Below are 139,936 nucleotides of genomic sequence, written 5' to 3'. Positions count from 1 at the left end.
CTACAATACCAGACAAACTCCGTCTCATTGTGAGAGCAAGCACTGGTAAGCCAGAAAATACGCAAAAGTGAAAGACGAGAGGCGACACCGCCTCGAAGTTGCTGCACCAGCTAGCCGTGAAGGCGTGGATGTTGATCTCATCGGCTAGTGCCTATGGTAGGATACAACTTAAAGAAACAGCAGTTCGCCACCAAAGCACACGGACCGCGCGGGGATTGTTACTCCACCAGCCAATCACATAAGCAAACAAAATCGCCGTCATGCGACCATTTCAAAATGGCGCGGTGCTTGATACCTCCGGAGTGTCTGCTATCCTTGAAGAGTGTTTTCATCGGCGGAAGCGGTGAGGTGTGCATCAGACACGGACAAAGTGTGCGGAGCCTTGGCATTTCACTCTTCAAAAGTCCGTGGAACAGTTAATTTCACCGCTGACACCGTTTTACTCATGCCTTTCACACCGAACTGAAGAGAAACTTGACAATAAATAGTTGCAGCGATGCAAGCGTTTTATTTCAGTTCAATAAAGAATTAGGCTTCCACCATACCACTATAATAGACGAGTGAAAACGTATAAAATTACGCGCTTGTAATTTCATTTTTGTAGTTACCGCCTTATTTAGGTAGCAAGGAAAGTTTAAAGTACGAACTATTTGCAGCCTCGCGGAGGAACAGTGGCTGGAGGTTATGAGGGCGTGGGCGGGGCTTCACTGCAGACTTAAGTTGTATTCGACTATAGTTCATTTTTTATCGGTAAAAATAGACTACTGTACTTTAACGAAGTTAAAGACAGAACAAGTTTCCAGAACATTTACTACTGAGCCACAATTGCTGGAATACAAAAAAAAATTTGAAACACAGAAAAAACGAGGAGAAAACAAAAAAAACTGTAATTCACGACGTCACATCGACTTACAAGCACTGGGGCTTTGCCGCGAAGTTAAAGAACACGGTAGTCGACCCTAATTTTTGACTTAGATGTCTCTAAGTGGCACTCGCACCTCGTCGTTGGTGTCATTTAGGTTAAATTTAGGCAAACGCCACGCACCAACCTAACTCGCTGGCAACTGCTTTCCATTAGTTAGCCGGTTAAATATCATGCCACCTTCTTGAGTGTGGCATCATTAGTGACGTCATTACTTCCGCTTTATACTTCCGGATTTCCAGGAATTCCGCCAAAGTCGTGCTCCACGTGGCGGGTCTCTAAAGTCTACAATTCTGTGCTTTGGTGTGTGGTGATCAGTGATTTCTAATTAATTCTAATTATTCCAGACACTTCAGTAGCTCAACTTCTAACTAAACTTATGCACTGATATCATATTTATAATGAAACCCATGAATTTCGAACTGTACTATCCTTTTTCCATTTTTTTTTCTGATCTATATAGAATTTCGTCCCCGGTCGTCTCAGTGATTTCTAATTAATTCTACTTATTCTAGACACTTCAGTAACCCAAGTTGTAACTAAACTTAAGGTCTGATAACATATATATAAAGAAATTCATGAATTTTGTACTGTACTATTTTATTTCTATATTTTTCTTATTTTTTTTAAATTTCCACCCCCGTCATCTCAGGAGGTGAGCCGGAAGTGCTGCGCAAGAAACAAGAGTGTCACTCGATGCTCGTGCCACTAAAAAAATGACAACGAGACATCAGTTTTCTCTTCTATAGGTTGTTGCGACTCGGGGTAGCGTTTAGGCCAGGAATCCTCCAGGCACAGGGGTGAGTACGTCGGGGAGTAGGAGCCAAAGAAAAGGGTGCCCTTGTCAGATGGGAAGAGGACTTGACACCCGGAGGTGCCACGTCCCAGAGCTTACATCCCCCGCTACCCCGGTTAACTCGGCGGGTGGCTTTGGTTCGGGCCAACGGTCCTTCCTGGACAAGGGCGCTGCTGTGGTGCAGCGCGGCTGAGCTACTGCACTCAACACACAAACAGCCATGTAGGTCTTAAAGGACACGAGCTTGACAGACCCTCGGATTGCCTTAACACAAAAGAGGCCAAGGCATACAACCATGGAGACCACCAAAGCCATCCGCGGAGCAGCGCGACCACACGAGTCGACTGGCACACACGGCCAAGTCGAGCGACTTTAGGAGCATGCATCATAACTTAATGGAGAGCTTTCCATCTGACTCATCAAAAATCACGACAGGACGAGCCCACACTTAAGAAACTTCTTGTTGCCCAAGTGGTGCCGCTCCCGGGTGAGACGGAACCAGACCTCCTTCCGTGCTTTCGCAAGCACTTCGTGAAGGCCCGGCACCCGCCCCCCGAAAACCGCATCACAGCGTGCCAACCAAACTTGGCATGAGCACTCGACAAGAAGAAGCACGAACTGGTTGATCGCCTGCGAGGCCTTTTCTTTCGAGGAAACCGTATGGGTTTCCTTCGAAGCAATTTGCTACGTTTCGGTGGATGTCTCATTTTCCCTTTATTAATTACTCTTCTCCACCTTGCGGGTTTCTGTAGAACTATTACGTCAAGGACTTATTACTGTTCGTAACAACTGTTGGTAATATTTAAGGCCTAGTAAAATCTGTGAAGCTGTATAACAGTGACCTGAAAGAGTGGGTGGGTGCTCAGCCAGACCCACTTCTCGTATAGTACAGTCTTAAGTTTGCCAATTCCGTCGTGAAGTTTGTCAGTAGTCCACGCGCCATCTGTCGCAGCGCCGCCGAAACACTGGGTAGTTGAGCGCCCGTTGCCCTTGTGCAAACGAATTATTCGAATGAGCGCATGTTGCTTTGCAAGGCATTGTTTAGTCTCGAGACGTCCTTTTACGAAAGGAGGAATGTTGTGTGTGCCGTCAATGCTGTGGGCAGGTCTGCTGGAAACGTGAAAAACATTGCCTTCCAGGCACTCAGTTCCATTGTTGTGGCTGTGTCCAGCATAAACTGAAGTGGTTTATGCTTTCTCTTCGAGAGGTAGACAATCACACCAATGCAATTGTTCTTGCAGATGTATTTACTAGTGCAACAAACGTCAACAAAACATGAAATTGTTGATAACCGTGTTGGCGAATATCACACAAATTCTTAAGTCTGCGCCACTTCTGTGATGCTTGGCCAGCAAAAATTTTCATTTTGTATAGAATCGCACATTTTTTATTAATTTGAAATAGTCGTAGCAAACATGCTGTACAACATACCATGCAACATTCGCTACAAAACTTGCTATACACACCGACCATCTGCATGTCGCGCGCACAAGCATATATCTATGCGAGGCACAGCTATCTGTTTATAACAACCTCCATACAGAGCAGTACGGCGAAGAGCATTATGTGATCCAACACATCCCAGCACATCCTCAGTAAAGGCACCTGCGCAATCGCCAAAGCTCCTCCTATCATGTGCTCCTCTACGTCACCCCCCCCCCCCCCCCCGCTGCTCCTCCTCGTATACAATGTTTTGCGCTCCATCGAAAGAATACGTTGCTTTATCGCCAAATACCAAATTTTTATTGTGTAATTTTGTCGCATTAAAACCCTTGCGAGAACGTACATAATGCACTGATACCACATCACGGCTTACCCACGTTTTCTACAGTGCCTTCGAGATTGGTCAGTGATACAAACCCAGGCACTGCGCCGACGGCCTATATGTAGCTTGACGAGCCCAGGTTTTAATGTCATCGCATTAAATCACTCCCGCTACAACTCCCGTTTCCTAGAAACTGAACCTCTACATTTGCCTTTAGTTCTACAGAACATTACTGGACATTTTCCTGCACCTAAAGCAGGGGCGGCGTCAGGATTTTTGACTGGGCTGAAGGCCTTCTAAATACGTCACTCTGACGAACATATTCCAGCATCGCAGTAAGATATAAATTGAAATTTAGCCATATTTAGACAGCAGTACTTCTGCTAAGAAAATGAAAATTTATAAATACATGGTACAGTGCATACATAAAAAACAGTATTAAATAAAGAAGAAGCAGGAACCCAGCAGCAACAAAGTAACATCAGGTAACTAGAGCACAAAACAGCTTCAAAAGAGTAATTTCACAACAGGAGAGAGAACGCCACTAAGCAATGTGCATATCAATTCCAACTTTGGTAAAGACGCGTTAGATTATATATAAAAAAATATTACACCCACAACTGTGGCGGCTCGTGATTCTAAACGTTGGAAACGGGAAAAAAAATAACAAAAACGCATATGGGAAAATAATAACAAAAACAAAAAGAAGAGAGGAGAGAACTGCAAATATAGAGCATGCAATAGCCATTTCAGTCAGTGTCACATTCGACCATACAGTACAGCAGGTTTTACAAACGCAAATAAGACCTCTCCGACTATGCACTATTCACTACACAAGCTATAGACCACCCACGTGGCCTCGGACCGCACCCTATATGGAGACTCTTTCAAAGCGATGACGGGGAAGGAGGAAGGTTTCGTCACAACCACAGACGCCAATGTCTGCGCTGTGACAGTACAAGACAATTTAGTAAAGCAATGAACGGGGCTATAGTTGATGGACGTTCATGATTGTATTGCGCTTAGAGCTACACTGACGAGCATAAGGAACAAGACGCGGACGTACGTGGCGCAAACTACCGACTTGTTTAATACTGTTAAAGAACACGCTTATACACAAGGTGATGTGGCGGGGGGGAGGGGGGATTTAAAGAAAGATAAGACAAGGTGACGACCTGTGATGATGCGTTGGGTCGAAAAAAAAACATCGTTCACTTGCACCCGTTCGCCCTGGCAAGCTCGACCTCAGCGTCGACAAGATGATGGACGGAGTGCTTACGCACTTCTCTTTTTTTTGTGTGTGTGTGTTATCTCAAGTGCCTCCCATATTTCTCGCTCCGTTTTTGTTTTTGATGTGCCAATGACTGTGGTGCTTTCTAGTAGACAATGCAGGCATGTTTGTCGTGATGAACGCTCCTGAATACGATAAATGCGCCCAAGAAGCGATCCGCAAGAATTTTGCAAAACGCGACATTACCTACAAAGCAATTGCAAAACTGAAAAGCGAAGCCGGGAAAACATGTGAAAGCATGGGCTTAACAAGATTGGCAAAGCACGTGAAAGAGACTAAAGAACTCACTGTGAAGCCACTTATCACGGCAAAAACACACAAAGAAGGAATTCCTTTCAGGACGATCGTTGAAGACCGTGGAACTTGGCAAAGATGCATCGCGGACTACCTTCAGGCTTGTTTGAACTCCTTTTCTCTCTACGACCCGTTCTTAATCCGCCACTCAGACGAAGTTATTCCAACACTAAAGAGTAGCCCACCGATGTCTTGTTTTTCAAAAGACGTGAAGGACATGTTCTGTAGTGTTCCGAGGCAAGCGGTGGTACAAGCGGTAGAAGAAGCCATCGACGTGTTCGGCTACACCAAATTTCAGGACGTGTGCAAGTGCAGTATTTCTAGTTTTGTGAACTTGCTAAAACTGGGGGTACCTACAGGGTGCGTTTATCGAATAGGGTGATAGTGTGTATGAGCAGAACGATGGTATCGCTATCGGTTCCTGTGTAGCTCCCGTGCTTTCCAACTTATTTTTGAGTGTGGGAGACAGAAAACTTGCCGTCTTGTTTGAGGAAAATAACATAACTACCTGTTTTATATGTGTTCGCGATTATTTCATGTGCATGGAAGAAAACCAAAGCGAACCAGTTAGCGTAGACACTGTTATCAGCATGTTCAAGAAAGAGCATGAAGGTCTAGATTTCACGTACGAGACTCCTTCCGAAGGTCGATTGCAGCACCTTGACATAAACATAAGACTTGGCGGCTCCCACACGTGCTGGTGCTACAAAACTAGAGGAGAGAAAGAAATCCTGCGATATGACTCTTGCCATAAAAAAAAAAAATAAGAAACAGAGGCATCGTCAAGGCTTGCATCCTTCAAGCAGTTGAGAAATCATGCCGTCATGCTCTGGGGGAGAGCACTTATTTGCAAGTAAGCCGCTTAAAAAACAGTGGGTACTCCAAAAACATGGTGGCGCAAATCTGTGAAAACTTGTTTCCCGAAATGAGAGAGAACAGTAAAAGGCGAAAAAACACCGGAAAAGGACAAATTGAAAAAAAAAAACGCGTGGTGTTGCCTTACATGCATGGATTGTCACATAGAATAAAAAGAGAGCTCACCGCTATGATGTTCAAGTACTGTTCTTCGCTCCGCAAAAACTAAAAGGCATGTGCAAGAGGGTGAACGCAAGATGCAAAGAAGGAAAAACCAAGTGCTACATTCCGTCAGACTAAGCATGTGAAAAAGTACGCGGAATGCGCTAGTTTACCAAATCGCACTAGATTGCGAGAAAGTGTACATTGGGCAAACCGTATACGCTGCCGATACAACAGGGAGCACAAATACACGTGCCAGCTTCTGACAGCGCCTAGCAACTTGGCTGCGCACTGCAAACAGTGCAAATGCTCTCCGCTACTTGAAAGCACCACAGTCATCGGCACATCAAAAACAATCATGGAGCGAGAAATATGGGAAGCACTTGCGATAGCAAAAGAAAAAGAGACGTGCGTAAGCACTCCGTCCATCGCGCTTATCGAAGCTGAGGTCGAGTTTGCCAGGGCGAACGGGTGCAAGTGAACGATATTTTTTTCCGGCCCAACGCATCATCACAGGTCGTCACCTTATCATATCTTTTTATATCTCCCCCCACCCCCGGCCACATCACCTTGTGTATAAGCGTGTTCTTTAACAGTATTAAACAAGTCGGTAGTTTGCGCCCCGTACGTCCGCGTCTTGTTCCTTATGTTCGTCAGTGTAACACTAAGCGCAACAGTCATGAAAGTACAAGAAAAAACACAGCCGGGATTTATTCGATGGGGATGCAGGTGTTCTGATACCGGTATAGGTATCGGTTCTACGCCTGTGCCGCACAATTATCCCGCAAAAGCGCCGCAGAGATACGATAGGGTATCATTATACCGGCATACTAGTGCAGGTATACCAGGCGGCTAGCAGATCGTAGGGCGAAGTCGAATTTGTCGACAACACGAAGCATAGGTGTTACCTATGCTTCGTGTTGTCGACAAATTCGACTTCGCCCTACCATCTGCTAGCCGCCTGGTTAGCTCAGATGGTAGAGCAGCTGCCCCGGAAAGGCGGTGGTCCTGGGTTCGAGTCCCGGACCAGGACGAATTTTTCTTCAACTATGAGGCTTTTCTTTCGAGGAACCCGTATGGGTTTCCTTTGTAGCAATTGCTACGAACGGGTGGATGTCTGGTTTTCCTTTATTCATTGCTTCTCTCCACCTTGCGGGTTTCCGCAGAACTACTACGTCAAACACTCTGCTTTTCTGTTTGGGACACCCCGTTCTCCTCAGAAATGCTGCAGGCTTGCGCCCAGACACTGTCAAATGCGTTCTGCGAATTTCTCATTTCGGAGAACTCGTCAATGACTGCGTGCATTGAAGAATGCTTGATTAATATTGCAGTCTCTACTTTGCAATAGGTCCGAAAGAACCTTAAGGCGCCTGAGTACCTTGGTAGATAGGCTTAAATGGAAGAGAAACATGTTCATTTGCTGAAGTAGACCCCTAGCTTACGTTGCCCGCCTGCTGCTTGTAGCGATGACATCGGCGAGACATGCAAGGATAGCAGGAAAGTTTTCCATTGCCGCTGTGCAAGCCGCTATCTGGCCGGCCCATCGTGTATCGTTGAGACGCTGCAGCTCTATCACTGGCAAAGACAGCCTTTTCTTCATATCTACGTACCGAGATTGAATTGCAGATCCCCTCAGGAAAACATGGAGGCATTCTAAAAGAGATAAAAAAAATCCTCACCAGTTTTATCACCTTGCAGACGTTCACGATGACTAGACTGAGGCGGTGGTTCATACAATGGACATATACACTGCTTGCGGCACTTCCTGCATGAACAGTGCCTGGACGCCCCTTGAGGTACCGCTCATGACATTCGCACCACGATACGTTTGAGCAATGTACAGCTGAGTATCAATGCCGCAGCGATTCAACGTTTCCCTTACGTAGCCCAGGAGCGGACCTTGCATCCAAGTGCTCAGTGGTGCGGAATCCAAGAAACCGCTCACTGACGTAGTACCTTACTACAACTGATAATTGTTTCGTCTTGCTTAGGTCCTCGGTTTCATCGACAATAAGTGCAAAGCACTTGGAGCTTTTCACCTCTCCCTTTATACTTGTTAATGTGATGTGGCTGAAAATTTCGAGGAACTGGTCTATCGAATGACGGACGTACATCGTGTGCGCTGCTCCACCATTCAGTTTCTTTCCGAAAATGTGGTCATATTTGCCAAACAATTTCAAGAGGTCAACGAAGTTTCCCTTTTCACTTGTGGCACTTTCATCATGGCCCCTCTGAGCGATTCCCCGAACGGCAGTGAATCGCAAAATATCTGCCACTCTTGCTATAGAAGGGCGATTTCCCTGCACGTCCCTGGAGTACGCGTCGCTGAGATGTGTTGCAACTGACTTGCTCTGCCCTCCAGACTTCATCTGCGTGTGGGAAAACCAGACATGGCAATACTTGTGCGCGAGTGAGTTTTCGTGCTTTCTGAAACCAGCATCTTTTTCTAGGGCTTTTTTTCAGTCACTGTATCCACTGCTGACAAATGCAGATTTCTCATTGGCACCAGTAGAAAACATTCTGGAAGGGTAAAAGAAAGCTGCTTCAGCCTGCGCGCTGTACTTTAACCAATGAAATAGGCGGTAATAGCCCAAGTGGACGCTTTTGCTCAATTTGCCGTACTTTGATGGAAATGGGTTCAGTATTGGCTGTGTGGGTGACTTATTAAATTTCGAAATGTCCAACTAGCTTGCATGGTCGTCATACATCCGAGGCGGTGAATTCGGTTGCAGAATCAGGTTCTTCCCTTCCTGCACACGTTGCGGAAAGCTTGTCGCACTCATTGTCCATTTGCACCGACGAGGACGGACAAGCGTCGTTAGAAGTTATTCTGTATACAGTATCTTCAAGCGGAATCAAAACGGAGCGCCGAGAGGGATTTTCTTGTTCATCAACCCTGATCATGAGAAGGAAATTCACAGAATAAAAATGGGTTGGATCGCATACGGCAAACATTGTCAGCTCCTGACTGGAAGCTTACCATTATCATTGAAAAGGAAAGTGTATAATCAGTGCATTTTACCGGTGCTGACATATCGGGCAGAGACTTGGAGACTGACAAAGAAGCTTGAGAACAAGGACCGCGCAAAGAGCGACATATGGAACGAAGAATGCTAGGCATAACGTTAAGAGACAGAAAGAGAGCGGTTTGTATCAGAGAGCAAACGGGTATAGCCGATATTCTAATTGACATTATGAGAAAAAAAATGAAGATGGGCAGGTCATGTAACGCGCAGGTTAGATAACCGTTGGACCATTAGGGTTACAGAATGGGTACCGAGAGAAGAGAAGCGCAGTCCAGGACGGCAGGAAATTAGGTGGGGCGATGAAATTAGGAAATTCGCGGAGGCTAGTTGGAATCGGTTGGCGCAGGACAGGGGTAATTGGAGATCGCAGGGAGAGGCCTTCGTCCTGCAGTGGACATAAAATAGGCTGCTGCTGCTGCTGCTGCTGCTGATGATGATGATGGAGCGTCTCCGAATCTCCCATTGTTGAAGCAAAAAGCTAGGTGGGGATGCATTGTTGATTGGCCCACTTGCTTGCAGTCGAAAAAAAGTCGGTATGCACCTTTTTTGCTACATCCTGAGGCAAACCAAAGGTCCCGTGGCGTCGACCACAGGTTGGAGCCTCTTCCGGCGGCGAGACGGGGCTGGCGCTTCCTCCGACACGAGTACTGCTTGGAAGCGAGCAAACAAACTGGCTGAAGTGGTTGTTGCCACCGCTACAGTGAAGTGGAAGGCTAGACCAACGTTCTAAAAACGCTGGGCTAGACGGGGTGGGTGCAATGAGCGCAACGGCCGCGCCGCATCGTAAATGGTGCGCCCAGTGGCGATCGTAGCTGCGGCGCTGTCGTCGCTTACTACAGAAGCTCCCGCTACGTCTGAATACGGCAAAGAGCATAGACGTTTACCAGAGGCAACCCACCCCCTTAATCACTCACCTATCTAGAAGTCAACGCAGCTTTGACGCCGACCGTTGAAGGGAGAAGAATAGACCCTCTAGCTGAAAATGACAAGTCGAAATAATGGATGAAAGGAGCTAAAGTCGACGGCTACCGACAGGGGCGTAGCCAGGGGGGGGGCGCTTATGGGGCTTCAGCCCCCCCCCCCCGAAATTTTTTCGTGCTGTCATGCGCCGCCGACTAAAGCAACACCCGGCGCCGGAAATCATGCTCGATTTTGTCTAGGGTGTCCTTTTCACTCTCGAAAAGGCATTTCAGCGCGAACATTACAAAATTGGGCTGGAGTTCGCGGCAATGCACCGGGAGTCACAGCAGACGAGTAAAAGAAACAATAGTCCCTCGCCACCATCACAGTGGGGACTCGACGGATTGCAACGCGTTCGCTTGAGCGCAATCTGTCCGGAAAGTCCTGTCTCGCCCGTGTAGGATGCCGAGGAGTATGCGTATGGTTCTCTGTGGGTCAAGCGTCTCACGTTTTCTTCGATATTCATTCGGTAGCCACATGAGGTGCCCAAAGTGGGCATTCGATTGTGGCCAACATGCTTTCCTTTGCGTCTTTTTTTTTTTCATTTCGGTGCCTGCGCCCCACAAAGGAAAAAAGACATTGTTGCGGCGCCGCGAATTGCCGCGTGGTGAAAGTTCGATTTCGTTACTTCTTTTGCGGAGAATAAAGGGCCACGGGACGCTTCAGTTGCCGGGTACTCTTATTATATTATTGTGATAGCAGTTATATGGAAACTCCAGGCGCATTCCTGCCGTCGCCGTCGAACTCATGTTCTCTATGAAGTCCAAAGGCGATAACATCGAGACCGCGTTCGGCATGTTGCATGTGCGAGTGAAAGGGAAATGGGGGGGGGCGGCATAGGTGAGTTGACGATGGTTGCTCAGTCATGTGTGCGCAGGGGAGAAAATCGGGGAGGAAGCGCGCCGCCTTCCGTCGCGCGCGATACATCGGGGGATTGAAGGGAGGAGGGGGCGGTGATCTGTGAATCTGTGGTTGCGCAACATGTTTATTTGCCTTGGTTGACGCATCATATATAGTAACTTTTGCTTAGATACGTAATTTATTGGATTGTTATACGCATATTTAAATATCTTATTGCGAGGTTTTGCGTATATGTGCAGTGAACTTTGTTTCCAGTTACACATTTTTGTCATTTATCAAGGTGTATCTTCGCATTTGTGTATTCCATTGTATCTTTGTATTTCTAATGTACGAAGGCGAGTCAAATGAAAGTGAGCCAACTCACCCTGAGCAATAATGACTCGGTTCATTATCTGCGACGCACTCGCGAGGCACAGAGGCATCTCTCATTTAGAAAAGTGACACGCAGATGTGAGGATCAAGGTTCTTTAATGCTCTCATACACTAGGTTGAACATGGTTGCGTCACGTAATGGACATTCCAAAGTTGAACGGTGGGGTGTCGTGAGGTTTGTGACAGATGAATATGTTTCCCAAAAAGAAATTAGTTGCCGTATGGCTGCCGTGTACGTTGACCATTGCATTTCATTGGCCACTGTAAAGCGTTGGAACAAACGGTTCAAATAAGGACGGGAAAGTTGCGAGGACGATCCAAGACCGGGCCATAGCCACCGTGCAATCACCCCCAATACAATTGCAAAGGCTGATAAGAAAAGAACGCATGATAAGCATCGAAGAATTGGCAGGGCGTGTGAACATCAGTCACGGTTCGGGTGCCACCATAATTCATGAACATCTCGGTTATCAGTTCTCGTCTGCGCAATGGATGCCCAAGATTTTGAACCACCGCCAGAAGATGGATAAGTTCAGCGCTACCTTTGCAGGAAGGAAGAATACAAAATTTCCCTGCGGGAGGCAAAGACTAAAGGCGAGAAAGCCTGACGAGGTCTTGGTCCCCTGATGAACAAGACAGTCTACAACAGTTGACACGACTCAATATACGATTCATTAAGTACAATGCGTCTGCATCTCTACATCGGATCACATACGTATTTGTTTATACATGTATATGCAACACGCTCTACAATACATTATACATTTACAAAAGATACATTGAAATGGAATCTAACAATTTTGTTCAATTAAATTCATCTCAGAATATACAAAACATAATTTGACTACACTTATGGATCGACTATGAGGTTAGTAGTCAGGAGGAATGATCTATAATTGCGCTTGAGCTTCTTGGCTTGTAATGTAAGGTCAATATTCGATTCATGGAGGTTTAATAATTGCACTGCTTTATATTCAATGGTCTGTTTGCCATAGTTCGTGCGTACTTTTTTAGTTTTTCGGCTAGAGCTTCTGAACCCATATTTCGTGGATACAGTTCTTGGGAAGGCATCCTGTAATTTGTGTTTATGTATGTGTTGCATCAATTTTAGATTATATACTTTTTTTGCAGATAGGATTTCATGTTTGAGAAAAAGTGGTTCAGTGGCCATGTCCTTGGCATGACCTTTATATTTTTCCAGAATACGAAGCACGCGCTTCTGCAGGATTATTAACCTATCATAATTTGTTTTAGTTGTTGTTCCCCACACCAACATACCGTATAGTAGTTTCGAGTAAAATAACGTATAGTAGAGTGATTTAGTTAACCACGAAGGTAGAAGGGAAGCAATTTTACTGAGACATCCTACAGAGCGAGCCAGATCAGTTAAGAGATGTTGCACGTGTGGTGTCCATGATAGGTGTTCATGGAACCAGACTCCTAGGAATTTCTGTGTGTTTACTTGTTTGATGCGTTGGTCATTATAATAAATTATTACATTGTCGCGGATGTGCTTGTTAATAGGCCTGAACATAACAAATTTAGTTTTTTGTGTGTTTAGCTTTAGTTTATTTTTTGTTAGCCAACCTGAAAGTTTAGCGAGGTATAGATTTGCTGAAGCTTCTATTTCATGAATAGTAGATCCTGTGAAGAACAGGCTAGTGTCGTCAGCAAACATTGTAATTTCCGGTGTATATTGAACATCCGTAATATCATTGATATATAGAAGGAAAAGCACGGGACCTAATATAGATCCCTGTGGAACTCCTTTTATTACGCTTAAGTATTCGGACTCTACATTTTCTATGCCAACAAATTGATATCTTGACGATAAATAGCTTTTAAATAAGTCTAGGACAACACCACGAATTCCATAGCGGCTTAATTTCAGCAATAGGATATGATGGTCAACTGAATCGAAAGCTTTACGCAGATCAAGGAAGACACCCAAAGTAAACATCTTATTTTCAATATTTTCTATTATGTGGTTTTTTACACTTATTAGAGCCTCTTCCGTCGTTTTGTTTTTTCGAAAACCATGTTGATATGGCGATAATAGGCTGTGTTTGTCGAGATATTTCGTAAGACGGTTGTTTACGCATTTTTCATATATTTTCGAGAAGACTGGTAGCACGGATATCGGTCGATAATTTGTTAATTCAGAAGTAATGCCGCCTTTATGGATAGGAGTAACTTTCGCCACTTTAAGTTTTGTTGGGAAAGTTCCCTCCAGAAACGAAAAATTTATAAGATATGCTAATACCGGGCTAAGTATAGATGCAACAGCCTTAACTGGAGCCACTCTTACGTCATCGTAACCACTTGAAATGTTGGTCTTTAGTTCTGCTATGTATCTGCGGACTTCTTCTGGTGATACCTCGTTCAACACGAGGGAATTCACCTGGTTACCTAGTCCAATTTCATATTTCATTGTATCCTCATCGCTAACAGCCATATTCACGAAGTAATGATTAATTGCATTCGCAAGCTCCCTGCCTTCTAAAGCAATATCATTAACTTTTATTTCTTTGGGTGTATTGCATGACACCGTTCTTCCAGTTAAAGAATTAACTTGCTTCCATATTTTTGCAGGATCTGACTTTATGCGCAAGAACATTACTTCATAATAGGCTATTTTTGCTTTTCTAGTGTCACTGTTTAACCTGTTGCGAAATTGTTTGAACTCTCGCAATATTGTAATATCTCTGGTTGCTAGAAATCTGTGAAAAAGTGCGTTCTTTTGCTTGATTCTTTTTAAAAGGTCACTATTTATCCATGGCTTTCTATTTTTACCCTTTCTTGTTTTGAACTGTTGTAGCGGAAAAGCAGTGTTGTAACATTGAACGAAGATTTCTAAAAAAGTGTCATATGCTTTATCTGGATTTTCTTGCACATACACACGTGACCAGTCAGCTCGTTTAATTAATTCGCTAAACTTAAGAAGAGTTTTGTCAGTAATACTTCTATATCGCGGGAGATTTGGACGTTTTTCTTTAATGAATAAGTTTTGCGCAAAAATATAAATAGGTAGGTGATCACTAAGGCCTGAGCACAATATGCCTGCGTTGTAATCGTTTTTGTTTACGCTTGTTATACAGACATCGATAGATGTGGAGCTGTTGTGAGTAACACGGGTAGGCTCTGAAATAGCATTTTCACATCCATAGGATGCTATAAGGTTTATCAGATCAAGCGCATACAAATCTTGACTCATCATATTAATGTTCACATCACCCATGATGAAGTATGGTTTTTTTATGTCATTAAAACAATGCATAAGTTGTTCTAAATGGCTTAGAAAACGGCGCTTGTATCCAGTTGGGGGTCTGTATACTACAGTAAGCAGAAACGAGTTCGTTTCTATTGCTAGACACTCTATGTCACCACTACTCATAGAAAGGCCATCAAGTACTTGAAAGGAATATTGCTGCTTCATGTATATAGCTAACCCTCCGCCTCTTCCAGCGCGATCCAATCGCACTACAGAATAATTGGGGAATTCAGGAGACATGTCAATATTACACAGCCATGTCTCTGTGAACAGTATTGCATCAGGGTCAGCATGAAGAGAACGCAAAAATATATCAAATTCTTCCTTCTTATTCTTAAGACTTCTTATATTTTGATGTATTAAGGTAAAACCAGATCTAGAACAAGCATCACTACTCATCCGTGCTGTTTTTTCCATTGACAAGGAAAAATAATTTTTGTCCATTTTGTCCTCCCTTTTTTCACTTGATGAGATCTAAGTCAGCAGTACTTGTTATACGGATTACATCTGAAGTTTCATCTTTGCGAGCCAGAATTTTTCCTCCACTCGTCCATACATATTTCCATGTTGCGGATTTTTTTTTTGCTATGGCTGCACCAAGGAGCTGCTTGTTCTGTCGTGTCAGGTGCTCGTTAACATAGATAGCACTTGCTGTGCCCTTGTGGCCTAGGTCAGTCGAAACCACCTTCTGTTTCTTTGATTTCGCGAGTAGCGCATTACGTTTCGTGCGTGAAATGAACCGGACAACAATGTTTCGTTCATTCTTTTTTGCCGTGGATACCCTGTGGCAGATGTCAATATCACTATCACAGATTGGCTCGCCTACTAGCTCACTTATCTTTTTAACCACGACAGTTGAGTCAAGCTCCTCGGGTGCACCTTTTATTTCAAGATTGTTGCTTCTTTGATATTGCTCAAGTTCTTCAATTTTCTTTTCGAGCCGTTGGTTCTCGGTCTTTAGTTTTTCGTTCTGGGAAACTAGTGTTTTTATTTCGGCTCTGAGTGCCTTAATGTCGGTTCCTATTTCCTTCACATCATCACATGTATCACTGCAGAATTTTAAGCTTTCTTTCAGCGACCTTATCTCAGCACGTATTTCCCGTTGAAAATCAGATATTAGTGTCGAAACATCTTTCTTATCACCCTTACTCATGGCAAGAAACTGCAGGCAACAAGTTTCAAAGTAAAGTCGTCAGTTCAAATTAGCAGTTCAGCAAACACTTGTACAAGAGCTTGGCAGCAGCGGCAAGGAAAAAAATAGAACAAAATAACAATTGGCTGTAAATGATTGCACAAACCTGGGTATAAAATGCGCAGATTTAGTGAACCGGTCGGCACAGCCGCTGCTGCCAAGTGAGGATCAACGGTGAGGCACAGTTCCTTTTGTAGTCAGCGCCTCTTTCAGGCTGCCAATCGTGGTCCGCGGCTCGCTGACGTCACACTGGAGGCAACGGCAATCCGGTATCATGATGAGGGTGACGACTTTTTGTCTGCAATTGTGACCGGGGACGAATCATGGTGCCACTACTACGAGCCTGAAACACGACGGCAAAGCTTACTGTGGAAACATTTGAATTCACTACCCCTAAGGAAAGCAAAGGCCGCCATTTCTGCCGGAAAGGTGTTGTTGACTTCTTTTTTCGATCGTCAGGGGCCATTATTAATCGAATTTGCTAAGCCTGGAGAGGCTATCAATCGTTTCCGATGTTATGAAACGTTGGATCAGCTGCGTGTCGCAATCAAGAACCAACATCGTGGAAAATTGAGGAGGGGGGTCATCTTGCTCCACGACAAGGCCCGTCCCCACGTCGCTGGTGTGGTTAACACAAAACTGGCAAAGTTCAAGTGGGAAACGCTGCAACATCCGCCATATAGCCCAGACCTGTCGGATTGCAACTTCCACATTTTGGAGCATTAAAAAAAAACAGCTCAAGGGAACCATATTCGTGTCGGACAATGACTAGAAATAGTGAGAGACATTTTGAAGCAACAACCCAAGGAGTTTTATTGGAATCACGCAGCTAGTTAGTCAGTGGGACAAATGTCTAAATGCTCATGGAGGCTACTTTTAAATAAAGTACCCTGTTTGTTATATATTCGCATTGACTCACTTTCATTTCCCTCGCCCTCATACATTTTGCAGAACTTCTGCTTTCTATATATTCTCTCTGTTGAGACTATAATTTTGGTGTAATTACTCATAATACACGATCAGTGACAGCTGCTTTTGCACAACACATTGGAACAAAGGACAGCGTCATTGAGATTTTTCCCTGGTCGTTGCATATGTACAAAAATGTAAACAAGCTTCTTGAATGACAGAGAGAGAGATGCAACTGAGGGAAAGGCAGGGAGGCTTATAAAGTTTTATAAAAATATTTGTCCTCAACTTGTTCATTTCATGGCCTTTACATTTTTCATATCAGCGGCATGCTCTGCTTTGCTGGTTTGAAACTGATATAGTTCTAAAGTTCGTGTGATATTTGCTTTACATATTAAATATACAGAAAACATGGAAGCATTGATATCAGTTATTTCCGGCACAATTTTTCAGACATACGTGTATATTCTCTCATGAACAGATACACATTTTACTTGTCTTGACAGTGCGTAGCGTTTGCAGCATCTTTGGAAATGGCAACGCACTTATTATTAATGTTTAATGTACTGTATTTGATCCCTGGACAACTTCTATAAGGAGGAGGCCGAGCTGCAAAGTGAGCCCCCCCCCCCCCCCCCCCCCCCCACCGAACGAAATTTCTGGCTACGCCGCTGGCTATCGATGAACAGCGCCGACCTTGGATTCCCAGGTCACACATTTCATACCATCGGAGGCGGAGTTCGGCGGAACGGCGTGAAATCCTGGGCGGGATATTGCGATTCGACGTTTACTATTGGCCGCGTTACGGTCATCAGATTCCCTACTCTAGTCGTCTAAGGAAGACGACATCACCGCTAATTATCGTCAATCAAAGCAAACAGCACAGTAAGCTTCGCTCACATCGATTCCCACAGTGCGTGGGATCTGCATAATTTTTCCTTCATTCCTTCTACCGGACGTACTCGTCGATAGGCCACGTGGATTCTTGGCCCAAACGCCACTTCAAGCCGCAACACTCCCGAGTGCGTCGGCATTCGGCGCGCGTCTTTACCGACTAGGTTCGCGGAGTATGTGGCTGACTGTAAGGCGTCCTGCGAGGCGGGTGGCTTACCGGGTCTGAAAGTAGGCAGTGCTGTCCCGACGGTTTTGTGCGTGAAAAGCTGCGGCTTAGAAGGGTCATGGCCTCTCAACTCGTTTGACCTCACTTGCGATTTTTTCGCCGAGGCTATTACATCCGAGGCAAGTACTTGCTGGTTCACGCAAGCAGACCGAACAACGAACAGCGGCCCATTTTTAAATGTTTAGAACCCTTCGAACCATTTCTATCTTATTGCGGCAGTTCTCGCTGTATTTCAAGCGCCTATTAATATCACAAGCGCGAGGGTAAGTGCTTGTGATCGGAAATTTTCTAAATTAATTATGCTTAAACAAGGCCGTCCTTTGTAAGCGGCGCTGCTCTCATGTATCTGCTAAAGTCCCTTGATAGTTTGAAAGTAGCGACACTCTTTGAACTCTGCCGCCGCCGCGCGACCTCCTCGCCTCCTCCTCGCCCCTTGTGCGTTCCCCCGGCGGCAACCAGTTTTGCCCCCGTTTTTCTGCACGACGATTGGTCTCCCTGCCGTTGCCCTTGGAAACGCGCGGATCTTGAGTTTTGCTTGTGTTTTTCTTTTTCGTTCGCGCCATTATCCTCCTGAGCAAGGCTGGCTCGGCGCTTTAGCTCGGCGTAGCGAACGTTGTACGCTGTGTTTCCTGCTCTATGTGCTAGCGCTATGTCGTGCTTTTGCACATATAACTGCAGCAAAAAGCCTCAAGATGGTTATGCCGTTTTTATGATACCACAAGGAAAGCGTGACGGCTTGCGCAGGAAGCAGTGGCTGCATGACATTGGCCGAAAGAACTTTGTTCCGACAAAGAACAGCGTTGCTTGCGATCTGAGGCGTCTTTCTTATAGCTCGTAGCAAAGCATCCCGTAATGCTGCTTTTTTTTTTTCATTCTTCCGGCCTGCTCACCAGCGTTTTTGTTGCGGTTCTCCTAAGTATGCTCAATATTCTGGGGCGGCTCCATCACCTCGCACGTCGCTAACCGTTGTTATTCAGTTGGAAGTGCAGCATTATAGATTCTGCTTTGCGCCCTGAAAAAATTAGTGGAAAGTATACCCGCGGTATTGCAGGTGATGAGCGTTAGCTTGTCAACATTGAATATTTTTAAAGTTTTAAGGCGAAAGCCTTTAGATCTGTGTGTCAAGGTCGCGTTGTAAACTGGAAGTTTCACGTGACCCAAGGAAGGCCAGAGGAGACCCAAAGCATGTCCACCCCTGTATAAGAGAATGATTACCCAAGTTAATTAATGAATCATTAGTGATTGAAATAAGGTGGATTAGGGTGATTAGAGTGCATTAATTAAGAAGAATTAAGATGCGTGAATAAAGATTAAGGTGGGTGGAGGAGGACTAAGGCGGATTAAGGTGAAGGGTTGATGAAAGGGTATTAAAACCAATTAGGCTGCATGAACGAGGATTAGGGAGGATTAAGGTGGGTAAAGGAAGATTAAGACCGATTAATGTGGATTAAGGCGAGTTAGGGTTGATAAAGGATTAAGACCGATTAGGGTAGATTAAGGTGGAATAGGGACCATGGAGCTGGATTGTTTGATAGAGGTGGATTAGGGTGTATTAAGGTAGATTGAGACTATTAAGTAGGATTAAGTTGGATTAAGGTGCATGAATAAGGATTAAGGTGTATGGAGGATTAAGGTGGATTGTGATAGATTAGTATTGATAAAGGTGGATTAAGACCATATAGGATAGGCTAAGGTGCATTAGGGGCGATGTAGGTTGATTAGGTTGTATTAAGGTGGATTAGGGTGTGCTAAGCTGAATTAGGGTTCACTGAGTATTAAGGCCGATTAGTCTACCACAATACTCCTAATGCACGTTAATCCACCGAACCCACATTCATCGACCTTAATCCTCCTTCATTCACTTTCATCCACCATAATCGACGAAACTACTCCTTTATGCACCCTAATCCGCCTTCATCGACCGTAATCTACTCTAAGCATCCTTAATGCACTTTAATCCTCCTTAATCAACCCTAATGCTCCCTCATTCACTTTAATCCACCCTAATCCATTAGAATCGTCCTTAATCCACCCAAATCTACATTAATCTACCTTAGTACACCCTAATCCTCCTTAATGTACCCTAATCCTCCTTCATTCACTCTAATTCACCCTAGCCCACCATAATCCTCCTTAATAGACCTTAATCCTTCTTAATCCACCCTTATCCTTCTTCATGCACTTTAATCCACCCTAATCTACTATAACCGTCCTTAATGCACTTCAACGCACCTTCATCCAGCCTAATACACCTTCATCGACCTTAACCCAACCTAGTCCTCCTTTATGCACCTTAATCCACTTCATTCACCCTAATCCGCCTTGATCGACTTTAATCCACCTTAAACCTCCTTAATACACCCGAATTCATCTTAATCTAATCACTAATCAATCATTACTTTGCTAATCATTAATCATCTCTTATACGCAGCTGCACATGCTTTGGTTCGCTTCCCACCTTCCTTCGGTCACGTGATGTTTTCTGTAGCTCACAACGGGACCTTGAAACAGAGGTCTAAGGCTTTCGCTTAATAAGCCATACACAAAGGGATGTGTCACAAGCAATACTAGATCAGACGCATGAAGTAAAGCATCTCATCATGTGGCTGAAAAATCGTCTGGAGTATAGAACTCGCCTCAAAGCTCCCTTTACCTCGGTATATCCCGTTCATACGGCTTCAAGAAAAAACGAACCTCCTCATAAATGTTGCCTCCAGCATTATCGATGCTGTTATTAGCATTTCTCAAAATTTTCAACCCCACCGGGGTGCGCAACTGGCCCAAAATAACACGCCTCATAGAATCCTGCGGCCCGTCCGTGGGAGCCCAGGAGGAAAAGCGTGGCATGCGCAGCCGGCGGGTGAGGAGAATTGAGGAGAATAGCGTCGTTAGGAGGAGAGTGTCGCTACTTTCAAATTATCAAGGGGCTTTAGTATCTGCCATCACATCAAGGCTAGGTGGCGCACGTCGCCACCGCCCGATTCAAAGGGTTGAGCCTCAATCATCCATCCATTCATCCATCCATCCATCTATGCCTCCAAATTCTAACGTTAAAATTGACATTTTTTCTCATGCTGCCTACCTTGGGCGAGCTTTTCAGCGCTCTGGGGGGGGGGGGGGGCGCCCGTTACCTCAAGCAATTAAAAGGTTTCATATTATCCTGTTACTCTATGACATTGGCGCACGTAATAGACTACGCTTTTCCGGAGCTTGCCTGTTGGCTTCATCACATCGCTCGGCACTCCAGTGCTGCAGCGTCGTTAGTATCAGCGCTTCACTTTTGACTGTTTTGTCCAGTGCCCTTAGGACACAATAGAAGCAAAGTGCCTCGAGCAGCCAGTTGCATGGCAATTTTGCGTGCACTTGCGGGCTTCTCTCCCGCTCGGAAAAACTTTATGTAGCACATACTGAGCAACAGAAAGCTTAATCGGGTTTTTCATGTCGCTCTGCAATTTCACCATTGACACTTTTCATGTAAAAATAATATTTGAGAAGTTGATTAATTAATTAATACTAATTATCTAATTAGGATGAATAAGAAAAATTGAGTATCTCCAAGCGAAGGCAAACAATAACTTGGTTCTGTCCAGCTACGTGGCATTCATATATTTTTTAACTATGGCTAAAGTTAGCTGGGACACCCTGTATATGAACACACACACACCATAATTCAATTTGGGACAAATCATGTGGCTGGCAGACAGTGTGATAATTTTGTGTAAAAGAGAATAAGAGTAACAAGCAGTAATCAGTGCTGTGTTTTATTCAGAGTTCCATGAGAAGTGTTCACAACACAACAAATTACATCACTGCAACACAAAAAAATGTTCAGTCTTTACGATTTCAAGAACGAAAAAGAGTATTGAAATGTATTTGTGGCACATACAAAAGCTCAAGCATTGATAACACATAGTACTAACAAACTAATGCAGCCATAATAAATGAAAAATGTAGCATTTAATTCCTGAATTCACCCTGGCTAAAACTATACAGTCACATTAATACATAGTTGTATGATGCCAGGAATGCAGACACCAGAAAAAAAATACTGGGAGTAGAAACTAGTACACATAACAATACATACACTACCAATGTCTGTAAAGCATACACATAGTGAAGCAGCTCAAAGCAGCTCAGTGTCGAGTATGTTTTGATTACAGTTAAGGCACTTGTTTGCATCACATTGCTATGATTGAGATACATTGCTCATTACACATAGCTGCATAAGAGATGCGCATTATCAGAAAATAAATACTGAATCACACATTTTAGGTAACGTGAAGACATCTACAGTGTGGCACTGCTGTGCACTGCTGTTGGAGGCACACACTGTCTGATGGAAAGTAATTAATAAAAAAGTCATACATACAAACACAGATCCCTTTTTACATATTTACAATGCGCATGCATAAAAGCAATAAGTCACAAAGACAGAATGGTCCTTTGAAGAAGAGGAGGCAGAAACAACAGCCGACCACAGCACACAGCCTGTGACTATGTAAAAAACCAAAGAATTCCAGCAAACATGCATTTGTGCCCACATGCACACACAAGAAAACTTTTTCTCTTCTGGTTTCGGAACCAAGCAACTATGAGAACAGAGAGAGCAAAGGGGCTACCCTGAAGAATTCTAGACTGATAATTACTACTTGAGGAAAAACTGGTCCGTGGACACCATTACACTGTAAATTGCCAGGAACGTATTTTATTCCAATAATGTTGGCCCTTCACTTCTTGCTTCAAGGCAAGTTTTGTACATGTGAATGACAACAGCAAGGCCACCTTCTGAGGCCTGCAAAGCTACATGCTTGTATTCGCAACAACTCAAGGGTGAATGCTCTCAGCTATAACTGACATTCACAGAGTTTCGACCTCCCATATTTTCATTCTCTCCTCAAGATTCAGTTGCAATGCAAACAAATATGCATGTCCAAACTGTCTGCACTGTTTTACTTCCAAGTTCACAAAAAAAAAAAGCTAACTTCATTTCATAACAATCAGAGAGGCTGGCATAGTATTCTAAATGTGCTTGTAGCCCTTAGCATTAAATACAGTGCCAATGGCTTTGTGCAAATGCATATTTTTCCACACAGTACCTCCGGGACCACAAGCACAGATGCAAACCAGTTCATGAAGCAAGCAGAATATGAAGCATAGAAACAGCATGCTGCATCATATTTGAATATTGAAGCTGTAAATTAAAATATGGGACACAACATATGGAGCTACCACAACCAGGAAATATTTCTAAGCGTTTACAACAGAGGGCAGTTGCTCATGCTCGGTAGTAACAACTGTTCTCATTCATGTACAGTTCTGAGGCTCACTTACGACAGGAGACACTCAAAGTTTGACTTAAATTTAATGTTTTGAGAAAAGCCCCAACCAACATCAGGGTCCTGTACATATTAGAACATTGCGCTACATAATTACATACTCGTAAGATGAAACTGCACAAGTTCCAATAAAAATGTTCATGAAACTGACACCTGTGTAAACTTATACTGGAGATGCATGAATCTATTCAACAATCTATGTAACTCGTATTAGTCCATTATGTGGAGCAAGAATAGGCAGGAGGAGAAACTGTCCCCAATGGTGCCAGCACAAGTGGGTGACCAAATGGTGTCACATAAAGTAAAGGTACAAAAAAACATTAAGCACAAATCATAGTAACTAGTAGCATGCAACACAAGAGACAAGATCATGATGTGCCAGCACCATCTATACCAGATGATGTTGACGTGAGACAGGTTCTCATGCTCAGAGTATTTAAGACATTACTTGGTAATGCCACAAAATGTAGTTTCTTATCTTGACTCTTGCTCTATGGGTAAGTGTTAAGAAAAGGGAAGATAACATTAAGTTTATTTTTTGGCAGAGAATACCGCTTATGAGATCCTCAGCAACAGCAAATAAAGAAGGAACCAAATTTCCACAGAAACTAGTGCAATGCTGTGATGAAAGAAACCATGCATGTAAGTTCTTGTGTATTTTAATGAGATATACATAAGGTAACTTTAATTTTATAATTGTTGACCATTATGTATTAAACCAATTCTGCGGCTCCGACACAGATTGTGTTGCATTTACACTTCATGTCGACCACAGCGTCACATGCCGCCACATGAAAACCACTGCATAACTCCCCTTAACAGCTTCGCCGTAAAATATGCCATCGAATGCGCAGGCACCCCCCGCCCTGACTGAAGCAAATGGGTGACCACCTGTTTGATATACTATTTTACGTAACTGAAACTAGTCAGCTACAATACTGATTTTAGCTAGTCTTTGCATTTGAAACTTAAACTAGTTATTTGCAAAGTTTTTGCAGCACCCAAGTTTAGTGGCATGGAAAGTGGTTTAATAGACACATTCAACATGACCAATTTTAAAGAAAAAGAAAGGGGGGAGAGGGTGAGAAAGAATTTGATGCCAGAACTCATGCAGAAGGTTCTGAAGAAATCGAGATGTATTACCAAGAAGTTTCACAATAAATCGAAACATACAATACAGAACTTGTGCACAAAACCCTTGAAGTCTTAGCTTTCAGAGAAGCAGCAGCTTATGTAAAACAAGACATACCACTCAAGATTGAAGCAAATTACTTCATAAATATCTGACAAACTTCAATCGTTCTATGAAATTAGGCCAAACAGTAAATGTTAGATATTTAGCTGTGATATGGCATTTAAGTACATTCCAATATTTGACCCCTAATACTGAATCCGATAAAGAGAGAATAGTTCTGTAATGTTAGATCCACAAGAAGTTTCTGAAAGCGGTTCCTTCCAATATGAGTGCTTAGCTATCAAAAAGCTATCAAACCCAGTGCCGCAAGGTCTAAGACCTATTAATAAATAGTGTGAAAGTACTGCCGCTAATGGTGGCTAGCTAGAATAAAAAGGCAGTTGTCTATACCTTGCCAGTGGCATTTTTTATACAGTATGTGGGCTCAATTAAAATAGGAACATGAATAATGTTCATTGCATATGAGGTGGGGGGGGGGGGGGTCAATCATGCAAGTGGGCCTGTCTATGTGGGACAGAAGAAGAAGAAGAAGAAAGAAGCAGAGGAAGAAAAAACAGATCACAGGCTGTCATACTCGTATGAAAGCACAAATGTCTTTGATAGCTTGTATTTCTTACTCTTTTTTTTTTTCATGAACATCCAACGACATGCTTCTGCCATTTTCAACATCGTATTACAACTCTATGTTACCAAAGGTCATTAGAGCCATCAGGCCTGCACAATGGAGAGCAAGTAAAGTCTTCTTATGACAGGTCCTCTTAGAGCTACATTTCCATATAAATAATTCACAAACATACCGAAACACACACAAAACTATGGCGTAAAACATACAACACTCAGCAACACTGTAGCCTCCAATGACATGCAATGGCTCAATCACACCATCAGTTTGAAGTCCATTGACTTTGGAAACTTTTGACACTTCTCGAGCCCTCAACACAGTTGACAGCAGTAAAGTTGACATGACCTACGTGGTAAGGCTTAACATGAAGCCTTTTGGCTATTTTTATATTTTATATAAAAATATCAGGCATAAGAGAAAAAGCTGGCCTAAATGTTAAATGAGAATATGACACTATCTTTCAAAGTCCATTTTATGGCATTGTTTACAGATGTACTGATACATATCAAGTCACATTCTCAGAAATCTGCAGCATCAATATTTGTGTGCATGATGCATTTGTGCTGATCACGAGTGAATTTCGCAAGAAGAAAACCTCAACAGGTGCACACACATACACCACAAAAGGAGCAATGGCTGCCTGGCAAAAGCGCCTCAGTGCAGTTCACAAAACAGATCATTCATGTCTCACGATTGTGACACTGTGTTCATTGCATCGTTAATGGATACAAATATAAATGTTCATCTAGCCAAAACTGCTCACTCGTTTGAGTTAAAATTTCACGGTGGCATCTGGCACTAGATTTTGCACAATATCAAGTCTTATAATGCGGTTCACCAAGATAAATAAGAGCATATGTCACTTGCCTACAGTTGGGGCTCAACAAACATATACAGCATACTAGGCATACTGCCTGTGTGCTGAGAGATGCCAGCAGGCTATGATTTCTAATAAAATAAAACATTTGCTTGAAAATTGGCTGTTCACCCTTCTAGGAACAGCCAGAGCATTACTCATTGCACAGAATTTTTTTTTTACAATTTTGGGTAAGTCTTGCCACAGCATACTTTTTCGTATTGGTTAATAAGGCAAGCACTCTCTAATACCTGATACTTTACAAAACCTGCTAACACTGTGCCATCTTTGTGTATAACTTGGTTAATATACATCAGGTAGGAATTTAAGCAGAAGCACATTTATACACGTCTCTACTGGTGATGATGCAATTGATGTGTCACTCTGAACATATCGACCCTGCTGAAGCAAAATAACGGTGTTTGATCCTGTGCTCTTTCTTTTCTTTTTCTATAGTCAGTGCGAACATGGTGTAAATATAAGACATTGCAATCAGTGGTATCACAACATCTCAATGTAGCAAAAGGACATCACACTGCTACTAATGCGCTGCAAGCTAATCTCACTTGTGCAAAACTGGTCCCAATAACAAAAAAGTAGTTTGCATATAAAGTAGGCACTAAGTATGCTTTCCAAGGGATAAATTAAAATACCATGAATAATATCTCAGGGCAGACAACACTCTACTGTGGTGCCCTTTCTTTTTCCACCGATATAGCCCAAGTTCAATAAAATTAATTTACCACATAACACTAGATAATTTCCCTTTGGTGAGAGTTAAATGCATTTTATGTACTGTGTTTTATATGAGTTGCAGTAAAAAAAAAAAGCTCAGCATGATGACACTGACTGTTCTTTTGCTACATTTAGCTTAAACTCGCTTACACAGAAAAGCACAACCACACGATTCTTAGTTGAATTAAATTATTACAGGTCGAACAATGCACAGTATGTGTTACAGCTAAGTGAAATGCCCAGGTAAACCTACTCATAACTGCACTCTTGGAGGAAAGGTATTGGGTATTGGCATTAAGCAATGACATGCACGCTGCTGAACGTCTGAGCCAGCGATGCATGCAAAAGACAGAAAGGTCTGACAGTAGAAAATGGCATTAAACCAATAAAGGTCATCATGGCATCATCACCTGCTCCTGGTGCATAAAAACCAAACAACCACAGCGCACAATTTCTAATAAAGTTTTCTGTAAGCATACATGTGCAAGAACCATTCACTACTGCTAAATTTGTGGCATTGAGAAGGCAAAAAAGCCAAATTATGCTCAACAAATCATATTTTGAAGCTATGTGCAGCCTTAGTTTTCAATGCAGCCCAAGATCACACTGTAGCGAAAGCATACGTGGTCATTTTGCAACAAATACATTAACAAGTTCTGAATTATCATTTTTGAGATGCAGCATATCAGACGCAATCAAAACATTGGTAAAGCACACACTGAGAGGGAACATTTTCACCTCATTGTTGGGTAGCTTCTGAATGACATAGCATCTAGTGCAGGAGCCCGGTTAGATTCCTGCCACTCATAGATACGCTGATGGCTGTAAAGAAAAAGAATGCACATACAAATACTGACATAACTACGTCTTCAACATTTTATGCATAGGCACTGCATTGCATGCAACTTGTGAATGCATCTTGCGTGCACTTCTTAATGTCCAAGCAACGGTCTTAAACAACAGAACTCCAAACCGCTCTTACAAGATATTACTTTACAAACTGTTGGTTCTGAAGCACTTTCCAAGGAAAGAGTTCCCACACAAAACATTTTCAACAGGTACAATAAAGTGAAGTTACAGGCATTCAATACAATTCAGCTAGGCTCCCCATTTGTTGCTATAATTAGCCTTTAAGGGGCCCTGAAACACGTTTCTAATTAATCAGAGAATGGCCTCATTATTAAAGGACGTCTCACGAATCTCATGGCACAAAAATTTTTGAAGCCTCCAACTATAATTAAGTGGAGTTATCGCACCAATACCTGGCTTTCTCTCTATTTTTGTCTCTGCTAGCATGCTGGAAGGTACACAGTGAAGAAGCCAAAAGAGCAAAGCCCCAGCCAAACGTGGAGTGTCGCGATGGCAAAAAGGCTTATTGTGGCATCCCAGGGTGGCTGCGGTAGACTACACTACGCAGCACACCACTGCCATCTTGGAGGCTAGGCACAGCTGGCACAGCTATGCACAGTGCAAAGATTAAATTTTTTTTCTGTCTTTTTGAGACCACAGACATATATATTTTTCATTTATTGAACTCAAAATTAGCAATTATGTATTACTGAGAATGCTCTTGCGAACATGAAATTAGCCGTGAAATAGTGTTGGTTAGCCAGATGCTTGCGATTTGGCTACACCGAGGAAGCGAGGCCAAGTAATTTTTCGCTGTGTTTGATACAAGATTGTAAATTCCGTGCTGCATGCAGTAGCAGTAATATTTGGCTCACATGTTTACAGCAGCTTCTACGACAGATCGATAACCTTTTCTTACTATGTTCATAAAGTGTTTCAGGGCCCCTTTAACATTCATCTGTTTCATGCAGCTGATAACATTTCTAGGCTGTGGGAGGCATGCAGGCATGCAGGGAATGTAGGCATTCAGCCTGCATTGAAACCTTTACATCAAGACATTGCTTTATTTTTTGTTTCCATTTCTGACCTTATTTTGAAAATGATCCCCCCCTCCCCTCTCTGCAAAACGTTGTCCAAGCACTCTATGCCTGCCCTCCAAAATATTCCTGATACTAATGCAGCACACCACTAATGTAATATGCGACCGTTCACAACATTGTAAGCAGTGAATAGCGAGAGAAGCACTGAAGTCAAAGAAAGTGTAAAATTTTGCTTGAATTTATGGGCTCCCCACAATATGGAGATCAGTATATTAGGTCAAGATGACCATGACCACATGCAGTACACATTACATGTGTTCTCATTCATGACAGTAAAAGTTGTTCAGGTGTCCTTTGAAACACACTATTTATAATAGTTTGTTAACATACCTTGGGAGAGATATCATGGACACTGCTGGACTGAAAAACAAGAACATGTCGTCAGCATGCAGCTGCATTCCCATAAAGTGGCACAACTGTGGTCGACATTTGACACAAAACTGGCACAATTTATCTTACACTGAGCTCCAAGTCTGCCACTGGTGCTTAGCACAACTACAGGAGATTGCAAATTCTTCCTAGCAACCAATTGCCCTATGAAATGATTACATTAAGGTTCTGTACGCTATATTGATGTTCCCATGCAGTGAGAAAAACATCTACTGGAACTCGCATGTATTTCACTGCATGTTTTGCATACATGTTTCTCAAGACTGTTCCTAGGCACAGGGTTTTTAATGAATAGACATGATCTGAATACTGGCTGGCTTCAATTTTTACAACATGAACCCTAGAGTTGTTAACTCGAGAGTGTCTGTGACTCTTGCTTCATGATTCCATTCACCAGTGCTTGTCACATAGACTGTGGTCCCTCGCATAATGAATGGTGTGTTGCTGAAAATTTTGTCTCTTATTTTCTGCTGCACTGTGCTTTACATGTTCACTGAAACACCTGGCATAATAAAAGCAACATTCTGCTACTTTATAACCGTGATGATGCGTCACATTAATGCCACAAGCATGTTATGCATAGCATGTGCAAAACACGCCAGAAAACATGCCTACCAATGTAACAGGTCACAACCCTGCCTTCAGGGTGGTGACCATTTACATAGACCAGACAGGTAGTGATGTACTGCAGGTTGCAGCATGTAGAAAAGCACAACTTAAATAGCCAGCAAATTGCGATAGTATGCGCATGAAAACATACACACAGCCTCTAACATTTCAAATTTCTTTCTTTTCATGCATTTTGTTACTCTCAGTTGTTTCATTAACAATCTACTTAAGTACACTTCTAGGTGAAAACCATTCCTCATGACACATCACTTTGTCATATTCAAGAGCCTCAGTCAACTATGCCATGATGAAACTTGTAATATAACTAATTCCTATCAGGAGACTTAGTTGACTATATATGGATCATGTGTTCTGTTACCGTATTCACAAATACTGGCCTGATCTCCATCTTAAAAGTCAGTGCAGCCTCAATTTATACTTGCATACATCATACAGAGGATAAAGATACTGAGAATGGGAGCGTGATCTATCTCTGGCTGCAATTTCCAGTGTTCTGGCTAATGTATTTAGGTGAACAAGCTCAGATGCATACAAAGTAAACTTTCTGATAAAAAAATAAAAGGAGTGATATATGAGTGGCAGCCCATCTCTACACAAGGCAACAAAACTTGCTGCTTGAAGCAAACCCAGCACAACTACTGTCTGCCTATCAGTCTAGCATACATATGTGAATATGTTCTTAAATATGCAAAGTCAAATCAACATGACAACTTTTACAACTAAGGTGACACTAGGAGTAGTAAGATTTTTCTAAGTGCATTACAGCTGTGTGTGTCAAATGACAAAGTACCATGCCAAAACAAGTGGGTATAGCATTAATGAGTAAAAATATGGACACTCAATAAACAGATGTTTCTGTTTTTCCTGATCATAGTTGATAGTAATCTATTATATGACCGTACACCATGACGCACACATTCACTCTACTTTGTGCCACGGTAATCTATACCTGAATTACGTTAACCCTTCCAACAGCTAAAAGTTTATATGATTATAAAGAACTGACTTACGTCTGCTCACAAAGTCGTCTAGGACCACGCTCTGAAAGAAAAAGTTAAATTATGACATGATAAACTTCAAAACATTCAAGTATAGATACACTATATGCAATGCAACTTTATCAAAAACCATGCACACATAGTTTTCTTTCCAAACACAAGGTGTTTCAACAATGAAATCCTTAAGAAAACGTAGTAAGCTCTATTGCAATGATAAATTGTATGCTACATGTGGGAATCTCGTTTAGGTAAACGGTTATACAAAATAAACAAACAAGAATTTGAATCAGTGACTACTGTACTTACTTGAAAATAGGTCAAACATGAATATAGGTTGACCCCTATATATTAAACTTGCCAAGTAATGAAAAAATTATGATTTAAATATAGACCGACCCATATCCTTTCAGATAACAGAAACTATGACCATGACAGACCTTTATTTACCATAGGCTTGGTTACTAAATCTCGCTAGTCGATGCCACGAGCGGCATCCTCGTCTGAACTCCCTAAGAAGTCGTCCTCCTCAAATGTTTTGCAGGAATACTCGGCAACCCAAACAAACTCGTACTTGGTGTCATCGAGTGCGTTGATATGTAGCATTTGTTAAAGCCAGCGTGAATAATCTCCAGACTGACTTTACAGCGCGCACGATGGAGGAGCTCCATTAGCTCGACACTGTTGCTAGGTTTGTTTCCGAAGAGAAGCTGAGATTCTTTGGACATGAATATAGGTCAATAGCTTATGTTGGGAAACATTTCCAAAAAATAAAGGCCAACCTATATTTGAATAGATACGGTAAGTTGCGGTCTGTTCGATTCGCCTGCACCACTGTGGACCAGTTCACGGCGGTTCACGAGAAGTTCAGAAACTGTGCAGCTCGATTCCGGAGGTGCAGGCCCAGCGAAACACTCGAAACGAATGCAAAGGTGCAGACGTGGTGTAGGCATTATGCTATGTCGGACTAATGTGCACGGAGTGCGTAAGTTTGAGAGGTCCTGAACTGCAGGTATGATTGGTTTCTGGGGCGTAAACACACCACAGTTGCATAGACACATCAGACGTGGGTAAGCGGAGTTTTAACGGTGCTCGCGCCCGTCTGCTGCGTCGTCTGCTGCGCCGCTGCTTCGCACCTGTATGCTTGCACCAAGTCGGCATTGACAGTGGAGTGGGTGCAGCAAAATCATGAACCAGCCTTGCACCTTTCCTGCACCTTTTGAAACGAACGTCGTGGTTCTGTGGGCGCCATTGCTGCACCGCTGAAATGAATGGCAGGGTGCAGCACCTTGCGAACTGGTTCAACTGGTGCAGGCGAATCAAACATACCCTTGGTATTTCACTGAGACAGTTCCACTTATGGTACCACATATGCATGGTTATATTGTAGAACTTCAAGTATTAGCATAATGTTATAAAGGTGTAATGTTGTTTTATAAGAGAATATCATTCTTTCATACAAACTTTTTCTTCAAGTAGCTGCTTACTGAAGTGCTGCAGCTCATACAAGGGTGCAAATTATAAAGCAAAAAGTGCACTTGCAGGTTTTGCATATTGTCTACCTCTGCTTACAAATTGAATTCAGTATAATCACTTTATAAAAAGAGTACTTGCACACAAAATTTTTAGTGTAGCTCTTCACCTTTTTACAATCACTTTACTTAAAAAAAAATAACTGAAGAAAGAAGCAAGGTTACAGTTTCTTACGTTTGAGTTTTCTCTTGAGGTTAGTCTTGTAGCTGGAACAAAAAAGACACGGCATTTTTAAACCAAACGCCTGTGCGGTAAAGCTGTGGCGCCTAGTTCTGCACATACGAATAATGTAAGTAGACATTAATATCAAGGAACAATTTCACAACTGTACAGTGCAGCCCACAGTTAAAGGGGACAGCAGCAATAGAGCACATGCATATTATTCTCTCAGGGAGGTTGGGAAGCCCACAGTTTTGTAGTAGGACTTGAAGCACATTATGCTGGCTCTTCCATGCATACCAGCACAATGTGTCAGCAGTGCTTCAACTGGCACCTGCAGCTGCAGTGCCCTTGAAGCATCAGCCGCATGACTGTGTGTTCCCTATAAAGGTGGGCCGTACTGTAGATGTGCCTTATAAAGATTGAAGTAAGTTGTGACCTATCAACTTACTTGGCACGAACAAAACAGAGTATCACAGTTAAGATGAAGCCCATCACAGCAATGAGACAGGCTACAATCAGGACACATATTTCGGTCCACTTCATCTGGTAGGGGTTTCTTCCTGGTGTACATTTCTGAGCAGAGAGATGACAGAAAGAAAAACATGGATGAGTTGCACAATGATTAAGAAAGGTTAAAGGGAATCAAATGAGTAAACTACACAAGAATGAAAGAAAGAAAGCTTAGTGCTCGTGTGCGCCAAACATTTAGACTGCCCTCGATCAGGCACACAAAGGGTCAATTTGTAAGCCTACCAGAACAGACAAGTGGCTGCATATAAAAGCTATAAAAGGAAAACAAAAATCAAGACTGACAGGGAGAAAAAAAATTCAGACATTTCCTTTTTTTCTCCCCAGTTCTTGCAGACTACTTTTTTTTTTGCAGGTGCAGTAAATTTCTGACATTTCCAATAAAGATATACTTGCATATATGTGTAGAATGGTATTTTAAACAGTACAGGAAAGCAGTAAAATTATTTTAGCGCTTCCTTTAGGGCTTTATTATAATGCAGACCTTTTTCCTTTCGTTTGTATTCATCGTTCTCTTTTACTTCATGGAAGTTCTATAAAGAGAAAAAAAGGAAAGGTAGCACACCCTGGTGTTTAGTTGTAGTTTATGCTAATGGCCTCTGTATGATGGATAGTAGCTTAATTTTAATACATTTCACAACAGCCGCATGGGAATACGGAAGGGGAAGGGGGCCAAGGGGGGCAGCTGCCTCCCCCCCCCCCCGAAATTTTAGGTTGTTTTTTTTAATGCACTAGCAAAAGCTGCACAGCTTGATTAGCACACTCAGGTCCCATATATCTGTATGAGACGCCCTTCATCATTGCAAGTCAACTTTGCATATTACACACTACAACTAATTTTGCTGGTCTTGTCACGGCAGTGAAAGGAAGACTGCCTGTGCTGGCTATTGAAGATGGCAAACAATTATGAGAGAAAGTTTTAATTTTCTTTTCTTTCTTTTACATTTTCTTTTTCTGAACTCAAAGAGATTTATGTAGTCTTATTGCGAGAACTTCAGTTTTCCCATAAACTGCCAGCTACATTTAGGAAAAACTCTTGACTGCTACACTAAGTAGGGAGAGTGTAACACCCTCCTGTGGCGTCACATCTCCTTGTAGACCCTCCTTGCCGAAATGTCGACCACCCCATCACCATAAGCTTGCACTGCATTGAAAGTCAGAGAGGCCAGTACACTCGAACCCACTTCTAACAATATAAGGGGGCAGGAACACGCAGTTATCTGTTTTCTCCTCCTTGTGCACGTCCGTGCACAGGCCACACGCCGTATTGATCTTAGAGGTGATCTCTCTGCAGCAAGCTGAAATGGATGGTGATGGAGGTGCATTTTGTTGTTCCCCCGCGTCTAGTGTTGGTGGTAACATAATCTCAAGGTTACTCACGTTGTGACTGCAAGTTCATGGCCATCAAATGAGATCTGTTAATGTTTGCCAGAGTGCATGTGGCACCTATAAAACTATGAACCTTACTTCGTGTAGTCTTTGCTATCGCTATCAATGCTTCACCTATCTAACAAAACTAACTTTCTCTCTCTCTTTTTCTTTTTTTGCTCGGGACCAATATCTGCATCTTTTTACACTTTTGTTTTTAATTTGTGGGCCTCGGCTGCGGGTACTAAGCGCAACTATGGCGTCCAAGATTTACGGCGTCACACGATGCAACACACGCAAATCTCCGACGCCGTGAGCCACATCAATGCATTGCTCTCGGTCTGATATGCACCGCACGCGCTGGTGCTCATATCTACGCTATTATGGCCTGACCTTCTTGCGATTTGTGGACAAGATATTATCCAGCCGGAATGCTCAGGGAAATTGTGAAGTTGTTTTTAATGCTGAAACTTTAGAACCTCAATTAACGAAATTCACGATTTAACGAAGTTTTTTACTGCAAATACAACTTCGTTATATCGAGGTTTGACTGTAGTGCCTTTCTGGTGCTACCCTAGTGTCCCTACCTCCAACTCTGGCCAACGCATTGCCCCCCCCCCCTCTGCAAAAAGTTCTGCGGACGCCTTTGAACAGCCACCATTTGACACTGTGGCATGCACATTATTCATTATCAGGAACTCTTATGTGGGAGCATACAACATTAAATGTATTGAAATGCATGGCCTAGCCAGCATGTGTTCCTACTAAGAACACAAGATTTAGGAACACGGAGACAGCTTGGAAAAAAGCAGAAGACAGAAAGCACTGGACAAGGATTAGAAGGAAACTCTTCACTGATCCGTACCAATGACAGATATCATGCTGCATTCTCAATGTGCAAATAGTGAGCTGATTCTGGAACATTTCTCAGGCACATTTACTACACTACATTAACTACATGACTTTCCTTTCAGTCACACATATTCATGTTTCCTAGCTTTGGTGCCGTTCAATTTACTTTCTTCAATTTACCAGTGGAAACAGAAAATAAAGAATGAAATTTTGTGCCAACCAGCTCCCAACTTTATGCTCACATTTGTAGCTGAAGTACACATACGAATCATGAGGACAAGGTTTTGTTGAACTTCAAGAAGCAAACTTCATAAGCTGTTTTTGAGTGTACGTCCTCTCTGTCTTGTCTGGCTGCACACGTGCATATGTGCATGTGTGAATGCATGTGTATGTTTGTGTATGTGAATTTATGCAGAACCCCCTCGCACACTGAAAGAAATTACCGTTACCATACCAACTATACCAGCTCTATTTACAACAGTGCATCTACCACTGCCAGTCAAATGCAAGAGAAAGCCAAGATGCAGAATTTCTTCAACTGGTGCAATTGTGGCCATCTTGTTCATTTCATAAAGCGCAATAAGAAACAAATTGGCATTTAAGTTTGTCAGAGGGCTTCCTGTGAGGCATTTTTTACCCATTGTGAGCTGAGTTGATCACTTGCTATTATTGGTGCAGCTCACCATGACAAAGGCTTGTTCACTATGGAAAGGAACCATTAAGAGAGTCCCACACCTGGTAAATTCAGGCTTGTAACAGCAGTTATAAGAACAACAAGCATTTAAAATCATGCAGACATCAGAAGCCGTGCATGTACATGAGATGCAAGAGTAAGAATGAACACTTACCGACACATACACTAAGCAACTCTATGCCCAACAGGAGCCAGCAACTTAGCTCTAAGCACTGCAAGCTTACAGAAACCTACATCATTCATGCTTATTGCATGTACAACAGGTGAAGACATTTTATGTGTCACAAATGCGCCTTGTGCCATGCGAAGACATGGGTTTCTGCCCTACCTGCGGTCAGCTGTTTTTTCATCCACTTTCATTTCCATTAATTTATCACTTTTTAATTCAATTAATAAGTATACATATAGTTTCCCCTATGTTGTCCTTGGCATCTTTGTTTGTTGGCTTTTTATGATATGACTAATAAAAATCAGGCCCTCGGTGTCCTTTCTTCTTGTTCACTACACAGCGAGGCCTCGAATCCAGCAGCATTGATGCCTTCAGGTAGCACGTGTGGGTTTATTAACCAGTTGCCTTCCCCCAAAAAGATCACGTGCATGTGACGCCTGCAACAAAAAAAGATGCCCTACATCTGCCGTCAAGGCCGTGAGCTGTAATGCTGGCTAACACTCCCAGGTTTAGTTCTAGTAGATAAACATAAGTACTGGCACCACGGTAGCTCACTTGGCAAGAGCATAACATGTGTAATGCGAAGACGTGGGTTCGTTTCCCACCTGCGGCCAGTTGTATTTTCATCCGCTTTCATTTCCATTAATTTATCGTTTCTTTAACAGAATTAATAAGTAGATATATATTCCCTTATGCTGTCCTTGGTGTCTTTGTTTGTTGGCTTCTTCTGAGAGTGCATCCTTGTAGCATTGTCTAAGTGTGACCAAAAGCAGAGAGAGAAAAGATGCATTTTATGATGAAAAAGATGGACCCCAAGGCAGCACTGGAGCTATAAGGGACACTCTAGTACGAGTGGCTCAAAATTAATTTTGACCACCCAAATCTCTTTAACGTGGGGTGCTTCTGCATTCTACCCCCATGGGAATGCATGCAGCTGCCGTGGTGGGAAATGAGCCCACAAATTCATGCTCAGCAACAGTCATTGAGCCACCATAGCGTGTAACAAATCAGAATTAGTGCAACTGGTATGCCTGAATTATTCTTTTATCGAGGCTTGCCTCGATAAGGGCTTCTCATGCTCACCTCAATTCCCACAATGCTGTAGTTGTGGTAGAGTGCCTGAACTTTCTGTGATGCTGACATGTCCAACATTTTGGCTACAACATCGGGGCTCACCACTAGTCCATTTTCAAGCAACTGGAAGCAAGAGCTGGCACTGGATGGGAACAAACAAAAGCAAAGCTAAGTAATGCAAACCAAATGTAACAAAAACCTGCACGTAATCACACCACACACTGACATGCAGACAGGATTTAGCAGCGCTATAAACTAGGCTACTTGCTGAAAAGGACAAGGTTTGAACTTCAATTTTTAATCTTACTTGCTCCTTACAAAATATATAATCTGCAGCATAAGCAAGTACCTTCAATATACAACAAAAACAAGGAGTGGTGCCAGAAGGCAGTTTTCAAAGTCTGCTAACTAAACAGTGCTTGCATTAATATAAGCATAGTCAGAGTCAAAAAAGGAGAAATGTAAACAGGAGCAAAGCAACTCCCAACAGCTGAAGCATGTCTGATTAGGTAACTCTAAAAAATCAGACATGCTTTAGTGCTCTAAACTGCCTTACGGAAAGCATTACATCAGTAATTAGTGTTCTGTTAGTGGAGCAATTGAATTTTCTCTAATTACAGAATGATAAAGTGCAACTTGTCCGGAGTTAGTTGCACTTTATCACAGGCCGCCATTGGAATCTGAACCTGGCAACGTTTAACGTTAGAACGCTATCTAGTGAGGCGAGTCTAGCAGTATTATTGGAGGAATTAGAGGGTAGTAAATGGGATATAATAGGGCTCAGTGAGGTTAGGAGGACAAAAGAAGCATATACAGTGCTAAAAAGCGGGCATGTACTGTGTTACCGGGGCTTAGCGGAGAGGCGAGAACTAGGAGTCGGATTCCTGATTAATAAGGAAATAGCTGGTAACATACAGGAATTCTATAGCATTAACGAGAGGGTGGCAGGTCTTGTTGTGAAACTTAATAAGAGGTACAAATTGAAGGCGGTACAAGTCTATGCCCCTACATGCAGTCATGATGACCAGGAAGTCGAAAGCTTTTATGAAGACGTGGAATCGGCGATGGGTAAAGTCAAAACAAAATACACTATACTGATGGGCGACTTCAATGCCAGGGTAGGCAAGAAGCAGGCTGGAGACAAGTCAGTGGGGGAATATGGCATAGGCTCTAGGAATAGCAGAGGAGAATTATTAGTAGAGTTTGCAGAACAGAATAATATGCGGATAATGAACACCTTTTTCCGCAAGCGGGTTAGTCGAAAGTGGACATGGAGGAGCCCGAATGGTGAGACTAGAAATGAAATCGACTTCATACTCTGCGCGAACCCTGGCATCATACAAGATGTAGACGTACTCGGCAAGGTACGCTGCAGTGACCATAGGATGGTAAGAACTCGAATTAGCCTAGACTTGAGGAGGGAACGGAAGAAACTGGTACACAAGAAGCCAATCAATGAATTAGCGGTAAGAGGGAAACTAGAGGAATTCCGGATCAAGCTACAGAACAGGTATTCGGCTTTAACTCAGGAAGAGGACCTTAGTGTTGAAGCAATGAACGACTATCTCATGGGAACCATTAAGGAGTGCGCAATAGAAGTCGGTGGTAACTCCGTTAGAAAGGAAACCAGTAAGCTATCGCAGGAGACGAAAGATCTGATCAAGAAACGCCAATGTATGAAAGCCTCTAACCCTATGGCTAGAATAGAACTGGCAGAACTTTCTAAGTTAATCAACAAGCGTAAGACAGCGGACATCAGGAACTATAATATGGATAGAATTGAACAGGCTCTCAGGAACGGAGGAAGCCTAAAAACAGTGAAGAAGAAACTAGGAATAGGCAAGAATCAGATGTGTGCGTTAAGAGACAAAGCCGGCAATATCGTTACTAATATGGATGAGATAGTTCAAGTGGCTGAGGAGTTCTATAGAGATTTATACAGTACCAGTGGCACCCACGACGATAGTGGAAGAGAGAATAGCCTAGAGGAATTCGAAATTCCACAGGTAACGCCAGAAGAAGTAAAGAAAGCCTTAGGAGCTATGCAAAGGGGGAAGGCAGCTGGGGAGGATCAGGTAACAGCAGATTTGTTGAAGGATGGTGGTCAGATTGTTCTAGAGAAACTGGCCACCCTGTATACGCAATGCCTCATAACCTCGAGCGTACCGGAATCTTGGAAGAACGCTAACATAATCCTAATCCATAAGAAAGGGGACGCCAAAGACTTGAAAAATTATAGACCGATCAGCTTACTGTCCGTTGCCTACAAAGTATTTACTAAGGGAATCGCAAATAGAATCAGGAACACCTTAGACTTCTGTCAACCAAAGGACCAGGCAGGATTCCGTAAAGGCTACTCAACAATAGACCATATTCACACTATCAATCAAGTGATAGAGAAATGTGCAGAATATAACCAACCCTTATATATAGCTTTCATTGATTACGAGAAAGCGTTTGATTCAGTCGAAACCTCAGCAGTCATGGAGGCATTACGGAATCAGGGTGTAGATGAGCCATATGTAAAGATACTGGAAGATATCTATAGCGGCTCCACAGCCACCGTAGTCCTCCACAAAGAAAGCAACAAAATCCCTATAAAGAAAGGCGTCAGACAGGGAGATACGATATCTCCAATGCTATTCACAGCATGTTTACAGGAGGTATTCAGAGGCCTGGAGTGGGAAGAATTGGGGATAAAAGTTGATGGAGAATACCTTAGCAACTTGCGATTCGCTGATGATATTGCCTTGCTTAGTAACTCAGGAGACCAATTGCAATGCATGCTCACTGACCTGGAGAGGCAAAGCAGAAGGGTGGGTCTGAAAATTAATCTGCAGAAAACTAAAGTAATGTTTAACAGGCTCCTAAGAGAACAGCAGTTTACGATAGGTAGCGAAGCACTGGAAGGAGTAAGGGACTACATCTACTTAGGGCAGGTAGTGACCACGGATCCGGATCATGAGACTGAAATAACCAGAAGAATAAGAATGGGCTGGGGTGCGTTTGGGAGGCATTCTCAAATCATGAACAGCAGGTTGCCACTATCCCTCAAAAGGAAAGTGTATAACAGCTGTGTGTTACCAGTACTCACATATAAGGCAGAAACCTGGAGACTTACGAAAAGGGTTCTGCTGAAATTGAGGACGACGCAACGAGCTATGGAAAGAAGAATGATGGGTGTGACGTTAAGGGATAAGAAAAGAGCAGATTGGGTGAGGCAACAAACGCGGGTAAACGACATCTTAGTTGAAATCAAGAAAAAGAAATGGGCATGGGCCGGACATGTAATGAGGAGGGAAGATAACCGATGGTCACTAAGGGTTACGGACTGGATTCCAAGGGAAGGGATGCGTAGCAGGGGGCGGCAGAAAGTTAGGTGGGCGGATGACATTAAGACGTTTGCAGGGACAACATGGCCACAATTAGTACATGACCGGGGTAGTTGGAGAGGTATGGGAGAGGCCTTTGCCCTGCAGTGGGCGTAACTAGGCTGATGATGATGATGATGAAAGTGCAACTTAGGTTAGCCCATAGCATTGCTTTGTTAGTGCTGGGCACAGATATTATATTAATTGCTTGTGGTAAATTTCCTTAGTGTATCCTGATTGCACAATATAGTTGCAGTTGTGGGGCACTACTACGGACTACCCATAACACGTTAAGAGAGCTTAATTTTAAGCCCATATAAGGTTTAAACTAACAAACAGCTGCAACACTCAGTAGTGTATACAATGTCACAGTAATCAGCCTCCTTTTCTTTTAAGTGTAATTCTTTCAGCTTCCAGTGTCTTTAGCTTTCTGCAGTTATGAAAGCCTAGACAATCTAAAGCCCCTCCATAAATAAAAGCAGCATCCTTTGAAGATTGCCACCCCTTCCCTGGCTCTCCATTTATCTCCATCTATCTCAATCAATCTTATTTAGTTATTTATTTATTTATTTAAAATATCTTACAGGCCCAAAGGGCATTGAGTAAGGGGGGTTTAGTTATTACAAAGAAAGCACAAGCAAACTAGTAAGAAACAGGGTTACGAAGCAAGTGAGCATCGAAATGCAATGCAACAAAGTAAATTGCAAAATGCAAAACAAGATTCCAATGCAAGTGAAAAAAAAAACAATATGTTTGCGAAATAAGCATTAAAAGAGCATTTGAGTGCAAGTGAAGAAGAAAATGCAACACATCACAAAATAAGCAAATTAGGAACTTAAACAACTAATCCATGTCACAGCACTATTGTAAAAAATGTACCTCAAGCTTCTGACGAAACGTATTCAGGTTATTATCAGGGACAATATCATCTGGAAGATCATTCCACATGCGGATATGTAAAAAATGTTCGTGTTACCAAATATGCGCGTGAAGCTGAGGTGATTATGTAGCCTGTGTGATGTGAAAGGTGTAACGAGGCTATTTTATTGCTGTAGATGTGCAGTAATCCTTCGTTATAATGAAGTCAGCGGACAGCGAAAAAATTCGTTATAAGCGGTAATTCGATATAAGCGACCACTCGAGAAAAGCTAAAGCAATCGAGCTTTAATTGCGCCACAACTGCAAGGAAGTCAAAATACAATGTATTCAGTAAAGCAAAACTTTATTCAGGTGCAAAAAAGGCAGTGATCCTTGGCTGGTTCAAACTTCTTACCGGGCGTGAGCAACCCCTGCTCTATTTTGACCAAGCACTGCACGAGGCTGTGGTTGCCGCTCATGCATTCAACCTTATTTTGCAGCAGACGTAGGTACTCCCATGTCTGCACCATACTTGGCACTTCACGTGGATCTTCATCTGCCGGCTCTTCGTCCTAGTTAGGGCCACCAATAGTATGTGTCAATTATCTCCGCATCTGTTGCTGGGGCTACCACGGGAGCAGCAACGACAGCCAACGCAAATGTGTCGAAGTCGCCTTCTACCTCTCGGCCAGCAATTTTATGAACAGCCTCGTACAGGTCGCTGCAAGTCCGGTCATCGTCAGGCTGGTAATCATCAGGCTGACTGACGATGGAGCGGGAAAAGGCAGCTTGTGCAAAGCAGTTGGCGACCTTCGAAGGTGCGAGTTCTTTCCATGAAAAGGTTACGCCGTGTTGTTTCTTGAACCGCTCAAGCCAGCGATTGCTGCACTTGAAACCTTTATGGCCCATTTAGAGGGCGAGAGCTTTGGCTTTTGCAGTAAGCGCAGGTCCATGTACGGGGAGATTTGCACTTCTGGTGTTCTTCAGCCACCGTAGAAGTGTACCTTCCACTTCAAGGTATTTCGAATCGCGATTCCTCTTTCTCTTTGCCGAGAAGCTCTTTTCAAAGCCATCCAGCACAGCTTTCTTGTTTTTCAATACAGTTGATAAAGTAGATGGCGGTATGCCGAATTCCTTTGCGACGTCAGTTTTCTGCTGGCCACCTTTTCCCACTTCTTTCATCAGCAGAACTTTCTGCTCCAAAGTCAGACACTTTCGCCCAGAAACTGATGCAGCCATTAATCACTGTAGACCACAAAAGCACACACGAAGCATGCCTAACAAAGTACTCCTAATAACACACCATCACATGGCCTGCAGCATGGATCTAAATGCACGCGCCATCGGCGCCAAAGAGACTGAATGTGGCGGGCAATGCAGAAGGCAGAAGCTTCAAAATGTCGTCAGGGCATCTCAATTTCCTCCTCAGTGCACGCTGGTGATGGAGACGGTTGCAATGGTGGGCTTGGCATCGGCTTCACGTGTAGCAGAAGAAAGGCGATCGGAGCTGTGGAGACCAAGAAGCAGGAACCGCGAAAGGGCACCTGTTGGTGGAAGATTGTGCTTGGGAGGGCAGGTTGGAAAAGGGCAGCTTTGGAGGAGCAGCAACGTCGAAACTGGCAGTGAGGAGGCGAGGAGTTGACATGAAGGCGAGTGAGAGGAGTGACTGGCGTCCAGATGGCTTGCAGACTGGAGAGTGAATGAGGAGGGGAAGGCAGTGGCCACTTTTTTAGGGGAAGTGCGGAGGTCACGGAAGACTACGGGAGTATCGCGCTGGAAAGCATCGCAAATGCCGCGGCTTGATTTTGAGGTTGTGCTTGCTGTGCTCAAAAAGCGATTAGCCACTCATTGTGGGTACCCAGTGCAACCATGAAAAGTGAACAGTTTTGCAGCAGAGGCTTTGCGCGATCACTGGGCAATTTTTTCCCAAGGTGTGCAGCCGTGAAGTTTACAAAACGAAGTTTTTCGTTGGACCGTTGTTGACGACACTGTGCTAATTCTGCGGTTCGTGTGTCGATATATCGTTGCTTCTGCGCCATTGATAAATGTCTAGGAACAAGATTCAATGACCCTACCACGCAGTTAGACTGTTTGTCTAAAGTCGGATGGCGCAAATCAAGCATGACCGACTCAAGAATCTCGTCGGGGAAACATCAGCTTGCGTTGACCCGCCATGTTGACAGCCTGACTCGCCACTGTGAGCACTCAGATTTATTGTGTTTTCAGCAAGTTATCAGTCGGTTTGCACCGTCAAAAGTGCAACGTAGCTAGGGGCGGTGTTTTATTGCAATGCAGGCCGACTATGGCAAGCGGTGAGCAAATTTCTAGATCGGCTTCCCCAAAGTTATCTTTCCGATTTGTTAACGTAGCTCCTTGCATCGAACATGGCACTTATAATTGGAGGGACATTTCTTTTGTGCTTTCCGGCACGTTTCAGCACCAGAAGTGCTCTTTAGAGCGGTAAAACTTTGCTTATCGAGTGCACTCCATGGAATGCTACGGCGCAAGTCTGCCCACGGTATTTTGGCCACTTTTCAGCATCCAAGAGACTGCAGTTTTCCGGCATCGCAAAGCGCCAGGAAAACTTTACTTTCGTGTGGATTCTATCACGAGGGACACCAGCGATGCAACTGCGACTGAGATTAACTGTTCGAGAGCGCTGCACATGGAAACTGACAGCTGCCATTCGCTCCGCAGTAAACAGCTGGGAGCACTCGGCACTCGCTTGGTACCCGTTACTAGGCGGTCATCAGTAGTGGGTTTGGTACTTTTGTGGCCTGTTCTGCGTCTGCATGAGACTAATTTGTTGGTGGTATTAATTTGACACAGCATGTGCAATAGGGTCAACGCCACTCGGCGGTGGCGATGCTTCCACTTGCCACTTCACTCTAAGTGGGTCAAGCTGTTCGTGTGCGTCAAGTAATCCGGCTTAAGATGCATGCGTTTGGGTTGGGACCGAAGAAATTTTGAATAAAGCGATATTTTGAGTTAAGTGATTTCGTTATAACGAGGGATTCTTGTGATCATAAGCACAACTGGACGTCCCCCGTATCTTGTGCCAAGTGCTGCATGTCTCCTCCTTCCTAATAGTGTATGGTTGTCACATGGCACAGCCATTTTTATTTTATTATTATTTTTTCACGGAAAAAAGTTGTGTGTGCTCTCTGAAAGGGCTCTCTAGTGCCATCTGTCATAACTGCACGAGTGTGTGCCTGTGTATGCTGTGCATGATGCCCTCATCCTGAGCGCACCAGCCTAAACAGTGAGCTTCTTTGACTCTCCTGCTGCTTGCAATGAGCTGCTGAGCATACAGTTGCTGGAAATGCTTTAAAGAAAGCAAGAAGCCTCTTTTTTTTTTCTATCATCCAAGGCAACATGGAGCAAAGCATGAACAACATGTGTCGCATTGGCGGCAGAAACTTCAATGAACCACCATAATCATGTCCTCATGAAGTGAATAGGAAGATTCTAAATTGTGGATAATCCTCACTACATGCTTTTCCCGTGGATAGCACATAGCTCATATCTTTGAACACCATGACGGTACAGTTTAGTTTGCTTAGAGCGAAGGTACTCGGCTCTCATTTTGGCAGAGAATAATCGAAGTGATATGGATAATTTCAAACTTGGTTTAGACAAGCTTGTAGGTAAGTAGCGGATAGTATATTTGAACACAGATTCAGTTAAGATATTCAACTGTATGCACGTGCACATAGAAAAATGACACGTCCTCTATTTCCCACTGGTGAGTGAGCTGGACCACTTGACCTGAATATGTTCGCCTCATGTTAAGGTGACTCCTTGTGCAGTACATTCAGCACATTGAGGGCTATTCCCAACCCCGCAGACCTACATGAGATGTTACCAGTGATGACAGCTAAGACAAAGAGGCATTTGTAAAATAAGATTTACCTGTCTCTCTCTCTCTCTCTCTCTCTGTGTATTCTATACACTTTCCTGCATAGCATCAGTTTGAGAATGGAATCAGAGTTGTGTGACAGAATTTTTTTGTAAAAAGACTCCCACCCTCTTTAACAAGTGGGTAACAGAGCATGGGAATTCTCGGTGAAAAGCTGCGTATTTACGTACGTGAGCATGCTGCACAAGTTTTGTACTCACAGGGCTGCAAGGCTCAATGCCATTTATAGATGAAAATAACCAACACCCACAAAACACAATGACTGCTATTATAAATAATATTGCTACATGCATATTGCATGTTTCTTTTGAATGATGCGTGCAGGCGCCCCAACAAAGGTAAACTGCTCCTGAGTCTCGAGCTGTCGACTGAACTGGCCAGCGCTGCAGTTGCTTTTGTAAATATACTTTGTAAATAGCCTCTAGTGTTCAATACATTGTTCGTGTAACATTTTGGTGGAGGTTGGCGTTCCCCGTCCTCGCCACGGAGCTCTGCAGCGGCTGCACCGTCCAGATTTCCATCATGACTCCCAGTGACAGCACCTCGTCTGAATCTACACCTGTGGCTCCAACAAGAATGTACTTCAAGGTTACCAATCCCCGCGACCCTGGCATATTCTCCGGACAAGACAATGTTGACGTTAAGGACTGGCTCAGCATGTACGAGTGCATTAGCCAGAACAACCACTGGGACCCTACCTTAACGCTCGCAAATGGAATATATTCTACTTGGGCAGAACACCGCACGTCAGGTTCCAGACTCACAAGCACGAGCTGTCTAGCTAGGGTGCTGTCAAGGACAAGCATCGCGACCTCTTTGGAAACCCGACCGGTAGCCAACTGGCTGCAAGAAAAGAGCTTGCTATCAGGTGCAGTCCTTCACTGAATCGTATGTCTCGTACACACAAGACGTGCTTGCTCTTTGTCGAAAGGACAACAAGAAAACAGCCAAGGTTGACAAAGTAGGCCACGTCTTCAAAAACATCTTGGACGACGCCTTCAATTTGTTTATCTACAACAATGTTTCTATCATCGATGTCATTGTCAAGGAATGCCGCTGCTTCAAGCTGGCCAAAAGCCGTGGCGTCAATCTATAGTCCTCTCGTCTCCCGAACATGGCTGCGACATCATCCTGCGTTGACCTTACCACTGCATCCCCCTTCAACGAGAATGTGATGCGTATCGTTTGCCGTGAGCTCGAGGCTGCAAGTCCAGCCCCATTTCATCCATGCCCACTTGACCACACCCCTAACCAATAATCACCAGTAATCTCTCTTATCAGGCAGTTGTGAGGCAAGAATTTGCCAACCTCGGTTTTCTTACTGCCTGCTCTGTCTCCCGACCTGATGCCAGACTGGTGCCGACAGCTGTGCCTCGCAACGACCTGAATTCTCTGCCCAGATTCCGCAATCCTGCTGAGTGGAGAACTAACGACAAGCCGATCTGTTTCCGTTGCCACCGAATCGACCATGTAGCTTGCCACTGCCGCTCCTGGACATTCCCGTATTCTAGCCACCTTTCCCCCTCTCCTCAACCATATGCCAATCCTCGCCGCTTCTCACCTCGCCATATGTCTCCTACCTCTGATGTTCCTGTAGATGACACTCGTCCTGTTTGCTCACCATCACCTCTATGCTGCCGGTCCCCATCGCCCCAGGAACGCCGCTATTCATCACCGACTATTTATGGACCTTCCCGGATGTAAAACTAGACCATGCAGCTCCTTGGGGTGGTGCTGCATTATTTTCATCGTGCTGAAATCCTCCATTGATGCTCCCAACTAACTAGAACTTACTTGATGTTCACGTCAACACTGTCCCTTTGATGGCGTTAATTGATACTGAAGCCCAGGTGTACATGAGTGCCAACTTCCATCGTCGACTGAAGAAGGTTCTTACGCCTGCTACTACACAAGCCGTACGCGTCGTTGGTGACGGCACTGTTGCCATCACTGGAATGTGTACTACCCATGTAAGCACTGCCGGCAGCCACGTTCCAGTACTTTTTACAGTGCTGACCAATTGCCCCCACGACCTTATTTTTGGCCTAGAATTTCTTACGGTGCATTCCACGCTGTTCGACTGTTCTGCCGGTACCCTTTGCCTCAAACTTCCTCTTCTCCCGCATGTTCATGCTGAACTTCCAAACAACTTTAGTACAACTGTCTTCATCCGCCTGCAGACTGAAGCTTTGGCTTTCATTGATTTGCTGTCTTCTTTCCCTGTGCTAGATGGTGATTATGTCATCACATCTGTTCCTGATGTGCTTTTGATGCACTATATCACTGTGTCCCAATAAGTCATAACCGTTGCTGATAACCAGACATGCCTCCCCGTCATCGACTTTGGCCTGACAAAGCAAGTTTTGCACCAAGGTATATCGGTTGCCATGCTGCGTGCTATAGCAGATGACCACGTCACGACTTTTTCAGTAGACGTCTGCTCCGATTCCTCAGCGTGTCCACGGGATGCAACTTGCCTTGACGCGACATTTAGTCCCATGATTCCTTCAGACCTATTGCCTCAACAAGTAGTAGCTCATGTTGCCTTTTGGTTTCCTACTGCAACATCTTCGACCTCAACAATTGACAACTGGGTCAGACTTCGTTTGTTAAGCATCACATAAATACTGGTGATGCTAGTCCCATTCATTGCCGGCCATATCGAGTTTTTGCATCAGAGCATAAGGTTAGTCAAGATGAAGTGAACAAGATGCTTGCCAAAGGCATTGTTGAACCCTCGTTGAGCCCTTGGGTGTCGCCAATTGTGCTTGTTAAGAAGAAAGATGGGACACGGTGTTTTGAGTCGATTATCGCCACCTCAACCGAAGTACGAAAAAGGATGTCTGCCCATTGCCTCGCATTGATGACGCCCTCAATTGTCTCAACGGTGCCAATTACTTTTCATCAGTAGACCTTCGGTGTGGTTATTGGCACATTTCTGTGGATGAAAAGGACCAAGAGAAGACTGCATTCGTCACCCCTGATGGTCTATATCAATTTAACGTTATGCTATTCGGTCTATGCAATGCCCCAGCAACGTTCGAATGTATGATGGGCTCTTTGCTTCAAGGGTTCAAATGGTCAACATGTCTTTGCTACTTAAAGGACATTCTCGTGTTTTCCCCTACATTTGAGACACACCTTGTGCGCTTATCAGCTGTTCTTTCACAATGCTAGGCTCCAACTGAATTCATCGAAGTGCCACTTACAGTGCAGATTACAGTGCTGGGCGACCTCATTGACGCTTTCGGTATTCAACCAGACTGGGAGAAAATTTGTGCAGTTACGTCTTTTCCTGTACCTCAGTCTGTCAAAGACGTTTTGTAGGACTATGCTCCTACTTTCAGTGGTTCATGAAAAATTTTGCAGCAATTTGCCCAACCACTTACTGATCTTCTAAAGAAGGATGTGCTTTTTAGTAAAGCAATGAACGGGGCTAGTTGGTGAATGTTCATGATTGTATTGAGCTTAGTGTTACACTGACCAACATGCGTACGTGTTCCTTATGCACCACGTACGTCCTTGTCTTGTTCCTTATGCTCGTCAATGTAACACTAAACGCAATACAATCATGAAGGATGTGCTGTTTACATGGGGTCCTGCTCAAGCTGCCACTTTCCGTATCGATGCCAGTGGCCACGGGATCGGAGCCATCTTAGCCGAACACTAACGAGGACAAGATCGTGTTATTGCCTGGGCTAGCTGCCTCCTCACAGCAACGGAGCACAACTATTCGATTACAGAGCGCGAATGGCTGGCTCTCATCTGGGCTGTTTCTAAATTCCGCCCCTATTTGTATGGCACATACTTCTCGGTAATCACGGACCATCACGCGCTTTGTTGGCTTTCCTCACTCAAGGATCCTACCGGCCGGCTTGTTTGCTAGGCTCTACGGCTACAAGAGTATTCTTATACGGTAGTGTACAACTTGTGCTACATCAAAACGCAGACTGTTTATCATGTTATCCAGTGGAGAAACCACCCGCTGTTCCTGACACCGATACCGACGCTTGCGTTATTTCCGTTTTTCAACTGCTCCACGTCACCAACGAGCAACGCCAGGAGGCCACCTTGCGCACCATAATTGATCGCTTGGAATCTTTGACTCAGATTCGTCCCTTCACTTATTTGTCCTCCAGGATGGTGTATTATACTGCCACAATGTTCGCCCCAATGGTCCTGCACTACTCCTCGTCATTCTGAAGCACCTCCGGTCAGCAGATCTCCGTGAAATTCACGACTTACCAACCACTGGTCACCTCGGCGTCTCCCACACTTACAACTGGGTTCGCCAACGCTTCTTTTGGCCAGGCCTTGCCCACTCCGTCCAGAAATACATTGTGGATGTGAGAAATGCCAGCACCAGAAAACACCATCGACACTCCCTGCCAGGGTTCCTTCAACTGCTCAACGTCCTGTCGTAGCCATTCCTTCGCGTTGGCTTGGACTTACTTGGCCCTTTCCCTCTATCAACATCTGGGAACAAGTGGATCACTGTGGCGACAGATTACACCACAACCAGGCACAAGCTTACCACGTCTTACCATCTGCAAACTAATGGTCTCACATAGCGTATTAATCGAACTCTAACAGACATGCTTGTAAAGTATGTCTCGTCCGACCATACTGATTGGGACCTTGCTCTACCCTATGTCACATCTGCATATAATTCTTCGCGCCACAACACTGGTGGTTATTCCCCATTTTTTCTGTTGTTTGGCCGAGAACCAACATCGCTGCAACAGAGGGCAGCGTATATGCACTTGATGCCATCACCAGGGCAGCGCAAGCACACGAAATTGCTCACGCTTGCCTCCTGACCTCCCAAGAGAACCAACGGCGTTTATACAATTGACAACACAGAGACATGAACTTTTCGTCTGGATCTCTGGTACTGCTGTGGTCCCTAACCTGTCATGTTGGGCTGTCAGAAAAACTGTTGTCTATGTACACAGGCCCATACCGTGTGTTGCCTGCCGTGACTTCAGTTACATATGAAATCACCCCAGTCAATGCTAGTGCTTCATCTGCCCCGCATTCCACTGATGTTGAGCATATCACACGCCTCAAACCCTATTATTCTCCTGTCAACACTGATATTTAGATGCACTGGGATGGTGCTTCTGCCACCGGGGATAATGCTACATGCACATTCATGTTTCATTTGGACGATGCGTGCAGGCGCCCTGAGGAAGGAGATGAACTGCTCTCGAGTCTCAAGCTGTCAGCTGAACTGGCTAGCACTGCAGCTGCTTTTGTAGATATACTTTGTAAATAGTCTTTAGCGTTCAATCCACCGTTCACGTAACAATATTAAACTAAAACTTTCAGTTCTCACATAATGGCTGTGCTCACAACCCTGTAAGTCAAAATAAAACGAGGTATTTCAACACAGCCGTGAACGAACCTTCTTGACATTGCCAGCTAAACTTTGGAGTGGCCCATTTATCCCGTCGTACTCAATTCTGCCATTTGCATCGAAGCAGTCACAGCACATCTGGCATCAGCCAATGGGGCCAAGCACACTCAGCACATTGTTATGCAACCAAACCCCTATAATTGCACTGAATCCAAACACAATATATGTACAGGCACAAAGCAACAGATAACACATTGCTGCTACTGCTGACCCAACACAGCACAACAGCTCTGCTTGTGGGGCAGCTTCTCTCTGCATAGCACTTATTTCAAGCTGCACTAAACCATAACTGGCCAAAGGAGAGGCATGCACATGGTGTCTAGCGAGGCTGTGGCTCCCTAAGACGAAAATTTCAAGTAATTCTTTCATTAGGCAGTACAACGTCAAAGACTTTTTCATTGCTTAATGATGAAATAAACTTCCCAGACATAATTTGCATGGAAAAAAAATGAAATCACGATCAAACTGCAAGTGCCAAGCTGAAGAGAGAGAGTGAGAAAGCTCTTTTTGGAATTCGGAGAATTCTGCCGGCGGGTTTAAAGTCACCTACATGCTATTCTTTTTTTCTTTCAAGCTGAAAGGTACCATTCAGTTCATGTAAGAGTATATGAGATTGTCTGCTATGCTGCAACAGTGTTGGCAGCTCCAACATTGAGGCAGTAGCGAAGGAGAGTGATAAATGAGCACTGCACAGCAGAGGGCCACGAAGATGTTGCTGCTCTCTCTCTCTCTCTCTTTTTTTTTTTAATTTAAAAACTTTAGGACAACTCACCTTTCAAAGTCCAGGCTTCCATCCTCTCGCGTTGAATATTGAGTGTCGTATATGTTGGCAGTAACAGCACTGGCAAGAGCGTGGTTTAAATCCCTACACAAAAGGACATGAAATTAAATTTCACAAGTTTCTGAAGCAAAAATGTCACAGCTTTGCTCGAACTGCTTAGCATCGATTGTGAAAGAAAATCAGTAGACTGCGATATGAAGTAAGGATAGTAGTTTTATCGGCCGTATAAACTTGTAAACATTCGCTTACTAACTAAATTAACAAGCATGGTGCCAAACAAGCACGGTGTCATGTACGCGCAAGCAAACATGAACAAGTCTCCCTCGATGAGCACGCACACTCGCTGTGAAAATGCTGGAGTGAGAAAGTACGGCAGCAGCAGCAAGCTAATTGACTTTCGTTGCTGCCTCTCGCTTCAACACGAACCAAGCGGCAAGTACAGAGCGCACACGAAGCCATTAGCCCTCGGTGTACCTAGACTCTGTGCTCTTCGCAGATGGCTTTAGCCAAGATAGGGCCCAGATGACACTGTGCTGCTGCGCCATACACAGCCGCCACAGGAGTAGAAGGCCGACGCCAGAAATGCGCCTGGAGTATCCGTATAATTGCTATCACAATAAGCACATCCTAGGCAGCACGCTCAAAAGATAGAACTGTTTGCATCCACAAAAGCCACATTTATGCAGGGTAGAGATTCACAAAAAAGGGCAATACACACAAATCTGCACAATGAAACTGCTTGATTCAGGAAAAGGAGCATGGAGCCCTGCTTTATGTAATGTGTGTACAACCTTGATGTCGCAGTGTTTCCTTAAGAAAGCCTATACTTTAACCTCTTAAATGTTTTATTATTTTGCTTTTCTTTAATGGCTTATTTTCAAACTTCACTCCATTGAAAACCCTTCTAAAGCTTTTTCAACTAATTCCCTTCACGAAAACCTCAATTTAACTCTTCAGTATGCAATATATACGTACTTGTAATTGCCACAAATGGCACAGTTAGAAAAGAGGAAAGATGCTTCGCTTGAAATTCTCTTCGCTTGAAGAACAAAATTTTTGTGCATCGCTTTCACTCTAACTGTCAGAGTCAAGCAGCGGCTTTCTTTATTATTATTATTTTTTTTTTACACGTGTGAGCCACGTGCAAGTTGTCAGTGGCAGATGCCATCGTTCCAAATCAGCTATAAGGCACAAAAAGTGCCCAATTCCAAAAATGTGGCATTTGAATGCTGACAAAGTGCTGTTATCCATGTAGTAGAAATAAACACTGCAATAAATGTGCCCCTCCAGCACTAATTAAATGGCTGCAATCTATGTTGTAGAACATGAAGATTAAATCAACACAGTCTTCAAGGCCCTGAAAGAAGTGCTAACAGCTATGTAGTAAAAAAAAAAAAAAAGAGTGAATAACAGCACAATGTAAGCCAATACTTTCAGAAGAAATTAAAGTTAGTAGTAGTGAACGATCCTTTCCGGACTAAGCAATCGGATGAAGTAGTGCAGTTTCTGCATGGCAATGAAGACATTGGTTATGCTTTTTCTGTCTATATAGAAGATTTATTCTATTCAGTGCCACATCGTGAACTTTTGTCTTCTGTCAATTCTTGCATTGAGGAAAACGGTGCAATTCTGTTCCAGAATGATGTCAGACTGTCAGTGCGGAGTTTCTTAAATCTTTTGGAATATTACCTAAAGGCAACTTTTATTCTTTTAATGACCAGCCTTTTCTACAGTGGAATGGCATCTGTACTAGGTCATGTGTTGCTCCAGTTCTCTGTGATATTTTTTAGCTAGTGTAAACCGGTCCTTAGACCACATCTTTAACGAGGGGAATATTTTAAGAGGTTTCAGGTACATTGATGATTTTTTAGTGTTTTTAACATTTGACTCGTCCTGCCAAGATATGGTTAATAAGGTCTTAAATGATATTAAGCAACATGGACAAGGCCTTGTTTTTACTCACAAGCTACCCCATAATAATGTTTTGCAGTTTTTGGAACTCCAGCTCGAGGTATGTGACCGACGTGTGTGTTGGGCTTACCAATCATACGCACAAAAGGAGCTCTTGGCGTTTAAGTCGGCATGATTACAAAATTGTAAAAGAAAGGAATTGTGTCTTCATGTATGGAATCGGCTTTCAAAAATTTATATGCGCATAAAATGTAGCATAGTTTTGACGATCAGGTGCGCTGACTTTTGGCAGCAAGTTTCCCTATGCCACTCCTAACTGCAGTTGCTGAGGCCCTGATTAAAAAAGAAAAAGCAGAAAGAGGGCGGCCGCTGAACGTGAAACATTCAGACCTGTGGTGGTGCCTTATCTTCATAAGATCACTCATCAACTAGTTGCTAGCAGGCATGGTGTCCCCTTGGCGTTTTCTGGGCCAAACAAGCTTGCTAAGCTGTGCTCCTGTACTTGCAGTGACAGCAAGTGAGGATGCCAAATCAAGCACGGGATCTCCCACATCCCATGTTCCACCAGTGTGGTTTTTCATGTGGAAATATTTACATCGGGCAGACAGGGTGATGTATCAATGAGCGACTTAGGGAACATGAGCAAAAAATAAATAATGCAGACAAAAACCGCACTTCCTCTACTCCAGCGTTTTGAAAGTTTCCGCGGTCATTGAGTGAGAAGTGTTCATGTTCGCTTGGTGCGCATGACACCATGCTTGTTAATTTAGTTAGTAAGCGAATGTTTAAAAGTTTATATGGCCAATAAAGCTACTATCCTTACTTTTTGTATAGCTGTCTACTAATTTGCTATCGTAATCGATGCTTTGCCTTTTGGACAAAACTGCGGTTTCTTTATCTATTGCAACTTTAGTGCATTGGGAGTAAATCTTTGCTTTTTCCAAATGAGAGAAAGTATTTCTGTATGAAAGAATGAGGTGCGCGGTACTGTAAAGGACTTATATTTTTTTAGGTGACGGCAAATCGAGTTACAATCGTACGCGTACACATTGCAATCGAGGGCAGTTTTGTTTCCTTGTTTCTTTGTCACGGAAAACGGGTGCGCGTTACTATCGAAGGCGTGTTAGAATCTAGTAAATACAGTACTAACTAAATTAACAAGCATGATGTCACACACGCACAGGCAAACATTAACACATCTCACTCGATCACCGTAAACACTTGCTATCAAAAGGCTGCCGTGAGTAAGAGCGGCAGCAGCAGCAAGCGAAGTGCCCTTTGTGCTGCCTCTTGCTTCAACGTGAACTAAGTGGCGAGAACACAGTGCACACGAAGCCATCAGCCCTCGGCATGCTTAGACTCTGTACCCACTGCAGATCGGTTTCAACATAGGGCGTGCACTCAGCCACACTATACGCCACCACCGCTGGAGTAGACCGTCCCCCTGCTGCCTTGTGCGCAATGGAAGACAGCGCGGCATGCTTACTTCCCACCTTCCTACTTTGCGTTCATGAGATTGAGCTGCTATCTTTCTCGGCTCACCCTTACACGCTTTCACTCGCATCCACAGCAGACAGTGCACAGCTGCAATGTTATCGCACTCGGACTTTATGCGGAACATCATGGCGACACTGACGCCAACGGTGGAAATTTATTTATTTTATTTATTCCAAATACCCTCAAACGCAAATGCATTGTAGAGGGGAGTGGTTACAAAGGAATGGGAAGTTATACAAAGTTATACAAAAGAAACGGTAATACAAAAACTATTAAGGCAGAATACATGAAAAAACAACAAAACAAAAAACAAACAGTATGATACAAAGTGACTGGCAATATGGCACAGTTAGTTACAAGAAAGTAAAGTTATATAAAATATCAATTCAGATAGCTTTACTAAACTCATGAGCTAATGCTTTAAATGCTACCTGCTTTTATCAAAAAGTGCATACTTTTACTATTAGCTGAAATATAGTTTATACACAGAGCATGCATGTTATTGGATAGAAAGAACAAAAATTATCAGATTTCATTTCTACTACTTGTTTGAACACTCTTTGGGTTATTAATGAAATGTCTGAATAATATATCTAAGAAAACATTTACAAGCTTGGTCACATTTCCAAAGCGCAAGATCCAACTATCTTGGCTGAACATCAAAATTGTGCTAAATTCAAGCTCAAGGTCCCCAGTGCCAACTTACTTTTCAAACTGTGGAATGACTTTCCGAATTTCTTGTGGCTGCTTATAGAAGATAAACTTCATTAGATCAGAATCATGGAGTATGTGAACCTAGACAAGGAATAGAGAAAAAAAGTGATACATTCTGTTCACTGATGAACTTTTGGAAAGCATTCATTTTCCCTTACATTAAGGCAGTTTCACCAAGTCAACACATATGATTAAGGTAACTATCATGAACTTAAAAAATCAACAAAGAGTCAGCAGAAATAAAAAATACAGAGACCGTGCTAAGACTTGTTCATAAAAAACAAATTGATGTGCTTGAGCCAAGTACAAGGGCCACAAATCATTCAGCCAGTAGATAACTGCAGATAAATAAAGCCCAAAGATTAAGAGCATCAAAAATGCTTAATTTATTTGACCGTTAAGAAGGTCTGAATTCTGTGTATTTAAGGTTTGGTAGCACAACGGCATGTTAGGCCATACTAACTAGCTACATGTTGGATTTCTGCGGGGTTCTCGGCATGCCGAAAAAGTTCCAGTAGTGCCAGTGCAGCATATTGCACATATTTTTGAACTGAACACTGAGATGCAGGCTGCACTGTCTGCTTGGCCCAACTGCTCAATATCCTAACACTAATGACCACTTTTTCAATCTAGCGCAAGCTTCTTGTGCTTTCAATGTATCTCTGAAACACTTTCATGGCACTGTAGCACAAATGACACTGCTTAGTCTGATAGTATGGATAATCGAACAAATTTGACGGAATCTCGAAAACACATTCACAGTGCCTGCAGTAATATTTGAAGGGCTGGAGACTATTCCAGCTGTATTAAAGGATTGCTGAAGAGGTTAGGGAATGTTTTCACATCTTCCGCAAGTATACATTATGCCGGCAAACATCACTACGCCGAGCCCTATCTGCACAATGCCACACACCTCAGCTGCAGCACCTTGCCATGAGAAGCAGAGATTCCCCGCACTACAATTGCACCTCAGCTGTATCAGGCCGCAATCAAGGGCCACGGTGCAGCAGCACCCATTCAAACAAGAGAATGGAGGGCTATGGTGCAGTGCACTGTGAAGTGATGCATGTGGTGCAGTAACCCACATGTGAATCGAACATACATCGCCACATACAAGGTGCTACCCAGAAGTTTGAGGAATTTAAATAGCGCGCCCGAACTAGGTGTAGCACACCTTTTCACAACTAGATGCGACAAGCAGTATGCCTTGTGTATCAGTCCGCTGAGAGACATGTAGCTGAGAGGAAGTGTTGTTTTATTGAGCGTGATTTTGCAACGCTATGTTTTACTGATTCGGCACATTTCTTTTCAATGTATATGATGGACTTTAAGGAGCAAAAAATCTGCATCAAGTTTTGTTTCAAACTTAACAAAACTGCGGCAGAAACTTATTATATGTTACAGGAAGCGTTTAGTGTTTATGCTGTGACCGAGATCAAGACATTTATGTGGTATAAACACTTCAAAGAAGGAAGCACGTCTGTTGATGACGATGAGCATTCTGGATGCCCATGAACGAGCATGACATTGGAAAGGAAAGGAGAAGTTCGTGTGGCTATCCTTGCAAATCACAAGCTAACTATAAAGGATATCTGCTATATTTTAGGACAGTCATAAAGCGCAGTTGATGTCGATGTTGAGTCTACAGTTCAACAAATTTTGTCGTTCGTCTTCAACATGAGATGCATTTCTGCCAAATCTGTGCCATGACTGCTCGGAGTCCACAATTCGTGCCTCTTGGACGAACTGTCAATAGCAAGTTTTACTGCGAACATCTGGAGCAGGGGAAGAACAACTGTCTTCTCCACCATGACAACTTGCCAACTCACACATCACTCATTGTTTGACAGTTCCTGACTTCCTGAATCACAGTGCTTCCGCACCTGCCCTACTCACCTGACCTTTCACCCTGTGACTTTTTCTAGTTCCCAAAAACGAAATCGAGGATGAAAGCACCACAGTTTAGCACAGATGAAGAGACTCAGCCAGAATCGCAGGAGGCCCTCAATGCACTCACATCTGAATACTTCCATGGATGCATGGAATCGAGGGAGAAATGCTGGGATCGGTGAATACATGCTCAAGGTGACTACGTCGAATGCGACAGTGTGGATTAGGAGTTATAGTGATCAAACTTTTTTTACGACCAAATTCTTTGAACTCTTGGGTATCACCTCATATTTTTTAATCTTTTGCGCTTATGGCATATTCAAATTTTGCCTACATAACCTGCTGACTCTAGAAAGCTGAAACTTTTGTCATAGTGGAATAATAGGGTAGGATGTTAAGGTATGAATGCTGATAAATATAACTAAAATTAACACGGTTGGCTGTGTGAATAAACACACACAACACAAGTCTACCAAACTGTCCTAGTGGAAGAACACTAGAGTTGAGGATTGGGGGGAGTTGGCACTGCGTTCTGAAACTGGGACAACACAACATGGAAATGAAGAACCAAGCTGAGCTGGCCAGAAGAAGGAACAGAGCGTTCCTTCTTTTAGCCAGCTCGGCTTGGTTCTTCCTTTCCATGTTGCAGTGTACAAGTTCTAGTAAAAGAACACTGAAGTGTTCTTGTGTTTTGCTTTCTGATGGTTGTATGTAAGACTAAAATATGATGATCAGCAAGGGGATCAGTGCAACATGCACATCGTGAGGAATATTCCTTTTGTAAGAAATGTCTGTGTGTTAGCAGTAAGTGCAGAATTCTGAGTCTGCATAGTGTTAATTTAACGCATTCCTGGTGATGACAGCTTCATCATATGCCTAGTACTGACTTGCTGAGTAGTAGTACCTAAAGACTGAACACATCCACATAGTTCTGATGTCAGTCACAGTACATGCAAGTACATTTACAAAATGCATAAGAAATTCAAACTTGTTAACTGCAGTAGCTTGCTGGTTATCATGTGAAATACACATAATAGGCTAGTGATGGGAAAAAAAAAAGAAAAAACACACAAGCTATAATCAACCTCATCATGACTTGCCAAACTGAAAACTATAGGTGCTGCAAGCAAATTCGAATGTTTGCAGTCAGCTAGACGACTGATCTCAAGCCGCAGCTGTCACGTGGCAGGGGCCATCAACATCTCTATTAAAGGGTTCCTGAACCATCCCTCGGGCCTGGTGAAAAGACAGCCAGCAGTTAGCACAGGCTACTGCGAACATCTCAGCCAACTTTTGCAGTCGTGTGCGGCATTTGGAGCTCGCAAGCGGAGCACACTGTCACCTTTCTCTCAAACGCACTTTTTCCTACAAAAGCCTGCTCTTCACTCTTTTCTGGATGCTTTATATTGTGATATAGTAGATTCCCATACGCGGCTGCTAGTGGCCAATAGCTGACGTCAATCAAGAATGTTGTTTGGATCAGTGCGCTTCTTTACACTGTTACTGTGTATGTTTATTGACAAATTTTTTGACAGAAGTTTAATGAACAGGCTGAAGTAAGCAAAAATCTGCTTTTGAATTTCGATAATAATTACGCACTTCCGGAAGAAGCCAACTATCATCTGCTCACGCTTGGCAGCGGTCGCCTGCATAGGAATTAAACTTTGGCCACCCTGCTTATCGGTGTCATAGCCATCGGGCCTCTCTAATTTCGACTGGTTTTGTACGCTCAGCAAGCCTCGAACCACACAAAACTTAAGGCCAGACTACACGCACGCTTGCCAGCACGCGCTCACTCCTGGCCGCTCCTAGTTGGACGCCTTGGCAGACTTACTGATAGCGCTTCAAATTGCGTAAGTTGGATGTGGCTACTATCTGTTGGTCAAGCTGGTGAAGGACAAAGCCAGTCTGCACCACGCAGAGCATGAGCACACACTCAAGCCCTGTCGTGCACAAAGCAAACGCTGTGCATACTACACACTACAGTTCCATGTAGCTGCAGTCTGGTGCTGCAATGAGTCCACTGGCTAAGAGCACTGCGGCTCGCTGAGGACAACTTCATTGGCTTACACTTGGCATATCGTAGACACCAAAATCGTAAGTAGTGGCGCATATGTGAATATTCAAAATCAAACTTGAACTGCGCGCCACGGTGACTTTCAGTAGGTGGAATATTGTGGCCACGGCCTGCTATGCCGTAGCCTTCGCAGTGCAAGGCATTGAAGAAGGGGCGGAAGCACCGCGAAGGGCGTGTTTAATTGCCAATAACTCCGCTTTTGCTGAACGCCTTGAAGTACTTTTTGCGGCAAAGTATTTCTGAAATAGCCTATTTTACCTTCAAATGCATTTCTCCACTTCTATAAAAAATGGTTCAGGGCCCCTTTAATTGAGCCAACTGCATGTACGATCAATTCAGGATTTCAGAATTATACAAAGTCACACAAAATCGCATGCATTCCAATGGTGGCATACAAAATTTTTTGTGTTTAGTATAGAAGGAACAAAATCCAAAGTATGATAACGACAATTAAATAAAAGAAATGTGTACGCTAGTAGGTCTGGTGGATTAGCATGCCCTGGTACCACAGTTCTAAACATACAAAAGATGGCATTAAAAGTAGAGACAATAAAGGACAGTTTCAGAATATTTGTTTTGAACCTATGCTATGACAAGAAAAATTGTCAGCAAAATACTTTTTACAGGGACATTGTAGTTTCAAGAAATGATGCTCGTGCAAACTATGCTGCACTGTGCGTATAATTTTTTTTGCCTGCCATGAAGAGCCCCGCAGTGCTTTCCCTTTTGCCAAGTGATAGCGAGGGAGAAAACGAGCACAAGCAAGTGGTGTAAAAAAAAAAACACTGCACCCTAAATTTTACTTACCCGCACATGTGTGACAGCAGTATTCTGGGGTCCAGGGGCACTTTGGCACTCAATGGTTATATCAAAATATCCATCTCTGTATTTTCCCAAGCTTCGAATGTTTCTAAGGGTGCCTTTGTGAGCATCAAGCTCAAACTGACCCATCACAGGCATTGATTCCTTTGATGACGGCTGCAAAAAATTAGAAAAGGATTCAGTTTAGTAGTGACTAAAATGATTTTACAAAAGCATGTACACTGCAAAGCAAAAGGCATCCTTGAAGATAATAACACATCAGAAGAAAATTACAACACAAAGGCAGAATTTGAGGCCTCTCTGAAATTCCAAGTGACACAGATAAATCAAGATCTGCTAACAGGTTAACACAAGCACCTAATAATATAGCAGGTTCCAAGGGACAGGAGGAATGATGGAAGGCAAATGAGACAAAAATACAATTAGAAAATAATGGAAGAGGCTAATGTGGGACAGGCATTATCTAAGAGAATCTGAAAAGGCCTTTGTTTTACAATGGGTGGTGGGCTCCTAAGGATCATGATAACGAAATCAAAGTAATAAGAACTAATAGCAAGGTACAAATGTGTCAATTCTTCTGAACCTATTGCTGTAAAAAATCTTATCCATTACGTTGCCTTATAGTAATTTTAGAATGGGGGTGTCTCAAATCTCATAGCTACCTACAACAGTCCACAATATGCTGCAGGATGGTGTGCCAGTGTGACAGACAGAACTGTTACATGCTGAAATAAATACAATGTCATGAAGCACCAATGTAAAGCAGGGATTGAATCCACTGGGAGTAAAAAATGCCTGAGCGGGACAAATGTCACCAGTAAGCAGTATACAGCGCTATACCAGTACTTGCCTGCTGCAACCCAAAATGTACAAGGCTCAAATAGTATAGGCGTGTGCGCTCCCTGGATTGATATTACTGTACTGCACTCAAACACACACATGCAGGCACATCTGCACGCCAATTTATAACGCAATAAAAACAAGGCAAGAGACACAATCAAGCCTAATTCACTCAGGGCGGAAGCTAGCCATCAAAGTGATTAGACCACTGTTTCTCAAATTACTTCTGGACCACAGGTTTTTCAGAGTTAAAGGGAGTCAATGCAGACCATTCTAATACTCACCAGTGACAAGCACTATTGACTCTCAAAAGAGCAAGTGGCACCTTCTGGCGAGGCAAGTATATGTAATCAACATTCTTGTGCAAAGCCACGCCCTCCACATCAACTCAGATAAACAAAGTTTATGTTGAAGCACAGTTGAGACAGGGAATGTCTTAGAACCTGAGGCTAGTAGCCTAGTTTCCAGTATAAAACATCACCTTTCCCAGTGATTATAGATTGCTTGCGACATAAAGAGAACCAAAATTACAATTCTGCATAATGATGAGCAAAACGTGAAAAAGGTGAATGCAAGAGCCAACGTTTCGACAAGTGGACTTGTCTTCTTCAAGGCGACGTATGCTTTTCTCAGCACAGTATATGTAGGTGGGGTTCTTGTAAAGGGGAGAGGGTGTGAGGCGGGAGGATGCGGAAACGAGGGAAAATGTGTTAGCATGTCGAATTGAGAGTAAAGGAACGCTCTGTACAAGGTACAAGGTACAAAGCCAGGGCACAACCCACCCCCCCCCCCTCACCCCGGTCTGTCAACGCGCGCGCGTTAGCCGGCGTGTCAAGGGCGTCTGACACGCCGGCTGACAAAAAAAAAAAAAGGGAAAAAAAGAAAAAAAAAAGAAAGGAAAGGAAAGGGAAAAAAAGAAAGGGGGGGGGGGATAAGCCAAGAAATCAAAACTAAGTGTTGTTGCCTATATCTTGAAGTTTAGCATAGCGAATAGATTCTAAAGCTCCCTTTGAAACGTTTATGCCTGTTGGTTGCAATGTCTTGAACTTATGGATAAGGTATGTTTCTCTGTATTTTCTTTCTTGTTCAGAACGGAAATTTGACTGTAAGATGTAGAGTTTAAGTTCATCAAAGTTATGACCTCGTTGGTTGAAATGCTCGGCGACGGCTTTGGGAAGCTTTTTAGCTGTGTCCGCGCGATGTCCGTTTAATCTGACGTTCATTGATTGTCCTGTTTCACCGATATATTGTTTCTTACAGAAGGAACATTCAAGCATATAAATCGCATCCGAACTTGTACAAGTGAAGCTAGATTTGACTTCATGCGTATAACTATTTGCGGTGCTTTTAATTTTAATGTCACTTTGAAGGTGCCTGAAGGTTTTTCACCTAGGGCGACAAGATGCTTTTATTACGGGGGAATGCTGTTGGCTGAATTTTGCGTGCACTAACATGTCTTTAAAGTTCTTGTTTCGGCGATAGGTAACCCTGGGTACATCCGGGAACGCTTTTCGCAGATGCTCATTACTCACCTCACACCCTCTCCCCTTTACAAGAACCCCACCTACATATACTGTGGCGAGGAAAGCATACGTCGCCTTGAAGAAGACAAGTCCACTTGTCGAAACGTTGGCTCCTGCATTCACCTTGTTCACGTTTTTCTCATCGTCTTGAATTTCCATCTCCCGCTTTCCCCGTATTTTCCCTGGAATTCTGCATAATGTAGCATAACATTCTTTTCATTCTCATGGCCCCAGCATGGTCCTCTGGTTCAGTTAACAAGGGGGCCACTCAATTATGTGTAAACATGTCAAGAAGTTCATCACAGCTGAATGTTTTAAAACCACTAGATCAGACAATTCAAGTATTAACGGCAAATCTTTTTTGTGCTTCTCTAGATGTGCGCTCACGTATGAGAAACAATGAAGTGAAGTGAGCAGAGAAGAACGAAGTACTATACTGAATAACTTTTTTCCTTGAAAACTGGATCATTGAAGGAAACTACATTGGTTGTGATGTGCCAATCCAGTATAAATGCCTCCACACAGATGGCAAAAATGTGGTGTTCCAGGCAAAAAACAAGGTTATTTGGTGAACAGGCAGTTAAAGCAAAATTTTTGAAGGACGCTTAAGCTTCGCCTTAAAGAGTGGAACGCAATAGCATTCAAAGATCCCTGACTGCTTCTCACGCTTCCCGGCAACTGCAGTGTATGTAACCATAATGTTTATCTGGAAATGCTTGCGGCAAACGCTGTGCACAAAGGCTGGCTTTCTGGTAGAAACGCAGCCTCTTGCGTGAGCCGCGATGCAGCGGAGGCAGCACCATCTGGAAGTCTTTCAAGGAAACGGGCGCACCTCTCTGTGGACTCTGAGATATCCTCGCGCTGGCATGCGCAAATAGCGGACGCCATGGCCGGTTTATGAATGGTAGAATCGCTGGAAAGGGGCTTGTTTGAGCTCTCAGGTAACAGAATTTTTTTTCTCATATATATTCAAATTACAATTCGATGCTATCATGGTTGTGTGTAAGTCGTACTTTATGAATTTTCTACTTATTTTAGCTTAAGAAATACAATTGGTTCAGTAATTTCCTTCCAACACATGGAGGGTCTGGGTATGGGTGGTTCGAAAATCTTTTTGCCGAAACAACATCCAATGCTGGACGTCGACATCAGATTTTCTGCGACACGGGGCCCTTAATGCTATTCGTGTCAAAACAGTAGGGACAAGATGCAGGTCCTGCAGAAAACTCAAATGGACTTCCAGTAAAGTTTGGGAGGATACACGAATAGAAATATATTGTAGAGGCACTTCCTAATTTACCTAAATATTGCAGTGTTGTGGAAAACTCATGCAGATGCATGTTATAAACAAATGCAGTAATTTAATTTATGTAAGCAAAAGAAAAAGCTTGGAATGCAACCCTGATTGAAATTTCTTGAGTGTAATCACTGCAGACAAGTGCAATTTATTATTGGGGGCTAAACAAGCAAGCAACGCACACAAACATTGTATTAATAAATCCAACAGGGAAATGCTACCTCGGTGCAAAATTTCAACATAAGTGAGCCACTTGTTCAGCTGAAAGTGTCATATGCTTGTTGCTTCTATTTGCAGAACACTCAATAAATATCAAAGCCAACTCTGAAGGTCTGCACAATCATAGCTAGCACAATGCAAATGTTTCTTCCTGACAATTCCAAGGCTCCCTTTTATTGCAGTAGCTAGAAATGAAGTGATACAATATCAGACCACATATTTTTGCTTTCACCATATACCCAGTAATAATTAAAGGAAGCCAGAAAGGTACTCACTCTGTAGTATGTAACGTTTCGAATAGAGTACATGATCATGTTTGATGAGCTGTCTGGATCCTTTGCTTTCAATGTGATTAGCTCACTGTTAATCTCAGAATTAATCCTTATACCTGTAAGACAGATCATAAAGACAATTCTTCATTGTAACAAATATCAGAATGTAAATCTTTGGATAAAAACAACAAATGTATTAGTGAAAATTTGTGCTCTCAAGTTTCAAAAATTTTATGTGACCTGTTAGAAGTGGCAATTATGTACAACTATTAACATCCAGAATGGTGAATAAAATCAAGCACACATACAGAGGCATAACAACTGACAACAAATCAAGGGTCTTATAAATAAAATATATTAACACCAAAGCACAAAAATTCAGAAATAAAGCTAGTACATACTGAGCTTCTAGATGTACCAAGAATTTCAGGTGAGGTAAAAAAATTTCTAGACTGTGCCTTTGAGATAAAAAAAAATTTTGGCAACCCATTACTGATGGCTGAAGCCATCATGGTGTGGGTGTTATGCACAAGCTAGGCATTTAAATAAAACAAGCTACATTAAGTAATCACTTTAGGGTGCATGTTGCAGTTAAAAGATGAAAACCTCTCAGCTATAAAGCCATGTTCAAAATTGCCAGACACAAATTAAAATATATCTGTCCAAAAAATATGCAGTAAATTACAGCAGCATTCCATGTATAATTTTTCCCAAAAGCTTTCCTTTTACACTGCAGTCATGCACTGGCATTGCATGCCATGACAATTATATATTGTGGCACAGTTCGAGAACAAATATGCCAAAACCAGTACTAGTCATGAGATCCTTGACAAATAAGCATGCACTAACCAGAGTTTAATTACGTGAATGCAACATGTACCCAAAGTAACCAACTACAAAATAGTGATTTTTTGCTAGAAAGAGACTCCAAAGGCAAATATTAAGTAAAATTTAAGTGACAGATGCATGCTCACCAATGTCAAAAGCGTTCTCATACTGAGAACAGAGCATTTGTAAGCAAGAAAACGATGTAAACACGGGCAGAATCAGTGCCACCACTGTGAAATTATGGCACCAGCTCCCATGATGTCTAGTGTCCCATTTATATTTGTAAACTTTACTCAACCTCTGATAATAAAAAAGTGAACTACAGTGCACTGCAAGATGAAAGAAAATGCAGTTTAGTCGACTTGATTAAAATTTTCTTCAGAACCTTTTGATACTACACGCCACTCTGCCAACACTATTTGCAGGAGAGTAGCATCCTCATTATGTGGACCTCTGAACTTAAAGGAGGCCTTGACACACATGACCCGAGAGATCATTGGTACTGCTTTAGGAATGATACCTATAACATCCCATTCTTTACACACTTTTTGAACTGCAGAATTGTATCAACTATTCAGTCACAACATTATGGGCACCCAATTTATCTCTTGGCATAGAAAAAATACCCGCCGTGGTTGCTCAGTGGCTATGGTGTTGGGCTGCTGAGCACGAGGTCGCGGGATCGAATCCCGGCCACGGCGGCCGCATTTCGATGGGGGCGAAATGCGAAAACACCCGTGTGCTTAGATTTAGGTGCACGTTAAAGAACCCCAGGTGGTCAAAATTTCCGGAGTCCTCCACTACGGCGTGCCTCATAATCAGAAAGTGGTTTTGGCACGTAAAACCCCAAATATTATTATTATAGAAAAAATGCTGCAAGGTTTCTATAAAGGCAATCTAACACTACAGATTAATTTATTGTTTGCTTTTAGTTGTCCCTTTAATAAGAGTTACTTGGGCACATCACAAGCTTCCTAAATTTTGCCACTGCTAATAATATACTGCTTAAAAAATACAGCCCTTCTATGCAGTACAAATGTTTTTTTTTTTCACTTCAGGCATATACCTTTGTAGAACTATCAACCTTCTTATTAGCCTAGATCTATCACAAAACCTTAACCTATAACGAATATAATGCAGTTAAACCTCAATATAACAAACATCAATATAATGAAATTCTCCATATAACGAAGTATTTAACTTTTCATAACCTCTTGTCCATAGAACATGTATTTAGAACCTCCATTTAACGAAGTGTGTTTGTATGCAATTTCAATATAATGAAATTTTGATTCTGCCACAAAGGAATGCCAAGACAATAAATGGAAACTTCCGTGGATGCAAACTGTTGAACTACAAGCGGCTGCTTGCAAACGCACCTCTCAAATCGCATGCAGGGTTACAAGAGCGATTACCGAAGTGAAGCGGCATCATGTTCTGGGTATAAAGTGCAAGTGCGATAAGATCATATAGCGCCCTGGACACTTCATGCTTTAGGTGTGAGTGAAAGTGTGCAAGGGTGAAACAGGAAAGATGGTAGCTTCTTTAGTGCCACCTTCCCACGCTAGCAAAGGGAAAGAGGGGGAGGGGAGCGAGCTCGCAGTAACACGATCAAGCATGTGCGAGGGGAGGGGGTTAAGTTGGTGCACATCGCAATTTCTGGCGCACGTCTCGGCCATGGCTGCGCATGGCTGTAAGCGAGGCTGAACGCATACACATCCGTGCACCCTGCTTTAGAAGTAATCTGCCTCATGTGCAAAGAGTGGGCGTCCCGAGATGGCGTGGCATCATGTAAGCTGTCTTACCATGCGTTTAGTATAGTAGGTTGCCTAATCTCGAGTTTCGCTCACCCAACGCGTTGAAGCAAAAGCCAGACAAAGCATTCGCTCCCTACTGCCGGAGCTTTTCATGATAGCGTCGTCTCAGTGTGGGCGACGCTATCAGCCGCGGGGGCGAAGTGAATGCGAGAGCATGGCTAGCTTCGCTTAATTCGTACTGTCGATATGAAGATATCGTCGACGTGGCATGAAACCATATCATTCGTTGCCGCCTCCCAAATTCATCAAAATGAATTGTTTTCTCATTCAAATTTGCTTTTTTCAACAGCCCGATAATTCAGAAAATTCTGTGGCCCCTTTCTGTGCAAGAAAAATCGATCGGCGACTATACTCATTTGCATAAAAAGGTCGAATTTCAATACTACAAAATTTCCATATAAAAAAGCAAATTGTCGATTTTACCTACTCCATTATATAGAGTTTTAACTACTAGTACTATAGTATCAAGCAGAACAATTGCATTATCAAGATAACTACAACTGCACGCACCAATAAGCTTATTCCAGAAAATGCCCCAAAACTCAAATATACAAATCTCTAAAGCTTTCACACAGCCCGATGCACAGTCTGCTACTGCAATTCATGGCATCAAAGGGCCACGTGCTTATGTTCAGGGACAGCTGTGCACATGCAAATGGCACCTTGCTGGTGCTCATGTGACATAAGCAGCTGACATAAGCATAAGTGCACAACAGCAGCTGATTTATATTATAGTGACAAACTTATTAGTGCACTTATGCATTTTTTTTCTAACTGCTATAAATTCTGTCTCACAAGAACACATATGCTGTGTGAGTGCACCATTTACAAAATTATTTTTGTAAGCTAATTCAGGAAAGAACTTTAACAAAACATGGGTGGACAAAGATACAGCAAATAGGTACATGCAATGCGTATCTCTTCATCTAAGTTTCACTTATCCATACCTCCGAGCTTAACTAGACGTGAGAGGCACGGGTTGATCTGGAGCAAGTATTTTTTTGTTCTGCGTTGGAAAATTTACTTTCCACTGGTCATTTAAGAGCAGGTTTGCATTTCACAAGCCATTTTGGATCAGCTCATTTTTACAAATATTTGCTCTTTCTTGCTTGACCATCGACAAGCAGAATGAAATGAAAGTCTACAGCATGTTGCATTCTCCTGGCTGCAAGTGACAACTTTCGTTGTGATACAGTGCAGAGCATGATGCTTCTCTCCGGCAAATATGCATCTGCAAAATCAAGTGTTATCCCTGAATGAATATTCAAGTAGCTGCTCCGAAACGGCAAGTGGAATTTACCACAAGGCAAACTAACAAGCCAATGGACTTATCCTTGCCGACTCCTTGATAGGCTGGCAAGCTGGCCTACAAAAGAATGAAACCTCCTAATGAGTGACAATGCAGCACCCAAAGTAAAATGCCCATGTTACATAAAACTGAACACAAAACAACCGCAAGGCATAGAAAGTCTATCATGTACTCACCAAGCACATAGGAAGGCTTTTCAAATGAAGGTGAGTTATCGTCAATGTCTTCGACCCTTACATCAACCATGAGCTGGGTCTTGTCATCGGGATTGTAAATGGCGTCGACTTCTGCAAGTCGCTTTGATGGCATGCTAACCTGCACTGTAAGGAGGTACCGGTCTTTTTGCTCACGATCAACTCTCTTCTTATTCAATATCTCGCCCTCATTGTTGCCTGTGCGCTGAATGGTAAAGACGTTGTCCATGTTACCACCTGTAAAATCATTTGTTAAAGGAACAAAATCAACCCACACATATTCGTCAAAAGGACAAGAAACAGGTAAATGCTCCTCCACTATACACCTGCTGCCCAATTTTCTAATACTAAAAAAAAATTTTTTTTTTTGTAGTCATAATACAGTTTAATTAAATATGAGGACACATTATGTTGTGGTATACTGTAAACCATTGGATGTGCTTTTTTACAATACAATATAATACAGGTTATTCGCCCATTTTTTATACACATGAATCTGCTGGTCAGCCTAAGCAAATAGCGCTTGACGGCTGATCTGGCAGTTGGCAGATACATCCGCAGTTGCAAAGACGTTATGATGCGCAACACAAAGATCAGATAGCAGGATCCTGTCCTGTGTGACATTAAAAAATAAATAATATTAATAAAGAAATGATGAATATGGAAAAGCAAGTACAACTTGACAAGCACCGATAAGTAGACCAGACAACAACAAAATTGCAACAAATCATGCACCTAATGCCATATAGAAATGCCATTCTTGGATTGTTTCTCAGCACAACTTTCTTATCTTTTCCCCAGTGTTTTTCTTTTTTTCAATACTGCATAGATCATCAAATACCACAGGGACCTAATACTTCCTAGTTTTTTTACCGTGGTTTGTGAAAACTCTCGGCTTAACGTATCTTTCTCTGAGTGTCACTTCTTTGTGGACAGCTACCCTGAAATATATGGCTAAGTAGTGCCGCAGAACCACTGAAAAGCGAAACATATTGCTTACCTTGTATATGCCTAGTTTAGAGTATTTTTCTTTTGAAGAAGACGTGTGTAAGACTGCTCCATAAGAGATTTGCATCATAACACAAAATCGACAGTTGGAGAAATGGAGATTTCCTTGTTGCACAGCTGACTACGAGTATTTTAGTGCTCATTCAGACAAAGAGTTGTGTTCATTCATTAGCAGCGTATCCAGAGCAGTGCTATTACGACTAATATGGATAAAGTCAAAAAGCTTTCCTTTAAAACTCACTCAAGCCTTTTTTTTCCAAAGGATAATCACACCCATGCACACAAAAGGTGACATTTCAAGCTTAAGACTATATCATGGACTCCTGATTAACAATCCAAAAGTCTGATGCGGCTTTTATTTATTTTAGGCTGTGGACTTTTATTCAGTTTGTCAGTTAAGAAAGTGGGGACTATACGAAGAGAGCATTTACCATTATCAGTGTCATTTTGTTCCTTCTGCATAACCAAAAATAACCTATTGTATTCGTATCATATTATCCAAGAAAAAAATTTGACACTGAAAGGGTTAAAGTTTTTAATCTCAACAATAGTTATCGAGAGCATTGATTGGTTTCCTATATTTCACATGACCAAAAGTGCAGCATGTTACAATAAAGCCTAAATACTTGCACTCTACAAATCCTTGTACATGTGCATGCAAAATTTGGCCAAGATTGAGTCACATTGGGTACAAGAATTTTGGAGATTATTCTGACTGCCATTAAGAAATTCTGCATATCCAACACACTCGACAGCACTGAGAACAATGTTGTACAGGGTGCCAAGGACACCTGCAAAACATTCGGCGAGGATGACTTCTCCAGGCAGTTCTAATGAGGATGCCGTTTGTGGCATTGACTAGCGAGATTTAGTAGCCAAGCTTACAGTAAAGAAAGGTGTGTCATGTTTAAAGTTTTTCAATTTTCTAAGAAGATATGGGTCGACCTATATTTGAATTACATAAAAAATTTTTTTGGCAAGTTCAATATGTAAGGGTCAACCTCATCATTATCATCATCACCATCATCAGTCTGTTTTATGTCCACTACTGGATGAAGGCCTCTTCCTGCGATCACCAATTACCCCTGTCCTGCGCCAACCAATTCCAACTAGCGCCTGCAAATTTCCTAATTTCATCGCTCCACCTAGTCTTCTGTCATTCTCGACTGCATTTCCCTTCTCTTGGTACTCATTCTGTAACCTGAATGGTCTAACAGTTATCAAACCGCCGCATTACATGACCTGCCCAGCTCCATTTTTTCTCTTGATGTCAATTAGAATATCGTCTACACCCATTTGCTCTCTGATCCAAACCGCTCTCTTTCTGTCTCTCAACATTATGCCTAGTAATCTTCTATCGTTGTTTGCGCGGTCCTTAACTTGTTCTCAAGCTTCTTTGTCAGTCTCCAAGTCTCTGCCCCATATGTCAGCACTGGTAAAATGCCCTGATTGTACACCTTCCTTTTCAATGATAATGGTAAGCTTCCAGTCAGGAGCTGACAACGTCTGTCGTATGCGATCCAACCCACTTTTATTCTTCCATGAATTTCCTTCTCATGATCAGGGTTCTCTGTGATTAGTTGACCTAGGTAAACATACTCCTCCACAGACTCTAGAGGCTGACTGGCCATCTTGAACTCTTGTTCCCTTGCCAGGCTATTCATCATTATCCTTGTCTTCTGTGTATTAATCTTCAACCCCACTCTTACACTCTCTCTGTTAAGGTCCTCAATCGTTTGTTGTAACTCGTCTGCATTCTTGCTGACGAGAACAATGTCATCGGCAAACCGAAGGTTGCTTAGATATTCGTCGTCGATCCTTACTTCTTCCAAGAACACAGTGAATAGCATCGGAGAGATTGTGTCTCCCCATCTGGCCCCTTCATTTATAGGTATATTCCTGCTTTTCTTGGGTAGAATTAAGGTAGCTGTAGGACCTTTGTAGATATTTTCCAAGGTATTTACGTAAGCATTCTGTACTCCTTGATTACGTAATGCCTCTATGTTTGCTGTTATCTGTACTGAATCTAATGCCTTTTCATAATCTATGAAAGCCATATAGAGAGGCTTATTGTACTCTGGAGATTTCTCGATAACCTGATTAATGACATGGATGTGATTGATCCGTTGTAGAGTATCCCTTCCTGAAGCCAGCCTGTTCCCTTGGTTGACTAAAGTCCAGTGTGGCCCTTATTTTGGAAAATTTTGTAAAATATTTTATATAATACTGGGAGTAAGCTATATGGGACTATAATTTTTTCAATTCTTTAACGTCTCCCTTTCTATGGATTAGCATAATGTTTGCATTCTTCCAGTTTTCTGGGACCCTTGCAGTCGACAGACATTTCGTATAAAGAGCCGCCAGTTTTCCAAGCATTATGTCTCTTCTACCTTTGATTAAATCAACTGTGATTCCATCTTCTCCAGCCAGTCTTCCTCGTCTCATGCCGTCTGACCTCATCGCTAGTTATAGGAGGAGTTTCTGTATCCTGTTCATTACTGTTTCTAATGGAGGTACCCTGACTGCTCTGGGTACTGTACAGGTCAGTATAGAATTCTTCCGCTTCTTTTACTATATCTTCGAGATTGCTGATGTAATTACCCTGCTTATCCTTCAGTGCATACATCTTGGTTTGTCCTATGCCAAGTTCCTTTCTCACTGATTTCAGGATGCGTCCATTTCTTACGGCTTCTTCAGTCTTTCTCACATTACAGTTACGAACATCACTTATTTTTGCCTTGTTGGTCAGTTTTGACATTTCCACGAATTCTATCTTATCTCTTGAGTTCTTCCTTTCTTCCACTTTCCTTTTTTGTCGTTTCTTTATTAGGTCGTTTGTTACCTGGGAGAGCTTGCCTACTCGTTGCCTTGGTGCCTTGCCTCCCACTTCGTTTACTGCCTCTGAAGCCAGCCTAGTCACGGTTTCATTCATTACCTCTGTCATCTTCATCTCTCTGTTCTAAGGCAGCATATTTGTTTGCAAGTACCAGCCTAAATTTGTCTGCTTTTACCCTTACTGCCTCTAAGTTGACCTGTTTTTTCTTGACCAAGTTTACTCTTTCTCTGTTCAAATTGAGGCGAATCCTAGCCCTCACTAGCCTATGATCACTGCACTTTATCCTACCTATCACTTCTACATCCTGCACTATGCTGGGATCAGCAGAAAGTATGAAGTCAATTTCATTTCTTGTTTCACCATTAGGGCTTGTCCAGGTCCACTTTCTGTTGCTACGCTTCCTTAAAAAGGTGTTTATTATTCGAAGCTTATTCCTTTCTGCGAATTCTACCAGCATCTCTCCTCTAGCGTTCCTAGAATTGACGCCGTAGTCGCCAACTGCTTGTTCACCAGCCTGCTTTTTCCCCACTTTTGCATTGAAGACGGCCATTACTACAGTATACTGAGTTTGAACTTTTCTCATTGCTAATTTAACATGTGCATAAAAGTGATATACTTCATCATCATCATGACTGGATGTTGGAGCGTAGGCTTTTACTACCTTTAATCTATAGCTCTTATTAAGTTTGATTATGACTACAGCTACCTTCTCATTAATGCTGTAGCATTCGTCAATGTTGTCCGCCATATCCTTATGGATTAGGAATCCTACCCCATATTGCTTCTTATCTGGCAGACCTCTAAAGCAGAGGACGAGGCTGTTATTCAGCAATGTATAAGCCTCACCAGTTCTTCTTCTCACTAAGGCCCATGATATCCCAAACAATGTCTGATAGTTCTTCAAGTAGTCCTGCTAAGCTAGCCTCACTCGACAAGAGCTTGGCAATTAAAGGTTGACAGGATCAGTTTCCATTGGCGCCCTGTCCGGACCCCGAAATTCTTAGCATGCTCTGCTGCATTACAGATCTGACCACCACCTTGGTCAGGTGCTCCGCAGCTGCTGGGGACTGTGGGCCATGGATTTATTGAAGGAATCATTTGGGAGGTAGTGGCCGAATACTGCACCAGGGAGGCCAATTCCTGTTCTGGTGAGGGAGTGTCTTTGTTGAAGCTTAGTGGGCCTTCCTAATTTGGTTGTACCTAGATTAGTATAGCCCCACTTGCTCTCGGCATCTTTTGCCGGTGTCAGGCGCCACTCCAGGCCTGCAGATGTAGTGCACTGGATGAGGTGAATTATATTCGAGTAAATATTGTAGAATGTTGAAACCTACTGTATTGCAAACAAAATCTGACAGATTTATTGAAAACACGATTTTTGAACCCGTATCTCCCCTTAAGTAACAAAACATTACTTAAGCTATCTGCTATTTTGAGTCTGCAAGACTACAGTCCACACAGTCCCAAATAAATTTCACTGAGTGGGATCCATTGGAACCATAAAGCTTGAGTGAGAGTATGCGAATAAAGGACTTTCTTTATTTGAGCAAACAACATACAAACACAATATTTTATCAGCCAAAGAAAGCATTGATGCTTTTAAGCAAGACAAGGCAGTTTACTGACCTGAACGCCACAACCGAATTTTGCATTTATATGGAGAATAGGAAACAATATGAGAAAAAGAAACAGGAAAATTCAAATTTTTTTATGTGCCATCAAAACGTAAACTGAAGTCCACTTGTGTCCCTTATATCAAATCTTGCAGATGTAAGGTGCCTGGTTACACAGTAAAACGCATAGGCATGTCTTTGCATAAAGACAATTTACTACACCAGGCAAGCAACATTATTGAACAATACGGTATGTCATTTTTACAGCAGTTAATAACGTGAACAATTTCTATCTCGACCTCCAATCCCACCCGCATGTCCAAATGCACACACATGTTCTTGCACACGCATGTGTAAATCTACAACGGCAGCGAACCAATGCAGTCCAGCAATTGTGACGCCATTACCTTTCGACTTTTACTTGAGCAAATACCCTTACCGTGAGCTGATGATCCGAGTCCGAGTAAATTATGAGCTTGCATATCTGTCAGTCAGTCTGAGCCCATGATTACGCAAGTCTATACGAGTCCATGATTGCATAAGTCGCATTGAGCCAGAGCCCCTGATTGAATGGGCCTGAGTGAGTCAGCAGTCAGTCAGTGAATATGAGTCGGCGAGCCCATGAGTCCAAGTGAGCCTGCCCGAGCCTGCCAGAGTCTGCTAGAGTCTGATTTTGGCGAGTCAAAGTCCAAGTGAGCCCTAAGTTAAGACTATACTGCGAGAGTTTGAGTGAGTTCTGTTTGTTCGACAACCTACAGGCTAGATGCATGTAAACATGAAAAAAAAAAGTCACTGATGATGACTTACCTACGATGTAGTAGTCAATAAAGGCATTTGTTCCAATGTCTGCATCAAAGGCTTTCACTTTTCCAATAATAGTACCTATGGGAACTTCTTCCTTTATTTTCATCACAACAGGTTCAGCATCCTGAAGAGCAAAAGACTTATAATGTGACGACAGTAGGTCACCATTCAAGTGACTAAAAATAAGTATATTACTAAGGTGCCCTTCCAATTGCAAGATGTGAAAAAAAGCTTTTTTCAAAAGGAACGCCGAGCACTACACAGCAGAACCTCATTATTGCAAAACTGCATGCCTGCTTAAGACACATGCCGTTGAAATGTGTTCACGAAAAATTCACGACAGTTCCATAGTGGCTTGTATACCTACTGGCTAGTCCGTACAATGTTTGCTTTTTGTTGTCTGGAAGCTAACTGTGCCACCTTGACCCATGGTGTATCTGACACCGTAATAAGCCAGAAAACATTTTCTGCCTTTCTAGAAAGTGTGGACATTAGCAAATCAATTATTCTTGCTTAAGCATGGAGGCACCAATGCCTTTGTCAATAAACAAAGGGAATTTGCAAAGGCCATAGCGACTTCACATATGCATGAAAGAATGCATGGCGTTTTGCAGGCTAGTGCTGGAAGGCTATTACATGCTTTTGACAGGCAATTGCCCATATGCATTGCACTGTGTGAGCCTCGAGCTAGGCCAGTCCAGGGGTGCATCACTCACTAAAGTGAAAGCCAGTGAAGTCCCCACATTCGTTCAACAAGGTATTACATGGATGCTGCAGTTCCACTATCACCTTTCACCACATGCACAGCCATGGTGCAGCAGAAGGGATCTATCAAGAGGGGCCCACTCCTTGGGCAGTTTGCATATACGGTGCATAGCATAACGTGAGCCGCACGTGCAAGCAGCACACTCCGCGCGTCATGCTGGTGCCAACAGCCTCAGGGAATGTACACTATCCACAATAAGAAGGCAATGGCATGTCCCCAACAATCGCATGGACGAATGGCCCAAGCCGCACATGAATCGGAGAAGGGGGTCCAAGGAGTTCCCACATCTTATGGTGCACTAAACAGAAAACACATAAGATGATAGGAACCACATAGCAGCAAGTGCCGTGTGTCAAAGTGGCAGTGTTTCCTACTCACTGGCTCATTGTACAAATACAGGGAAAGCTTGCCATTGCTTGTCTATGCATTGGTAAGAATCATTTCAGCAGAGTGCACCAAGTTGTGAAAGGATGTTGGACATCGCCCATCTTCTGCTGCACAAACATTTACTACAATGGGGACACTGTTTAGAGAGTGGCAAAAGGTGAGATAAGAGCAAATTTGTAGCTTCCAGTTAGCGTGTACTGCTACCAAGTACTATGCATTAACATGATTCCACTGTACTGACTGCAAAAGAAACGTTTATCTACTCTGAACACAAAAGGCAATGGATGGTCCCTTACACAGCCTGCTCCATTTAATGATTACATATAGATAAGGATATGCTACATTTGGACGCGTACAGCAAGCCAGTACAATTCAAAACACCTAAATGCTTCGACTACTTGCCTTTTAGTGCACAACAAATTATGCAGGCTGTGAATGGCCATGTTCAGTTTCATTCATGGTTTGCTTAGTATGTTCATTAGAAGAAATACAGTACTTCTTAAAAGGCACTGCAACTTCTAAAATAAAATTAAGACGCAATTAAAAGTGCATTACTTTAACTTTCAGCCTCATTTAGCTGCATTCATATTTGAAATGATATCCGTAAATTTCCAGAAACCGCCATTCTCTTAATGTTAATAATAAACTGAACAGGAACAAATAAATACACTCGTAACTAGCATATCCAAAGTGCAATCTGAACTTTCTTACAGTAAACACATGATCATATTATGTTTTCTGGTGAAGCAAGAAAGTAACCCCATATCACCTATCAATACTTGTTAGATATAACAAGGATGTGTGAAAAGCAGAACTTTCGAATACAAATCAAATAGGAATAATATGAATGCTTAGTTTCAAATATTGAATAACGATATTCAGGTGCATTTATTAGCAAGTTTCTTTACTTTAACATGTTTGAACATTGCATTTATGTTGCCAACAGTAAAAAATAGACTAGCAAGTCATTTAAGTAAGAGCTCGTTTATTTGACCCTTGCTAATTTGGAAAATTGAGTAATTAATACTATCTGCCTTATCTCGGCAACCTGTGCATTTTATATAGCACCAAATTCCTGGTAACTTAAAGGCATTTAGTCCTACACCACTTAGCGCATTTGTTCTCGAGCAATAAGCTCAGGCAACCTGTGCATTTCATATAGCACCAAATTCCTGGTAACTTAAAGGCATTTAGTCCTACACCACTTAGCGCATTTGTTCTCGAGCAATAAGCTCAGCAGTGCAGGTAGCACTGCAGAGGTGAGTAAGCACAAATGAACAAGGCAGTACCTGTGCTAATACCCAGCCAAAATGAAGTGCTGGCGTACTCTTTATTATCACCATTGATTAGAAGAACACCAACAGGAACAGAGCGCCTTTTCTTTTGCACGCATTTTGCACCACATGCATGCAGGACTCCTGCAGCACAGCAGATGCAGCAAGCGCATTCTATTGTTTTTCTTCAGTGCGAGACATCTGACTAACTCACTGTCGCCGGAATAGTACATTCGCAAGAATATAATGCAATCACGAATTAACCATTGTATGTGATGGTGGGGGAGGACAACTTCGATTGCTTGCAAAAGCTTTAACTAAGGATGGGTAATGGCCCCACTCTCATGTTTTAGAATAGCACCTTTTAGCTTAGGGCAATGTGCGCAGGCATCGATCATGGTAATGCTCATAATGGATCAATCCCCCATCACTCACAGGATCTGCGCAAAGTCTGGGTCCCATTCGAGCGTGTATCACAGTAATGTATCACAATCTTTAGTATGTGTGTAGTGTCAATTAGAATGAAATTCATACAAAGAAGCAATATTTTCCGTAGAAAGCAAAAACTAAGCTTAAAAAAGTTAAATTATCGGGTTTTACAAGCTAAAACCATGATCTGATTATGAGGCACACCATAGTGGGGCCTCCGGAAATTTGGACCACCTGGGGTTCTTTAACGTGCACCTAAATCTAAGTACACAGGTGTTTTTGCATTTTTGCCCTCATTGAAATGCGGCCACCGTGGCCAGGATTCGATCCTGCGACCTCGTGCTCAGCAGCCCAACACAATAGGCACTAAGCAACCATGGTGGGTAAAAAGACTAAGCTTGAAAAGATGCATTAACTGGCAGCAAGCCAGCATGCACTATGCAGGCTGCCTTGATACACGGTACAACCATAAGTAAGTTAATGGAGGTGAAGAATACATATAATTACGGCTCTAATAAGCATTTTGTAGCACCATCTGCAAAGCTATACCATGGAACCCAACATATTAAGTAGCATGCATGTGTCTGGAAAGAAAATCTACTAGTTTGCTCCACATAATTCTTTAAGGCCCAACATGAATATGAAGGAAAGGACAGAGCGGGAGACAGACAAAGTGCCAGCAACCAATACCTTAATGATGGCAGCAAGTGCAGTGCAAAGAAGCCTTCAATATACCATGCAGAAAATTGTGACATCCCTTCCCTCAGTCATGACAGAAGTGTCTTTCAAAGAAGAATTTAGCATTATAGATGTGTTGCTAAAAGCCTCAAGCCCTTTCTTTTTGATATAGAATGCCTCCATCAGTTTCTTTGGTGTTCGGCTTTTGCCCAAAATCTGAGCTTGAGAGAAGGATCGCTTACATAATCAGGTTTTACACTGCAAAGGACGATGCTCACATTCCTTTTTTCCTATTCGCATGGCTCCTGTATTTAGAACCATCATCAAACAGTTGGTAGTTGGCGCTCGCCTGTCTCCTTCTCTGTCCTTTCTTTCACAATGTTCACGTCATGTCTAAAGGAATAATGTACAGCAAACCTAACACCAACCTGTCCAAGAACAAGTTCCTTTAAAAAATCTGCTAATGCTGTTGCTACATGCTACCATGGAAGTGAACATGCTACATTCCTTTAATAAAAACAGGACCAAAATGAACTAAACCAATGATTACAAAGACAAAAATAAACAATGACATATGTCACAGAGTTTTGCCAAAATATACAAGTTGCAAATGGAAGACACCTTTCATTTGTGTGAACAAAAGGTTCAATCAGGGTGAACACTTACGCGTGACCTTTCAAACTCAGGCTCATTGTCATCAACGTCAAGCACCACAACTCTAAGGATCTGGTGTGCCTCTTGTGGAGGAACTCCCATGTCATAAGCCACAACCACCAGCTGTGTAGAAGTATAAAGAATGAAGAGCCATAGTTAGAAACAAACAATGGACAAAGGTTTCAAAAATAATAAAGCTACTATTGATTAACAGCCACAACTATGAGTCACTTCAGCATTCCTTAATCATGAACTAACCAGTACGATGTCAGTGGCATTGACTAAATTTTGGCATAATTAATTTAATTAGGAGCCTGTGATCAGCAAAATATTTATTATGCATGATTATCAGAAGAAAGTGGTCAGGCTACAAATGTAGCCAATTAAATGCCGCAAATAAAATAATATTCACCTGTTCACATCGACCAAGTCCTCTATCTTAATGTTAATGGTAACAGACACAAATGAGATACTGCTTAACTAGAAAGAATGCATTGAAGTGCCCGGACAAGCCTACATTTCCTACAGAATGGCAGTGAGCAGAAAGTATTGATGGTCAAGAAGGCCATAAATATTCAGGTTCACCAGCATCGCCAGGTTTGCGGATAGCACGATGGTAAAAAAATTTGATTCTGGGGTTTTATGACCAAAACCATGATCTGTTAATGACACACACAGTAGTGTGGGCTCTGTATTAGTTTTACCACCTGAGGTTCTTTAATGTGCACTCAATGTATGATACACAAGCATCTGATAGCATGCTCTTATAATGTTAAGTTAGAAGTCAAAATGTTTCAGCTGATTCTTAAAGGGCCCCTCACCAGGTCTGGCCATTTTGAGCTGACAAACGTAGCAGATACAATGCGCGGTCACGATCACATCTGCTAAAAATTGCATTACTACACGCCGCAAAAAGAGCTGAAATTTTCAAACTAAACACTGTTAGCCCTTCTCCTCATGGTCACCATGCTCCAAGACAGGGGGATGACGTATATCAGCAAGTGTGCCTACGTACATGTATATGCTGTGACGTCGCTCATATTAATTGATGACACTTCGAGAATTATTCAAGGCAACATCTGCTATTTTTGTAATCTGTTGCATCAATAGACAAATTAAAGTTTAGAAAAATAATAAAACACACAAACCGAATGTCTGCGTGTTTTTGTTTTACTTCACACAGCAGCAAGGAGATCTACTTCCGTTTCATCTACTTGTCCCTATGTCGTGCAGTCGCGTGAGCTGAGAGCAAAACTATGTCATTTCCTACTGTGTTCCAGCGCGTGAACATGCTTTCTGATCCACTTGCGTCTGCCCCAGTGTTCATGTAGCACTGGCGTATACGGCTAGTCAGGTCTTCCCGTGCACAGTGTGCAAAATTGTGCATTGCATGATACAAGACAAACACAAGAGGTCACATGCGCGACCGTCAGCAGAAGTGCACCGCACAATAAAAAAGTGAGAGAGAAAGAAAAAAGGAAGAAGAAGGCGAGACCTGTGATGTATGCGTCATGCGATTCTCCAGCTCTGGTATGGAGAATGCAGGGAAGGAATTTCACTTGCGTAGGCTAGACAGAGCAAGTGAAGAGAGTGTCCTTGCTGGCGGTGACACTCACCTGCTGAAATCATGGGATCTTGGCAATGAAATAAGGTCTCTCTGGGCTATTAATGAACCAACTTGAAAATTTTTTGCAGTAGCACGCTCCCAAGAGGGCATGTAACAACTTCCAGCATATAACTAAAATTCGCTATGTGGCCTGGTGAGGGGTCCTTTAATGTAGACTGCAATAATGACAAATCAATACATATCAGTAAATCAGTAAAGAAGTATATACAGACCGTGTAATTGTCACGCTTCTCTCGATCCAAGACAGCAGTGGTGCTCACGAGGCCAGATGCAGGGTCTATTTCAAATTCTAAGTCTTCACCAACAGCACTGTGTTTGTCAAGAAACTTGTATGCCACCTGGCCATTTGAAGACAATGCGCTGTCTGGGTCTACAGCCTGAACTTGGAACACTGAAGCTCCAATGGTAACATTCTGCCATATAAAAATTAATAAACAGAAATGAACAGTGGTTTCCTTTGCATTGCATCCAGTAGAAAATAATGCATACTTATTTTTCACATCCTTAGCATTATATACTACTCTGCTGTGCATAAACAAATGACACTCTGGAGCAGCATACAGACGCTGTTAAGTGATGAACAATTATTTATCCCTCATTATTAATCAAATGAAAAAAGAAAAAAAAAACAGCATTTCTTGTACTCCTCATACTTAAAGGGAATGAGGCAGGAACACAGCACTGATACCTAGACATAAACAAATAGAAATCTGTTAATCCTTATGACCTAAGTAACCACACATTGTGTTTTACAAATGCATCAAAAATTGAAGGGGGTTTAATGACCCAACATTGCTACTAGCATTAACCTCACCTCATGCACATAAGCAACTTCACCCATCCGTGGTCGAATAAAACGTGGTATGCCATCGTTGGAGGACACATCTCCTATAATGATGAGTATTTTGACATCTGTGTAAAGTGAGGGGGAGCCAGCGTCTGTAGCTCGCACGGTCAAGAAGTATGGCTCTGACCGTCCCCTCCCAGAGAGTGGCTGTACCACTGTAATGACCCCTGTCTTGTCATTGATTGCAAAAAGTGCTGAAAAATAAAATAAAAAAATATTTGAGTACCACAACCAGCTTCTCTCTGTAAGAGTACATGCATCATTTTAGGTCCTGTACACAGCCTTACAAAGACGTTAAAGAAGTCGCATACAACATAGCCAAGAGATACACTTTTCTTTGACTCTTCTTAGATTATATACAGGGTGTCCCACATAACTGGAGCCAAGCATTTAAAAATGAAAGGCGCCTCGGAAGCGAATTGAACCGAACGCACACTACTCGCAATAGCCTATAGTAACTCAGACAACTTTTTGTTTTCCCCATAACTCACTAATTAATTAAGCTTAATTGCCTAGCTTTTTAACTATTGGCTGAGGACCCCAAGTATGATATGCAGATTTGTAGAGCACCTTAAGAAACCACCAATCGAGTTGTTTCCTGTACAATATCAGGGTGTCTACCAAGTTGGCATTTCCAAATTCCCCGAGTTTTCCAGGTTTTCCTTCGGTGCCTTTGCAAAATTCCCTGAGTGATGTAGAATTATGTTTTATGTCAAGACAGGCTGAAACCACATCGACCGATGCTGTCACTCTCTATTCGTCATCATCATCATCAGCCTGGCTACGCCCACTGCAGGGCAAAGGCCTCTCCCATACTTCTCTAACTACTGCGGTCATGTACTAACTGTGGCCATGTTGTCCCTGCAAACTTCTTAATCTCATCCGCCCACCTAACTTTCTGCCCCCTCCCCCCCCCCCTGCTACGCTTCTGTTCTCTTGGAATCCTTGAACTCTCTAGAGAAGTAAGCTTGTGAAAAAAAATTAAAGAAAAACAACTTAATCAGATTTGAATACTAAGGAGTAGTGTTTGTGTTATGCAAAAAAAGAGAATAGAAGGGAGGGGTTAGTAAAATGCAGAGCAAATAAAATTTCTTCGAAAAAAATTGCAAATGTTGTCAGACATTCTCAAATACGAATAAAAAGGAAATGCACGTAGAAGCAAATATTTTCGAATATGAACTATTTCTATCAACTGATAGCTCAGTGGTATGAGGCCCGAAATTTGGCACAATTGAGATTCTCTCTGAACAGCTCGTAAGTCAACCTCAACTGTCCTGACATACTCTCAGCCCGCGCACGGCGCCTCAGTGTTGTGTTTCAATGCTTTAAAGAGTTGATTTTGGTTTGGATGAGGGACACCTGCATCGCGGCATCAGCCGACGCTATTTTTTAAACTCAAGCTCCTTCAAAACCGCGGCAGCACGTTTCCTTTCCCGTTGATTCCTCAGTGTGTAGGTCCTTTCTGTTCTTGACTTCTGTCCGCCACTCGTTCGCGCTACGGACCATTTGAAGCATCTTCTTGGTCAGCCGCACAGTCCACGTCCAATTTTTCTAACCCCACTAGGGGCCGCGAAAAAGTCCGAAAAATCGGCCGGTTAGAAAAAAATGCATGTCATTTGCAGCCCTTAGGGGCTCAAACCGACACAGGCACATTCACAAATGCCCTGAAGGCCTGTTGGTACACATATTAGTCATATTGGTGCTTGTACTGCGACAGGAAATAACGGGTGCACGCGTGTATAATTAAGAAATACATACTGCGTCCTGTGACATTAACCGCTTCCCACGCTGGTTATGCTTCACTGTAATACTTTTGCGCATGCTTCACCAAATAACATTTCTCTACAGAGGCAAAGCTGACTTTCGGGAACTGGCATTATGCAACGCACCGTGCTCTCCAAGCTTCTAAGCCAATCACGAAGACCACAAAGGCCGAGTCCATGCCATTGCTGACAGAAGCGAATTCTTTCAATAAAAAACGCAGCACTCAACGGCAAGAAGCTTCATAGCGAACGTCGAAGCAGCTAGATCTAGCGTTGCCGCAGTGATGGCTACGGCTGCCAGTGGATCTGCGTGCAAGAGCGCCGGTTCGAGGCGGCGAGGTAATCAAAATGGCAGTGGTGGTGGCTTTTATTAATGCCGTTTCGGACCTGCGGTCACGGCAAAACATCTGGAAAATGGGACGGCGAAGAGTTCTTGCGTCTGAAATTTCAGACGTTCTGATACATTGACTCTAAGGGTACGTTGTGGTGCCGCGAAGCCGTCCAAATTATCAGGAATGCGGAAAGTCAGTCGTTGACTGTACACTGGAAACTCTGCCAGCTGACGACAGGGCGTCAAAGACGATTCATTACGATTCCTGTCTGTTATTCCAGCCAGCATTACCACAACTTTCGACCCTTTCAATAAAATTACAGCTAATTTTCCCTGATAGAGGCACAAATTCCCTGAGATTTCCCTGAGTTTTTCCAGACTACTCAAAATCCCTGAGAATTCCCGGTTTTCCCAGTTTTCCAGGTTGGTAGACACTCTGAATATGTCTCACGTAGTCCTTTTTTCCGGGTTGGAAAGAAGGCCCGCGAAATATGAAAAAAGCCATGTGACGGAGCGCTTGCGCAGTGGTATCGTGCTGCTCACAAGCGTGCGTTTGGTGAACAAGGTCGGCTCCCGTCGGATGATGACGAAAGTGCATGCTGCTGACTGAGCACTGCCGATGCGATAAAGAATGCCCTACCCCTTCCTTGTCGCCACTCACGATGCAGCCGACCTCGTTCACCGAACACACGCGTGGGAGCAGCACAATACCACTGCGCAAACAAATCAATAATTAAAAAGGTTGGGTAATTCAATGTAATTAATTAGTGAGTTATGGGGAAAACAACAAATTTTCTGAGTCACTATAAGCTATTGCAAATAGTATGCATTTGGTTCAATATGCTTCCAACGTGCCTTTCATTTTTAATTTCTTGGCTCACGTTATGTGGGACACCCTGTATAATAAGAATTTACTAAATAAGCTGTGTGGAAATGTGTTTTCTTGGTAAAACAAAATGTATTACAAATAATGCTATTGTAAAGAAATTATTTTAAAAATTTTATCTACATTTTCATCATAGATAATAACTGTATTCTGAAACTGAACCCTAAAATTACGGGGTTTGACGTGCCAAAACCATGATCCAATTATGAAGCATGCTGTAGTGGGGGATACCAGATTAATTTTGACCACCTGGCGTTCGTTAACATGCACCTTAATCTAAGTACACAAGTGTTTTTGCATATTGCCCCCATCGAAATCTGGCCACCATGGTCGAGAAAACCAAGCTAGTACTAAAAATTTTGATACAAGCACATAACAATGTAAATAGTCATGTGCAATGTGACAAATGGTTCAGTTGGCACATGCATCCAACATTTCGAAGTAACCTAAATTTCAGTTTAAATGTTCAGTGATGTTTGATTTTATTTGTTTACTTAAAATCACTGGCAAAAACTGATGCCATCCATATATATAGATGCCACTGACCAAGTTACAGTTCCTATCATAGATACTCAACGCAACATCAGAGAAGAGAGGTGGGATTTAGTTCTTTTTTAGACGTGGATGGTAACTTAAAAGGAAACCGTAAAGACTTGCATCATCTGATAGAAATCAGAAAGCTTCATGCCAATATAAAAGCCCTAATACATATCAGAAAACTGTGTTCCATTTTTTGCCAGCAAAAATTAAAAACGCTTTTTAAGTTAAGTTGTCACAAGTTTTAGCAGTGAGATTTTTTATCTAAAGCTGCTAGCTTCAAGCTTGTAATTCTTTACGTTTTACGTAATTAAACAGACACACATATCCATGCATGCGGACATAGCACCCACAAACATGCCATTTTTAAAGAAAAGGTAAGAAGTATGTTTACGTACTGATGGCTCCCACTTCAGGCTCATCCACAAAGGAATAACTGACTTCCGCATTGGAACCAGCGTCTTTGTCACTTGCTCTCACAGTCAGAATACTGAAGCCTGTTGGAACATTTTCTGGCACAACAGCTGTGTAGCCAGACTGACTAAACTCTGGTGGATTGTCGTTCTCATCTTGGATCTTAATCACCACCTTTTTGAAAAATGGCAGAATATTACATAGCAGGTTAGTTGTAGGGAACATACGAATGCTTGACAACTGATTGACTTTAATGAGATTTAAAACTTAAAGCAACACAAAGGCTGTAAGAGGTGCTGTAGTGGGATTAAGAAAAATTGCCTTCGGATTAACTTTCACCACCTAAGGTTCTTTAATGTGCACCCATAGCACAGTACATGAGCAATTTTGCATACTGCCTTCAATGGAATGTGGTCCTGAGACTAGGCATTGAACCCATGACATCCTACTCAGTAGCTGAGTACCAAAGCCACTAAGCCACTCTAGTGGATATAGGGAACTTTTAAAGAATAAGTGAAAAACATGCTAACTTTAAATTTTCAGGTTTCGCAAACTATGAAGCTGGTACATCTTACTTAAGCTTCAAGCATTTTAGCTATATGAACAATCCATAAGAATGCAAATGACAATCCTCAAAGTCCATCAACATATTTGAAAACCATGAATAAATTATAAACAAACTCCACTACCACTACATTTGTCAATGTAGTTTCAGTTTCCTTTATTACAAGTACTGACATTGGAATGGAGCAATATAAAGGCACAGAGGTTCAGGTCATCACTTTTTGACTACTGAAACACAGAAACAGTGTGAATAAATGAATGAAACACTAAATAAATGGTCATGCAAGTGACTGAAAAAATTCTTTATGGTATCTGAAAGGTATAGAATTTTCATAGTGTATTAACAATTAATGTCTAACCACTATATATATGTACAGTAAAACCTCGTTAATATGTACCCGCTTAATAAGTTGTTCCAATCTAAATATAGTCACAATGAATCCCCCCCCCCTTGTCACCATTGAACCTAATACAATGGCTGACCACTCAAGCCATAGTTGCTTAATGCGTGCCGAACGGTTAGTGCACGGTATTTTCTTTACCTTTCTGTGCGTACAAGCTTGGAATCAGCTAATGTCATGCGCGTAGACCATAGATAGCGAAACTGTGGTGCATGGACCTTTCCCGGACTGCATTGATGGCGTTAGCAAAGCGACTACATGAAGTAAGGTTTGTAGTTTTATCAGCGTCACGCATGTTCAGGCAAGCATTAACAGATCTCACTCGATGACCGCGAACATGAAGACACAACTCGAGCGAGTGTTCCGTACGGTGTCTCAGAAACCTGAGATTACGCGACCACCAACACAAGACACGCAGGAAGGCACCAGCCATTTCGGCTTGCCGCGGAGAGGTTACTGCCAAGATCGATACAGTGCATGGCCCACGCATGAACGTGCGCAAGGAGGACAAGGCAGATAGGCACACTTTCCTGAACCCCCCCCCCCCCTCTAGCGCGTTCACTCCCTCCCCAACCCTCTTGCGCAGAAGGAATCGTCAGCTCTTGTGTTTCTTCGAGTTGTTTACTAATGTGACAAATGGCGCAGCAGTGTTTCCTGCCTACCGTGTCCTGGTGCGTGCATTTTGACAGCAGTTTTGCTGATCAAACTTTTCATGCAGAAGGACAATCGAAGTAACTTTCGCCACGGCCAACATACTTTTTTGCTAGATTTATTAGCCATACAGACTCCAACTACATAATTGAAATGGCTCAAAACTTAGTTAAATCAGAACTGTGTCATGAAGTTACTTCGTTAAAGAATGAAAAATAAACACAAGACTTAAAACCAAAAGTTACAGCACTAAGCAGACAAGGACGATGTGAGACACAAACGACATACCATATATACTCATCTAATGAACACACTTGTTTTCTCAATAAACCGAAGCGTAGTTGGGGGGTGCGTTTATCATGCAGAGTAAATTTTATGGGAACTTTTTTGAAACAGCTTTAACTCAAAAGTAAGATGGTAATTATTTGAAAAATACATTAGATAACTAACTTATCTTTGCAGTAAAAATAGACGCATACTGTTTGCAAACCATAACAGCATTTTTATTGCACTTCATTTCGCTTCGAAAACACCAGACCTGTCGTCTGGGTCACTGGCTGCTCCATCCACATTGCGGTTCCTCACCAGTTTATCCTCGCAGCCATTTCCGGCCATCTGCCACTATTGCAGCAATCGTTGAAGTACTGCTTTTTGGCACCTGGGGGTGTTTTCTGCAAGTGTCCACTTAGTGGACACGTCCATTTCGTCTGCTGCTGAAGTTCTGATTGGCTGGAGTGCCTGTCTCCTTCTGACGCGTACCCCAGCCCAGCAAATCAGAACTTCAACCGCAGACGAAATGGACATGTCCTCTAGGTGGACACTTACAGAATACCCCCCTGTTGTTTTGACAAGCATGCTGTGTGCATCTCTTTGCTCGACCGTCCTGCTCATCGGCATGTCAAAGTTTATTGGTGTCTGACTAGCGTTTCCGTTTTGCAAGCAGATAAACTCCCTGTCCTGCGGCAGGCGCGTAACTCGACTTCGGGCCCATCGCACAGAGCGAAACCAAAGACAGGCAGAAACGTGAGCAACAGACTATGCTGACCATGTGCCGACTGCCCCTCCTTCACTTGGACTCCCATGCGCAGCAACGTACCGCGCACCACGCGTGTTCTGTCTCTTTTAAGTCTAAGTAAAGTCCGTAAACTGTGTTAAGTACTGTTTTGGAGAGCCAGTTGAAGTTTTTCTTTCTCTCTCAAGTCTGCGAGGTGCCTTTGCACTGGCACTGGTGGCAAGCATGTGGTAAGAACAGGCTAAGCCTTATCATGGTTGCTCCTTCCGTCAGGTCCCAAGCGACTGTGATAATGTGCAGCCTGGTCTTACCGCATGCTTACCACCAGTGTTCTCTCGTCATGGATTTGCCATTGAGATTAAAGGGCCCCTCACCAGGTCTGGCCATTTTGAGCTGACAAGTGCAGACTATACATCGCGCAACAACGATCGTGTCTGCAAAGTATTACATCGCTACACGCCAAGGAAAGACCTGAAATTTCAAACCGAATGCCGTTTTACATTCTCCTTGCAGCCGCGGCACTCCAAGCAGGAGGATGACGTACACATGCTAGTGCACCTATGTACACGTGTTTGCACTGCGACGTCGCTCATGGTGACACGTGACTTGAATTATTCAAGGCAACATCTGTTATTTGTGCAATATGTTGCTTGAATAGACAAATTAAAGCTTAGAGAAATAATAAAACACATAAACCGAATGTCTGCATGTTTTTGTTTTACTTCGCACTGCAGCAAGAGAGGTGTACTTCCGTTTCGTCTGCTTGTGCCCACATCGTGCAGTCGCACGCGCAAACACCGAAACTATGTCATTTTCTACCGTGTTCCAGCGTGGGATCATGCTCTGTGATCTGATTGTGTCTGCTTCAGTATTCGTGTAGCACTGACTTATACCGCTAGTCAAATATCCTCGTGTACTGTGCGAAACGAGACAATAAAAACAGCTCGCGCATGATGCCATCCGTGGAAGTGTGCCGCGCCGCAAAAAAGGCGAGGAGAAAAAAATATGAAGGTGGGGCCTGTGACGTATGCATCATGCGATCCTTGAGGTCCAGTATGGTAGAACGCAGGGAAGGAAAGTCGCTTGCATAGGCTAGATGGGGCAAGTGGAGAGAAGGTCTCACTTGGCAGTGGAGCTCGCCTCCTGAATTCATGGGTTCGTGGCACTGAAATATTTCTATCTCAGCTATTAATGAACCAATTTGAAAAATTCTTGTGGCTGAACGCTCACTCCTTAGAGGGCACTTAACTTCCAGCGTATAACCAAAATTTGCTATGGGGCCTGCTGAGGGGCCCTTTAAGTGCACTTGCTTTAAACACATGTGCAAGAGTAAAAGATCCTAATCACTCCAAAAAGCTATAGCACAACCGTTCGATCATGGTACTTCATATTAGCAAAGTTGGGGGTGCGTTCATTACATGAGGAAAAAAAATTCCCATTTTTTGTGTATGATCTGGGAGTGCATTCATTATGCGAGTGCATCCATTACGCGAGTAAATGCAGCATACGGGCACTCGTATGTGTCATTTGTGTCTCACTTCGTCCTTGTATGCTTAGCACCGTAACTTCTGTTTAAGTCATGAACCAACTAGCTCAGCAACAAGTTTTGATAAATACGTGGTTTTCAATGCAATTAAGATTGGAAAATGAAAATAGTTCATTACATTGCTAATTTTGTTAAACTGACGTTTGTTATATTGAGGTTTGAGTGTATGTTTAGGAGCTCTAATGTCATCTCTATGTTAGTTTTTTACTTTGAACTCATAAAAAGTGGGTTAAGGGGTGTGTTACAGTTAGGCATACGCTGCCTAAGGAATCAGTGGCGTGTTTCGTCATTTTTTTCTGCTTCTTGTTTAGTTCACCCCACCAGAATAATTATCTAGTGGGGTGAATTAAACAAGAGGCTGGAAATATGGCACCATCAGGGTTGCATTGATGGAAGTCGATTGTACTTTATTTTACCATCATCACGATGGCATGATGATGGTAAACATTTATTGTTGCAGACGGGATATAGCTGGATGTGCCTTTGGACAATTACAGCTACTCTACATTTTTCATTTCACTTTTTCTTTTTTTTCACAGGATGATGATTATCTCTTGTTGCAGATGAGACACTGTGGCATGGTGCGCCACATTAACAGATGTTTGTTGTAAAATAAAAAGCTTCTATAAATGTTTGTTCTTACCTACAATCAGCGACATTTCATGAAAGGCATAACAAATCCATTTAATTAAATGTAACATATTTGCATTCTTAGAAAAGTAAGATGGTGACTTCTGCAAGTGTCAAATTGGAACTTTCTATCAACAAATATAAGTATGTGCCGTTGGTGTGCTAGCAGTACTTTTTGTCATAGCTGAATCTGCCCTAGTGCTTGCGCTGCCCTGCCCAAACAATGCACCCAGCCAAGGGACAGTCGTCACAAAGACTAAGACCAATGTACAGGCCAAGACTTGAGTGCTGAAAGGGACAAAAGAAGCTACTTTAAATAAATGAATGAATTACCAGAACTGATGTTCTGCGCTGGTTTGAGGGTGCCCCTGGGTTGTCAACAGCAGTCACCTGCAGGTTGTACAGTGGCTGCTTCTCCCTGTCAAGAACTGCACCTTCCTGGATTCCAAGGGCACCCTGCATATATACAACAGGGGCAGTCAGGCACATACCTTTTTACCAGTGGACTCAAGCTTCATCTTTATAAATATTACAACTCAGTCTTCCCCCCCCCCTCCTTTCCACCCCGCCTCCTGCCCTTATTTTTATGGGGTGGCTGCCAGTGCACATTCTGTAAGCCCACAATAACTCCAAACGCACGCAAACTTTTGCACATCTTGGTGCACAAGTAAATCACAGGTGCCAAAGCATTCAATAATGTACTAGACTGAACGTTTTGCACACTGCTGGCGAGTGACTGCTTGGCACTGACACATGAAAAGAACTGCTTTGCAATAGTGGAAACACTGCTGAGAATAAACGCAGCAGAGCATAAGCTCATGCACAGAATGCCCGTAGTTAGCATGCCTCCAAACTACATAGGGGGTTGAGTGAAGTAACTTTATTTTGGTCATAAAAATGTATACATGTCTGGACTTAGTAGCAATGCGGTACCACAGCGTTACCAACGGTCCTTTAACTGACTCTTCCTAGATAATGAGGAAACTGCACGCGTGATATAAGGCACGAAGGCAGGGAACTCCCTTAAAACGTTCTGAAAAAAAAAAAAAAAAGACGAAGAAGAAGACGTGCTCCACTAAGTGTTGTTTGCATTCGTCATTAACATGTATGGGCTTTCCCCTCCTGGTGTAATCTCACAGTTCTGGGCATGAAGGCCTTCTGCCTCCTTGGAGACATCAAAAACTTCATTCATTGGTACTCCCAAGGAGCATTCTAGTTAACACTGTTCCACAAGTGTGTGTGTGTTCTCTCTCTTTTTATTTTTTCCCATACAGTTTTGGAAGATAGTACTTTGCTCAATTTATATTCCACGTGCCCTATTTATTCATTGCAGCTGCTTATAAAAATTTTCAGAGCCTTTTCAGTGGCCTTTCGATAATTCTCCCCTAAAAGCACAGGTCTGGCAAGCAAAAACAGATAAAACGGCAGAAGCAACCAATCTACCAGCAGTATGAAGCATATGTTTGGATGCCCTTTAACCTAAGGGTTTTCAGACAAGATTAGTGATGTTATGGGTTAAAGCCTGAAAATAACAAGCATTATTTCATTGATGCAATCTTGTATTGTTGCTCTTTCCCCCCCCCCCCCCCCCATGTCAACCAAATTTCTATAAGAGCAAATTCTTTTGGTTCCCCAGCCACTTCAGTGCTATGAAACCTTCTTGAACTCAACTATGATCCAAACCGCTCTCTTTCTGTCTCTTAAAGTTATGCCTAGCATTCTTCGTCCCATCGCTCTTTGCGCGGTCCTTAGCTTGTTCTCAAGCTTCTTTCTCAGTCTCCAAGTCTCTGCCCCATATGTCAGCACCGGTAAAATGCACTGATTGTACACTTTCCTTTTCAATGATAACGGTAAGTTCCCAGTCAGGAGCTCACGATGTCTGCCGTATGCGATCCAACCCATTTTTATTTTTCTGTGAATTTCCGTCTCATGGTCAGAGTTCCCTGTGATTAGTTGACCTAAGTAAACATACTTCTTCACAGACTCTAGAGGCTGACATGCGATCCAAACTCTTGCTGAATTGCCCGGTTATTTAACATTACCTTTGTCTTCTGCATATTAATCTTCAACCCCACTTTTACACTCTCCCTGTTAAGGTCCTCAACCATTTGTTGTAACTCGTCTGCAGTGTTGCTGAATAGAACAATGTCACCGGCAAACCGAAGGTTACTGAGGTATTCGCCGTCGATCTTTACTTCTAAACATTCCCAGTTTAATAGCTTGAATACTTCTTCCAAGCATGCAGTGAATAGCATTGGAGAGATTGTGTCTCCTTGTCTGACCCCTTTCATTATAGGTGTCTTCCTACTTTTCTTGTGTAGAATTAAGGTGGCTTAGGAATCTCTGTAGATATTTTCCAGGGTATTTACGCAAGCGGTCTGTACGTCTTGATTATGCAATACTTCTATGACTGCTGGTATCTCTACTGAATCAAATGCTTTTTCGTAATCTATGAAAGCCATATAGAGAGGCTTATTGTATGTACTCTGTGGATTTCTCGATAACCTGATTAATGACATGGATGCGATCCATTGTAGAGTATCCCTTCCTGAAGCCAGCCTGTTCCCTTGGTTGACTAAAGTGCAGTGTTGCCCTTATTCTAGTGGAGATTATTTTGGTAAATATTTAATAATACTGAGAGCAAGCTAATGGGCATATAATTTTTCAGTTATTTAACGTCTCCCTTTTTGTGGATTAGTATAATGTTTGCATTCTTCCGGTTTTCTCGAACCCTTGCAGTCGATAGACACTTCGTATAGAGAGCCGCCAGTTTTCCTAGCATTATGTCTCCTCCATCTTTGATTAAATCGACTGTTATTCCATCCTCTCCTGCCACCTTTCCCCATTTCATGCCTTGCAAGGCCCTTCTGACCTCGCCTCTAGTTATAGGAGGAGTTTCTGTATGCTGTTCATTATTGTTTCGAATAGAGTACTCCTGAGTCCTCTGGGTACCGTACAGGTCAGATAGAATTCTTCCACTGCTTTTATTATACCTTCGAGATTGCTGATGATATTACCCTGCTTATCTTTCAGTGCATACATCTTGGTTTGTCCAATGCCAACTTTCCTTCTCACTGATTTCAGGCTGCGTCCATTTTTTACAGCTTCTTCAGTCTTTCATGCGTTATAATTTCGAATATCACTTATTTTCGCTTTGTTGATCAGTTTTGACAGTTCCACGAATTCTATCTGATCTCTTGAGTTGGACACTTACATTCTTTATCGTTTCTTTATTAGGTCCTTTGTTGCTTGGGAGAGCTTGCCTACTAGTTGCTTTGGTGCCTTGCCTCCCACTTCAATTGCTGCCTCTCCAGTCAGCCTCGTTACGGTTTCATGCATTACTTCTATGTCATCTTCGTCTCTCTGTTCTAAGGCTGCATATTTGTTTGCAAGTACCAGCCTAAATTTCTCTGCTTTTACCCTTACTGCCTCTAAGTTGACCTGTTTTTTCTTGACCAATTTTACTCTTCCTCTGTTCAAATTGAGGTGAATCCTAGCCGTCAATAACCTATGATCACTGCACTTTACCCTACCTATCACTTCTACATCCTGCACTATGCTCGGATAGGCAGAAAGTATGAAATCAATTTAATTTCTTGCTTCACCGTTAGGGCTTTTCCAGGTCCACTTTCTGTTGCTACGTTTCCTGAAAAAGGTGTTCATTATTTTCAGCTTATTGGTTTCTGAGAATTCTACCAGCATCTCTCCTCTAGCATTTCTAGAATCGATGCCATAGTTGCCAATTGCTTGTTCACCCACCTGCTTTTTCCCCACTTTTGGATTGAAGTCGCCCATTACTACTGTATACCGAGTCTGCACTTTTCTCATCGCTAAATCAACATCTTCATAAAACTGATCTACTGCCTCATCATCGTGACTGCATGTGGGAGCGTAGGCTTGTACTACCTTTAATCTATACTTCTTGTTAAGTTTGATTACGACTACTGCTACCTTCTCGTTAATGCTGTAGAATTCATCAATGTTGCCTGCTATGTCCTTATGGATTAGGAATCCTACCCCGTATTGCTTCTTATCAAGGAGACCTCTATAGCAGAGGTCATGGCCGTTATTCAGCAATGTGTAAGCCTCACCAGTTCTAATCTCACTAAGGCCGATAATATACATGTTCAACTATACATGCTTAAAGCTTGATATAACGGACTTCAATATAACAAAATTCTTGATATAACAAAGTATTTAACTTTTCATAATCACTTATCTATAGAACTCTATGTATTTAGAACCTCAACATAAGGAAGTGTGTTAGTATGCGATTTCAATAGTATAACGAAATTTCACTGCCGCTGCAAAGGAATGCCGAGACAATAAACGGAAACTTCCACGAACACAGATGGTCAAATGATTGAATTACAAGCCGGTGGCTTCTGGCAAAGGCACCTCTCAAATCGCGCGGCGCCACAAGAGCGACTGCCGAAGTAGAGCCGCATCACGTTCCGTATAAAGTCCAAGTGCGATAAGATCCAATCGCGCCCCGCACACAGTGTGCTTTAGGTGCGAGTGTAAGTGTGCGAGGGTGAAACAAGAAAGATGGTGGCTTCGCAAGTGCCACTTTCCCACACGAGCAAAAGGAAAGAGGGGGAGGGGAGTGAGCTCGCAGTAACGCCATCAAGCACGCGCGAAGGGGCGTGGGGGAGGGGGAGGTAAGTTGGCATGCATCTCGCCCGTGGCAGCACATGGCTGTAAGTGCAGTTGAGCGCATACACAACCGCACACCCTGCTTTAGAGGTAATTTACTGCATGTGCAAAGAGTGGGCGTGCAGAGAGGGCGTAGCACCTTGCAAGCTGTCTTCCCGCGCATTTAGTATTGGAGGTTGTGTAATCTCGAGTTTCGGTGACCTGTTGGAGCGAGACGCAGACGAAGCATTCGTTCTCCGTGCCAGCACCATTGCTGATAACGTCGTCTCAGTGTGGGCAACACTATCAGCCGCGGGGTGAAGTGCACACAAAAGCGTGGCTGGCTTAGCTTAACTCGTACGCCAATGTGAAGATATGGTCGACGTATGCGGCATGAAACAGCATCATTAGTCGCCCCCAACACTGAAGTTTATCAAAATAAATTGTTTCCTCATTCACGTTTGCTTTTTTCGACTGCCTGATAATTCGGAAAATTCTGCGGCCCCTTTCCGTATAAGAAAAATCGATCGGCGACTGTACTCAATCAAATCAATACAATACAATGAAATTTCTATATAATGAAGCAAATTGCAGATTTTACCGAATTCGCTATATTGAGGTTTAACTTAAGTAATGTAGAATAATACTACATTGAACTGGCGCACACCTTGCCATATTTTGCACATTGTACATTTGCCTCCTATAACATACATTTGTTAAAGCTTCAGATCTGACTACTATAATTGAGAGCACACACTTAGTACCTTCATTCAGGATGTCCCACATAACTTGAACCAAGAATTTAAAAATAAAAGGCGTGTCGGAAGCAAATTGAACCGAACGCATACTATTTGCAATAGCCTATAGTAGCTCAAACAATTTTTGTTTTCCCTATAGTACCCCACTAATTAATTAAGTTTAATTGCCTAGCTTTTTAATTATTGGCTGAGGACCCCAAGTGTGACATGCAGATTTGTAGAGCACCTTCAGAAACCACCGATCGAGTTGTTTTCTGTACAATATGTCTCACATAGTCATTTTTTCTGGGGTTGCAAAGAAAGCCCGCGAAATATGAAAAAAGCCACATGACGGAGCGCTTGCATAGTGGTATCATGCTGCTCTCAAGCATGCATTCGGTGAACAAGGTCAGCTCCCGTCGGATGTCAGTGCAAATGCATGCTGCTGGTCGAGCGCTGCCGAGGAGATAAAGAACGCCCTGCCGCTTCCTCATTGTCAGCTACAATGCAGCCAACCTTGTCCACCGAATGCACGCTTGATAGCAGCACGATACCACTGCGCAAATGCTCTGTCATGTGGCTTTTTTCATATTTCGCGGGTCTTCTTTGCAACCTGCAAAAAAGGACTACGTGAGACGTATCGTACAGGAAACAACTCGATTGGTGGTTTCTCAAGGTGCTCTACAAACCTGCGTATCATACTTGGTGTCCTCAGCCAATAATTAAATCTTTGGGCAATTAAACTTAATTAGTGAGTTATGGGGAAAACAAAAAATTGTCTGAGTTACTATAGGCTATTGCGAATAGTAAGCGTTCGGTTCCATTCGCTTCCTACATGCCTTTCATTTTTTAAATCTTGGCTCAAGTTACGTGGGACACCCTGTATATCTGACTCAAATTCATAAGTGAAATTTCTGCGTACTGTTGTAAGCAAACCAAAATAATGCATGAAGTCACAATACGCACTGTTGTCTCATTGATGCTGAACACATCTGATCCTTCTCCAGAGATGAAATATTGGACAACTCCATACCCTTGTTGTGTGTCCTTGTCAGTTGCAGTGATAAGCAGGATAGTATGAGGGTAGCGTGTGGCTTCTGATACCATTGTTACATATGACTGGAAAAGAAACCACACACACATGGACACACAGACTTACTCACCCACATAATGACCAACTCATTGAGGAAAGACAACGTAAACACAGACACTCCCAACTTTCAAAAATGCTTGGAAAAGAGAGAGAGGAGAAAAAAAAAGAGAGAAGAAGAAAGAAACTTACATTTTGTGAGAAAACTGGACTGTTGTCATTAATGTCCTGAACGTTAATGATCACTGTAGCAATTGATGACTTTTGGTTGTTTTTGTCGAGACCAATGATGGCTTTCACATCAAATGCCAACACCTTTTCAGGCAACTCCTCATAATCGAGCCTCTGGTTGAGCGTCACCGCACCTAAAAATTTCACATTTATTATTGAAGACAGCAAGCAATTTATATTTTTAAAAAGTGAAATATATTGTCATGAAAGTTTCATTTTGAACAGAAACTGGACTGAGGCATAAAAGTTCACTCTTGTGGACATAACCAGACATCAAATAAAGGACAAAAGCTGTATGGGACAATAATTTTTGCACCTGTGCATTAAAATGCATACTAGCATAAGTTCTTGCAGTCGCTTAAATACGACTCACTAGTGACACTTCAATATGAAATTACACGGCTGCTAAATTGAAGAAAGACACTGTACCTACCAGATATTGGGCTGACTGAAAAGAAGCTTCCTTGGTCAGACTCCGGGATCTTTGCAAAATTGGCAACAGCAGCATGGGTGAGGGGATCACGGGCTGTGACCGTGAATATAGTGGAGCCAACTGTAGATTCTTCAGGAACAGTGATCTCAATTTTTGGGTTCGCAGGAGTCCATGGAGGGGCAAAAATTGGATTGCTCTCACTGTGTGCTTGAATGTATACAGTGACCTCCACTGCAAAGGAATGTAAACAGCTCCCAATAAAGTACAGGAATTAATTACCTTGGTCTGTTCCTCAACACACCAGCAATTATAGATGTCAAATTAAGGTCACAGCCACCATCCCCTCTTTCCCTAGTATTTCAGCCAACTGCCAGTAAGAGGAACTAGTGTCACAATTAGTCCCAAAATCAGTAAGCAATAATTTTAGTACTTTGTACACAAATTATGTTCCAGTGGGGCAAGGCTATGTCTGTTGCACTTTCATATAGACAGCACCACATCTCTAATAGGTTTTCCACAGGTTCACCGAAATAGTAGCAGCCAGAAAGCATATTACATAAACATTCTGAGCATTCTGCCAGAGCCATGGGGATAAGACTTCAACAATGCTATAACTGGGACAACATACTAGCGAAAAACATATTAGCAAGGTTTTACTGTTTTTATGCAAAACTTCTATATGTGCAAACTATCAACTTGGCTGAGAAGGCTCGGTTATTTCTTTGTCAAATCACCTGTTTTTAAGTGCACTGAAGTCTGCTTTTAGTTTCATGGCGTTCTCATTAAATGTTAGGTTATGCGGAACATGGCTCAGTGTAAAAAACAAAATTTTTTTTTTCAACAACAGGAATCAATGTTTGTATATTTTCCTCCAAGTGCTCAGAAAGCTAGCAAAGTGACAAGAAAGTTTTGTACCTAGTTACTGTCTTTTTACACTGGTAGACAAAGACAAAAAGACAGCTTGTCTAAACAAACATAATAGCTGTATTTCCAAGCTTCTAAAATCTTTTAAAAGGAAACACACATATGTGCATTCACACACACCCACCTGCAGTTTTCTGGGGCTGAATGGCACCATTTTGATCAACAGCAGCCACATTAAATGTAATTACTGAAGCTGCATTGTAATCCAAAGGGCTGTTTACTGTAATTTGGCCAGTCACTCCATTTATGCGAAAAGCATTCTAGAAGAAAAAAAAAAGGTGCACTAAATTACGATCTTAAATTGATTTCTGAGTAGTAATTTTTTGAGTGAATTCTCTAATTCAAACATGGCAATATGTATCACAGTTGCACATAATTACACATGCAAGCCAAGTGGCATGACAAGAACAAGGAAATACACATTCTTTATGTTCTGCATTTCTCAAATACAAATACCATCCATATGTTAGGCATCCAGATAACTTTATGAAACCAACACAATGACCTTTATCTGATAGACTGTCCACAGTAACAGCTGATCATAAACTTTAAAGCGCACAGATTTCTTTCTCAGTTGTTGAAAGCATCCCGAGGTTATATGTACATCTGCTGTGAAAGTCCACATGCCATTGACCTGAATTCACTTCTGAAAAAGTAGAATTTATTCATTTACATTGCTAGACACTTTCAGAAAAACAAAAATGCTGCCGTTTCACCATGTCTGCAAAGCGAAGCAGTGGTAGTGATAGTTTGCATGGTAATATGCATACTGGATCTCATCGTGTGTCCCACAGTACCAGTTACAGAAAACATTTACAGTGGCACCCAAACAATCTGCTCAGAAGAACCAGAGTTTGGTTCCACCTCCTTTGTATCCTGTGGTTCACTTTGTGCCACATGGTTTAACTTTACTTCGTTCACATCAGTGCTAGTTTATGATTACTGCCTCATGTACTGTAATGTGCAACACAAGAGCTGCCTTGTGAACCATTGTCGCTTGCTCTTTGGGCTCACACTTGGTTAATGTCTGGTGGCATAGATGCTTAGAGTGCCGATTTTCAAAGTTGAGGTCCCTTCTCTTCATTATTTTATCGCCATAATGACATGACAATGACCATTCATCACTGGAATTATCAACAAATTTTTGTCCTTAAGTTACCCCTGTACTCCACAGAAGAATCATCTCTATAAAAGTGAATTTCCTAATGACAATGCTCTCTTCTATCAAATTATCATAATGTTCTTCAATCTCCTCTCCACATGCAATGCCATAAAAGCGATTGCAATTCTCAGAGGCATAGATCACTCCAAGACTGCTGTTTAAGAACAAGATCAGTCCTTGGGTGGACAATATCGAAAACTATAACTCTGCAAGGCCCAAACCCAGTTGTAATAAATGAAATGCATAATCTGCATGGTGTTTATGACTTCAAAATTAACTTGTGCTACACACAGATGGCCCCATTATGCAACAATATTATGTTTCGATAACCACTAATGTAACACAAAGGTAAATATATAACTTGCTTTACGACAGTGCTACACAGGATGTGGCACTGAGTCACTTAGGAAAACACAAATTAGGAGCGTATCTTTTTTTTCTATGAAGTCAGGCTTTGCTAAAATGGACACATTGGTTCCCAACAAGGAAACTGTATAAAATGCAAGTCATCAATAATAATAAGCCTCATTGACACAGAATCTCATTAAACAGAACCTCAAGGGACCGGAGAAATATGTTCCGATAAACAGGAGTTCTGTTGACTAAGGAAAATGTGCAGAGTGCAGCACTGTACGCCATACACCGTCTTAACACTTAGAAATGTTAGGAAGCAAGGAGTTAACATAGTAGCTTGTTTGTCCCGTGGCTTGGGTGCGGTCGGAAACTTCTGGATTGGCTATACCTATAGGCTTCATTAGTTTGGGTTTCAAGAAGACACCGGTGATGTATCAAAGCAAAAACATTGCCCTTATTGCTCAACTCAGTGACTGAATTAGCACGAGGTCATGCTGGTGGATCCCAAGTTATCAAATGGCACGTTGTAAGGCATCCAAAATGCTAAATTTCGGTCGTTCTTATTTCAGTCATCTATGGGGCAAGTGGTAGTGCCAAAATGTTCAGAGTGCAAGCACTATGCAGTAAAAATCAATAAAATATTTGCTTGCTTGAGTCTTTGCCACCACATTTTAAAGATAGCCTATGAAAAAATAACAGGGTCCGTATTCACAAAAAATTCACCGTTAATTACGATACTCCCTAATGCCAAATTCGAGCGCAGCTCCATATGTGTTTTCATTTCGTGATATAATGGCTGGTGCGGACAATCTGCCTCGGGCGGCATGTTGCAAACGCAGCGAAGTGAGGCGCCACTGCCTCACTAATCTGGAGATCTTGAGAACCAGCGCGTGGGTGACACGTGGGCACCCAATTCACAGCAGCCACCGCCGGCAGACTATCCAGATGACGTGCACTATCCCGGCGCCATCTCGTAGCCACCATCGCTGCACTGCGCTTTTCCTCTCACCCTTTCACCATACCCTTCTCCTCCGATTTCTGCCCCATGATTCTGCTGGACCTCCTCCTCTGCTTTCCTCCTTGCATCTTTCATTCCCCGCCGCGCTCCACGTTCACTTTCATCATTGCTGTGCTCGTTCGCTCGGTTACGAGGGACAACGCCAACGCTCGCTGCAGAAATGGGCGCCTAAGAGCTGCGCTCTAAAAAGTTATGCTATAATTGTTTTAAGTGCAAATTCCAATGTTGATGCCAGATGTATTATCAGAGATGGCCAGCCAAAGACAAAGCACTCACGAACAGAAAGCTTTGTGAATTCAGCCCCTGATCTTGGCTTCTCCTGAAATAAATACTTTAGAGCTTGCTTCTATGGTTCCGTTTACAGACAATTGCAAAAATTTAGGTTCCGATGAAAGAAAGTATTTTTGCATTATCCAAATACAAAACTTATCAATTTAGGGGCTGGTGTGCCATTTAACCATCAATTCCTTTTAAGCGATTTCAGTTTGCTGAAATTCTATTGTAAAAGAAAGATAGGAAGAAAATTTATCCAGAAGGGAACATCGCAATTTAAGAGGGAACCACTTAAATACATGGGAATGAACAAATCATTTCTTTACATCCACAGAAACAGTTTTGAAGAGGTTTGTTGTATTTAAAATGTACTGACTGTTAGCAACAAATTTTTTTAAACCTAATTTTCTTCACAAAGATTGCACGAAATGCAAAAATACAAAGAAGTGATACAACACGCTTATAACTCTAACTCAGCACTAGGAAACAATACCACAATTATGTAAACCACATCTATTAGGATAACTAAAGCAGACAAAGTTGATATATTACACACCATTCTGAAATACTATATCAATAATTTGTAGACAGGACTTTTGAAAACTCAAGTAGATGATTCAATGATTTTATGTAAGCTAATATATCATATTTGTCCACTTTAGAAAATTTATAAGACACAGTTAATGTAATTGTGATATACCTGTTTTTTGTGCAGTTACAGTATTGTAAATTTCATGCTTCAAGTTTATTTATTTAACAATTTCGGCTAAAAAAATTGAAATGGTTGATCAAGTGGACCTGACAAAAATGTGTTAGCATTGATCCTTCGCTCAACGTTTAGCAGTCTCCTTGCTGTTTGCGCCACTTTACCTCAGCCTCTACTCGTCATAATTCGGCATCTGCATTACGTTCAACTCGATTCAACTAGACTTCTGCCTGATTTATAGCAGGGTCTACCTGACGATTAGCCTGCTTCGCTTCAGCCTCCCCTTAACCGACATTGGTGCTTCTCCTCAGACCCTGCAGCATATTTTCGGCCCTTCGCTTCGGCTGCTGCCGCCAAATGAGCCTTACTGGCTTTTTCTGATTCAGCCTGCTGTCGCATTGTCTCGGTCTTCTTTCGACGGCACTCCTCAGCACAACTTTCCATACCGCTTGTTGACAGCACTGCATCCATTTTAAACTGTACTCAAACACACGTGCCTTCACAAGACATGCCCAAACCAGTAAAACACCACAGGCAATCTGCCAAGTACACCACAGTGCACCACAACGCGATTCTCTCCTCTTCCCTGGAGGTCTGCCAGCTGTGAGCACTGAAGTGTGACATCACGCACCACCTGTATGTTTAATGGCTTCTAAGGTGTGACATCACACCATCATGTCCCTCTTTCACACACCCTCTCTCACCTCCTCTCCCGCTTCCATTCATCCTCTCCACTTGCAACGTCACATACTTCACTCCTCCTCTCCCACGCCATGCGGTAACCAACAGACACTGCCGGGTTCTCGTTTGCATGAGCATTCTTATGCTGACTCACTAAAAATTTCGCTTTTAGCAATCAGTACAATTTAGCATTCTCTATGAGAAAAAGACGAAAACTTCCAACCCGCAAGACCAGACACGGTTGGCAGAATGGGCTGATAGTGTCACGGCAAAGCAGACGCCCCCCACGCTAGCCCACACCGCTGGGAAAGAAAAATCCACTCACTTGACAATAAAAGTTTTCTCTCTCTCTCTCTCTATGCAACACATTTTATATTTAACATATGTAACTCATTTCATTTAGGTCATTTCGGTGGTTTTTGACTTCTTGTGTTTTATACTTGTTTGAATTAGGAAATCAGAGCTGGGCCAAGCTAAACTTTCCTCTTCAGGTTTGTTTTTACACATAACTGTGTGTACCAACCTTCAACAAAAGCTAGGCAACCTGAAGGGCATTTTTCTGGTCGTCCTTGTCCAACGCATTAGTGATGCGAACACTCAGATGGACTACTGAACTCCTACAATTTCTCAGAAGAAATCCTACAAAGCAAGTGTGTTCGAGCCAAAATCTCTGGTAGGGTTGCGTGTTGTTCACATGGTGATGCAGTTTTTAAAAGCAACAAAAGTTCATTAATCAGCTTTTGATGCACAGTTCTTCTTGTATATGTACTACTAATCAGTTCATGGCAGACTTATGGGCTGTTATAGACAAATGGGAATCTGTACTGGTTGGACATCTTGTCACTATGAATGAATGAATGCGTAAGTGCACTTGACAGGCACACAAGTACATGACTGGGACAGCCTCGAATAAAGCTTACACTAGTCAGTGTGACTAGTCCTCAGCACCATGAAGCAGAAGGTGAAGTAGATTTTTATACCCACATATAACACAATACTACAGGAGCAGCAGTATGGAATAAAGCAAGAAATAAATAATGGCATACAAATTATTAGCACAATTGAAATATGACAATACAAAGTGCTCAGTAATATGCATCACAACAGAGTATAAAATTAAATTTAGCAGTAAAATAAAGTATACTAACGTGTTTATAGAGGTAAGCTGACATTGCTGCAAGCTCATTGTGTACTAACTCAAGCTCTATCAAAGTGCATCAAAATGGTTCGATCTTGGCATTTAGTACATAAAAAGTACATTGGAACTACAAACGAAATTGAAGCATGTAAATTTGAAGAGCTTCCACTCTCTCATTCGAGGCTATTCTACACTCAAAATACAGGGCTTATAATGTTTGCACAGGGTAGTCAAAGTCCCCATTATATCGACGCTGTCCCCCCCCCATATTAATGAAACTAAACTACTATAAGAGGCACGCAACTATTTTACTCATTTTTACCACCTCCATTATCCAGACAGCGAGTTTACATATTAATAAGCCAGTAGAAAGGTTTGGTTCCACAAAAATTCCCCGCACATCGTGCAGTCCATGATAATGAAGGTTGTAATTACATAGTATGGCTGTAGATATACAACACACCACATGCATGAAAGAGTTACTGGAAAAAAATTTAATACCAAGCACCTGTTTTATATGTAAGTAACTTCCAGATATGTCTGGAATCATCAGAAAGTATCGCACTTTCCGCGACCATCTGACATCTCAGCAGCAGTAAAGCTTTGAGAAGGGGGCATGTAAGGTTTATTTGAAGCATTGAACAGACTATTATTTGCAACAACAGGAAAAGTAAACAAAACATGACACTGTGAATGCACACATCTTTATGGTTGTGATTGTGTGGTATACTGACCTTATAGTTATATGTGATGGTTGAAGTGACTAAGGATCCAGTCTTGTCCCTTGCTATGATAGGTTCTTCAATGTCATAACGCACCTTAGCCCCAACATCAGGATCAACAGCAGTCACATTCAAGACCTCACGTCCAACTGGTAGACCTAAAGAAAAAAAGAAAAGAAAAAAAAACAAGGAAATGACAGCTAAAATAAGCTTAGCACATTTTAAATTGTCAATTTCACCATAAACAATGTTCTTTCTAATTTTGTTTTCTTTTTTAAGAATACAGAAAAAAGCTTGAAGCACAGTTTCACATGCACAAGATTATAATTGTTTTGCTAAATAAATATATGGCAGTCTTTCTCTACATTTGCTCATCTTTGTTATTCAACAATTGACAACTTAAGCTCACTAGAAATTACAAGCTACCTTTTAGATTACAATAAGCGCAACAACAGTTCATTTTTCAGTGTCTTTTCATGCTCTATGACAATAGCTGCCAGTCAAATTTGATTTTAGTTACTGTTGTTCAAAACTAAGTAAATGTAACCATAGTGATATACAGTCTGCTCTCATTATACAATGAACTCACTTTATTCAAATCAGCACTTTATATGAATTTTTCTGTGTTTCCAACTATAGTGCATGCATTTAAGACTGGTTTTTAGAACAGTGGCGCCAGACTACACTTCGTATGAAGTGTAAGGTGTACTAAAATTCTGCTACATGTCGCACAAATAATGAGAAGGCACATCACTGATGGGTGCTTGCAAGCAGTAAGCTTTTGATGCAACATCCTTAGGCAGTGAATGCAGTACTGCAATGCAATTGGCTAGTTTTTCCGCAAATGACAACTCCAGTTAATAAAGGCTTGTTATTATGTTATCTAAATGATGCTGATACTAGGAACTGATAATCACACCTTGTGATGTTCAAAGTTCGACCCTTTGAAACACTGCATAGTTCCTCATAAGGCTTTATCTTAATCCAGAACACACATGCAAATATGAATTCAAATGCAGACATTGCAAACTATATCTTACATTTTTTTGTTCAAAAGTGTCAGGAATGCTCACACTAGCTTACTGTACATACCCTTTTCAGAAAATGGATTGCAGTAAAGTAAATTAGCAGGTGCAAAAAGAGTCTTCGTAATACCTTGCATTTCCCACTCATTTTCCAACTTCATCTTTGTTGTGCATAGTTATTCAAGACGATCATGAGAACAATTTGTTCACATGCACAATTTCCCAGTCTAATTCATATTTATTTTGACATATAAGTACATCTCGGTCAACTTTATCATTTGCAAGATCAAGCGCTTCATCTCATGACAGTTAGTAACTTCTGATCCCATGCAGCACCAATTTACGTCTGAATATTTATCCTGTTCTTCAGCTGCTTCAACTCAAGATGTCAATGATTATGCATAAATTCTCAGAAGCGCACATACATAGAAGTCTTGTATTTGAAAGTTATGTAAATACCAGTTCCATTACATTTTCTGAATGCGATAACTTGCTTTTAACTAAAGTACATGCCAATTATGAGAGGTTCGCTGCTGCTTAATATGGAATCAAATTATGGAACTTTACACCTTATTTCTTGACACCTACCTACTATAACATGTAACATGCGTGCCATATATGGTAAATTGTAATCAGCCACAGACAAAGAAAGTAAATTACACTGCATTTAAATGAAAGTGCAGTTTGTCCAATTTTACTGAATTTTATTAGTTATTGATAATGCTCTATTTGTGATAGTATCCGTGGTAGAGGGGTGCCTTCTGTGTGGCCCTCTGACTCAAAGCAGGCACTAGCCACCATTGGAAAAAGGACCTCCAATGATAACCAATGCAGCATAGGATTCAATGTAAATCATTCTGTTCTTTGCATGCAGAAAAACACTGCAACTTTACATGGGTGAAGAAAGAATAGAAAGGTTTTTCCACCATGCACCTATACTAACTTGCCTAAATGTCAGCTGTCCATTGCAGGCCAATTTGAATTATGGAAGAAATATATGACCCTTCAGTCACGATTTTCTAAGTCATGAAGTTTCTATAGTTTTAGTCAAAATTGATTCAATGTTTGCCCCCCTTTAGCTTTCATTTAACAAAACTTCTAGAGGAAGATATCAGATAATAAAGTAGCAAAACTTTCTCTGATACTCTCACTCTCTGGTTCATGCACGCTTTCAAAGACAAGTTAATTGTGCTTTCATGCAGCAGTTGGCAAAGAAAAGGGCTTATGAGCCCATATGGTCGAGAGCCTTATAATGGGCACAAATATGCACATGTTTGGAAAAGCTTACTACCCAAACTTACTACAACTCCCCCCCCCCCAAAAAAAAACATAAGTGAACGTACTTTCAGTAACCCAATGCACATAACTGTCCTTTGAAAAAACAGGTGGCTTGTTGTTCACGTCTTGCACAGAGAGTGCCACTGTTGTAAAGGCTTTCTGTGGTACCACACCTCCATCAACAGCATACACCTGTAGATATATATATATATATACATACACATAGAAATGTTTTCATACAACAATTACATTGCGTGCTCACACAGCACATCATTGTGGCGCAGCAAAAGATGAGGGCGCCTTTTTATGTTGCTTCTGTCATCCCTCGTCTTTTGCTGTGCCAAAATTCTGTCAAGTAAAGATGATGGATTGGTTGACATAGAATAAAGCAAGTGCTAAGCCTGTACTGTTTTGTTCTAGCCAATCTGTTCTTGGTGTTTTTTGGTATAATAACTGACCATGCTTTATGCACTAAAGCAACTGTCAGACTGAGATGTACCATAGTAGAGGGCTCTGGGTTCATTTCGGCCAGCTGTAAATTATTCACATGCAACCTAATCGTAGTAAACACAGAAAACATACAAGCACAGTAAATAGGCACTGTAACATTCTACACCCTATCGGAATGCAGTAGCCTCTGTCAAGAACAGGACATCTGGACATGTGCTCATCAGCAGAACACTACGAGTGTCACGCCTCCGTGGTGGGTTAATTTTTCGGTATGTGCCCACAAAAGATTAATTTTGAATGCTAGAATCCTCAGAGAGAGAGAGAGAGAGAGCAAGAGAGAAGAATTTGTTTACAGAAAGGCAAGCAGCCTGAACTACAGCATGCCTTGGGCTATTACTCTACACTGGGGAAAAGAGAAGGAAAAAAATCATGCATGATGATGATGGGAGAAGGAGGTCCGTATATATGTACAAGTACACAATGTTGCGGCATCTCTAAAGCCCTGCATCTAGCTCAGTAGCTCGTAGAAAGACTACAGCTGCACTTGTTGCCTGTTAGAAAACTCGGGACACTAAACCACACAATCTGTTCTTCTGTGTCATTGAAATATTTTCAGTACAGCACTTTGATGATTTTATTATAGTCGAATTTACAGGTAGCAAATTTTCATTTTTACACAACCAGCTTTCATTGTGAAGTATTATTTCTTGCAGATTAACATAGCCATGCTTCCTGAAGAAAGAAACATAGCAAACAGAAAACACTCAAATAACACTCACTTATTTAACATGAACACACAAAATATAGAACATTAAATTCAACATGCATTTTTAGGTATGTGCAGTATGCACGCACAGAGCAGGTAACAAGAAGCATGGCAGCCCCACAAAGCTTACCACAATGTGGTATGAGTCTCCATTCAACTCCCTGTCTAAGTTTGCATTCGTTGATGTACTGAGGATTCCGGTCAGTTTGTTTAGAACAAAGTTGTCCCTGGCACCAGAATCAATGTAGTAGCTGATGTTGCCATCTGGGCCATCGGGGTCAGTGGCCACTAACTGGATAACAGAAGTTCCTGTAAAAAATGTGACACTGTTATGTATGACAAGGAAAAGAAAGCCTGCAGGAGTTACATACCCCCAAAATATGCAGTGCTTCTGTCCAAGCATAGTATATGACATTTTATAAAAATATGTGAAGTGCCCAGCTAACAAAATTACCTAGAATGCCTCGCAAGGTGGTACTGATGATGCGGCTGTTTTTTGAAGGGAGCTTTCCACGTGATGAATGAATGGAAGGCATGAAATACAATATCTTCACTAATGCCTTTTCGTTTGCCACTGTTACAAAATAAGTAATGCAATGTTGTTTGATTCATACAACACAGCAGTACTTGCATCACAAAGGGTACTTCAAAAGTTCTGGGTCAAGTAAGTGAACACTGCCAAGGTTAGTCTTAGATGTTTTTCAAAATGCACCAAGCATTTTTGTTTTTTGCAATATGCTTGTTCTCACATAATTAACCTGCTCAGGCACGCCGTAATTGCCCTTCACACACCCTCTCACCCCTGACCTCTGAACTACAAAGCACTTCCTTGCCCCGGCAAATGCTCAACAGGTCTACTACAAGTTGCACATAGGACCTTTATTTCTGTGGCTTCTCAAGCCTCAAGATCGGCGAACCACCATCCAGTCAACCTAACCCAAGATACATGAGGTGTATCTGGGGCTAATCTTGGGTCATCCATACTCTGACCATCTTTTATATGCTGCACAGTGTGGATGAGCTATCGTCACTTCCTGACTCCCACTTGCTGGGTGAGCTTCGTGCAAGCCCAATTCCACATTACTATGTGTACCACCCAATATGGGGCATCTGCCATGGCGAGTAAGCACTGAATGGCTCATAGCTCACAGTTGAGAGGGTGCCCAAAGGGTGATACAAGAAGGCTATAATCAAGGCGTGTCCTGCAGATGTGTGCTCACTTATTTGACTCCCCCAGGGAACATGAAGCAAGGTTTGTGTCGGATGTACAGCTTCGATGCGGTAACAAGTCGTGTTCTTGCCATGACAGTAGTTCCTGGAAATCAAACTTGGCAAACGACCCTCAACACATGCAAGCAGGTGAGGATGTGCAAGAAAATTGATCCCCACAACTATGATGGAACATTCCAAATCCAGAACTTTGAAACAGCAGGGTTCCTTCAGTACATACTGATCAGTAGAAACATAATGGTGGACTGTGTACAACAATAAAGGTTCCCTATACAACCTGCGAGTTCTCTTGCACACAATCACTTTACAATTATTACTGCTTATTGATAACCAGCATGGTAAAACTTCTCCACACAACCGCGTAGAGTGCCCTAAAATGCCGGTGCGCAAGAAAACAAATGGTTGCCATGACTACATTCATTTATTTTTTCTGGAAACATGATGTCAAACCTATACTCACTCATTCTTGAGCACACCTGCGCCTCTTTTATTGATGTTCAGACACATTCCTAACCCCCTCCTTCATAATAAGGTAATTTGCTATTTCAGAATCATGGATGAATTTCAAATACACATCAAATGAATGAATGACCTCATAAAGGATACATGTCAATACACATTAGATCCAACATGATGAAAAAACACAATTATTAATAAATAAATTCAATTCTTTTTGACACATTTGTTACCATACTTCCAGATTTCCAACACATGGAAACAATAATGTAAAAGAATAAGAAGTGGTGGCATGAACATAATGAAATGTATTTCTTTCATTACTTTTTATAATGTATAAAGGTTATAAACAGGAATACGGTGCCTCAGAAAGGCTGGCCAATGTTTCGATAGTAGGACCTATCTTCATCAAAGGCGGCCTCGTCATCCTCAGCATGTTAGTTTTAAAGGGTTAGTGCAGTGACGTCACATGCGGTTGTTGTCGGTGGCGGCTGGTTGTAAAGAGAGAGAGACTTCAAAGAGAATGAGCACTGTCGCCTGACGTCTGTGAGCGTGGTTCCCAAGACGAGGGGACAAGAGCGGGGGAGTGGGAAGGCGGGGAGAAAAGAAAAGAAAGAACAGGAGAGAAAAAAAGGGGATTTCAAATCTTAGTCGCCGGAATGACATTGTTATTAAGGAAGCAGATAAGTGTGGAAGTATAGTTATTTGGCCAGTAGAAAAATACAAGCATGAGGCTTACAGACAACTAAACAACCCAGGGCATTACCGTAAGCTAGATAATTATACGATCCGGCATTATCCTACACAGTGACAATTACCAACAGGCTGAAATCACTTTTGGCTGATGAATTGATAACACCGTCAGAATAGAAATTTCTTAAACCAAACAACAAAACTGCCAGGCGCTTCTACCTCCTTCCAAAAATTCGTAATATTCCACCCACTGAACTATACACCACTATTATCCTAGGTCGCACGATAGTATCAAACCACAACTGAGAGAGACAGAAAGCATCTCCACATGTCTTAACTGCTTCCTTGGTGACTTGCCAAAAGCACTTCTGCCATTTGTAGAAGATACACCCCACCTGCTGAGAATTATGGAGGACATTAATACTAAAGGCACACTACCCCACAACATAATTCTCGCAACACTAGACGTCACGGCCCTGTACACCAACATTCCAATCCCCGATGGTTTATCTTCTATAAAACAAACGCTGTCAAAACACAATGCACAACACTGTACTGAAGTCTACTTGTCTCTCCTTGAATTAGTTCTAACACATAACTACTTTGAATTTGAGGAGATTTACGACCCACAGATACATGGTACAAGCATGGGTACGCCTTTTGCAGCAATCTACGCAAAGATATTTATGGGGATTCTAGAAACAGATTTCCTATAACACTGCACTGGCAAGCCCCACACATACCTACGATAGATAGACAACATATTCATAATATGGGGTCATGGTCAAGACAGTCTAGATAAATATGTAGCATTTCTAAACTCTTTTCATCCAGCAATAAAATTCACATCAGAACCTTCAACTGAGCACATAAACTTTCTGGGCACAACAATATATATTGACAATGGAGCGCTAAAGACAACACTGCATAGGAAACCTTTCGATAAACAACAATACCTAGAATATAGGAGCCACCATCCCAGACACTGCAAACAATGCATCTTTAAAGGCCAAGCCACATGACTACGTCACATTTGCGTTGAAAACCAAGACTACATAGACAGACTCGATCACCTTAAAGAAACCCTATCAAACAGGAACCACCCAAACAGTGACCTTCAAAAAGCCTACACCGCTGCAACCAAACTCAAGCCAAGGTCCTCAAGCCCTGCCCGAGGATCACAAGAACAACAACGCCTCTTCGTATTACTAAATTCTCAAACGCACTCCCAAATGTGAACAACATCCTCCATAAATACTACACAATTCTCATCAGCAATCAGAAACTTAATAAGATTTTTCCCGACCCGCCCAGAGTAGCCTAGACGCAACACTAATTTTAAAGATATTCTTGTGCATGCCCAACTAAGGACAAAGACAAAGTTTCAAACCGGTCCCTGTGGCGACTCCAGGTGCTCTACATGCAAACATATTCAATCTGCTACTACAGTAAAAAGTACCAGCGTCGAATTACTCCCACAAAATAACTTCAGGTTTCACCTGCACATCAAGCAACATAGTCTACTGTCCAGAATGTGCCGCTTGTAGCAAACAATACATAGGTGAGACTGGACAAGAAATTCATACAAGATTCAACGACCACCGTGGGGATACAAAACACATAAAGCAGTAGCCAGCCACTTTAATGAACATGGTCATATATTCGACAAAGCAAGGCTCTATGTATTACAAACGAATTTCCATGCACCTCGCGAAAGGAGATACGGAATCATACCACATACACAAGTTTAATTGCCTATACCCAACGGGAATTTGGCCCGTGGCAACTTAGAATCTTTAAAACTTTAAAAGCGGTAACTTAAATATGAAATTCTCATATCATCAACCAAGGCACAAAACACATTATGCCACCAGCTAACCTTAATTCTTAACCTTACCTATTCCTCAATTTAAAAAAAAAATTTTCCTGCCTACCACACAATTTAATATACTCTTTCATGTTTTTACATTTATATCAACTGTACGACCCCCTTTCCCCAAATACGCCTGCTCCCGTCCACTTCTGCACACGTCACCCTCCTATTTGTTATTCTGGTTTCAATCCCCCCTCCCTTTTTTTGTTTTGTCTGTTTTTTGTTAGATATCTTTTTTGAAACACCCTAACCAACACATTCCAAAGTCCCAGATGCCAGTATACCTTTTTCGGCACCTCAGCCACACAGGGTATCACCATTTCTGTATACCGCCATGACAACACCTACATTGAGCTACTGGGGCTAATGTCCCCTGAACGACCATGCCGCTGCCTTCCATTTACCCCATGCATTGCAACCCAGACTCCTTGTCACCATCTTAACGCTTTCAAAATTGCTCGATGCATTGCTGCTACGCTACTCAAGTCACTCTTTCAACTGATGTCTTTTTGGGTCTTTTTTGTTACTTGCAGACTGACTGCCGGACCGGCTCTTCTAAAGCCACAAAAACATGCCGCCAACGACAGCCCTGAACGCTTCCTAACCTCTCGCTTCCCCCGCAACCAAGCCCCTCTTTTTCTCATGTTCTTTCCTTCTTTTTTTTCTTTTTGGTGTCCCTCCCCCCTTTTTTTCTCTCCTGTTCTTTCTTTTCTTTTCTCCCCGCCTTCCCACTCTCCCGCTCTTGTCCCCTCATCTTGGGAACCAGGCTCACAGACGTCAGGCGACAGCGCTCGTTCTCTTTGAAGTCTCTCCCTTTACAACCAGCCGCCACTGACAACAACCGCACGTGACGTCACTGCACTAACCCTTTAAAACTAACATGCCGAGGATGACGAGGCCGCCTTTGAAGAAGATAGGTCCTCCTATCGAAACATTGGCAAGCCTTTCTGAGGCACCTTATCCCTGTTTATAACCTTTATACCACAGTGTGCTATTTAATCTGTCAGCCCCTTTCTTGATTTTGGATCTTTTATAATGTTGTTATACACTGTAATTCACTCCATGAATTTTGGCTTCTTCACACCATGTCTGCAGATTTATGATGCAGTGCTTTTCAGAACAATGTGTGAGCTATGTACACCACAACACACATACACATGTGCACACACATGCATGCACATCTACACACAAACATATTATAGAACAGGACAATGAAAAAAGAACAAAATGAACACACCACTACTGTTCATTTTATCCTTCTTTCATGTGCTCTACAAAATCAGCATGGTCTTGTCAATGCATACGGCAAGTGAAAAAGAAAAAAAAGACATAGAAAGCACTATTTGCACCATTAATTTTCCAACATGTTAAAGAAATTCTTTCTTCATCATTCAGTACACGGGTGTTTTCACATTTTGCCCCTATCGAAACGCAGCCGCCGTGGCCCTGCTCAAGAAAAGAAAGTGCAAGCGACTCTATTGTTTGCAAATTTGTGAACGTGCTTGCACGTGTTAGCAAAACCGAAATATAAGCAAGAGAACAGGATGGCCAGAAGAAATGCTGTTTTCTTTATCCTTCTTTCATTATATCAATTATTCATAGTAAAGGTAAGACAGATTGACAATAATGAGGAAAAGTTCAGTTTCCAGTTTCATTCATTTATCTTCCATCTCACTAAAAATTTGCAATGTGAGCTTCAGTGTACTTAGCACAAAAAAATAAAAAACATATAAGATAGAGCAAACATGGGTACACAGTCAAATTCAAAATAAAAAGCTTCATTTTTACTCTTGCACGTTAATAACTGAACACTTCAAATTCTTTACCTGGAACCCTCGTTTCATGCAGCACAGCGCCACATCACTTTTTATTGTGCCCTATTCAGTTACATATCTGACAAGCATGACATGTAATGTTGCGGCAACATACATCATGTTTCCCAGTGCAGCAAAAAAATTATTCATATATACCTGAAACAGTGTATGCTTGAAACTCTCCATGTTAATGCCACAGCTGCAGAGAAAGTATCTTAGCAGGATCCCTTGCTAACCATAACACTAATATAGTTCAAAAAAAGCTAACTCTTCACACAAAACTCCATATGTGAGTGCATTCTACATAAACAATGCGAGGAATGCCCCCAACATGGGCAGAAGTGGCATAGTGTATGCAGCATTGCTAAATGGATGTGCAGTATGTAAGCTACTCATTTTGTGACACAAGTGATAAATCTTATAATTAATTATTAGTAAATATCATGATCATATGGATCAATATTTAATGAATACAGTAGCATGATCATACTATAAAAATTCTAGTAACTCTATTATGCAACTTTCTGTTCTTACTCAATACAAAATACTTTACAAGTTTATAATTTAAAAAAAAGAAACACCACGAGGTCAGGCAGTAAGAAAACAGGACCAGTGATGAAACAGGATTAGTGCAAAAACAAGAATAGCACTCATCCTGTTTCCTCCAGCCTGTACTTGTGTTTTTCTGTGCTACAAACTTGTGACGAAGTCATACGAACAAAACCGAATGTCAGCCCTTGTCAAATGCAGACGATCACTGATTACAAACACTGCTAGCATGCATAGGAAAAAAAAAATAACAAGAAGCAATATTCTTACCTGGTTTAGCATTTTCATTGACACTAGCTTTGTAAGGAGCATTCAAAAAATAAGGGGCACCTTCATTTTTCCTCTGAAAATTTAACACAGGGAAAAGTGAGCACGCCAGCATATAGAATACCTGCAATTTAAGAACAAACCATATTTCACCTCATTAACAAAAGTTCTCACCTTCAGCCGAATAATGAGTGGAATTTCTGATGCAAGTCGGGGTTCACCAAAGTCGGTGGCTTGAATGATAATTTCAAATCGTGTGGCACCATATGGAGCTGCAGTGATGTTCAGGCTTCCCAAGAGTGAGAGCTCACCAGTCTCAGCATGAATAGAAATCACTTCTGGGTGAGTGAGGTTAGTGGCTTTGATCATGTACTGAACACGACCATTGCCTTGATTAGGTCCATCAGCATCTGTGGCCTGCAGATAAAAAGGCAATGTTTATGTGAACTGATTCACCAAAGCCATTCAATAACATACTGCAAGAACACCATAATCACAGCTGAGGCAAGCAAAGGAACAACACCAGTAAGCGATAAGCAGGCAAATCCCGAGGATTCTTGCAATGTAAAAAATTCATTTCCCCTGCACAACAAAATTTCTTGCTTCACTTCTACGTACAGCAAATGCATGGCAAAATCTGGTGACACTGAAACAGACAGTGAAGCTATGCAAGTCATGTGGACATTGTCTACATTTAGAAAAACATAGTTCTGTTCTTTCTTTTCAAATCTGTGAGAGCAACTTTCAAAACAGCTCTCTACATTTCCTGTGTTTTACCTTCCTCTTCGTGGCTGGTTTATTATTATATACTGCGCGACAAAACGCAATTAGCATTATTATTTTTTTAAGCTATAGCCTTGATTCCACAACTAAGCAGCATAAAATTGCTATATTTGTCTCACCACATGGCTGAATATATAGCTATGCAGCATGCTACCCAGCATGCTACTACTGATAAATCTCACTCAGGTGGCACAAGATATAGCCTATTACACCACACCGCAACAAGGAGGAAAAGGCAAGACAACAGAACTTGTAGTTGTGGGTGCAGTTACTAATGCTCATTCTAATTGTTGCGTCATTGTTCCTATGTGTTGTACATTTAGTAATACAATATTGTTCAGAGTCACGTTGTTGTGCACCATATCCACCACAAGTATTTCCTAGCAATTCAGTGAGGCAAAAGTTCATCACATAAATTCCATGTATCCACTCCAGACTGCAGCAGTCAGCAAAACAGAAAGCTCTACTGATTTTGACAAGGTTTCCAAGCCCTGGAACGATCATATACTCCTTTATGACCGTCCATAGTCTACAATCAAAAAGCATGAAAATGACTAGTACATAAAGACCAGGTTAGATCTTTTATGACATCGAAGTACAGCTAATGTGCTTTGCAATAGTGAACTCCTCTAAGAGATAACTGCTGAGTTAGTTCGTCTTGCATAATTCTTCCAGTGAATTAGCACTGAAGATGGACAAACACATTATAATTACGATGAACATATGTTTAAAGACTTCAACAATTCTCCATCATTTTCACATACCTTAACAAAGACAGGCGAGGCAAACTCAGTAGCATCCTCTACCAAATCTACAAGATAGCTGTCCTTGGTGAACTTGGGTGCATTGTCATTTACGTCCACAACTTGTATAAAGAGGTTCACAGAGGACACCTTGCCACCTCCATCTTGTGCCTCATATGTGAAGGAGTAGTTTGGAACACTTTCATAATCAAGGCAGCCATTTTTGCAGAAGGCAATCTTGATACGCCCGCTATCTTTTTCTACCATGAACCTGTGTAAGAAAAACAAATGCGTCTTACAAAAATGAAACATCATTACAGAAAAAAAAAAGAAAACATAATACATTGAACACAAAATGCACATCGTATTTTTAAAACAAAATTTTGAGGTCTGCAACCAGTACTTCCAACAGGCTTAATGATGGTCTGCACTCCAATGCATAAATATGCTGAAGCACACTAAAGGCACCTAGGCAAAGATTACATTCAAAGCTACTACAACTTATACTTACATCATACTGGGTTTGTCCAAAAATTAATGTCAACTGATTGTATTCTGAAGCGACTAAACATCGCAGCGCGCTAGGACCGGTTAGGATTGGTGGAGGGAGAAGTTAGCTCAGTTGGGATTGGTGGAGGGGAAGGTCAACTTATGCATGCGCAGTCACTCAGTCATCTGCGACCATCTGGAGAGCAAGGTCAGGCTTTTCTGTGAAACTTGTTTTGATTTTCCGTGCAAGCCATAATGCAGCATTCGTTGGAACAAAGGCTTGTCATCAAGGGGTGCGTGAAACTCGGCAAGTCTACAGTGGAAACTTTCCTATGATAAAGATCTCCTTTGGTGATGATTGTTTCTTGGAATGTCAAGTCTACCAGTGGCACAAGACCTTTTTAGAAGATCGTGAAGAGGTCCACGATGAAGCCTGCACTGGATGGCCATCAACGACCATTACCGGCGAAAATGTGATGAGTGTGAAAGATCTTTTAAACTTGGACTGTTGTTTGAGTGTCCAGTTAGTGGCACAGACATTAAACATTCTAAAAATTCCATTCACAAGATTTTGACAAATAATTTGCATATGCAAAAAAGTGTGTGTGAAGATTGTGCCCAAAGTATTAATGGATGACCAAAAATTGCACCAAGTTGAAATATGCCAGGAATGCTGGGACTTGTATGAAAGTGATCCTCACTTTTTTGACAGTGTCATCCCAGATGACAAGTCTTGGTTGTCTGAATACGACCCCGAACCAAAAAGGCAAAGTGCCGAGTGGCACATCTCGACATTCCCTCGCCACAAGAAGGCCAGAAAGAGCAAGTCAAAGGTCAAGATGATTTTCATTGTGTTCTTTGACATCAGGGGGCTATGTCCGCCATTAGTTTGTGGCACATGGTACAATGTGAAAGTGCTCAAGAGACTCAAACAAAGGGTCATAGCATCCGGCCTGACATCATAGACGACTGGAAACTTCCCTATGACAACGCGCCAGCCCACACTGCCTTCCTTGTGACCCGCTTCCTGTTCGATTCAAAGGTGCCAACGTTTTCCCAGTCACCCTACAGTCCTGATGTGGCTCCCCCAGACTTCTTTTTGTTTCTGCACTTGAAAACGCCCCTGAAAGAACATCATTTCGGGACAGTTGACAGAGTCAAAGAGGTTTGCTCCAAGACTCTAAAGGGCATTCTGGAGGAGGCCTACTGTGACGTCTCCAATGCCTGAATATCTCGCTGAAAGCGATGTATCGATTGAAGGGGAGCCTATTTTGAAACCTTTTAATGTGTTGTACTGATCTGATCAATAAATTTTTTTTAATTGACTCCGTGAGATTACTTTTCGATGGTACCACGTATTACTTTAACACACACGTGTAATTACACCTGAGGAGGGCATCATCCATTGCATTACTACAAAGCAATACACCAAACATGTAAATGCATAGTAAAGCTAAGTACCTTTAGAGTTGAAAAAATAGGCTCAAATTATGTGCCAACTAAGCTTGCACACACAAAAACACTATATTTTCTCACTTCCTTTAGGAGTGAAGAAAACAAGGCCTGAAGTAAACCTAGAGTTAGGACCCGAGTTTAAACAAGAGCCCTCCAAAGTTTGGAGTGAGGAAAATATTTGCAAATAAGTAAATGCATAAAGGATCATTTTCACCTTTATCTGTTTTCTTAGCTGACCTACCAGCTCATAAAAAAACTTGGGTAGGCTGCATCAGGGACGTAGCCACAGTGGGGTACACGAAACATATTGTGCTTGTTGCAGACAGTGTATGGGCACTAAGGTATAGAAATGGTGTAACCAAATACACAAGTTGCATTTATTCACGCATTAGAAGGAGTACATGCCTAACCCATGTTATGGCTAGTTGAGGTCTCATGATCTAATTTTGCAATCATGCCCGCTCCCTATTCATAGGGGTCTCACTTGTTTTGCAGAGGGTGTCTAAGCACTAGGGTAAAGAAATTATCCCCTTACTGGTGGAGCTTGAGACTGCCCTGTACTGCTTGAGCCCAGCACACTTGTAGATGGTTGGGACTCCTTCGCTTGTCTCAATCAATCTATTGCGCTTGCACTCCCTGTAGAGGCGGAAATGCTCCGTCATGCTGAAAAGTGCTGCGTATCCCTCTGTCTTGCTGCCCAAATATCTTAACGCCACTTAAGGACCCTATATGTCAATCTCGGGGGCACCATAGCCGAGCAAGCGTGAACTTTCTGGAAAGGTTGCATACTTAGTAGGCCTTGTAGCTCCTGATAAGCACAGGTTTGAGTTTCATGGATTATACCTATTACTGAGTGAGCTCTCTCAAATGCGACCACTCCCGCTCAGATCAACAAAAGTATACAACCAAGCTACGCCTCTCTGAACGCAGATCGAGAGGGCAAATTTAGCTCCAATTGCATCATGCGTGGCATGACAATGGAACCATAGGTGCAGGTGATCCATGCATGATCAAGTAATGGCTTTTTTCCTCTACACAATGACAACAAAGTTAAATGCATGGGTAGTATGGTTGCAAAGGTATAAGCGATAAAGCTAGAACAGGTCTTCATTACATTGATTTCAGGAAGTGCCCCCTTTTAGATTTTATAAAGACGTTCAGCATCAAAGGAAAATGGTCTCACTCTCAAGACCTTTTCATAAAGACAGCACATATCATCCACATGAGAAGCACACTACCTAGCTGAAAATATAGTTCCCCCAAAAAGGCTGTTTTTCAATCATGCTCCACGCCATCAAAGCTAATAATAAAGCACTACTGTGCAAACACATCGCTTTAATACAAAAAAGCTAGAACTAATCATCAGGAAGTGAAAGCATATCTTTACGGTAATATCAGACTCATGCATTGGACTTGTGATAATTTGATGGCAGTTAATTCAATTGGTTGCTCAATTTAATTGTACCAAAAAGTACCAGCTAGCAGCAACACATTTTTAAAGGCCAAGCCTTCTCCTATCCAATCCCCAAAACAATGGCACGTTTTAGACAATTCAGCCTTGCCTAATGTGTGCACAGGTCTACATGCACTGCCCTTGGCAATGTAAATATCCCACCAGAGTGACTACCAGGGTATTGAATGCAATGTTTTCGGGCAAAAAGACAAATATAATAGAAAGGATTAAGAGCGCAGCTGAGGAAACCCCATCTTGCACTTAACATGAATAACTGGACTTGGAGAAGGAAAAAAGGAACATTCTCGCCAATTATCCAAACAGGACAGCGAAAGTCGGCACACAGCAGTCACTGCATCTGCTTTGTCTATTTTTACAGTGGAAGGCTAGAACAGCAAAAACGACACAAGGGTCTGTAAGAAGCTTATTTACAAGATGGCTTCAGAGGCACCAGTGTCATTTCAGAGATGGTACCTCCTGCCAAGAACACTGACCTTCAACCAAATCACAGTAGCATCTCATTAGGTCTCATTAATGTCAACAGGGACGTGAAAGCGCACAATTCTGTGAGATACTTAATGATTGGGCGCAGTACTCACTACTGTAGAGATGTACCTGCATGACGCCCATGCTGAAGATACATTTAATTACATGAATGCACTCTGTGCTATGCTAGCTCAAGCATGTGCTTAGGCACAAACAACAGCACATGATCGTAGGCTAGACTACTTGGCAAATAAAACGGCTGAAACTCTACTCAGCATTATGCTCTTTAATTATATCCAATAGATAATTCAATGAATTCATGCAGTACAGTCAATGTTGAATCAACAGCAGTCAACTGTATCTGAGAAAGGTAGAAAGAAATGAGGATGCCTACTTTTCTGATCCGTAGCCTTTCATTGAGTATAAAAGTTTCCCAAATGGTCCACTGTCAGCATCATACGCCTGAAACAAGACACAAAAAATCACAGTCAGCTATTAATTTTTACACTGCCCTGCTAAGTCAAACAGCTGACTTTGTGAAAGCTGGATGCTACATTTTTTTTTCCTACCTCAAGAGAGAAAATGGTCATGCCATTTCTTGCACTCTCAGGTACCTGTATCAGGTATTGCTCATTCTCAAACATGGGCCCATTATCATTGGCATCAGATAGAGCTACGGTAACAGTGGCACTTGCAACTTCAAATCCATGCTGTGATGCAACAACCTGCAATGCACATCAAAGCAGAAGCACGGCACCTCCATAAGTATGTTTAGACTGATCATGTAATACAGCTTGGTATCCAAAATCAACATAAGGAAAAATACACTCTTGTAGACACTTTCAGACCTAAGACTGTAGCATCATTGCATCTTGCTGCTGTCTTATGACTATAATAAAACTCCTTAAACATGCAGCATATTCATCATGAACTGAATATGCTGAGTACATATTGAGAAAATGAGAATTCATGCATCAGTAAAAGTAAAGCACAGAGCAGAGGCACAGTGAATTAATGCTACATAATATCCCTGATGTGTCCCAGCTGCAAGTTTGCTGCGAGGCAGAAGCAGCACACCAGTAAGTACTTCATTTTTAATATTTAGACCTTATGCTTAGCTAGCAAACAAATATAGAAACACAAATACGCACTTCCAAAAGTGCTATTTTCCTCTCACAGCCTGTGATGAACGCCTCATCATGAAAGCCTGATGAAATTAACCAAGATTCCGGGTCATAACATGAGAATGAACACCAGTTACTTAATCAATTTTCATATTGAAGGTATGAGAAATATGAAAACTACATGAGGATATATTTATTTTCACATTTCACATCTTGCAAATCCTGTAGGTCAAACAAAGTATACCACTTGTTTGTCATATGCACTGTGACAGCAGGATTTTCTAGCATTTACTAACCTCAAACACAAACATGCGGGCATTTTCATCTTCATAATCAAGCCGGCTAGCATTAGCAACTTTGATGAGCACAGGAGTGCGACCGACTGCTGATGGTGGGTACACAGAGAAGACTCCATCAGAGTTGTTGACATTTCGCAGGGTCAGGCCAAATCTTGCATTTTCACCCTGTGCGACAAAAAGCCTTCAAATTTCACACTGCCAGTAGAAAAAAAGAACAATAAAGAATATGGCCATTGCATATTCATCAGCACCTTAGTATAAAATGGTAAACCAAAAATAATTTACGTATTTTATTATCCTACAGTAGTACTATTTACAGTCCGATGACCAAGCTAGTGTGCATTTAATTCACATTAAATCATTCAAGATCATTAGCAAGACTCTGTGCACCTTAAATAATTTACTATAATAGCTCATCTAATAACAAATTTTGTTTTATATTATATATTATTGACACAAACTGAGTTAACCCTATTGTTTCCTACCCAAGTACACAGAAAATATGCATTCGTTTGTAAATATTTGTTTGTTTTGTCATTCCATCACCCAGCAGACCTGCATAAATCTGATGCAACTACTGCAAGCCACACTGATTGTTGTAAAATAACAATGTAGTAATTTAAGTTAGAATGTTGGAAAAAATTGATACATAATAATACAGAAAATTTAAAATGAGCAAGGTCTGCTGGTAGGAGTTAACATGCAGTGGTCTCTACGATGGAGCTATAGAGAGGTACATGCGCATATACCTTAATACAGAAATTGTATTGTATTGTGTAAAAATAATTAGCCTAGTGTCTTAGATCTGTATCTCAAATACTTTTCAATTTTGTGAGTTGCACCTGTATCATGATAAAATTTCAAAGCATGTTTGCTTAGCTCTGCGTATCATTATTTATTGAAATTTGTCCAAAGAAAGCCTGCAAACACTGTAACCATTCCACCCAGATAAAGCACACATAGTTGTATGCAACCATCCGCCTTTTCATGCATTCCCTCAACATAAAGTGCAAATGAGTGGGGGCAGCGACTGCATTTTTGACCATGTGCTAAGGAACATGTACCAGCTGTTCTGCACTGCATGTAAGTTGTTCCATTCCTCACGACATTTACAGTTGCCTAAATTAAAGGGCAGAGTTTGGAAGACCATTTTAACAAACATGCATCTACTGACAGAATATCAACTTACAACGTCATTATCATTGACAACCATGTCAAGGCCTGGGATGGCAGAGCTTTCTGGTGTGTCCTCAGATATGATGACGCTGAAGTTGTGGCTGTTGAACTCAGGCAAATGATCATCAGTATCTGTGATGACAATATTGACATCCGACATGGCCATTTCACCCTTTGGAACGCCATCAACCATTTCAACTGCCTGCAAAGCAAACATTTTTTTCAGGAAACTAACTTTGCTAGCCCTTTTTTTGCAATTGAATTTATTGAAGTCTTCATCCCTTCACTTGTCCACAATATTCCTTCAAAGTTGAATAACAAAATTAGAAACCACAGTAATGAAATTTACTGAAGAGTTATGTATTACCAAATGTACCACTCAGTGGCAGCATTTGTTTATAAAGTGTATTTAGCCAACCAAAGCAGTAATTCAGTGATACCTGCAACTGAAAGCTGTAGAGTCCACCACTTTTTTCAATGTCGGCATCTTCCCGGTCGATGGTCACATCAGAAGTTTCCACCACAACGTGGTGAATGCCATTGTCATCAACGTCCACTTTCCCTAACCTGAAGTATCCCTTGGTATCTAAAATGTATCAAGACAGGCAACACATAAAACATATGTCCAGTAAAGTGTGCACTGCATGTATAAGACAAAGATTCTTAAAAGGAAGCTTTAGCTCAGGCCCAACTTCGATGCGACCTATTCAAATACATGTAAAACGCAAAAATGCTTTTCTGAGATAACCCTTGAAAGATTTTAATGAAGTTTGTTGTATTTGAGAGAGAAAGTTAAATTCTAGTGACTGTTGGAAGCGGAATTTCGATTTGGGGCCTGAATTTTGTTAAAAGAATTTTAAAGATTGTGCAAGTTCGAAAGAAATAGACGTACGAAGTTTATAAATTACCAGCTCTGCACCAAGAACAGATATTGCGCTTCTGTAAACGGCATCGATTAGATCCTTAAAATCGGACAAATGCGATGTGTCAATTTCCATCTTATGTGAATTTTTTACGTTGTGTACAAGGGTTTCTGCAAAAGCTGCATTTCAATATTACCGAATTTTTTCAGATTCATGTATAACATATCAATTTTGTCCACTTTAGATGTACTATCAGATGCAATTCACAGAATTGTGCTATCATTTTTCCTTGCTGGGTTACATAGTTGTAAACTTGATAGTTTTGTTTACTAAAAATTTTCAATTTTTGCCCATTCTTAATAAAAAATTGATGGCCTAACTTAAAAATTTGGAACCAACAGTCGCTAGATTTTAAGTTTTTCTTTTAAATGCAACAAACCTCGTCAAATTTGGTGCAGTGGTTGTCAAGAAAAACGCATTCTCCTTTCGCACGTATTTAGATAGGCGCACCTGACATAAAGCATCCTCTTAAGGGCTGATTGAAACAGTCTGCAGCTATCCTTCTTCAAAAGATGCCATTTTAAAAGTAATGCCATGGAAATACATAGAAAAAAACTCCATGATTCTTTAATTAAGTATCAAGAGCAGCAAAGGAAGTCATTCAACTTTGAAGCAAAGTACAGAAAATCAATTGCTTTGGACAACAATGCAACAAAAAAAATTAAATTATGGGGTTTTACGTGCCAAAACCACTTTCTGATTATTAGGCATGCCGTAGTGGAGGACTCCGGAAATTTCGAACACCTGGGGTTCTTTAAGATGCACTTAAATCTAAGTACACGGGTGTTTTCGCATTTCGCCCCCATCGAAATGCGGCCGCCGTGGCCGGGATTCCATCCCGCGACCTCGTGCTCAGCAGCCCAACACCATAGCCACTGAGCAACCACAGCGGGTGGACAACAATGCAACACCAATGCAGCTAAGGATGAGCAAGGACATACATAACCAGTGCTTGCTTTGTGTGTTCTTGCTCACCGTTATGTCAGACAGCAATCAATATAAACAACTTTGGGTTTCAGTGCAATAATGTAAAATATTAGACAAATAACTTCCAATCAACGTAAGTATGAAAATAGACACTACAAAATTTAGATAGAAAAAGCTTTCTTGTCATTGTCCGATTCTGAATGCTGATGCCCATTACCAGAGTTCTTCAATGTATCTGATAAATGATAAAATACTGAGAAACTCGCCAACTATCACTGCAGTACTGAGTCTGAAGCATATGATCATAATTTGCCTAAAACATGTTAGAGTAAACAACATCGAAACTATGTGCTGCAACATTTTGCACTGGGCATATATGCATAAATGTTCATGGTGCTACAAATTTCTACAAGCATTGGCGATGTCATCGCTACGACAAGAAGGTGAATGTGAGTGCTATGTAACCATAAAAATATCTATGTACCATTAGTAAGTGACTTTAGTGTAATAGCCTGCTACTGTAAATGTCATTTGGAAATTTTCACTGAAACTTTGGCAAAAAAAGAAGAGTCCCGTGCACTTGTGTATCATACCATTGAAGTGAAACCTAAAGCATTTTTTAGGCTTCACCTAAAAGGCAGTCATACCAACAATGCTCCAATGAAGAATAAAAATAAGTTACCTTGCATGAATCTTCATTAACCTTAATGTGCCTCATGCCTCAGCTTAGTGAACTCAGCAGTTTATCTAGACTCAATCTCTATATTTGCAAGTAAATTATGGCAATTACCATATAAAAAAAGCCACAATAAGTAGAATTATGGATCTGGAACATATGGTGGCAGCTTAGAAGTACAGATAAAAGAAATATATATATATAAACAGCAATATGTAACCACAAATGCACAATTACAAATTCAATTGACAAATATACACATATATGAACTGCCCCTCTCCAGATTAAAAAAAATACCCATGCTCAACGGCACAATCCTACACACACAAAAAAGAAAAATTGAGTGTCAATGACAATGTCCAACGTGTTTTGTGAAACTTCACCTCGAGCACCTAGACAGACACGCAACATGAATAATTACAGTACATACCCATTCACACAGCACTGCTAAGATTGTATCCTGCCAAGCAACATATAGCAGTGAAATTTACATGCCCTTCATAAACATGCAGCATGATTCCAATGCAGACTACTCAACACAGAATCTTTACCCGATAATATTTACAGTTACAGTTATGGTTTACAGTTATGGTTTGTCAAGCTAGAATGTACAAGAGCGTGAGGGACAGGTCCCAATGTGCTTAGGGACCTGTCCCTCACGCTCTTGTGAACCACGTTTTTCAGATGTGCGGATTCTTGCCCGAAGTACTGATACTAGAGCAAGGGAACTGGTTGAAGCCTATCACATAGGCAAGAAAGGCAGCTTGTGCATTAGCGAAACTTTGTTATCATTATAAATGGCCGAGAAGAGGTTTCTTGAGCGCTGTGTGTCATAACTGTTTGATTAGATGCGTGAATGAAACTTTGCTCTGTGCGCATGTGTTGACCGACGGTATATATGTGCCTGCGTTCTGTGAATAAAACAGTTGCGAGTGGCGCCCTGTCTCGTTCTCTTCTCTTGTATGTGTCTGTTCATTTGGTGCCTTTATATTTTATAATGAACAGCTACCAACTAGCCCAACAGGAAGTGCTTTTAAGTTATGTCCAATGTAGATGAGATGATATTTTTGCTTCAATTTCATGTTTAATCATGCAGAGTCAATGACATAAAAAATTTCAAAACTATTTGAAGAATATTTGGATTTTCAAATAGTGACTATTCAATTTGAGGACCTAATCGAATAGTGACTATTCAATTCAAAGACCTAGTTATATTGGACAATATTTGATTTGCCATAAGAAAGTTTTAGAATATTCATACACCCGTACTAAAGTTTATTGGATGCTTGAACATCCATCACATTTAGCTTCATTAAACAAATACAACTAGAGAGCTTTAGCGTATAGTTTAACCACTTCCCATTACAAGTACCACCCAAACCCCATGTGTGCTTCAGACATGACAGCTAATCCATGCTGCACCAGGCAGCTGCACGCACAGCGTGAACTACATAGCTTGCATTATGGTTGGAGGTGGCCGCAGCCATAACTGCAGGTGACAACCCTACGCTAAACTTTATAATTTCCCCAAGTTTGACACTAAGTTCACAAGGATCACTTTTTTAGTGCAATGCAAAGTTATTTTCAACTTAAACAATCAAATTAGAGAAACACTGACATTTGTACAACTTAGCTAAACATTTTCCAACTACCAAAGAGGAAGAACTAGAGCTGAACATACCATTAACCAACTTGAAAGACAAAAGCCTTCTAAATCCAGCATCTGCATCATGGGCCGAGGCCAAGAGAACTGAGGTGCCCTGCCATGAGAAACCACATGATGTAATTATTTCCCCCATCTTTCCCACTCTTATTTACAATAGTTACAAAAGCTGCCATGAATGCTCTTCATTAACATTCAGTTTTTTAACTGAACCAGCTATAATTTCACATGTTTTATTTAACTCGCATTTTGATTCCCTGAGCTAAACAAAAACACCTGCAAAAGGTCTCTAGCATAGAAATATTGCGAAAAGAACCTCTTGCATTATCAAGTTCAGCTAAGGTTGTAAATTCATTACTGCAAGCATCGTCACACATTTATGAACCTACTTTTGTGGCTTTGGAGAACATTACAAGATCGATGTAAAAGAAAATTTATTTTTCAAGCCCATGCAAGGTCTTCGCTGGGACATTTACCAAATGGTGTGTAAGCATTTCAACAGAAAGGGATAGAGCTACATATTACGAGGCATGCTTTTTTGCTCACATTGCACAACATGTAAAAGCCCACATGTAATCATAGCTTGTAATTATTTAATTATAAGTCATAGTAGTATAAAATACTAAAATATTTGTTTCCCAGGTAGTAGTCAATAATGTAAAATTAATGCTAGAATGGCCAACAAAACACTAACAGTTAGTTTCCCCCACAATTAGATGATGGCAATCACAGTTATTTTCATACAATACAGCTTTTTTACAAGGATAAGAAAATTTATTTTACCTCAAGGCTATTTTCAGCTACAGTTACAGAGTATGAATCTGCCACAAACAGTGGTGGCTGGTCCTGGACATCATTCACTTTGATAATAACATCAGCTGTTGAATTCATACGATTTTCCATTGCAAGGTCCTGAAAATAACAAAGTACGATTCTCCTGCACTGCACGACTATCATCATCACTGAAAGTACTGACATTTGCAAGTAGACTCATAACATAGGTTGTCTGCTCTTCATAATCAAGGGATTTCTTCAAAATGATTTCTTGAAGGAATCGTCCCATGCCAAGGCGAACTTGGTGCAAACCAAATAGATTACATGTCACTGGTGTCTGGAAATAGAGAAAATATGTGCAAATGTTAGAAGGAAAGCTATTAAACTATTGGGTCATGACAAAAAATAGCAGTCAATTCAATATGGTATCAATGAAGATTTAAAAAAAACTGCTTTTGATAACATGATGCCAATCTGAAACCTGACGTATGGCAGCATGGGTGATAAATTGAAGATACAAGGGTTACAATAATTTAATACTAGAAAATGAAAAGGAGCCATTTGCTTTTGTAATGAAACATCCATTTATGCAGGTGGATGTATCTTGGCATATTGGTACTTGGTGTACTGCACTTGGTACATTTACAAGTACACGGCATATGTGTGAGCTCATGTTACAGTAATGTTGGGAAAAGTTAACCCCCACTTGAGCTTTCAGTAAAAAAAAAAAACTCATATGATTCCTGCCTTATAAAACAATGCTATCTCAAATATGTCTCTTACGTGTTTAAGGAAAGCAGGTGCTTTCTACATTTGATACCAAAGATGTGACAAGGGTTAATCTTGGGAAAATGTTCAAGTGTCATGCTTACCAGGTGTCCCTGGCATGAAACCTCAACATCAGCATTGATTCCCAAGTCAGCATCCGTTACAATAACATTTCGGTAAATTGTTGTTCCAACTTGAGTATCCTGTTTTAAAGAAAGTCATATACTCACATTTAGTATGTCCGTTAAGCAAATGTATCATGCTTTTAAATGTTACAAAAAGTGGCACATGACAAAATTCTTTACCTCATCAACATGAAATGTATAAGGTCCATTTTCAAACACTGGAGGGTTGTCATTGTAGTCAAGAATGTTTATCTCCCTTTGTAGTGAAACCTGCAATGCCCACGATGATAGCACAAACCATAAAAGTACAATCAGTGTCCATCATTAAGAACTCATCGCTAATTCAGATCCCATCTTCATTGCAACTGTGCTTACCGTGTTAGCCTTCTGGCCTTGTATCTTTTCATCAGTGACGCTTACAATGACATCAAAAGTGCTTTCCTCTTCTCTGTCCAGTGGCCTTGTAAGCCGCACAACTCCTGTATCTTTATTTACGCTAAAGGTTCCTCCACTGATATAGTAGGAAACTTTAGTGTGTTCTGGATCTATGGCCCTCAGTGTATAGACAGATGCACCTGAAACAGCCATGCTGCATTATTTTTAGTTCAAAGCAGTTCAATGAAAAGTGATTCGCACATTAACTATTGAAAGTGGCCTACCGACTGGAGTGTCCTCCCGCAACGAAAACTTTTCCATGTTTCCACCGACTAGAAATTCTGGAGGGGCATTTGCCTGAACTTGGCACTTCCCTGAAAATACTTTGACATTCAAAATTATTGTTGCATAACAGTGCATCGTAGTTACTAAAGCTAATGTTTAGCACTTCGAGTCAAAATGTGCTTACCTATAAACAAAATTATGGTCAACCACCTCCATATGAGATGTGGGACAAATGTCGTTTCTTCAGTCATGCTGTCGTTACAAAGCTCTCCTACTGCTACGTCCTTTCATTCGAACCATCACCTCATCTGAAACGACATTTTTGTTAATGCACTGTATTGTTATGACTATGTGACGTGCATATACGCATGCATCAGCAATGTTGTCACTCGGAGAAATGCTGCAGCGAGGCCGCATTCCACATTTCTTGCTGCCCAAAGCGTCGCGGCAAAGAAGCCAAGGTTACATAGGCGCACGTATATTTTTACGTGGTAGCTCTCTCTTTCCTTACGTCGCTCCGCAAAACCGGTCATTTAAATCTCGCAACCCCGAGCGCCAGACTTGTGCTGTTTGTTGTTGCTTGTTTATATCTCTGATTATTTATCCCCCACAAGCAAACTTGTAGAAGCATATACACTTGCACAAGGCATCTTATTATTCTGTGGTCAAGACATGAAATTATATGCCTTGTATTTCGGAAGGTCAATGCGATATCATACGATGAAGCAGTAGTATCTACATCACACGGCGCAAGAGCAACAATCGCGGCATATTTGAAAGTGACGTGGTGAGAAAAACATGCAGACTCGTTTTTCACGACCAAAACTTACATCAATCGGCACTTCTTTATGCCATCGAGTATTTCACTGAGGGGTGACAACCAGGCAATATCCAGGAGCGGTGCAAAGAATCACACGCATTCACTGACCAGCACAAGCACCGATGAGCAGGACCAGCATTACGCACTGATCTTCCGGCCAGGCTCAAGACGCTGCCATTCTTGAAAACATGACCTTCAATGCAATCAGCCGCGACAGTGTACGGCGAGCAGCCGAGACTCGCACAGCAGCCACGATCGATGAATGCGGCGTGGGAGACACCTTCTTGGCGGCGACGTCCTCAACGCGGGTTGACGCGCCGAACGGCCGAAGTATACTGTTGCTTTTCCGCCCTTCTCACCTGTTGGTCCTCTTCCTTCCACCAAGTGTAAGGTGAACGCGGAAACTGCGTCGCGGCTCGGAACAGCCTATGCGCCGCGCTCTGCAGAAGGGCGGCAGTTCCCAAGGCTTCCACTTGCCGCCAGTCAACGCACTAAACCGGTTTTCCGCCTCCATGACTTGACCCACACTGGGAAGGAACCGGTGAGAGGGTGGGCGGAGAGGGTTCCGGGGGCCCGGTTGAGCCTGGAATTCTTCGCCTTCCCCACTCAGGCGCCGCCGACTTCCTCGCGACGATTACGTCAGCGGCCAACAGCGGACGGCTGCTACAGTAGTGGACGCCGTGCGCGCGCGAACCGTTCGCTTGCTGCTAGTAGTCCAGTTGGTAATGTCTGAAATGCAGCCGGTGTACGGAGGTCGGATGCATCTGTGGCTAGCCACATTGCTTGGTTTCGGTCTCGCAAAAGAACGCGTTTAGAGTTCGAGTCATGTGCAACCGGTTTGTTGCAATACTACGTTGTGCGAGGATGGTGTCTGAAAGAATGAAGACATGAAATATGACCCATCCGTACATATAATTTCGTAATAAAATTATCGGTCTGAAACCTTATGATTTCAATATGCACCCATTCCAACCAGTGCCGCTTTCTGCCCTGCTGAAACTCTAGGACAGTACTTGTAGCATAAGAGCTCAAAGTTAGGGAATGTTCCGGCAACAAACGTATATATATATATATATATATATATATATATATATATATATATATATATATATATATATATATATATATATATATATATATATATATATATATCCAAGTTCGTGGACGAGTAAGATAGCCGTATCGGTATAGTGCAACGCACGCGACAACGCATGCGATATTTCAGCTACAGCTAATTTCCCGAAAGCTTTCCTTGGCTTCATTGTCTGTTGGCTTTATGTTCATGATTAAGAAAATTGAGCGCCTCGGTTCACCTTTCTTCTCTCGTTTACACACACACACACACACACACACACACACACACACACACACACACACACACACACACACACACACACACACACACATTTTATATATATATATAAATATATATAGGTCGCGATATCAAATCCCGGCCGCGGTGGCTGCATTTCGATGGGGGTGAAATGCAAAAATGGATGTGTATCATTAATTAAGTGCACGCCAAAGAACCCCAGGAGGTCGAAATTGATACGGAGTCCTGCGTTACGGTGTGCCTCATAATGATATCGAACTTCTTTTTTTTGGGGGGGGGAGGGGGGCAGGGGGCACGTAAAACATGCAGAATTAAAAAAAAATGAAAATATGGTAGGCACCCTAATCTTTGGCTTAGGTGTCTCTTAGTGGCACTCGCACCTCGTCGTTGGTGTCCTTTAGGTTAACTTTAGGCGAACGCAATGCACGAACCGAACTCGGAGGCAACTGTTTTCCATTAATTAACCGGTTAAATATTATGCCACTTTCTGGTGTGTGATCTCATTAGCGATGCCATTACTTCCACTTTCTACTTCCGCTTTCCCAGGAATTTCGCCAAATTCGTGCTCACGTAGCGGGTCTAGTCTACGATTCTTTGCTTTTGTGTGCGGTAATCAGTGATTTCTAATTATTACAGACATTTCAGTAACTCAACTTTTAACTAAAATTATGACCTGATATCATATCTATAACGAAATCCATGAATTTTGTACTGTACTATTTTTTCTATCTTTTTTCGCATTTATTTTGAATTTCCTCCCCAGTCGCCTCAGGAGGTGAATCAGAAGTGCTGCGCAAGAGACAAGAGTGTCACTTGATGCAACGTTTTTACTCGATGCGCGTATATATATATATATATATATATATATATATATATATATATATATATATATATATATATATATATACACTTAAGAAAAAGTGTATATATATATATATATATACACTTAAGAAAAAGTGAGTGCGACGTACGTTGAATTAGCACGATTCTGACTTTGACAAAGGCTGGTCCACCAGCCGAAACGTCAGTGAAATATACTGTGCTAATCCCCCCCTCCCCCCCCCCCCCACCGTATGTCGTACTGTCTTTTCCTTCATTTTACTACTGGGGCCAGCGTGATTTCCTTCCTCAGCCACAACTATATATATATATATATATATATATATATATATATATATATATATATATATATATAATGCATAAGCACAAAACGACCGCAGTGTGAACATGTCAAAAACAGCGTGGTGTATACACAAAATCTAACTCTATCATCAGACGACCGCGACATGTAGATGACAGCGCGATCTCGGTTAACTACCAGGTGCGGGCGCGGACTCTCGCTGCCAATCGTATTGCGGGCACTCTATGAAAAGGTTGGTTCCCCGAACGACCAGTGTTTCACACACACACGCGCACGCACATACACACACGCACACGCAGAGAGAGAGAGAGAGAGAGAGAGAGAGAGAGAGAGAGAGAGAATATAACTGCAAGCGGAGCACGCCGGCGGCGATGCGAGAATCGGTGCGCATAGTGCAGATCGCATCCAAGCGTAGACGATGAAGGAATGTGTGAACGCGCGGCCAACTTGTATAGGTTTGGTGCCTTTTCACTTCTCCGGCACGGCGAGTAAAATGTTGCGCCCTTCAAGTCTATAGTGTTCTCGTCTTTCTTTCTCATTGGGTGCGACCCGTCCGCTTCCCATCATTTCCAGCTGTCAGGAAATGCTGCGCACCACGCCGAGGAGTGAGCGAGGCAACAAATATATAAAACCGCAGACACGTTTCATGCGCCTTATTGTATTTTATTTACCCCGTCGATTCTATTATATATGTAAGCAAAGAAGACCATTTGCGCTCGAGGCAAAGCGACAATCGACCAGGAACAGCGATCGAATGGTTGGCTTCTCGTTATGAAACGGCAGTCAAAGCTTTGCACTGTGGAGAGTCTGCATATAAAAACCCGTTCGCGTTGGCCGCATAGAACGCCGCTTTCGTTTCCTGCGGCTTTGTTGCACAGCGATAACCACCAAAGATTTGCCGCCGCTGCTGCTGCTGCTGCTGCTGCTGTTCTTGAACGGCTGGCCTACAAGCACTGGACCGTCTATAATTGCATTTAACTAAAATTTATTTGCCCCAAAAGCCAAAAAATAGTAACACATGCACGACGTGGCCTTATATTGGTGCTTCAAATGCTACCTCTGTCGGAAACGGAGGCTGCATATAGCTCGTGGCTGGTGCAGGTTTGAGAAAGAAAAGTGGAAATGTCAGAGAAAACAGTGACAAACATAAACCACACAGCGCCCCCCAGTGCAACTGCACGAACCAAGTCGATATAAGGAACATATTTAATAGGGGTTCGCGAATATTGGACATTTCGAATACAAATGCAATAGTCCCTGCTATTCGATTCCAGAATTTACTATTCGAAGCTGTCGAGTATGCGTTTCTTTTGAATATACCAGGTGTATTCTTTTTTGCTTGTTTGCTTTTTTTTTTCAGCTGCACCCATTTTTTTTTCAATGTCACCTGTGGCAGATAGCAGAGTTCTAACCCGCAAACTAAATTACCCAATGAGTAATTACTTCATTAATTCAATTACTTCAGTTGCGTTCGTTACTCCTAAGAGAAATGAAAATACATAATCGACGAATTAATCAAAATTCACTAATTAACTATCAAATCAATTACTGAACGACACATTTTGCAATTTACGAATTGTAGCCGGTGATTTCGCAAGGCGTATCCACATGGAACGGATTCTCAGGTGGACACCAGTTTCGAGATATTAATTTTCAAAGTGTGCAACGAAATCCATTGACGTTCCAGCTGCTCTTGTGCTTCAATGCGTAAAACAGCGTTTTCTGCAACAAAAAGAAAAAAAAAGTCAGTGGAACTACAGTGAATGTTTACCGCAAGTTTTATGGCGCGCATATCTCGAGAAACCGGTGCCATCCTCAGGATTCCTTCCAAGTCGATATGACTCGCAAGCTCACGAGCTACAATTCGTAGATTGCGATATGTGCTTTAAATTATTTAGTAGAAATCCTAATTTGTGATTTTTGTTGATTCGCCAGTTACGCATTCGATTGTTCGTGGGAGGGGTGCGGACCACCCCGGGTGGGTGCAGCTGGACAGTGAAAAAGAAAGGGGGGGGGGGGCAAAATTACTATGATGAAAAAAGTAAATTATGCGGTTTTGCGAGTCAAAACCACGATTTGATTATGAGGCACGCCGCAGTGAGGGGGGGAGGGGGGGGGGACTCCGGATTAATTTTGACCACCTGAGGTTCTTAAACGTGCACCTCAATCTAAGTACCACGGGTGCTCTTGCATTTAGCCCCCATCGAAATGCGGCCGCCGTGGCCGGGATTTGACCCCGCAACCTCGTGCTCAGCAGCGCAACACCAAAGCCACTAAGCAACCTCGAAGAAGCGAAAAGGAGCCGGGTGCCTTTCGCTCAGTGGAACAGTGGCGCTATGCGCTGACTACAGAAAGCAAAAAAAAAAAGGGGGGGGAGGACTTTGTAGGAGGGTGCCCTTAGCAAAGGTTAATGACTTAAGCTGCTTTAGCCTACAGACTAACCATCTGCGGCGATGGCTACCGCCTTTGTCGTTTTCGGTTTAGCGAAGCATGTATAAGCTATACAGCTTTCACCTCTAGACCGCGAAGCGCCAAAAACAGATTATCGATCGTTGGCAACGCACAAAGCATATTTCGCGTGATGCTAAAATAGAATGCACACCCTACCGCATAAATTTTAGGAGCTTAAATTTCGAGAGAAGGGCAATTTTGTCGCACACAATGCATCCGTCTTCGGTTTGAATGGCGCCCACGCAGAGCAGTTCTCGGTACGATTAATTTAAGGGTCCCGTAAATTTCCTGCTGAGGTGACGAAGTATCGAGTAAGTTTAACTGGGGTTTTCTTTCCCCTCGCTTTTTTTCTTTTACGTGAAACGTCTTTTAGTTCGGTCAGCATAGGGGGCAGCAGGTAAAGTAAATGTAGTATTGTTTGTATCTTTGCAACCGTACTACCAATGCGCCTTTAAAGTAAATGTAGTATTGTTTGTATCTTTGCAACCGTACTACCAATGCGCCTTACCTTAATGTAAGGCGCATTGGTAGTACGGTTGAAAGATACAAACAATACTACATTTACTTTACCTGCTGCCCCCTATGCTGACCGAACTAAAAGACGTTTCACGTAAAAGAAAAAAAGCGAGGGGAAAGAAAACCCCAGTTAAACTTACTCGATACTATGGCAATTGCCATCGTTGTCTAGAGGAAAGAAGCCATTACTCGGTCACGCATGAGCTGTGCGCGCAGATGGCGCCATTGTCGCGCCAGACATGACAAAATTGGAGCTAAATTTAGCCTCACGCTCGGCGTTCAAGAACGCATAGCTTGGCAGAACGTTTGTCGATCGGAGCGGCAGCGGTCGCGTTTGATAGAGCTCACTCATGCCACATAGTATAGGTAAAATCCAACGAACTCAAACCTGTGCTCATGATCAGGTGTTATAATGCTTACAAGTGTGCAATTGGTTGCAGAAATTTGATGGTTGCTCGGCTATGGCGCCCCCGCGTTCGACACGTGTAGGGTCCACAAATGGCGTGAAGAGACTCGGGCATAGCAAGACAGCGGGGACACCTACCACCTTTGACCACGGCGGGCCCACTGCGAATGGGGAGCGGGCGCAATTGCAAGATTAGACCGTAGGGCCCCCACTATATGACTGTATCGTAAGTTAAACATGTAAGCTTTGTTATGCGTGAATGAATGTCACTTGTGTATTTGGTTACCTCATTTCCATACCTCATACACACGCTCAGCAACACACGGACAAGACGTTTCACGCACCCCACTGCGGCTGCGTCCCCGATGCAGCCTATCCGATAATCTTTTTGCCAATTCCACGTTTCGCAAACTTTTGAAGTCGGATGTATAGATTTTTATCCAACTTTGCCCTCGTTGCAGGAAATTACACTACACTGTATGGTTACATGGCTCGAATAATTTATGCATAAAAATTCGTCTTGGTGCAGGATTTCTGCATCGAAAATTTGCGGTAGAGGCCGCTACTAAGCAGGGAACTGATATGCGAATGCGCACGCATGCAAGTATAAAAACGGGAGCTAAGTGAATGCTTGTTTGACGATATCGCGTTTCACAAGCCAGCTTAGTCATATTTGGTGCTCGCTTGCAACGATATGGAAGTGATCGTTGCATGTCCGGTGTTGGCGAAGGTGTTGCCCAAATATATATTTCAAGCCTCTTCCCTGTTTCGCCCAAGACTCTTCAAAGGCCGATGAGCACGCGCAGCAAGAGCACCCCGACGTGCTTTGAGCGCGCGACTCGCAGATGTGCATGGTATACATGTATGCATGCAGCGACCTATATTGGATGAGTTTCGCTACAGTTACGCGGCGCCCATGTTTGCTGCAGATACGAGTTGTCACGGTCGAACACCTAGAGAGAGAGAAAAAAAAAAGAAAGCTCGGCGAATAGAAGCTCTTGAAGGAAACACCCCGAAGTTTTGATACTACACTTGCTGATAGGCAGGCTCACGCAAAAGTTCATGCTCGAGCGTGCACGTAAGTGCGACGTTCTACGCGTATACGTAACTGTGAAGAAGAGACCCTGCCTGGACGCTCGGTTCCGTTCACTCGTATGGCCGTTTCGCATCCGGCGGCGGGACCTTACGTAAAGCCGCGCTTCATGCGTCTGAAGCGTGAGCGGCCGCGAAAATGCCATCTCGCGTGCCAGGGCCGGCGAAAGCGCAACTTAAAACCTCAGTTTCTTTCTTTGTGACTGCTTAAGCGCAGGCGCAGATGGTTTCCGCCGTTCTTTTGTTGTTATTCCCTCCGCATTCCTTATATATTTTGCAAGACCAGTTACTGCAATTCGTCCCTCCGTCTACTTTCGTTTTCCTTTCTTCATTTTAGTTTCTCCGAGCAAGAATACGTTTTGCCGTCAACATGAACCATAAGCACTTCTTCATATAGCTTGCGTAACGGCGCAAAGTCTTCCTTCTTCCTTTCCCCCACTCACAACTGAACGATATTGCGGACGATACACCAGTTGACACCGGCTCATATTGCACAACTCCGTATGAGCTAGCTTGCTTTTCCGGGCAGCGACAGCATGAAGCAGTAACCTCACGCGAAAATATGGCAAATTTTTTCATCATTTCGTCTGCCTGAAAACACTCTGGCTTCCACTCTGTTTCTTTCTTCTTCTCATTTTTTATTATAGCGTTAACGACTGAAGTCTCAAACACATCCCAGGGTCGTTTTGAGTGCCGCGCGTGCTTGAGTGACTTTTAGTTGCGGGACGCTTCCATAGCATGCACGCGTATTCGAACACTCGTTTTTCCTCATGGCAACTCCTCCGTGTAGCCATTGGACACAGCTGGATTATCCCATCGCTTGTCGCAACGCAGCGCTGCCCGATGACAAAACCAGTGTATGCAGTAGTTATCGATGAGCGCTAACAGCAACTAACCCATTTCAAAGCTTGTTCGCGAACACTGCTTCTGCATACTGCGCATGTGTAGCAAACCACCGCTCGCTTCAGCGATTCACTCATACCACAGCTCCCTGAACATGATGCGCTGTTAACAAGATCGTGTATAGACCATATCATCACAAAAATGTGTAAATATAATTCATTTGGTTGTGTTATTACGGAAAAAGTATCGGACCACTACTTTGTCGCTATGGCAGTTTCAGGCGATGCTGGTGTTTTAACTGAAACTAAGACCGAAAAGAAATATGTTCGAATTCAAACGAAGTAGATAAACGTGTGAGAGCTTTTAACTGGGATAATCTAACACAACACAACCACCTAAAAGCTTACGAACTGTTCGCAGAGGCATTTGAAGAGGTCTACCTTTACTCCCAAAAGAAAACAAAGCTTAAAAGGAGAAATAAAAAGAGCCCGGGGACCGATAACGAAACAATGGAGCGCTGCGGGGTAAAAAAAGTAAAAAAAAAAAAAAAACTTGGAAAATGTCAGAACAGACCGGGGGACACTCTTGCAAGAGATGAATTTAGGCAAATGAGAAACAAAGTGAACGCTAAAATAAGGCTAGCTAGGAAGCGCTACCGCACGAACAAGTTTTCAGCTTTCAGTAGTAATGCCGGTAAAACATGGAATTTGGCTAACTCTATAATAGGGAGACCTACAAAGAAGAGTATAGATGGTATTCTTACGGACGCCTTTCCCTGCAGTCACCCACTGTCCAGATGGCGAATGATCTTAACAATCACTTTATAGAGTCGGTAAACAACATCACAAATGGGTGCACACCAGCAAACCCCCCAAGCATTACATTCTCTAACAGTCATTCTGCTTTTCTACCTACAGTTGATGAAGCCGAATTGTGGGATATAATACGGTCCACGAGCTTAACAAAATCTCCAGGTTTTGATAAAATTAGGATGAGAGATATAGCAGCGAATTTCGATGTGCTAAAATCAACTCTGCTATACATGTTAAATGAAACATTAAGAAACGGCCAGATACACGAAAACATGAAAGTTAGGGTTGTCAGACCTCTCTATTAGAAAGGATCTCGAGAGCTTTACGAGAATTACCGACCAATTTCAATTCTTTCGTCGTTGGCAGGCATATTAGAAAAAAGTAGTCCATGTTAGTATGGCTTCTTTCAGTGAAAAGTTTAGCCTCATTAGCCCAGAACAGTTTGGCTTTCGCTCAGGACAGAGTACGATAGGCTTTTTAGAAGATCTTAATGACAATATCTGTAACGAAATTGGTAAAAACAATGTTGTATTGATTCTCTTCGTTGATTTACAAAGATCATTTGACATATTAGATCATGAACGGTTACTCTCAAAACTAAGAAGCTGTGGTTTCAGAGGCCCGTGTTCCACATTTTTTAAAATTTACTTAACAGGCTGACAGCAATGTGTCCGCGTGGCGGAGTCATATAGTTCTTTATTGTGCGTTAAATCAGGCGTGCCGCAAGGGTCCGTTTTGGGACCGCTCTTGTTTAATATTTACATGAACGATCTTGCTTGCTTACTACTCAAATAAAAAAAAACATTATTTATGCGCTGATGACACGGCTTTGGCTATATCGAACAAATCTTTGGACGAAGCCGCTAGAGTACTACAGTATGATGTCTCTAAGCTACTTGATTGGTTCATTTACAACAAAATGTTTATGAATAAGTCGAAGACTAACAGGATATGTTTTCACAGTTCATATAAAGTAGTTACGGATATTTGCCCTATTTATCTCCACACCAGTGGCGGCGTTGCATGCTCTTGTCCTCCGATAACGCTGGTAAAAAACACAAAATACCTGGATTTGCACTTCGATGACAGGCTGTCATGGAATGTTCACATTGAAGAGTTCGCAAGACGTTTACGAGGCTATGTGCGCTCGTTTGTATGCTCTCAAATCCTTGTGCGAGGCAAATGTTCGTAAAATGGTTCACAAATCACTTAATGAATCTGTCATAAAGTACGGAACAATTTACGGTTTTTCCTTTTCTAGTAGATCGGCGATAACTAACTGCATCCTAAAAAATAGCCTATAGCCTCTCTTATGGCACACTTGGTCATGGGAAGGATGCCTTGTTAATCATGTACCAGTCGGACACGTTGTTTGTCGAGCAGCAAGTATTGTTTG

General features: G+C 42.2%; 1 protein-coding gene across 2 annotated transcripts; it reads right to left on the bottom strand.

Moving 5' to 3' along the window:
- Positions 1-21,541: 21,541 nt before the first annotated feature.
- On the bottom strand, positions 21,542-130,551 carry Cad74A (cadherin 74A). Of its 2 annotated transcripts, none has more exons than XM_075688062.1 (41): positions 129,957-130,551; positions 129,311-129,434; positions 129,126-129,224; positions 128,842-129,041; positions 128,647-128,736; positions 128,446-128,544; positions 127,776-127,910; positions 127,583-127,711; positions 126,818-126,896; positions 123,051-123,196; positions 122,624-122,812; positions 121,432-121,599; positions 120,581-120,736; positions 120,406-120,473; positions 116,150-116,399; positions 114,777-115,019; positions 114,606-114,678; positions 107,851-108,029; positions 106,570-106,696; positions 104,214-104,359; positions 98,272-98,407; positions 97,224-97,454; positions 96,752-96,924; positions 96,436-96,588; positions 90,431-90,553; positions 85,278-85,467; positions 81,330-81,556; positions 80,728-80,928; positions 78,901-79,011; positions 74,704-74,824; positions 68,425-68,679; positions 64,298-64,410; positions 60,129-60,299; positions 55,347-55,435; positions 51,224-51,316; positions 36,894-37,026; positions 32,648-32,772; positions 32,212-32,243; positions 30,520-30,550; positions 28,820-28,849; positions 21,542-27,362 (listed from the first exon to the last, which is right to left on the bottom strand). In XM_075688062.1, the coding sequence occupies exons 2-41, from the start codon at positions 129,375-129,377 to the stop codon at positions 27,275-27,277; spliced, it is 5,469 nt and encodes a 1,822-aa protein (XP_075544177.1). In that variant the 5' UTR covers positions 129,378-129,434; positions 129,957-130,551; the 3' UTR covers positions 21,542-27,274. The 2 variants fall into 2 exon arrangements, with proteins under 2 accessions (XP_075544177.1, XP_075544183.1); XM_075688068.1 differs by having other exon boundaries at positions 129,126-129,215; positions 129,957-130,550.
- Between the last annotated feature and the right edge of the window lie 9,385 nt (positions 130,552-139,936).

This window comes from Dermacentor variabilis, chromosome 1 (assembly GCF_050947875.1).
Source record: "Dermacentor variabilis isolate Ectoservices chromosome 1, ASM5094787v1, whole genome shotgun sequence".
Classification (NCBI taxonomy): Eukaryota; Metazoa; Arthropoda; class Arachnida; order Ixodida; family Ixodidae; genus Dermacentor; species Dermacentor variabilis.
The sequence above is the reverse complement of the archived record's forward strand: the minus strand, read 5'-3'. Positions and strand labels throughout refer to the sequence as shown.

What these genes read in the sequence shown, in the direction of transcription:
- Cad74A (XM_075688062.1), bottom strand. Translation starts at nt 129,377, where the DNA reads ATGACTGAAGAAACGACATTTGTCCCACATCTCATATGGAGGTGGTTG. An exon ending in TCTACAGCTTTCAGTTGCAG is followed by an intron (nt 122,813 to 123,050) that starts GTATCACTGAAT and finishes TTTGCTTTGCAG; the next exon opens with GCAGTTGAAATGGTTGATGG. An exon ending in ACAGCATTGTGGGAATTGAG is followed by an intron (nt 32,773 to 36,893) that starts GTGAGCATGAGA and finishes CTCTCTGCTCAG; the next exon opens with AAATGTACACCAGGAAGAAA.